The sequence below is a fragment of the Chiloscyllium punctatum genome, chromosome 18 (genome assembly GCF_047496795.1).
Source record: "Chiloscyllium punctatum isolate Juve2018m chromosome 18, sChiPun1.3, whole genome shotgun sequence".
Classification (NCBI taxonomy): Eukaryota; Metazoa; Chordata; class Chondrichthyes; order Orectolobiformes; family Hemiscylliidae; genus Chiloscyllium; species Chiloscyllium punctatum.
Window position 1 is genome coordinate 91,364,643 of NC_092756.1, and position 144,179 is coordinate 91,508,821.

The 144,179-nt window shown below is 44.4% G+C and overlaps 2 protein-coding genes across 3 annotated transcripts; one reads left to right on the forward strand and one right to left on the reverse strand.

Moving 5' to 3' along the window:
* Positions 1-30,681: 30,681 nt before the first annotated feature.
* LOC140488971 (ETS-related transcription factor Elf-5-like) lies at positions 30,682-62,693 on the reverse strand. Its single transcript, XM_072588199.1, has 5 exons — positions 62,578-62,693; positions 50,835-50,921; positions 45,420-45,506; positions 35,154-35,346; positions 30,682-32,849 (listed from the first exon to the last, which is right to left on the reverse strand). The coding sequence occupies exons 1-5, from the start codon at positions 62,660-62,662 to the stop codon at positions 32,750-32,752; spliced, it is 552 nt and encodes a 183-aa protein (XP_072444300.1). The 5' UTR covers positions 62,663-62,693; the 3' UTR covers positions 30,682-32,749.
* A 13,317-nt stretch (positions 62,694-76,010) lies between these two features.
* On the forward strand, positions 76,011-104,157 carry LOC140489326 (E3 SUMO-protein ligase ZBED1-like). 2 transcript variants are annotated; one of them, XM_072588753.1, is made up of 6 exons: positions 76,011-76,117; positions 91,032-91,104; positions 95,024-95,286; positions 97,473-97,537; positions 100,806-100,963; positions 101,061-104,157. In XM_072588753.1, exons 2-6 carry the CDS (start codon positions 91,056-91,058, stop codon positions 103,112-103,114), a joined length of 2,589 nt encoding a protein of 862 aa, XP_072444854.1. In that variant the 5' UTR covers positions 76,011-76,117; positions 91,032-91,055; the 3' UTR covers positions 103,115-104,157. The 2 variants fall into 2 exon arrangements, with proteins under 2 accessions (XP_072444854.1, XP_072444855.1); XM_072588754.1 differs by lacking the exon at positions 91,032-91,104.
* Positions 104,158-144,179: the final 40,022 nt, after the last annotated feature.

The window sequence follows — 144,179 nt, forward strand, 5'->3', positions numbered from 1 at the left end:
GAATGGGTCTGGGTGGGTTACTCCTCGGAGGGTTGGTGTAGATTTGTTGGGCCGTAGGGCCTGTTTCCACACTCTAGGGATTCTAATCTAATTTTATGGAAACTGGAGAATAGAAAGTCAGTGAGTCAGATCCAGGTATGAGTTTCGGTGGCAGATGAGCTAAGGAGGGAACAGAGATGAGTGATTGGTATAGGGTTGGAAGGTTAGTCTGTCAATCAGAGAGGAGACAGGGAGTTTGGGTGCTGTGAGCCAGGCCAAAAGGACCATAGTTGCCAGCAATCTGGTTATGATTCCAGTGACCCGGAAGAAGATTGGAATGGGGCTGAGGAATCAGCATTTCGAGCAGTGAGTAAAGATGATGGCTTCAAACCTCTCACCGTTTAATTGGAAAAAGATGGCAGCCATTCCAGGGAGGCAATGTCAGAGAAGCAGTCTGATCGAATCAGAGCGAATGGAGAAGTTGAAGAGGTGAAGGGTGTCATTATTTTACTGTGTTGTTAAGCTGCCTGTGCGTTTTGATGATGTACCACCAGTGATATGGCCGGGAAGCAACACTACAGTGAGGAATAGGATGGACCAAGGATAGGTCCTTCAGAAGTTCCACTTGTCCAGGAGTAAGGGAAGAGGGACACAACAGAAATCATTGCAGGAGATTCCGTGGCTCTGTCTGTGTCAGTTGTAGATTCAGACAATACAGAAACAGACCCTTCGGTCCAACCAGTTCATGTCGACCATAATCCCAAACTAAACTATTCACACCTGCCTGCATTTGGCCCATATCCTTCCAAACGTTTCTTATTCATGTACATATCCAAATGTCTTGTAACTATACCCACATCCACCACTTCCTCTGGAAATTCATTCCACACAGGAACCATTCCGTCTGTAAAAATGTTGCCCTGTGTCTTTTTAAAACCTTTCTCCTCTCACTTTAAAAATATGCTCCTTAGTCTTGAGATCCCCCATCCTATGGAAAGGACACCTGCTGTTCACCTTATCTATACCCCTCATGATTTAATAAACCTCTATAAGGTCACGTCTCAACTTTCTATGCACCAGTGAAAAAAATCCCAATCTACTCGACCTCTCTTTATAACTCAAACCCTAATTCCCTAGACATAGCCAATCCCATCCGGCTGACCATAGAGGTGCTGGGGGAGGATGGCCTGGACAACGATTGAAATGCGGCAAAAAGGATCAGGAGGGAGAGTGCATTATAACAAGATGACAGAGGAAGACAGTTTAGACTTTGATTTTAGACTCTTTAAGTGCAGTGGCAGCCTTGGAAATCTGAGTTGGGAGTATTTGTTCCAGATTTGCCCTTTTTGATGAAATGAGTGACCAGAGAGCAACACAAAGATATAGACTTTGTGTTTAATGAATCCTTCTCAAAGTACAGCTAAGTAAGTGGCAGATAGAGTGTCGGGTTAGTTTACTAGAATGACCCAGGGTTGAATTACGAGGAGAGGTTGAAAAACTGATGTTGCATTCCCTGGAATTTACAAAATTTAGTTTTCAATATTTTAAGAGTAATGAGTAGACAGAGAGCAACTATTTTCTGCAGGTTAGTGAGTCTAGGATGAAGGGGAATATAAATGAGAGCCACATGTTTCAGGAAACAAACTGGGAAACAGCCCTAAACATGGAAGATGTTAACAGTTGGAACTTTATTGCAAATATGATTGATGCCAAATTAATTGTTTTAAAAAATGATGTTTTGTTTTCAAAGATCTTTGGGGAAACAGTGGAGTAGAAGACAGATCAGTCATGATTTTGTTGCATGGCCATTCAGCTCCTGACCCTCATTTCATCCTTAGTTCAAACATGGACAGAAGAGCTAAAGTCCAGAAGTGAGGTTAGAATGACTCCTCTTGACATAAAGGCTGCATTTGACTGAGTGTGGCATCGAGGAGCCCTAGCAAAACTGGAATCAATAGCAAATGGGGGAACCTCTCTGCTGGTTGGAAACATACCTGGCACAAAGGCTGTGGTTATGGTTGTTGGAGGGCAGTCATTAGCAAGTAACTCATCTCCTGCATCCCCAAAACCTGTCCACTATCGACATGGCACAAGTCAGGAGTATGATGGAATACTCCCCACTTGCTTGGATGGGTGTAGCTCCAACAACACTCAGGAAGCTTGACACCGTCCAGGACAAAGTAGCATGGCATCACATCCACAAGCATCCACTCCCTCCACTCCTAATGCTCAGTGGCAGCAGTGTTGTCCCACCTTTAAGACGCATTGCAGGAATTCATCAATAAATGTTGGGCCAGTCAGCGATGTCCACATCCCATGAATAAATAAAAATTGATTCATAGAGTTAAATTGTTCCCTTCTGTTTCTACATTTGTAAGTTCAAACAGACCCTTCAGTCCAACCAGTCCATGCTGACCATAATCCCAAACTAAGCTCGTCCCACCTGCCATCCACCACTTCCTCTGGAAGTTCATTCCACACATGAACCATTCTCTGTGTAAAAAAAAAGCTGCCCCTCTTGTCTTTTTTAAAGTCTTTCTCCTCTCACTTTAAAAATACACCAAACTATTTGATTTTATTCTTCTCTTCTCCTTTTCAATTTTAAGCTTAACCTTTGAGGTTATGGTAGCATTCCTGAGGCAAAGAATATAATTTCCAGGCCTTTGATAACTCACCCAGGGTTAACCCCAGCTGAGAGAGAGGGCTTCCTACTTGAATCATTGTGTCCAAATCCCGCATCCTTTTCCAGAGGCATCTGGGTATAGCTGCAATCAAATGGTTTGATAAACTACTTAGTTCTGCAGTGGGATGATGTGCTCTTCAACCTTTGTTTGACGTTGCACCTTGGATCCTTCAACCATGTAGGGAGAAGCTGAATAGGCTGGGGCTAATTTTCCCTGGAGCGTCGGAGACTGAGTGGTGATCTTATAGAGGTTTATAAAATCATGAGGGGCACATATAGGGTGAATAGTCAAGGTCTTTTTCCCCGGGGTAGGTGAGTCCAGGATTGAAGAGCATAGGTTTAATGTGAGAGTGGAAAGATTTAACAGAGATCTGAGGGGTAACGTTTAATGCAGAGCATGGTGTATGTATGGAATGGGCTGCCAGAGGAAAAGGTGGAGGCAGTTCCAATTACAATATTCGAAAGGCATTCGGATGGGTACATGAATAGGAAGGGTTTAGCAGGGTGTGAGCTGAAAATGTGCTGCTGGAAAAGTGCAGCAGGTCAGGCAGCTGAAACTTCTGAAAATTTCTGAAGAAGGGCTGATGCCCGAAACGTCGATTCTCCTGCTCCTTGGATGCTGCCTGACCTGCTGCGCTTTTCCAGCAACACACTTTCAGCTCTGATTTCCAGCATCTGCAGTCCTCACTTTCTCCTTTAGCAGGGTGTGAGCCAAGTGCTGGCAAATGGGACTAGATCAGTTTAGGATATCTGGTCAGTATAGCCAAGTTGGATCGGAGGATCTGTTTCCACTCTGCGTGACTTTATGACTCTATGACTACGTTCCTCAATTCTGAGGCAGTGATTATACAGTAACAATGGTCACAGACTGGTAGTGCCGTTCTCTCATGAGAAAGAGACAAAAGATGACTATTTAACCTGAGGTTCACCTTGCCTTAGGTATGGGGCACTATTTGAAGAACAGGAAGAATGCTTGGCATCCTGGCATCATTTACCATTCAGCCATCTCCATCAAAACTGGCCATTGGGGACCTTGTGTATACCTGAATAGCTATTAATTTTTTTTAGGGGAGGTGGTTAGTTAGCACACTTACCTAATATAAGGCTGTTGACCCTTTGTAAGCAATTTCCTGAAAGTTAATTGTGTTTGTGAAGAAGCAGTAGTTTAGATTCGATGTACTATTCATTTAGACACAGAAAGGAACTAAATGACCTAAGATGGATGGGAATGCTTTACCAATCCCAAAGTTGATGGTCTTGATCACAGAAAACAGGGTAATGGTGGAAGGGTGTTTTTCAGAATGGAGACCACTAACTAGAGGTGTTTCACAGGGATTAGTCTTACGTCCTCTGTTGCTTGTTGTATGTATAAATGATCAGGAGGAAAACGTTGGTGGTCTGATTAGTAAGTTTTCAGATTAGTAGAGTTGCTGATAGTGCTATTGTTTATGAAAGGATACAACAGGATATAGATAGATTGGCAGCTTGGGCACAGAAATGGCAGATGGAATTTAATCCAGACAAGTACAAGGTGCTGCATTTTGGAGGATCAAATTGAGATGTGGATTATACTGTAAATGGCAGAGCCCTTAGGAACATTAACATACAGACAGATCTGAGTATTCAGGTCTACAGTTTCCTAAAAGTGGCAACACAGGTGGCTAAGGTGATGAAGAAGGCATATGGCACGTTTGCTTTCATCAGCCAGGGCATGGAGTACAGGAGTTGGCAAACCATGTTGCAGCTATATAAAACCCCCGTTAGGCCACATTTGGAGTATTATGTGCTGTTTTAATCTCCCCACTACCAGAAGGATGTGGAAGCTTTGGAGAGAGTGCAGAGAAAGTTCTCGAGGGCACTGTCTATGAGGAAAGTTTAAAAAGACTAGGATTGTTTTCACTGGAAAGACTGCAGGTGAGAGGAGACCTGATAGAGGTCTACAACATTATGATAGTCAGGGGCTTTATCCTCAGGTTGAAGTTTCAATTACAAGGCGGGGGGGGTAGGGGCACAGGTTCAAGGTGAGAGGGGGTGAGTCTAAGGGAGATGTGCAAGAGATGTTTTTCACGCAGAGAGTGATAGGAGTCTGGAATGCAATGCCAGAAGAAGTGGTGGAAGCAGGCACTTTGGTGACATTTAAGAGGCATCTGGATGGTTACATAAATAGGGAGGGAACAGAGGGATACAGACCAAACAAGAGCAGAGGTTTGTTTTTTTAGTTAGGGCATGATGAATGGCACAGGCTTGGAGGGCCAAAGGGCCTGTTCCTGTGTTGTATTTCTCTGTTGTTCTTTTGTCCTTTGTTCAGTACAATGCATGGGCAGTGGACCTCTACAGTTCTGGAATGCTGGAGTGTCATCCCTGATGTTTCAGAGTCTTCAGTGTTTGTCTTAGATAGTAACAGTCTTTGTCCTTCCCTTGGGGTGATGTAGGTGGACTCCTGTTCGTCTCCTGAATAGGAGGTGTTTTATTCCACTGGCCTCTCTCTCTCTCTCTCTTTCTCACTTCACACTGCCCCCTGTTGGTGTACTTTATTTTACAGACTGACATACTCAGCTGTGTCAATCACCTGTCTAGATTAGAATGGTGCTGGAAAAGCACAGCAGGTCAGGCAGCATCCGAGGAGCAGGAAAATGGATGTTTCGAGCAAAAGCCCTTCATCAGTAATTCCTGATGAAGAGCTTTTGCCTGAAACGTCGATTTTCCTGCTCCTCGGATGCTGCCTGAACTGCTGTGCTTTTCCAACACCACTTTAATCTAGACTCTGATCTCCAGCATCTGCAGTCCTCACATTCGCCCTGTGTCAATCACCTGTCTAAACTCTCTTGGCCAATGACCACTCATGATACCAGGATGACCATTGCCCCCTTGCCCGCCATCATCTGTGGTTAGTTTCTAAGAACAATACACTGAAAACTGGGTACAGATCAATTAACCAAGGGACATGGTGGTATCACTAGATTAGCAATCTGAAACTCCAGACTAATATTTCATGGATACAGGTTGAAATCCTACCATAGCAGGTATTTGAATTCAATACTTTTAAAAAAACCTTCTGGAATTAAAAGCTAGTCCAGTGATAACTGCTGTTAATTGTTGCAAAATTCTAACAAGTTCATTCAGGTCCATTAGGGAAGGTAATTGACCATCCTTACCCAATTTGGCTGACATGTGACTTCAGACCCACAGCAATGTAGTCAAGTCCTTAATTGCCCTCTAAGTAATGAGGAGCTGTTAATAGACTCTGGTCCAACCAATGATGCCCATATTTCTTGAATGAATATATTTTTAAAAAGTTGACTTTATCGTAACAAGGCTTTTCCTTTTGTTTTCATATGCTAGAAATTTGGAATATTAATTTCCACTGTTATAATGGTTACATAAAAACCCATGGTACATGGAAGATAATTGGACAATTCAGTTTAAAGGGATCCCAATTTCCAATAAGGCAGAGAACATTCAGGTATGTACCACCCCACTCAGATCTGCATTGGGGTAACTCCTATCCTAAAGTCATAGAGACATAATTCACGGCTCAACTCATCCATGCCAATTGAGTTTCCTAAACTGAACTACTCCCATATGCCTGTGTTTGACCCATATCCCTCTGTCGCTGTGACCCAGCCAGTTCTCTATAGTAAGGAGAGAAAAAAAGCAAGAGACCAAGATTTCTTTTGCAGCTTACTTCAATATTTCAGTTTCTTGGGATGCTCATTCTCTGCTCATGCATATCTAATGACACAATGATTACTACATTCATGAGAGTGGCTGCTACAAAATATGTTCCTGTTCCTCAGGCTCGCAGTTCTTCCTCTAGAGAGGTTGTACAAGCGGTTTGGAAACATGAAGATATCTTGTTTTGAGCAATGTTAGATTCTGGCCTGGTCCTGTGATCGGCTGAGTATGTCTTTCAGGAGGAGCTGTTAATGCATCACGCGCATCTTACATATGCAGAGAAGCCTTGAGGATTGCCAGCTATGGACGAAGAGTGGAAAGGTCAGAATCCTCAGTGTCAGAGTCTTGGCAGAACTCGATTGTCCTCAGGGTAAACAACAATGACAACAATTCTGACAGCTTCACACTGACCCTTTTGAGCCCTTTATCAAATGCCAGGAACACATCGTTGAACAGAATTCTGTTCTGTGCAAACATCTGAACAACTTGGCTCAGTTGGGCATCTTCTATTCTCAGTCACATAGCTGTGGGTCCGAGCGAATAATTAAGTGAATGGTTTTTAGTTGTGTGAGAGGTCCTGCATTTAAAATGGGGCATCAAACCAAATCTCCTTTTACCAGTTTGAAGAGATGTAAAATGTACCATTGATTTTTGGTTTCAGCATTGGAGCAGACAATTCACCTATGAAGAACAGTCATACAAGACCCAAAGCAATAATTCTGTTCTCTTGCCCACATCCGCTGAGTTTCTCCAGAATTCTATGTATTTGTTTCAGATTTCCACAATATTTTACTTTAATTCCCCTATCAGCTTGGACAAGAGGCGACCTTATAGAAGTTTATAAAACACAAAGGGGTATAGATGAGATTAATGGTAGTTGTCTTTTCCCTGGTAAAGGGGATTTCAAGACTAATGGGCACATTTTTAAGGTGAAAGGAGAGAGATGAGGGGCAATTTTTTTGCACAGAGTGTGCTTCATGTGTGGAATGAACTCCTGAGGGAGTGGTGGATGTGGGCGCAATTACAATGTTTAAAAGACATTTGGATAAGGACATGAATAAGAAAGGTTTAGAGGGATATGGGCCAGGAGCAGGCAAGTGGGACGAATTTAGTTTGGGATTATGTTTGGCATGGACTGGTTGGACTGAAGAGTTTGTTTCCGTGATGTGTGACTCTGTGACTCGATGACTCAAAACCAAAACAGGCGAGTCGGTTATTTTTCTCACTGCGACTTGCGGAATCTTGCTCTGATGAAATTAACTGCCACATCCCCTGACATGATTGCAAAGAGTACAGTTGGAAAAGTTTGAGGTATTGCACTTCGAGATTGCAAAGTGGTTTTTGAGGGATTAACATTGACCAGAAACCAGGAAACCTCTCCTGCTCTCTCTTGAGTTGTGACCTTGGATCTTTCACTTCTGTCTGAGAGGACAGAGGGAGGTATCCATTTAATATGCCACCCAAATGACAGCACTTTGGACAAGACAGCACACCTTCAGTGAGCACCAAATTATTCTGCCCAGTTGTATTGCCTAAGTCTCAGGCAGTGAGGTGTGGTGCGGTGGTAATGTGACAGGGCTAGTTATCCAGAGTTACAAGTTGGTTCTTTTGGGATCTCAGGTTCAAATCCCCTTTGCCCCTCACACAGTTGGGATTTAAACTCATATGTTAAATTTGGAATTAAAAGCTGCCTCTGTAATGGTGGCCAGGACATCGATTGTCAATTAAGATAAAAACCACTAGGTCCATTAGGAAGGGAATCTGACCATCCCGGCCTGATCTGCTTTGCAGGTAGCGGGTGACTTCAGATCCACTGCAATATAGTGGTTTCTTACCTGCCCCCTGAAATGATCATAGCAAGCCACTCAGTCGCTAAATTAGGGATGGGCAACTAAGCCTAACCTTGCAATTGAAAGAATTGTTTTAAACAGCTGGAGTGGGAACTTGCAACTTTAAAAATTTAAGAGCAAAAGCAGGTCCCTCGGCCCTGCCAAACCTGCTGTTCTGGCTGATTTCTCCCCATTCACTTCTATAACCCTTCCGAGTGAGAGGAGAGTGCTGTTACTAAGAATCACCGAAATGCTGAACAGGTTGGGAATCCTTTATATGAAAGCCTCAGGGCCAGCTGGTTTGCTGATTAACAATATTTCTGGTTTTTGGATAGGCTTGCTCTTATAAATCCTTTCAGATATGTTTGGGCCCTTTGGAAAAATACCTTGGGTCCAAACAGACCTATAAGTGAAATTTATTTTCTCTGAATGGCCTGAGAATTCAATGTGTTTAGCTTCCCTTTCAAAAGGCCTTCCATTTATGTGTGAATAAAGAATAACTGAGCTGTGTCTCCAGGTATCCTTCACGCCCCCACACAAACTCATGGATTTGTTGCTTAAAGTTCTGTATCAAGCCACTGTTATTGCTGTGCTTCATTCCAAGCATGTTTCTGCTTTGTGATGTTCAGAATTCAGGGTCTCTTTCAAGAGGGCTGTAATTCAAGAGCAGATAACGTTCTGCTAAGCTTAGTTTGACCTCACTCGGAGGACTCTGACTGCTCTGCTGTCCTTATTCCACATACAATGCAGAGGTGACCGCGCAAAAGTAATCTTTACAAGGGGAATTGAAAAGTTATGCCCATTAGGTAAGATCGAAAGATATTCTCACTAGAAAAGAAGCGAGCTGCAAATTGGTAGTCATTCCATACACGCACCACCCTCTGCATGAAAATGTTTTCCCTTAGGTCTCTTTTAAATCTTTCCCCTCTCACCTTAAACCTATGCGTTCTAGTTTTGGACTCGCCTACACTGGGAAAAAGACCTTGACTATTTACCCTATCCACGTCCGTCATGATTTTATAAACCTCTATAAAATCATCCCTCAGCCTCCGACGCTCCAGGGAAAACAGCCCCAGCTTATTCAGCCTCTCCCTATAGCTCAAACCCTCCTGTTCCGGCAATATTCTTGTCAATCTTTTCTGCACTCTTTCAAGTTTCACAACATCTTTCCTCTAGCAGGGAGATCAGAATTGAATAAGGTATCCTGAAAGTGGCCTAACCAATGTCCTGTACGGCCACAACATGACATCCCAACTCCTATACTCAATGCACTGATCTATAAAGGCAAGTGTACAAAAGGGGAAAGATATAAAAGGGACCTAAAGGGACAACCTTTTCACACAGAGGGTGGTGCATGTATGGAATGAGCTGCAGAGGAACTGGTGGAGGTTGGTACAGCATTTAAAAGGCATGTGGATTGATATATGAATAGGTGGGGTTAGAGGGTGAAAAATAATGGGAAATTCGATTAGGGCGGCACGGTGGCACAGTGGTTAGCACTGCTGCCTCACAGCGCCTGAGACCTGGGTTCAATTCCCGCCTCAGGCGACTGACTGTGTGGAGTTTGCACGTTCTCCCCGTGTCTGCGTGGGTTTCCTCTGGGTGCTCCGGTTTCCTCCCACAGTCCAAAGATGTGCAGGCCAGGCGAATTGGCCATGCTAAATTGCCCATAGCGTGAGGTAAGGGGTAAATGTAGATGTAGGGGTATGGGTGGATTACGCTTCGGCGGGGCGGTGTGGACTTGTTTGGCCGAAGGGCCTGTTTCCACACTGTAAGTAATCTAATCTAATTAATTAGGATATCTGGTTGGCATAGACGAGTAGGACTGAAGAGTAAGACTGTTTCTGGGCTGTACATCTCTATGACTCTATAACTGATACCAGTTTGCAGCTGATCTTTTTGCTCGGGTGGATGTAGAGGAGACCAGAACTAGTGGCATTGAACGTCGAATAATTAAAAATAAATCCAGTTGGGAATTCAAAAGTAGTCCCTTTTTATCTGGAGAGTGATGGGAACATGGGGGTCACAACTATAGGGAGTTGTAGGGGTTCAAAAGAGTGGATACATCAGGAAGGTGAACATTCACATGGGAGAGAGACATAGAAGGAAATGGTGATAGAATGAGATGAAAAGAGGTTTGTGCAGAGCATGTGCACTGGTAAGGAGCAGTTGGACTGAATTACCTGCCTCTGTGGTTTGCATTCTGTAATTTATTATTTACCACAAATACTTTGTTCACTTATTGAAATCTGCTTTTCTCAGTAACATGGCATGAAAGCTTTTGACCAATCATCTCTGCACCAGTATCTTTTTCATCTTAGTCTAATCCCACCCTCCCTCTCAACCCCCACAGGGATTTAATGTTTCTCTTTCTCAAGCAAATATAAAGGACTTGCTGTGTTCAGTGGCCTTTTCCTCAATTTCTTCCTCTTATTAAATATTCCCCAGATTGCAAGAAGGCCCTGTGTGCAACATTGTTATTTTCTGTTGTTCTGGAGCAATATTGTTATCTTACTTGAAGTTATTTTAACACATTCCTGCTGAATGTGGCATGTTTTTCTGCGGTTCACCCCACACTAAGGCAGAGACTCTGATGCTAACATCCTTATTGAGTGGTTAGACTTGATAATTGGGATCAAGAGCGATAACATCCAAACTCACACCAGGCTGCATTTGTCCATCACCTCAGCATGCATGGAGCTACCTTGTGTCTGGTTATAGCAATTTCAGCATCTAAAAATTCTTCCCATGGCCATCAAATTCTTAAATGGAAAGGCGTTCCCTGTAATCTGCAGCACCCTACAGACCTTGCTCACGTTCCTCCAACTCTAACCTGTTGCCCGTGGCCCACCTCCTTTACACACGTTGATGGCCATGCCACAGCTTGTGGAACCTCTGGAATTTCCCATCTAATCCAGCACACCTCTCTATCTCTCAACTTTGGCAGTGGCTCCCACTCTCCTATCACCCTGTGCCCACTCACACACGTTGGCTCCCAGTCAAGACAAAGAGGTATACAGCACGAAAACCCTTTGGCCTAACATGTCCATGCCTACCAGATATCCTAAGCTAATCTAGTCCCATTTGTTAGCATTTGGCCCATATCCCTCTAAATGATTCCTAATCAAATACCCATCCAGATGCCATTTAAATGTAATTGTACCAGCCTCCACCTCTTCCTCTGGCACCACCCTCTGCATGAAAAGGTGCAGCTTAGGTCCATTTTAAATCTTTCCCCTTTCACCTTAAACGTACATGCTGCAGTTTTGGACTCCATTACCCTGGGAAAAAGACCTTGTCTATTCACCCTATTCGTGACCCTCATGATTTTTGAAACATCTGGAAGGTCACCCCTCAGCCTCCAACACTCCAGGGAAAATAGTGCCAGCCCTTTCAGACTCTCCCTATGTAACATCTTGATTTAAAAACGATGATCTTTGTTTGCAAGTCCCTTCACAACTGTACCCCGCCCAATCTCTGAAATCTCCTCCAGACCTACAAATTTCGGAGATATATGTCATCCTCTAATTCTGGTCTCTTGGAGGCCCCTGATCTTAATTGCTTCATTGGAGGCTGTGCCTTCAGTTACCAGGATCCCAAGTTCTGAAAGGTCCACCATATTCCTACCTATTTCTCTCTCCTCCCTTGAGGCACGCCTTCATATAGAGTCATAGAGATGAACAACACAGAAACAGACCTTTTGATCCAATTCGTCCATGCCGACCAGATATCCTATCCTAATCTAGTCCCATTTGCCAGCACTTGGCACCATATCCCTTTAAACTAGGCAAACGTGAGGACTGTAGATGCTGGAGATCAGAGTCTAGATTAGAGTGGTGCTGGAAAAGCACAGCAGGTCAGGCAGCATCCGAGAAGCAGCAAAATTCCTGATGAAGGGCTTTTGCCCGAAATGTCGATTCTCCTGCTCCTCGGATGCTGCCTGACCTGCTGTGCTTTTCCAGCACCACTCTAATCTACACCCATATCCCTCTAAACCCATCCAGGTGCCTTTCAAATGTTGTAATTGTACCAGCCTCCACCACTTCCACTGGCAGCCCATTAAATCTTTCTCTTTCACCTACCTTTATGTCGCCTGACCTGACGTGACTCATTGTCATGCATTTGTTTCATAACACTCCTATGAAGAACCTTGCGACTTCTCACTACCTTCAAGGCACAGCGTAAATATATGTTATTGTTCAAGAGCGTCTTAATTAAGAACGTAAGAAATAGGAGCAGGAGTAGGCTATCTGGCCCCTCAAGTCTGATAATGAGAGAATATGATGAGCATGTGCTGACAGAGTCATAGTGTCATACAGCATGTCATACTCAACCATTCAATAAGATCATGGCCGAGTTTTTTGTGCACTCAGTTGCACTTAACTACCTGCTCACCATCACTCAATTCCTTTGCTGTTCAAAAATCTATCTTTTATCGGCAAAAATATTCAATTAGGTAGCCTCAACTGCTTCACTGGGCAGGGAGTGCCACAAATTTACAACCCTTTGGGTGAAGAACGTCCTCCTGAACTCAGTCTGAAACCTACTTCCCCTTTACTTTGATTTATCAGGATGTTGCCGGGACTGGAGGGTGAGAGCCAAAGGGAGAGGCTGAATAGTTTGGGGCTGTTTTCCCTGGAGCATCAGAGGCTGAGGGGTGACCATACAGAAGTTTATAAAATCATGAGGGATGTCGATAGGGTGAATAGCCAAAGTTATTTTCTCCAGGGTAAGGAAGTCCAAAACTAGAAGGCATAGGTATAAGGTGAGAGGAGTACGATTCAAAAGGGACCTGAGGGGTAACTTTTTCACACAGCATGTAGTGCGGATATGGAACAAGGGTACAGTGATAACATTTAAAAGGCATCTGGATGGATATATGTATAGGAAGGGTATAAAGGGATATGGGCCAACTGCTGGCAAATGGGATGAGGTCAGATTGGGATGTCTGGTCAGTGCAGACTAGTTGGACCAAAGGGTCTGTTTCCATGCTGTATGACACTATGACTCTGTAAGCAGATGTTCATTTTATTCTTCCATGAAATGTGGGTGTCACTGACAAGGCCAGCATTTGTTGTCCATCCCTAATTGCCCCTGAAATGAGTAGCTCATTTGGCTATTTCAGAGGGCCAGCTGAGATTCAACCATGTTGCTCTGGAATCAATGTAGGCCAGACCAGGAATCCTGAGAGATATTAGTGAACTGAATGGAAAAACAAAGTCAATGTGTAAGGGGCATGGTCAAGGTGAATAGAAAGCAACTGCTCCCCTTAATCGAAGGGTCATTAACAAGGGGAGACCATTTTAAAGTGAGAGTCAGGAGATTTGGATGGGAATTGAGGAAAGCATTCTACCTGGAGGATGGTGAGGAGCTGGAAAGCACTGCCTTGGAGGGTAGCTGAGGCAGAAAACCTCACAAGCTTTAAAAAAGGTTCAGAGTTGAGCCTTTGAAGCGTCACAACATTCAAGGTTTTGGGTCAAGTGATTGTATATTTTTGGCGGTACACTCTGAGGGGCATCATCTGTTCGGTATGATTCTATGGATGATTAACTCCACCAGCACGCTGGGCTGGCATTTCAACACATGGTCCCAGAGCGCTAACAGCTGGATCATAAGGCCAGTGACCTTACCTCTCTGGTACCATCATCTCTAATTCAACTGGAGCCTTCAAAAGTGAGTCAGCTACATAAATGCCTGAAAGTTAAAAAAAAAGCATCATGACATTAGGAAAGAGTACATGAGTGGGATGAATACAGCACGGGTGCAAAGGGTTGAATGGCCTCCTTTTGTGCTGTGGATTCTATATCCCCAGAATAATGTGTCTACGTGGCAGTATCAAGCCTGTTTGTTCAGGAATGAAAACCCCATAAATCTCCAAACTGAATGGATGGTGGCATTCAACATTTACTCAGTGACAAGAAAATAATAGCATTGCCACACATGCCGGGTGGAAGAAGCTGATGATACCATTGTTAACAAGGAGGCATTCAATAATGCATGATTCAGCTGGTACAGAGTGGAATAAATGTCAAATGCTTATGATAAACTACTGGAGGAACATATTGTGTGGCAATAAACCTCACTTCAGACTGGGCACAGTGCCTGTGTTTGGCTTTCTCAAAACACGTAGAACATGCCAGCTTGTCTAATTTAAAAGTTGATTGCCCTAATCATTGCGTTAATTGATGTTTTCAGGCAGCCCATTGAGACTCATTCATATAGGAGATGCTGCAATTGGTGGGACTACGTGCCAAAGGTGGTCTCACCATCAGAAATGCCAGGATGCCAACTATAATCAAGCCTGATTGTCTCCCAGCCTGGCAAAAAATGGGCTTTGCCAGTTTGAATCCCTTGCCTGGTCAGGTTTGTATCTGTCATTAACAATCGCTGTAAAATTAACAGAAACTTCCGTGTATTCAATGATCCGATGAAGTTGCAGAAGGTTGGCTCATTTCGTGATTGAATCTCGGGTTCAAATCCAGGGGCACCCCAGCAACCCACTGAAATAATGCCACAGTGGCCAGTATCCTGTCTCTAAATCATCCTCGATTTATATCTGCATTCTTCTTGACACTGGCCTGGCTTCCTCAGAGCTAGTTCTCAGAGTGAACAGAACCTCTGACACTCCTGTTTATATCTGTCAGCCAGGGCTCCCTAATTGGACCAGATTACTAGCCCCAATTAGGGAACTCAGATTCTGTGATGTCCATCTGGATGACCTCATTACAATCACTACACCCACTGCACCATCTGGAAGGCATCGGTCCATGTGTTTATTTGAGGCTCTTAAGTGGTTATTCCAAGGCCTCACTCCATCTTCCCTGCCATTTTATATGTAGCAAAGGAAGGTAAAGGTCATAAGACCATAAGAGCAGAGATAGACCATTTGGCCCATCAAATCTGCTCTGCCATTCAATGAGATCATAGCTGATCTGATAATCCTCAACTCCATTTTCCTGCCTTTTATCCAAAAGTCTTGATTCCCTCCCTGATGATAATGATTACTGAGTGTGTCACAAGTACCTTTGTTGAAGGTCTACTCCCGGGCTGGAGCACTGCCAACTCTGAGCGAGTATGACATGGTTGGAGGTTCTGTCTTAAGGGTGAGGTGTTAAATCATGGCTGCATCTGCCTGCTGGGGAGGATGGAAAAGATCCTGTCACGTTATTATTGAAGGAGAGCAGGAGAGCCCTTCCTGGGCTAATTCCTATCCTTCAGTCAACATCCTGAGAAACTGATGGTCCTTAATGCACTGCTGCTGCTGTGCGCCACTTGACTGCCTTACTTCTGATATTAAAGGTGCATTTACTCCCATAGCAAAGAACTGATTGACTAAGTTAGGATTGTTTTCGCTGGAGTTCAGACGAATGGGGGGCGGATCTCATTGATCCTTGAAAAATTCTAACAGGACTAGACAGGGTAGATGAAGGGAGGAATTCTCGATGGTGGGTGTCAAGATCAGAGTGGTGCTGGAAAAACACAGCAGGTCAGGCAGCTTCCGAGGAGCAGGATAATCGACGTTTTGGGCAAAAACCCTTCATCAGGAATGGGCTGAAACCCTGATGAAGGGCTTTTGCCCGAAACATTGATATTCCTCCTCCTCGGATGCTGCCTGAGCTGCTGTGCTTTTCCAGCACCACTCTAATCTTGACTCTGATATCCAGCATCTGCAGTATCCACTTCTGCCTCGATGGTGGGTGTGCTCAGAACCAGGGGTCACAGTCTGAGGATTCGGGGTGAACCATTTCTGACAGAAATGTGGAGATATTTCTTCACCCAAAGATTGGTGAGCCTGTGGAATTCATTATCTCAGGAACTAGTTGATTCCAAAGCATTGAATATATTTAAGAGACGGCGAGACATAGATGAATGGGAGCAAAGGTTCTGGGGAGAAAGCAGGATTAGGTTATTGAGTTGAGTGATCAGCCATGATGGTGATGAATGGCGGAGCAGTCTCGAAGGGCCGCATGGTCTCCTCCTGCTCCTACCTTCAATGTTTCTATTCTCTCCTTAGTGAGAGACGCCTGGTGGTGAGTTTAACCTCAGTCACCATGCCTCAGGCTGGGGCTGAGATTCAGAAAGTGGGGACTTCACAATAACCTCAGCCTGTGTGGGAATTGAACCCACTTTGTTGGTATCATCCTACGTTCACAAATCAGCCACTCAGCCAACTGATTCCCTACTAACCACCCTTCAAAGTATTTACATGGCTGTAATATACTTTGAGACATCCAGTCTGGTCATCACGCTACATAAATACAATTTGTTTTCTTCTTTAAAGTTTTTGGAAGTACAATATGCTCGATAAATGAGCATTTATTTTACTTTTACCTGGTTTGTTCGGGGGACTCAGCAACAGCATTCCTTTAATAAAAGGTTTTGAATTATAATTATTTTGAAGGGTCCAGGTAATGTTAAACCCTTCAGAAGGAGGTGGGTCTGGGGATAATATACCCGGCTTTGAAAAACACATGGATGACGATGCTTACTTGTTAGAAGAAGAGACCCTAGTGATATCACACCCACACTGAAAGGAGCCCTCGTGAGAAACTCTCATTAAAAGGGGCTCTTGTGGTGAGATTGCCTTGTTAAAGGTGAGACATCTTGTTAAAAGCTAATCCTAGTAGTGAGACACTCTTGTTAAAAGCAGGGCTGGTGGTGAGACTCCCCATGTTGACAAATGGTGAATAGAAAAGGAACATGCTTTAAGGCACAGGTCAGAAAAACCATCAGGAAACAAGCAAAATCTGAACCTCACTGCAGGAGATAAACATTTAACCTCTTCCGCACTGACCTTGTGTGGGGTAAAGTCAAGAAAATAAGGATTTTGTCTGAGACAACAATAGGGATGAGGGCCTAATAACCCAATCGACTAATAATCTCACTTTATCTGTCTGCTTTGTCAGTTGCCTCTGTCTATTTCCACTGCTCTTCTCCTTGTTCCACAACCCTGACAGCTCTTTGATTTCCCTTCTTGCTCCCAAAGGGATCTTGCTGTGCTCCACATAGCGCCAGCAGTTACCATTGGTCAAATGCAAGAAAACTGTTTTGTGATTAATATAAATTTTATAGATGTGAGTTTCAGAGGAGTGATTGATCAGTTTGCAGATAACACCAAAATTGGAAGTGTAGTGCACAGTGAAGAAGGTTACCTCAGAGTACAATGGGACCTTGATCAGACGGGTCAATAGGCCGAGGAGTGGCAGGTGGAGTTTAATTTAGATAAATGTGAGCTTTTGTATCTTGGAAAGGCAAATCACTCATACACTTAATGGTAGCATCTTGGGGAGCGAGAGGATGCAGGTTCATAGTTCCTTGAAAGTGGAGTCACAGGTAGATGGGGTAATGAAGAAAGTGTTTGGTACAGTTACCTTTCCTGGTCAGTGTATTGAATATAGGAGTTGGATGTCATATTGTGGCTGTACGGGACATTGGATAGGCCACTTTCGAATTCTGCGTTCAATTCTGGTCTCCCTACTAAAGGAAAGATGTTGTTAAACTTGAAAGAGTGCAGAAAAGATTTGCAAAGGTGTTGCCAGGAAGGGTTTGAGGTATAGGGAGAGGTTGATTAGGAGCGTCAGACTCTGAAAAGTGACCTAACAGAGGGGCATGGAAAGGGTGGATAGTCAAGGTCTTCATTCCAGGTTAAGGGGATCCAAAACTAGAGGACATAGGTTTAAGGTGAGAAGGGAAAGATTTAAAAGGGACCTAAAGGGCAATATTTTCACACAGAGGGTGATACATGTATGGAATGAGCTGCCAGAGGAACCGATGGATGCCTGTACAACGACAACATTTAAAAGACATCTGGATGGGTATATGAATAGGAAGGATTTAGAGGGATATGGACCAAATGGTGACAAATGGGACGAGATTAATTTAGGATATCAGGTCAGAATGAATGGGTTGGACGAAGGGTCTGTTTCTGTGCTCCGAGACTGCTGGCGCTGGAAGTCTGAAAATGAAAACACAAAACCACTTTCCTGGGAGGGTGGAGTGGGTGGAGAAGGCTGAAGCTCAGCAGATCTGGCAGCATCTGTGAGGAGAGAAGTAGAGTTAATGTTTCCAGTTCAGAACTTCTTTCCTCAGAGCGGCAGAGAGATTGAAAAATAAGAGTGTTCAGGCTGTGGAAAGGGGAATAAAGAGAAACTGGGTGACAGTTTGGAGGAATGGGAAGATTAAGGTCTTATCATGCACCAACCAAATGGAGTAGTAATGGGTAAGTGTTTCCTCATCAACCTGTTCAGAAATATTGGTACACTCCTCTGGAGCAGATATGGCTTGAGCCCAGATCTCCTGGGGTTGAGAGGTGACCTTGTAGAGGTTGATACAATATTGAGGGGTATGGAAATGGTGAATGACAGGTATCTTTGTCGTAAGGTGGGGAGTTCAAACCTAGGGGACATATTTTCATGGTGAGTGGAGAAAGATTCTAACAAGACATGAAAGGCAATTTTTTTACACAGAGAGTAGTTTGAGTGTGGAATGAACTTCCTGAGGAAGTGATGGATGTAGGTACAGTTAGAACACTGAAGAGACACTTAGATAATTACGTGAATAAGAAATGTGTGGAGGGATATGGGCCAAATGCAGGCTGGTGGGACTAGTTTAGTTTGGCATTGTGGTCAGCAATGGCTGGATAGGTCGAAGAGTCTCTTTTCAAGCTGTATGACTCTATGACTCCTAACCTGGAGGTAGGGAGGCTACCGCTGCACCAAATTAGCCCTAAATAGTAATAGATAGAATGAAGGAACAAAGGCTATGACCAAATGAGGTGTGAATGTTTGCACAAAACAGCCATTTGAATTTGTGGTAGCGAGGAAGTCTAACCCCGCCCCTCCCCCCACCCTGACTGGATGCTATGTCTTACTACGGCTGATGTGAGGAAAACCCTATGCAGAGTCAACCCATGTAAGGATGCTCAGAGGATGCTCTGATGTGCTGGCAGGTGTTTTCATGGACATCTTTAACATCTCCCTGAGCTTTACTATCGTTCCAATGTACTTCAAGACTGCTACCACTGTGCCTATGCTGAAGAAGTCTTCAGCGTCCTGTCTCAATGACTACCGCCCTGTTGCACTTACACCCATCATCATGAAGTGTTTTGAGAGGCTCGTGGTGAGGCATATTAAGACCCTGCTGTCCCCTTACTGGACACCCTGCAGTTTGCGTATCGTCCCAACCTCTCAACAGATGATGCCATCTTCACCACCCTCCATCTGGCTCTCATCCCCTTGGACAGGAAGGACACCTACATCAGATTACTGTTCATAGACTTCAGTTCTGCACTTAACACTACCATTCCTCAGCACCTGATTGGAAAGCTGAGTCTGCTGGGCCTAAATACCTCCCTTTGGAACTGGATCCTGGACTTCCTGACTGGAGAGCTCAGTCAGACTGGAATGGGAACAGCATCTCCAACACCATCACACTGAGCACAGGCAGGCTGTCCCATGTGCTCAGTCCACTGCTGTTCACCCTGCCGACACATGACTGTAGTGGGACTGTAGATATCATTACATTCGCTGATGACATGACTGTAGTGGGTCTCATCAGCAGGAACGATTGGTCAGCATACAGAGAGGAGGCGCAGCGGCTAACGGACTGGTGCAGAGCCAACAACCTGTCTCTGAATGTAGACAAAATGAAAGAGATGGTTGTTGACTTCAGGAGGGCACGAAGCCACCACTCTCCACTGGACATCCCCAGCTCCCCCGTGGAGATCGTGAAAAGCACCAAATTTCTTGGCATTCACCTGGCGGAGAATCTCACCTGGTCCCTCAACACCAGCTCCATAGCTGAGAAAGCTCAGCAGCGTCTCTGCTTTCTGTGTATGTTGAGGAAATCCCACCTCCCACCCCCCCATCTTCATCACGTTCTACAGAGGGTTCATTGAGAATACCCTGAGCTGCTGCATCACTGCCTGGTTCAGGAATTGCACTGTCTCGGATCATAAGACCCTACAACGGATAGTGAGGGCAGCTGAGAGGATCATTGAGGTCTCTTTCCCCTCCATTACAGACACTTACACCACACACTGCATCCGAAAGGCTAACAGGATTGTGGGAGACCTCACACACCCCTCACTCAAACTCTTCTCCCTCCTGCCATCTGGCAGAAGATACCGGAGCATTCAGTCTCTCACGGTCAGACTGCAACAGTCTCTTCCCCCGAGCCATCAGGCTCCTTAACACAGTACGATTGGACTCTTTTCCATCTGAAATTCTTTGCACGATTTCCGAATTGCTGCTAGAACGATGTCAATTAATTATCATTCTTTTATTACACTGTAATTTGCATGTTTTGCACTTCTTATGCACTTTATGCCGTCCTTTGTAGCTTGTGCTGTCCATGTAGCACCTTGGACCTGGGAGAACACTGTCTCATTTTTTACTGTATCAGTTGCATATGGTAAAAATGACAAATAAAATCCAATCTACTCTACTCTACCCTACCAGTCTCTCATTCCACAGTAATATATTGTACCTGGAGCACATTTTTTGGGATTTTATTTAGCTGGGAGAGTTGACCGGGCATGATATAATTTTTTTCCCTCCCTGCTTTTGACCCCCGTCATGTGGTCCTATGCGCCCAGTGAGCCATTTGCTTGGATCAGCTTCGTCACTTCACTTCATAATATTGAGAATGTGAGTGGGAGGGTGACAAACATTTGTGGGAAGTAGGGGGTGGAGGTGGGGAGGGAGGCTTGAAGGCGTGATGCTGCTACAGCAGAGTAGAGCTGGAGTGAATGATCCTGAACTGAAGTGTATAATTTTCACCATCTTCCCTTGTTTACCAGTCTTGCTGAGCATGATGTATTGGTGCAGCTCGTTCCCTGAATGCTCCTGGTTGTTATGACAAAACATCTACCAGTTTAGAAATGAAGACAGTTCGGTGAGAGACAAAAGGCTCCCTTTGTCCTTCCTGTCACATTGGGCCAACTTTATCTATGCAGATCTGTCACATAAGATGCTGAAAACAATGTATTTACTTCACTGCAAATAACATCCTGAGAGTGTCTCCAAATCCATTTGAAGCACACAGTTCCATTTGCGAATTGCTGACTTGCTGCTTAACCCTGTGTTGACTTCTGAACAGTGGAGGCGAAAGTGAGGACTGCAGATGCTGGAGATCAGAGTCAAGATCAGAGTGGTGCTGAAAAAGCACAGCAGGTCAGGCAGCATCCGAGGAGCAGGAAAATCGACATTTCAGGCAAATGCCCCTCATCATTCCTGATGAAGGGCTTTTGCCTGAAACATCGATTTTTCTGAACAATGGAGCCAGTACGTTGGAGAAGGTTCCATGAGTGGTTTTGTAGTGGAAGAGCAGCATCTGGGAAGGTGAGTACCTTGAGACTTGCCGTCAAGAAAAAAAACAGAAGCCAGGCAGAAACAACGCGTGGCCGCACCAACATCCCACCCACCCCTTCCTGCTATCACCTTACACCCCAAGTGTAACAGAGTCTGTGGTAACCACCTATGGACTCACCCTGAGAGTGGAAGAGAGTCATCCTCATCTGCGATGGACCACAATGACATGACGTATAGACCTCTCTTTATCTGTTGCCGCTCAGCCACCAGAACCATCATGTTGTTCCCCCCCCCCCCCCTCCATCTCCAACTCCCCTCCCCTTCACCTAGAGCGGAGTATCTGACAACCCCTGGCCAGAATTGACCAGGCTGTGAGTTTATACAGAGTTATTTCCCACAGAGATTGGTCAATAAACTCCTTATGGTGTGGAAACAGGCCATTCGGCCCAACAAGTCCACACTAACTCTCTGAGAAACATCCCACCCAGACTCACCCCACTACCCCATCCCTGCATTTCGCATGACCAATCCACCTATACATCCCTGAACACTACAGGCAATTTAGTATGGTCAATCCACCTAACCTTCGCATCTTTGGACTTTTGGAGGAAGCCAGAGCACCCCGAGGAAACCCATGCAGACATGGGGAGAATGTACAAACTCCACACAGGCAGTCACCCATGTCTGGGATTGAACCCAGGTCCCTGGCACTGTGAGGCAGCAGTACTAACCACTGAAACACAGTGCCATCCCTGGAGACTCACCTCCTGTAAGGAAAAATGCATTTGGAACAGAGATTAACACAGTGAGGTTGTAAGTTTGCTCGATGAGCTGGAAGGTTTGTTTTCAGAAGTTTCGACACCATACTGGGTAACATCATCAGTGAGCCTCCAGTGAAGCGCTGATGTTACGTCCTGCTTTCTATTTGTGTGTCTTGGTCTGTTATGGTGGGTGATATCATTTCTGGTTCTTTTTCTCAGAGGTTGGTAAATGGGGTCCAAATTGATGTGTTTATTGATGGAGTTCCGGTTTGAATGCCAGGGTTCTAGGAATTCCTTTGCGTGGCTCTGTTTAGCCTGTTCTAGGATGGATGTTTTGTCCCACTGGTGATAGTGGGATGAAGGAGGACTCTTTGACTGGGACAACACATCCATCCTAGGACAGGCTAAACAGAGGCCTGGAACTCCATCAATTGATCAACACATTGATTTAGACCCCATTTTACCAACCTCTGAGAAAAAGAACGGAAATGATATCACCTACCTTAAGAGACCAAGACACATAAATAGAAAGTGGGACAGAACACCAGTGCTTCACCAGAGGCTCACTGATGATGTTATCTAACATGGTGATGAAACTTCTGAAACAAACCTTCCAACTCAGCGAGCAAACTTTCAACCTGAGCTACAAATCTTCTCAAAAATTGCATTAATACAGTGATGTAGGAAAAGATGGGGATAGTGGGACTATTTTGGGATTGATAAGAGTTGTGGGGAGGAAGCAGGAAAGCAATAAGGGTTGGAATTGATAGATGCATGTGGGAGAGTAGACTGGTCTTAGTTTGGAATTGATAGAGGGCTGTTGGAAGAGGAGGGTGGGATTAGTGTGGGGATTGAGGCAAGACTACAGGGAGAGACTGGGGCAGTGGGATTTATTTGGGGCTTCATACAGGGTTGTGGGAAGAGCACGGGGCAGTGGGATCTTTAGTGAGGTTGGTTACGGGGGAAGAGAAAGTGGGGCTTTAAAGATGAGTGCAAGGTTTGATACAAGATTATGGGACAGAGCAGTGCAGTGGGATTAGTGTGGTATTGATGGAGGGCTGTGGAAGACTACATTGAGATGGGTTTGTTATTGCTATGGGTGTCTGGGGAGAGGGTAGTGCACTTGAATTAATTTGAGATTGATACAGGTTATGGGGAGAGAGTCTGACAGTGGGATTTCTGTTCAATTTGATACAGGCTATGGCGAGGTATTGGGCAGTGGGATTGTGTGGGATTGATACAGGGCTGTAAGAGGGGAGTGTGGTGGTGGGATTAGTGTCAGGTTTGGTACAGGGCAATGTGGAGAGAGCAGAGCAATGGGATTAGTGTTAGGTTTGATACAGGGCTATTGGGAAGGGAATTGTGTGGAATTTGGGTAATGGGATTGTGTGGGATTGATACAGGGCTGTAAGAGGGGAGTGTGGTGGTGGGATTAGTGTCAGGTTTGGTACAGGGCGATGTGGAGAGAGCAGAGCAATGGGATTAGTGTTAGGTTTGATACAGGGCTATTGGGAAGGGAATTGTGTGGAATTTGGGTAATGGGATTGTGTGGGATTGATACAGGGCTGTAAGAGGGGAGTGTGGTGGTGGGATTAGTGTCAGGTTTGGTACAGGGCAATGTGGAGAGAGCAGAGCAATGGGATTAGTGTTAGGTTTGATACAGGGCTATTGGGAAGGGAATTGTGTGGAATTTGGGTAATGGGATTGTGTGGGATTGATACAGGCCTAAGGGGAGAGAGTCAGGCATTGGGATTAGTGTTATGTTTGAATTGAATTGCATTAGCTTTATAGTCACATGTACTCAAATGATTCCAGTGAAAAAGTTTATATGTCGCCACTTACAGTACCATCTTAGAGAGTGAGGGAGTGGGATTTCTTTTCCGATAGAATTGGACAGTTCGATTTGCCTCTCCAAAACCTGCTCACTTGGCCAAACCCAGATTGGTACCATAAGGTTAGAATGAACAGAAGCTTTCCTGCTTTGTTTGGATCAGTGTGATACTGAGCAGCAATTTGTTTTGTGATGTCACCGTGAGAGCTTAGAATTCTTAGGACCAGTGGACCTCTAGTTCTGTGCCATTACATTTGAAAGTTACTCCAACTAATCCCTTTTTGCCAATTTTCCAACTTTATTTTTACACAGTTATCATACTCTGTACTCACTCATGCTGATTGCTGTAGTTTTGCTTTACTGGGCAGCTACAAACCAAGAATTGAAACAACTTCTTCCTGCCACCTTGAATTTGCATGCGTTCTCGATATTAATCTACATCTTCCAGGAACTATGTGGAGCTGTGCCAAGGACAATAACAGACAAACAAGTAGAGTTGTCATTGAATGTTGCCATCTTTAACCCAGTAAGTGCCTTAACCAAAAATCACCAATTTTTAATTATGTTTGTGTGACAGTTTTTAATTTATTTCTCCACTATTACCCGAAGGCATTTGACTCTTGCTGAAATGTAATTCTGCCTCAGCTCTGTACCTCAACATAATAACGAATCTTCAAGAGGGTAAAACTAGACAGGGATTGTTAGTAATGCTGTTCCACCATTTTTATTGTGTGTGTGTGTCTACATAGGGTGTTTGTGTGTGTTTGTGTGATTTTTTTGTGTCTGAGTCTATATATGGTGTGTGTGTGTGTGTGTGTGTGTGTCTAGGTGTGTCTATGTACAATGCATTTGTGCACACATGCATCTGTGTCTGTATGATGCATGCATATGTGTGCATGTGTATGTGCATGTCTGGACATGTGGATATGTGTGTGTGCACGTGAGTGTATATGTGTCTGTATATGGCTCATGTGTGCATGCGTGTACATGTACGTATCTACATCTGTCGGTACTCTGCATGTGTGTGCATGTGTATATGTGTGCCTGTCTGTGTGTGTCTGTGCATGGTGCGTATGTGTACGTATGGGCATATGTGTCTACGTGTGTCTGCATACGAAGTCTTGGATGTCCCAGTGTTGAACTGGGGTGGACAAAGTTAAAAATCACACAACCAAAGGTTACAGTCCAACAGGTTTATTTGCAAGCACTAGCTTTTGGAGCACCACAACCATGTGATGAAGGAGAGGCACTCCGAGAGTTAGTGCTTCCAAATAAACCTGTGGGCGGCACGGTGGCACAGTGGTTAGCACTGCTGCCTCACAGCGCCTGAGACCTGGGTTCAATTCCTGCCTCAGGCGACTGACTGTGTGGAGTTTGCACGTTCTCCCCGTGTCTGCGTGGGTTTCCTCCGGGTGCTCCGGTTTCCTCCCACAGTCCAAAGATGTGCAGGCCAGGTGAATTGGCCATGCTAAATTGCCCATAGTGTTAGGTAAGGGGTAAATGTAGATGTAGGGGTATGGGTGGGTTACGCTTCGGCGGGGCGGTGTGGACTTGTTTCCACACTGTAAGTAATCTAATCTAATCTAATATCCTGGTGTTGTGTGATTTTAAACTTGTATACAATGACTGTGTGTGTACGTGTGTCTACATGTGCATCAGTGTGTGTATGCATTGGGATCCAGCGATATTGAGGGAATGGCAATGTGTTTCCAAGTCAGGATGGTGTGTGGTTTGGAATGGAACTTGCATACTCTGTACTCACTCATGCTGATTGTTGTAGTTTTGCTTTACTGGGCAGCTACAAACCAAGGATTGAAACAACTTCTTCCTGCCACCTTGAATTTGCATGCATTCTCGATATTTGTTGCCCTTATCCTTCTAGATGGTAGAGATCATGAGTTTTTAAGGGCCACCCAGAGGACACTTGCTGACTTACTGGAATGTATCTTGTGGATGGTACACACTGCTGCTACTGAGGATCAGTGGAGGAGAGGTTGGATGTTTGTGGATGTGGTGCCCAACAACTGGGATACTTTGTCATTGTCATAGATTCATACAGCATGAAAACAGTTCAACTCATCCATGCCAACTGGATATCCTAAACTGACGAGTCCCATTTGTCAGAATTTGACCCATATCCCTCTAAATCCTTCCTATTCATGTACCCATCCAGATGCCTTTTAAATGATGTAATTGTACCAGCCTCCACCACTTCCCCTGGCAGCTTGTTCCATACACGTACCACCCTCTGCATGAAAAAGTAGTCCCTTAGGTGCTTTTTAAATTTTTCCCCACTCACCTTAAACCTATGCCTTCTCGTTTTGGACTCCCTTACCCTGGGAAAAAGACATTAGCTATTCACTCTGTCCATGCTCCTCATGATTTTATTGACCACTATAAGGTCACTCCTCAGCCTCTGACACTCCAGGGAGAATAGCTCTACCTTATTCAACCTCTCCCTATAGCTCAAACCCTCCAACTCTGGTAAGATCCTTGTAAATCTTTTCTGAACCTTTTCAAGTTTAACAAAATCTTTTCAGAATTGAATGCAGTATTCCAAAAATGGCCTAACCAATGTCCTGCATAGCCACACCATGACCTCCAAATCCTGTACTCAATGCACTGACCAAATAAAGGCAGGTGCAGCAAATGCCTTCTTCAACACCCTTTCTAACTGCAACACCACTTTCAAAGAACTATGAGCCTGCACTCCAACGTCTCTTTGTTTGGCAACAGTCCTCAGGACCCTATCATTATAAATCCTGCCCTGATTTGTCTTCACAAAATGGTGATCTAAATTAAACTCCCATCTGCAACTCCTCAGCCTATCTGATCAAGGTCCTGGATAATGTCAAGTTTTTCAAATGTCGTTGGAGCTGCACTCATCCAGGTAAGTGGGGAGTATTCCATCACACTCCTGAATTGTGTCTTGTAGATGGTGGATAGGCTTTGGATAGTCAGGAAGGGAGTTACTTGCTGCTGAATTCCTAGCCTCCAAACTTTCTTATAACTGTGGCCTTTGTGTGTCCGGTCCAACTCAGTTGGTGCGTAAGAGAGCATATATTTTCAATGTTTTGGAATTATAAACTGACATGGAGGTTGGCCTACTATATCTGAAAAACTCAGGAAGATTTTGCAAGTCGAAAATGCACCGTGTTGTGCAATGTTGCTTTTTGGAAGCAATACATAGGAGAATACTGAGCTGAAGAGCACCAAGAAGCTTTCAAGTTAAGGGAAGTTCTGCCTGGCAACAGCCCTCTGACTGATTGAGTTGCAGAGAGTAAGAAAGTTGTAAAACATCCAGAGCCTGCAGATGGACAGCACCCATAAGACCATAAGACATAGGAGTGGAAGTAAGGCCATTTGGCCCATTGAGTCCACTCCGCCATTCAATCATGGCTGATGGGCATTTCAACTCCACTTACCCACATTCTCCCCGTAGCCCTTAATTCCCCGAGACAACAAGAATTTATCAATCTCTGCCTTGAAGACATTTAGCGTCCCAGCCTCCACTGCACTCTGCAGCAATGAATTCCACAGGCCCACCACTCTCTGGCTGAAGAAATGTCTCCGCATTTTTGTTCTGAATTTACCCCCTCTAATTCTAAGGCTGTGTCCACAGGTCCTAGTCTCCTCACCTAACGGAAACAATTTCCTAGCGTCCACCCTTTCCAAGCCATGTATTATCTTGTACGTCTCTATTAAGTCTCCCCTTAGTCTTCTAAACTCCAATGAATACAATCCCAGGATCCTCAGCCGTTCCTCATATGTTAGACCAACCATTCCAGGGATCACCCGTGTGAATCTCTGCTGGACACGTTCCAGTGCCAGTATGTCCTTCCTGAGGTGTGGGGACCAAAACTGGACACAGTACTCCAAATGGGGCCTAATCAGAGCTTTATAAAGTCTCAGTAGCACAACGGTGCTTTTATATTCCAACCCTCTTGAGATAATTGACAACATTGCATTCGCTTTCTTAATCACGGACTCAACCTGCATGTTGACCTTTAGAGAATCCTCGACTAGCACTCCCAGATCCCTTTGTACTTTGGCTTTACGAATTTTCTCACCGTTTAGAAAGTAGTCTGTGCTTTTATTCTTTTTGCCAAAGTGCAAGACCTCGCATTTGTTCACGTTGAATTCCATTAGCCATTTCCTGGACCACTCTCCCAAACTGTCTAGATCCTTCTGTAGCCTCCCCACTTCCTCAGTACTACCTGCCTGTCCACCTAACTTCATATCATCTGCAAACTTCGCTAGAATGCCCCCAGTCCCTTCATCCAGATCATTAATATATAATGCGAACAGCTGTGGCCCCAACACTGAACCCTGCGGGACACCGCTCGTCACTGGCTGCCATTCCGAAAAAGAACCTTTTATCCCAACTCTCTGCCTTCTGTCAGACAGCCAATCCTCAATCCATCCCAGTAGCTCACCTCGAACACTATGGGCCCTCACCTTGCTCAGCAGCCTCCCGTGTGGCACCTTATCAAAGGCCTTTTGGAAGTCTAGATAGACCACATCCACTGGGTTTCCCTGGTCTAACCTACTTGTCACCTCTTCAAAGAATACCAACAGGTTTGTCAGGCATGACCTCCCCCTACTAAATCCATGTTGACTTGTTCTAATCTGACTCTGCTCTTCCAAGAATTTAGAAACCTCATCCTTAATGATGGATTCTAGAATTTTACCAACAACCGAGGTTAGGCTAATTGGCCTATAATTTTCCATCTTTTGTCTTGGTCCTTTCTTGAACAAGAGGGTTACAACAGCGATCTTCCAATCATCCGGGACTTTCCCTGACTCCAGTGACTCTTGAAAGATCTCAACCAATGCCTCCGCTATTTCCTCAGCCACCTCTCTCAGAACTCTAGGATGTATCCCATTGGGGCCAGGAGATTTATCAATTTTAAGACTTTTTAGCTTTTCTAGCACTATCTCTTTTGTAATGGCAACCAAACTCAACTCAGCCCCCTGACTCCCTTTAATTGTTGGGATATTACTCGTGTCTTCCACTGTGAAAACTGACGCAAAGTACTTGTTAAGTTCTCCAGCTATTTCCTTATCTCCCATCACTAGGCTTCCAGCATCAGTTTGAAGTGGCCCAATGTCTACTTTTGCCTGTCATTTGTTTCTTATGAATTGAAAAAAACTTTTACTATCATTTCTAATATTACTGGCTAGCCTACCTTCATATTTGATCCTCTCCTTTCTTATTACTCTCTTTGTTATCCTTTGTTTGTTTTTGTAGCCTTCCCAATCTTCTGATTTCCCACTGCTCTTGGCCACTTAATAAGATCTCTCTTTTTCTTTAATATATTTCCTGACTTCCTTTGTCAGCCATGGCTGTCTAACCCCTCCCTGGATAATCTTTCTTTTCTTGGGGATGAACCTCTGAACAGTTCCTCCATTATACCCCTCACACCCTCTCTCTCGGTGTCCCAGGTGAAGTCCCTGCTTTTGCCAGATTTGGTTGCTGGGGTCTTTGGTAACCACTGTACTTACTGAGGTGAGAATTCAGAGAAGTCTTATGCTCCAGTAGCCCCTGAACACAACAACATTCTGATGGGCATCAAACAAGAAAAATGTGAACTCAGTATCATGGTAATAATAACTCTTTGATTGCTGAACCAAATGAACATTCTCATCTTCTTTTGGATTTTTTTGTAATCCTCCATGGAATCTGAGTGTAAAAGGCCAGAACTCATTTGTTGCTCATCCATAACTGTCCTTGAACAGAGTGGGTTGCCAGAGCCATTTCATAGAGTCATACAGCACAGAAACAGACCCCCTCAGTCCAACTCATCCACGCCCACCAGATGTCCCAATCTGACCTAGTCCCATCTGCCAGCATTTGGCCCACATCCCTCTAAACCCTTCCCTTTCATATTCCTATTCAGATGCCTTTTAAATGTCGTAATTGTATCCACCTCCTCTGGCAGCTTGTTTCACACACATGCCACCTTCTGCGTTAAAACGTTACCCCTCAGGTCCTTTTTATACCTTTCCCCTCTCACCCTAAACCTATGTCCTCTAGGTTTGAACTCCCCACTCAAAGAAAAAGACCTTGTTGATTTACCCTATCCATGCCCCTCATGATTTTATAAACCTCTATAAGGTCACCCTTCAGACTCTGACGCTCCAGGGAAAACAATCCCCAGGGTATTCAGCCTTTCCCTATAACTCAGACCCTGCAGCCCTGGCAACATCCTTGTAATTTTTTCCTGCACCCTCTCAAGTTTAATAACATCCTTCCTGTAGCAGAGAGACCAGAATAATATGCAGTATTCCAAAAGTGGCTTCAACATATGGGCAGTTGAGAGTCAACAATGTTGCTGTGAGTCTGGAGTCACGTGTAGGCCAGACCGGGTCGGGATTTCCTTCACTAAAGGACACGAGTGAACCAATAAATGTTAGCGATGCACACATCCATTAAACCAAGGTTACAATTATGGCTTTGTGCAACAATTGATGATAGTTTCATGGTCACCATCACTGACACTAGCTTTCAATTCCAGATTTATTCATTTTTAGCCCAATTACATCACCACTGCATTATTATAGATTGCAACCAAAATTTTACAAAACTAATGCACACAAAAGCAAATTTTTGATGTAATACAGTAATTTAATTGGAGGCAAGTTTCAAGTGTGGCTTTAAGTGGAACATCACCATTATTACATTCAGATTCTTAACCTTCAGACTTAGTTTCCTATTTGCAATTTCAGAATTACAGTGCTGTTCTTTGTGGAGTGTAGATTATATCGGTATTACTTGCGGATTGCATTTTGATGCCTAAAGAAAAATATCTTGAACAAATTTGCAGAATTTTATCCTATTGTTTACACCCCAGCTGCCCTGTTGTCCCTTCCAACTCCTCCTCCATCCACTCCTCTGCTACACCTTTCTCGCTGCAACAATTAAAGTAAAGAACTTGCATTTATATAGCGCCTTTCATAGCTTAAGGATATCCAAAAACATTTCACAGTCAAATGAGTGCTTATGAAGTCAGAGAAATACACCTGCTGATTTGCATATGGCCAGCTGCCCAGGAAACAGCCACGTAAAGGACCAGAGCATCTTGTCTTGGTGTTGGTTCAGGGTAAAATATTGGCCAGTACACTATGGAAAACTACTGTTCTTCTTTGAAACTGTGACTAATGAGACCTTTTATGTTCTGCTCTGAAGGCAGGCAGGTCTTTACTTTAACATCCTATCTGACAAACAGTCTGTATGACAGTGTGGTACTCCCCCAGTCCGTGTACTGGAGGGTCAGCTTACTTACTCTCCTCTGGACTTGAGTGGGGTTTGAACCCATAATCTGTGGTGACTCAGCATCTAGACACTCATCTACATTACATCTGCCCTCAGCTCAGAATATTGTATTGCCATTTGATTTATGACCAAACTTGGGCATCCTCAACTGTACATGAGCTTCTGTAATCAGTCAGAGGATGGGACAATGTCCTAGCAGTGAAAAACTAGGGGGAGCAATAGGTTGAAGGAATTTGGTCTGTGTAGACAAAGCAGAGATAGCTAATGGATAGGTGTAAAAAGTAAATGAAAGGGTTGGTGATATGTTGGTTGCGAGCTCAAGGAGCTGGAATATATAACTTGACCCTCAGTCAGATCTTATTGTGAGTATAGAGAATCCCTACATGTGGAACCAGGCCATTTAGCCCATTGAGTCCACACCGACCCTTCAGACCATGGAAATACCATCATTATGTTCATATTAAAGAGATCAAGAGATTTGGAGATAGTATGGGAAATTGCCATGAAGATTAGCCATGATCTTGCTGAATGCTGGAACAGGCTTGATGGGCCAAATGGCCTTTTTCCACTCCTATTTCCTATGTACAAAGTTTGGGCATGGCAGATGAGGCTGGTGTGCAATGGTTCAGAGGGGAGAGGACAGCAAGACATGTGACCCATCCAGGGCACAGCCATGGTACTCAGGAAAGCAAGTGACCAATGACTAATGCTAAGAATCTGGAACCTTAAACAACATGAGTTCCTTAGTAAATCTTGGAAAAACTTCGACATACCAGAACAGCAGTCTCCTGTTAGGAGTATCTAAAATCATGCCAGGAGGAAGGGATGGAATTAAGATACATAATGCTGTGAATGGACAGAATGAGAGAAGGGGCAGAATGGCCTCCTCCCATTCCTATTATGATTTATTTTGGAGGTTACAATGCATTTTTAGAAGCGGATATTTGAGAGTAACGTTTGTGAGGCTCCATTGTGGAAGTGCAGGCTGGAAATCAGGCAGGGACCAGTGCTAGTGCAATGGCAGACTTTCCAATCAATATCAGGAAAACTGGGATCACTCGAAATGCCCTGGACTCACTTCCATTCGTTTTTTTCCACACCGCTCTGTGGGACCTTATGACTGTTACTGAAGCCTCACACAATTTATCCTCCAGTGTTAGCCTAACCCTTTTGAAATATCCAGGAAGTCCACTCAAGAACCAAGCTGGTACAGTCCACTGAAGAATTAGAGGTCCCCTTATTAACTTTGCTGGCACTTTCCGTTGTGGTTAAGTCTAAACATTCCTGGGATATTCTGTGACTGAGGTATGTAGGAATTTCCGCATTCACATGTCAGCGAGATCACTTCATGTCATTGTTTACAGCTGAGGAAGGGTTAACTCAATGTCTGAGCCTCTGAGTGTATTTACAGACTCCAAGTTTCTTTCCATCCATAAGCTTTCTCTCCAAATTTGTACATTAGTCTCCCATCCACACGTTCCAGGATTCCAGATTTGTAATAGTGTCTAAGGCAGAGGAGATAAATGCATTAAGTTTTAACTCAAGTTGAATTGATTTTTATTAAATCTTAAATACTTGATGTTTTGGAAAGAAGAAAAGTCTCCCACTTAGACCATATTGCACCTTTTCACAACCACCTGATGTCTCAAAGCACTTTCCACTCAATGAAGTTAGTTCTGAAGAGTTATGGGAAATATGTAGGCAAATAGTGCACAGCAACCTCCCACAAACAACAACAATCTGCTTTTGTGATGCTGATTAAGGGAAACATATTACTTGAACCCAATCCCACCCCCCCACCTCCCGCAACCCAGGAATAACATCCTGAAATAGGGTCACAGCACCTTCCATATCCACCAAAACAGGCAGATGGGACTTAGTTAAACTTTTCATCTGCAAGATGGCACCTCCAACAGTGTCGCACTCCCTCAGCACTGCACTATACAGTCAGCTCTGACTACTGTGCTGAAGTATAATTTTAGTTTTCTTGGATTGTCCCTCAAAGATGTTTTGCCCTTGATTTCTCTCTGGGTGTCACAGAGCTTTAGTATGCCCAAGTTTCCATCCTTCATGTATGAGACTTGGGTACCTGGAGGCTATGGACTGGAGGTTGGCATGTAAGTTCCAGGAAAGACTGGATGTCATCGTAGTCACTTGTGATTACATGGCATCTTTAACCTATTCTCCTAGTAAAGTGTCCTCAGTTATATCAACTAAATTTGACACTGAATTACATAAAAGGATAATGGGATCAAGGAGTTTTATCGAAGAGGTAGCTCTTAAGAAGTGTCTCAAAGGTAGAGGAAGGCAGTGAGGTTCTGGGGTGAGTAACTGCAGATCCTAGAGGGCCAGATGGAGAAAGACCCAGGCACCAATGATGGTGCAAGAGATAGGTACAGTGGCCCACTGGTTAGCACTGCTAACTCACAGGGATCTGGGTTTGATTCCTCGGGCAACTGACAGTGTACAATTTGCACATTCTCCCTATCTCTGTGTGGGTTTCTTCCGGGTGCTCTGTTTCCTCCCATAGTCCAAAGGTTAGGTAGAGTGGCTACACTAAATTGCCCATAGTATCCAGGGGTGTGTGGACTAGGTGGATTAGCCGTGGGAAATACAGGGTTACAAGGTTAAGGTATAGTGGTGGGTCTAGGTGGGATGCTATTCAGAGGGTCAGCGTGGACACAATGGATTGAATGGCTTGTTTCAACACCGTAGGGGATTCTATGATTAAGCAAGTGGGCAGAATTGGAGGAATACAGAATTTAGAATGCCCTACACTGACTGACATCCCAATTCTTTCTCTAGCCCAGTGACACTGAACAGTGGGTTCCTGGACCTGGAAGGGTTATGGTGTACTACATTATAATGCCAAATGTATTGATTTTTTATTATAGTTTTCAACAAGGAGTGGCAGATTTAAAATGGAGATGAGGAGAATGACTTCTCTCAAAGGGTCACGAATCTGTGGAATTCAGTGGATGCCGAGATGTTGAATAAATTTATTGAAGGAGATATATTTTTATTTAGTAATGGGCTGAAGGGGTATGGAGAGCAGGCAGGAAGGTGGATCGGACATAATCACATCAAATGGCATAACAGGCTTATGGGACAGAAAGGCCTACTCTGAGTTCTTATGTTCATTTAAGTAAAGTCAATTTCCCCTAAAGTGATGGAATTTAAAATCATACTTTATTAGGATCAACCCTGGTTCAAGAGCATGACCATTATGCCTCCGTGCCCCACAATTCTGCAAAGTTGGCAACTCCAACCAAAGATGGAGATTGTGCTGCCATTGGTAATTCCCACCAGTCAGAGGGATGGACAATGTTTCTGAGCTTCTTTGTTCATATTCTGGCTCAGGAATGTCAGCATCATTGCAAAGGCCAGCAATTTGTGTTGCATTGAACTGAATGGCAGTGCTATCTCAAAGGGTGGCATTGCTGTGGTCTGAAGTGATGTGTAAACCAGACCAGGTAAAGCAGATTTCCATCATAGAGTCATACAGCATGGAAGCAGACCCTTTGATCCAACCAGTCCATGCCGAACATAATCCCAAACTAATCTAATCCCACCAGCCTGCTCCTGGCCCATACCCTCCCCCACCCAACCTTTCCTATTCATGTCCCTCAAGGTAATTAAGGAACCAATTCATGATTGATGCTGATGTCAGCATCATGACAAGCTTTCAAAGCTGGATTTTATTCATTGATTTGAAATTGTGCCGTGATGGGATTTGAACCCAAATCCTCATGTCACAGGCTTATTGGTCTGGTGATACTACCACTACATCCCCACCACCTGATGTTTACCTCAGTGCTCGGCTCAGCTTCTCATAGTTCATTTCTTTGTTGTTTTTTTTGCTTCCCCACAGCTGGGCAAAAGCGTTGGATTTAATTACACGAAAGATTCCTGCCTGCCGATCCTCCCATCGCAGGATCTCACTGTTCTCTGTGGGGTTCAGCAGCAAATCCCGGACAAACTCCCACAGGTGAACACTCTGGCCTGTTTGGATTGAGTTTTACACACACAGTGAATAACGGTTAAGATATAGATATAGAATCGCCACAGTGTGGAAACAGGCCTTTTGGCCCATCAAATCCACACCTACCCTCTGCAGCATCAGACCCATTCTCCTACATTTACCCCAGACTAATACACCTAACCTACACATCCCTGAACACTATGGGCAATTTAGCATTGCCAATTCGCCCTAACTTGCACATCTTTGGACTGTGGGAGAAAACCCACGCAGACACGGGGAGAATGTGCAAACTCCACACAGACAGTCGCACAAGGTAAGAATCGAATCTGGGTCCCTGGTACAGTGAGGCAGCAGTGCTAACCACTGAGCCACCATGCTGCCCAAACTGAAAGAAAGAATGAAGTAAGACTCACTTTTATTGAGCCTCAGAAACCCAGAGACATTTTATCAGCCAACCAAGTCTTTTTGAAGTGGAGTTGCTGTTGCAATGCAGGAAGTTAGGCAACCAATAGCTGTACAGCGAGCTCCCACCAATAGTGTGATAGAATACTCCCCACTTGCCAGGGGGGATGGGTGCAGCTCCAGCAACACTCAAGAAAACTTGACACCATCCAGGAGCAAAGCAGCCGCTTGGTTGGCACCACATCCACAAGCATTTCCTCCACCCCATCACTAGTGCACAGTGTCTACCATTTACAAGATGCAGTGACACAACTCCCCCAGGCTCCTTCAGTGGGCATCTTCCAAACCCACAACTTCTAACAATGAGAACGTCAAGGGCAGTGAATGCAATGGCATGTTTCCATCCAAGCTCTGCAACAACCAACCTGACATTTTCTAAATTCATTCACAGGATGAGAGCATTGCTTACTAGGCCATCCCAGAGGGCAGTTGAGAGTCAACCACATAGCTGTGGGTCTGGAGTCACATGTAGTCCAGACCAAGTAGTTTTGACAGGTAGCTCAGTTGGCTGGAAGGTTGGTTTGTGAAGTAGAGTGATGCCATGGGTTCAATTCCCATCACCAGCGGAGGTTGCCATGGAGGATTCTCCTTCTCAGCCTCTCCCCTTGCCAAAGGCATGGTGGCCCTCAGGTTCAGCCACTGCCAGACGTCTCGCTCTAATGAGAGAGCAGCTCTATGGGAACACAATACCAAATTCCAGATCTTTACTGAATTCAAATTCTACAATCTGCCATGGCGGGATTTGAACCCAGGTTCCCAGAACATTACCTGGTTTTCTGGATTAATAGTCCAGTGATAATACCACTAGGCCATTGCCTGTATTGGAAATACATCACTGTTGCAAAGTCAAAATCCTGGAACTCCCTTGCTAACAGAACTCTGGATTTCCCCACAGTTCACGGTTCAAGGCAGCACCTTCTCCAGGGGCAATTAGGGATGAGCATTAACGGTTGGCCTATAATGCGGTAGGGTGAGGGCAATTTGCTTAAAACTTTGCCATTCACGTTCTTGGCTCAGTTCTACAAATTAGATATAGAGAGAAGAGTGCTCCGATGTGGGGCACTCTCTTGGTTAGTACCATATACCATCTGTAGAGAGCGAGCGCCTTGGGACATATGGAGAGACTCCATGGGATCTGGAATCAGCAGTTAGGGAAGAAATTTCATCGGAAACATGGGAGAATATAGGGGGGAATGTAAAGAAAAGCTCAATATGCAAAATAAAGCACAAGCGATGCAATTGAAGATCCTCTATGGGGCACATATGGCACTAGAGAGGATAGTAAAGTTTAAGAAAGGATCTTCTACAAAATGTCCCAAATGTAAAATCTGCATTGGGACCCTTACACATTGTTTTTGATCCTCCTACAAGATTCATGGATACTGGGGGGGCCAGAGTGAATGAGCTGGAGAGGATCCAGGGAATAGAAGTTAAGGAGGATCCAGTATCCCTTCTTTTAGGATTGCCGTATCTGCCCTCTCTGGGTGAGCACAGAAAGCAGTGATTTAACATTCTTATACACTGTGCGAGGAAGAACATTCTAATGAACTGGATATCAGACAAACCACCAGGTCTTGTGGGCTGGCGCAGACTTGTGATGGAGCACGTCCCCCAAGATTATCTGATGAGTATGGTGCACCAAGGAACAAATTTATAAGACATGATGGCCCTTTCTCAATTACATAGGCATGGATCTGTCAGCAGTATTGATTAGGGCCTTTATCTAGCCACAAGGGCCGTATATGGTGGTCTGGGGACCGGGGGGAGGGGGGCAGGCTTAGTAAATACTGGTATAATAACTGTTGCTCCCATGGACAGGAGCCTTTATGGATGTGTGGCAAATGTAATGTAGTGTAATGGAATGGAATTTAATTTAGTTGGATTGTAATTTAATTTAATTCTATTTCATTTAATTCGAGTTTATTTCAACTCGGGTTAAGTTAAGTAAATGTGAGACAATTGTATCCCGTAGAGTAGTAGGTAGTTTATTGTTAACATTACTGTAGTATAATAATGTGGTATTATTAATGCATCTCTGTATTTTTGTACTTTTATAACTTCTTTGTAAAAGAATAAACATTTTTTCAATAAATACATATATATAAAAAAAGTTAGCCTAACCAAACAGCTACATCCCGTAAAAAAGATTTTTAAAATGAGATAACCAGATAATCTGTTTCAGGGATGTTCTGTCTTTAAAGGAGCATTAGATGAGGAGGAAATGGTTGCATGGCTACAGGGACTTGAATCAACTTCTTCCCATTATTGAAAAAATGTAGATTTACCATGAGTGGCAAAAGAACTAATGGAGCCAATGAAGGGGGAGAGGTGGAGGGGTGGGATGCTCATGTTAGTGGTTGGGACCTAGACTACACTGCCTGAGAGCATGGCACAGATAGATTTAACCTAGTGGGCATGCCACAGGGAATTGCATAAGCATCTGAAGAGAAAAATAGATTGAGTAGAACAAGTTGATTTGCTGTTGCAGGGATCCAAGAAAGCTGGGCTGAATGGCTTCCTTCTCCACTGTAATCATTCCATGGTTCATAGGGTTGAGGAATATTTATTCGTCAGGCCACCACGGAGAATTCCTCTTTCTCCTCTTTAAAATGCAGCCATAGGATACCTGAGCTGCCTTGGTGGAGCATCTCCCCGAGAGAATGACATCTTTGACACTGCTGCAGTCCCTCAGTGAGTGCAGTTGGAGAGTCTGTCTGTGCTCAAGCCTAATTTGAACCCGGGGTTGTGTGAGGAGAGACTGCTACCCAATGAGTCATGAATGCCAATAATATATGGGAGGTTTGAAGAGTTGGCAGAGGATAAAATAGATCAGGGGTAGTTTGTTGGGTGACACTGATTCTGGGTTTGTAGATAATAGAGAGATGATGAAGGAGTTGGCACAGTGGCATAGTGGTTAGCAGTGCTGCCTCACAGCGCCAGGGACCTGGGTTTGATTCCACTCTCGGGTGACTGTCTATGTGGAATTTGCATGTTCTCTCCATGTCTGTGTGGATATCCTCTGGCTGCTGCAGTATCCTCCCACAGTCCAAAGATGTGCAGATTCGGTGGACTGACCATGGGAAATTGCCCACAGTGGCCAGGGATGTGTAGGCTAGGTGAGTTCGTCATGGGAAATGCAGGGTTACAGGGCTAGGTTAGTTCCGGGTGAGGATACAACCTGGTTGGTCAATGGGTGGAATGAATATGGCTGGTGATTGAGAGGAATGGAAGGGAGCAGGATGGGATGGGAAGGGAGGTTATTTGATATTGGAGAACTCAATATTGAGTCCTCTGGGCTGTAGACTGCCCAGGCAGAAGATGAGGTGTTGCTCTTCCAATTTGCGGTTTGATTCATTGTGGCAATGGAGGAGGCCAAGAATGGTCACGTCAGAAAGGGGAGTTAAAATGGGTGGTGACTAGGAGGTTCAATTGGCCCTTCATGGCCGGCTGGGATGCTCGGCAAAACATGCCCTCAGTTTACGTTTGGTCTCCCCAATATAGAGAAGACCACATTGGGAGCACAGTTGAAGGTTGAAGGAGAAGCAGGTAAACCTCTGTCCTTACCTGCAAGGACTGTTTGGGGCCCTGGATGGAGGTGAGGGGAGTGGTGTACAGGCAGGTTTTGCATCTTTTCTGGTTGCAGAGGAAGTTTGATGGGGAGAGTGGCGCAAACCAAGGATTGTCGAAGGGAATGGTCCTTGCGGAAGGCAGAGAGGAGTGGGGAGGGGAAAATGCTCTTGGTGGTGGGGTCTAGTTGGAATTGACTGAAGTGTTTAAGGATGGTGCATGGGACCCAGAGATAGGGTGGTAAGTGAGGACAAGAGGGATTCTGCCATCGCCCCACCTCCATTACCCGTTCCACTGCTCTAAACCCCCTTCCCCAACGCAATAGACAGAGTCCCCCTGGAGAGCTGATCCTATTGACAAAGTCAGAAGTCACATGATACCAGATTATAGTCCAACAGGTTTATTTGAAATCACAAGCTTTTGAAGCACTGCTCCTTCGTCAGGTGACATTGTCCGAAAGCTTGTGATTTCAAATAAACCTGTTGGACTATAACCTGGCATGTGACCTCTGACTCTCTCCACCCTAGTCCGCCACATGATCCTGTTAATATGTACAAGAGCTTGAGGTGACTTGACAGGTGTATGTTGAAAGGATGTTTCCCCTGGTGTGAGAGACTAGGAGATACAGTTTATAAATAAAAGATCATCCATTTAAGATGAAGATAATGAGAAACCTTTTCCTTTAAGAGGATCATGAATCTTTGGATTACTGCCTCCCATTGGATGGTGGATGCAGAGTCATTGAATATTTTTGAGGAAGACGTTGTTAAGTTATTGACAAGTGAATCAAAGTTATGGGGCATGTAGGAAAACGGAGTTAAGGCCATCGTCACATCAGCTATGATCTTATCGAATGGAAGAGTAGGGTCAAAGGAGCTGAACACCTATCTTGCTCTTCCTCTTTACATAGAAACAGGAGGAGGCCATTCGCCTGCAAGCCCTGCTCCACTGTTCAATATGAACACCGTCTATTTTCTACATCAATTCCATACTCTTGTACTATTCCAATATCTCTTGATTGCCTTAGTGTCTAAAAATCCAACGCTTTCAGTCTTGGACCTATTTCAAAGATCCATAACCCTCTGAATGAAGACATTACTTTTCATCTCACTCAAAAATGACTGGCTCCTTATACAGAGACTGTGGCCCCTACGTTTCCAGCCAAGGGAAGGTAATTCTTAGCATCTAAGTACTTAAGATGTTTAAACAGAATCATCTCTCATCCTTCTGACCTTCAGAGAATCCTTGTGTTTTTATATATTCATGGGATGTAGGCATCTCTGGCAAGGTCAGCATTTATCGCCATCCCTATTTCCCACAATGCTGTGGGTCCAGAGTCACATGATCAGGTAAGGATGGCAGATTTTATTTCCTGAAGGACATTAGTGAGCCAAATGGGTTTTTATGACAATTGACAGTGGTTACATGATTGTCATTAGATTGGCTTTTCAATCCCAGGGTTAAAAAAAACTGAAATCAAATTTATCCATTATCGACAGTGGTATTGAAAGCAATGGCCCCAGAATGATAACCTAGAGTTCTGGATTACTAGCTCAGTAACATTACCTCCTACACCACCACCCCTTACACAATCACCTCCTACCAAATAGCTCTTATAGGGTCATAGAATCATGTGGCATGGAAACAGACCCTTCGGTCAAACAAGTCCATGCTGAATGTGTTCCCAAACTAAACTAGTCTCACCTGAGGGTGGCTAATGTTATACCACTTTTTAAGAAGGGTGGGCGGGAGAAAGCAGGAAATTATAGACCAGTTAGTCTGACCTCAGTGGTGGGAAAGATGCTGGAGTCGATTATAAAGGATGAAATTACAGCACATCTGGATAGTAGTAACAGGATAGGTCAGAGTCAGCATGGATTTATGAAGGGGAAATCATGCTTGACTAATCTTCTGGAATTTTTTGAGGATGTAACTCTGAAGATGGATGAGGGAGATCCAGTAGTTGTGGTGTACCTGGACTTTCAGAAAGCTTTTGATAAAGTTCCACATAGGAGGTTAGTGAGCAAAATTAGGGCGCTTGGTATTGGGGGCGAAGCACTAGCTTGGATTGAAAATTGGTTGGCTGATAGGAAACAAAGAATAGTGATAAACGGCTCCATTTCGGAATGGCAGGCAGTGGCCAGTGGGGTACCACAGGGATCAGTACTGGGACCGCAGCTTTTTACAATATATGTTAATGATATAGAAGATGGTATTAGCAATAACATTAGCAAATTTGCTGATGATACTAAGCTGGGTGGTAGGGTGAAATGTGATGAGGATGTTAGGAGATTACAGGGTGACCTGGACAAGTTAGGTGAGTGGTCAGATACATGGCAGATGCAGTTTACTGTGGATAAATGTATGGTTATCCACTTTGGTGGCAAGAACAGGAAGGCAGATTACTACCTAAATGGAATCAATTTAGGTAAAGGGGCAGTACAGAGAGATCTGGGTGTTCTTGTACACCAGTCAATGAAGGTAAGCATGCAGGTACAGCAGGTAGTGAAGAAGGCTAATAGCATGCTGGCCTTCATAACAAGAGGGGTTGAGTATAGAAGCAAAGAAGTTCTTCTGCAGCTGAACAGGGCCCTAGTGAGACCACACCTGGAGTACTGTGTGCAGTTCTGGTCTCCAAATTTGAGGTAGACATTCTGGCTATTGAGGGAGTGCAGCGTAGGTTCATGAGGTCAATTCGTGGAATGGCGGGACTACCTTACACTGAAAGACTGAAGCGACTCGGCTTGTATACCCTTGAGTTTAGAAGACTGAGAGGGGATCTGATTGAGACATATAAGATTATTAAAGGATTGGACACTCTGGTGGCAGGAAACATGTTTCCGCTGATGGGTGAGTGCCAAACCAGAGCACACAGCTTAAAAATACCATTTAGGACAGAGATGAGGAGAAACTTCTTCACCCAGAGAGTGGTGGATGTGTGGAATGCTCTGCCCCAGAGGGCAGTGGAGGTCCAGTCTCTGGATTCATTTAAGAAAGAGTTGGATAGAGCTCTCAAGGATAGTAGAATCAAGGGTTATGGAGATAGGCAGGAACAGGATACTGATTGAGGATGATCAGCCATGATCATATTGAATGGTGGTGCAGGCTCGAAGTGCAGAATGGCCTACTCCTGCACCTATTGTCTCTTGTCTATTGTCTGAGTGTTTGGCCCATATCCCTCCAAACCTTTTCTATTCATGTCCTTATCCAAATGTCATTTAAATGTTGTTACTATACCCACATCCACCACTTTCTCTGGTAGTTCACTCCAGACACTAACCACTCTCTGTGTAAAAACATTGCCCCTCATGTCTCTTTTAAATCTTCCTCCTCCCACCTTAAAAATATGGTTTCTTGTTTTGAATTACCCCACCCTAGGGAAAAGAGGAATTTTGTTCTTTCAACTCCTCATGAGAGCCTTTTGTATCTTGCTGTATTGTTCCTTGTTTTGGTGATTACACCACGCATAATGTATACTATTCTTTTGTTTTGTGGAGAATGTTGGGGCATAGGTGGATTATGTCACTGAAGACAGGTTACCACGTCTTCAAATTAATTGTTTATTCACATTATACTGACGATAGACGCTAACGTTTAAAATGAGCTGCAGACTGTCACCTCTCTCTTCAGAATCTCTCTATCATCATGTGATCTACTACATTACTCCTGACATAACTTTCCTATTTGCACAGTGTAAAAACAATGACTGCAGATGCTGGAAACCAGATTCTGGATTACTGGTGCTGGAAGAGCACAGCAGTTCAGGCAGCATCCGAGGAGCTTCGAAATCGACGTTTCGGGCAAAAGCCCTTCATCAGGAATAAAGGCAGTGAGCCTGAAGCGTGGAGAGATAAGCTAGAGGAGGGTGGGGGTGGGGAGAAAGTAGCATAGAGTACAATAGGTGAGTGGGGGAGGGGATGAAGGTGATAGGTCAGGGAGGAGAGGGTGGAGTGGATAGGTGGAAAAGGAGATAGGCAGGTAGGACAAGTCCGGACAAGTCAAGGGGACAGTGCTGAGCTGAAAGTTTGGAACTAGGGTGAGGTGGGGGAAGGGGAAATGAGGAAACTGTTGAAGTCCGCATTGATGCCCTGGGGTTGAAGTGTTCCGAGGCGGAAGATGAGGCGTTCTTCCTCCAGGCGTCTGGTGGTGAGGGAGCGGCGATGAAGGAGGCCCAGGACCTCCATGTCCTCGGCAGAGTGGGAGGGGAAGTTGAAATGTTGGGCCACGGGGCGGTGTGGTTGATTGGTGCGAGTGTCCCGGAGATGCTCCCTAAAGTGCTCTGCTAGGAGGTGCCCAGTCTCCCCAATGTAGAGGAGACCGCATCGGGAGCAACAGATACAATAAATGATATTAGTGGATGTGCAAGTAAAACTTTGGTGGATATGGAAGGCTCCTTTAGGGCCTTGGATAGAGGTGAGGGAGGAGGTGTGGGCACAGGTTTTACAGTTCCTGCGGTGGCAGGGGAAAGTGCCGGGACGGGAGGGTGGGTTGTAGGGGGGTGTGACCAGGTAGTCATGGAGGGAACGGTCTTTGCGGAAGGCGGAAAGGGGTGGGGAGGGAAACATATCCCTGGTGGTGGGGTCTTTTTGGAGATGGCGGAAATGTCGGCGGATGATTTGGTTGATGCGAAGGTTTGTAGGGTGGAAGGTGAGCACCAGGGGCGTTCTGTCCTTGTTACGGTTGGAGGGGTGGGGTCTGAGGGCGGAGTTGCGGGATGTAGACGAGATGCATTGGAGGGCATCTTTAACCACGTGGGAAGGGAAATTGCGGTCTCTAAAGAAGGAGGCCATCTGGTGTGTTCTGTGGTGGAACTGGTCCTCCTGGGAGCAGATCCGGCGGAGACGGAGGAATTGGGAATACGGGATGGCATTTTTGCAAGAGGTAGGGTGGGAAGAGGTGTAATCCAGGTAGCTGTGGGAGTCGGTGGGTTTGTAAAAAATGTCAGTGTCAAGTCGGTCATCATTAATGGAGATGGAGAGGTCCAGGAAGGGGAGGGAGGTGTCAGAGATGGTCCAGGTAAATTTAAGGTTAGGGTGGAATGTGTTGGTGAAGTTGATGAATTGCTCAACCTCCTCGCGGGAGCACGAGGTGGCGCCAATGCAGTCATCAATGTAGCGGAGGAAGAGGTGGGGAGTGGTGCCGGTGTAATTATGGAAGATCAACTGCTCTACGTAGCCAACAAAGAGACAGGCATAGCTGGGGCCCATACGTGTGCCCATGGCTACCCCTTTGGTCTGGAGGAAGTGGGAGGATTCAAAGGAGAAATTGTTAAGGGTGAGGACCAGTTCGGCCCAACGAATGAGAGTGTCGGTGGAAGGGTACTGTTGGGGACGTCTGGAGAGGAAGAAACGGAGGGCTTGGAGGCCCTGGTCATGGCGGATGGAGGTGTAGAGGGATTGGATATCCATGGTGAAGATGAGGCCTTGGGGGCCGGGAAACTGAAGTCTTGGAGGAGGTGGAGGGCGTGGGTGGTGTCTCGAACGTATGTGGGGAGTTCCTGGACTAGGGGGGATAGGACAGTCTCGAGGTAGGTAGAGATGAGTTCATTGGGGCAGGACCATGCTGAGACAATGGGTCGGCCAGGGTGGTCAGGCTTGTGGATCTTGGGAAGGAGGTAGAACCAGGCAGTGTGGGGTTCCTGGACTATGAGGTTGGAAGCTGTGGATGGGAGATCTCCTGAGGTGATGAGGTTCTGTATGGTCTGGGAGATGATGGTTTGGTGATGAGGGGTGGGGTCATGGTCGAGGGGCCAGTAGGAAGAGGTGTTCTCGAGTTGGCGTTTAGCTTCAGCGGTGTAGAGGTCAGTGCGCCAGACTACCACTGCGTCCCCTTTATCCGCTGGCTTGATGGTGAGGTTGGGTTTGGAGCAGAGTGGTTGGAGGGCTGTGCGTTGTGAGGGTGAGAGGTTGGAGTGGGGGAGGGTTGGTAGACAGGTTGAGGCGGTTAATGTCCCGGTGGCAGTTGGAAATGAAGAGGTCGAGGGCAGGTAAAGTCAAGTCTTAACCCTTTCCGCTACCAGTACTATTAATTAATTCAACTCGAGTGGACCATTATTTTCACTCACCTCGCCTGTGTGGATTTGTCCTGCTGTTTGGAGGTTTCTCGTGCTGTTTGATATCTGTGCTGCATTTGATTTTATTGGGAGACATCACTGTGCAAAGGATTAAAGAGAAACATGTAGAGGGACTGATTAGTGCTGAACATTGTCCAAATTATACTGTAGACTCATATGCAATTGGATTGGCCTGCCTGAACTCATTCTGGGTCTGGGTGTTATAAGGGTGAGGTGAAATGGACCAATTAAGTTGTTGGGACACATGATAAAACATGTGAGGAGCAGGATAAGGTCATTCAGCCCCTCGAGCCTGCTCTGCCAGTTGATATGATCATGACTGATCTCATTGTGGCCTCAACTTTACTTTCCTGCCGACTCTCATACCCTCTCACTTGCTGGAATACTTGGAAATGAACATGCAAACATACTTGTCCTCCATTTGAGAGTTGGACAATCTGTCTCATTCACAAGTTTGACTGGTTTTTCTAGGGAGGTACAATAGAAAGTGGTGAGTTAGGGTCAGAGAACATAGACATAGAACATTACAGCGCAGTACAGGCCCTTCGGCCCTCGATGTTGCGCCGACCTGTGAAACTAATCTGACGTCCATCTAACCTACACTATTTCATTCTCGTCCATATGCTTATCCAAGACCATTTAAATGCCCTTAAAGTTGATGAGTCTAACTACTGTTGCAGGCAGTGCGCTCCTCGCCCCGACTCCTCTCTGAGTAGCGAAATTATCTCTGACATCTTGCCCTATATCTAGCACCCCTCAATTTAAAGCTATGTCCCCTGGTGCTAGCCATCGCCTTGCAAGGAAAAAGGCTCTCACTGTCCACCCTATCTAATCCTATGATCATCTTATATGCCTTTATTAATTCACTTCTCCACTTTTTTCTCTCTATCGAAAACAGTCTCAAGTCCCTCAGTCTTTCTTCATAAGACCTTCCCTTCACACCAGGCAACATCCTAGAAAATCTCCTCTGCACTCTTTTCAAAGTTTCCACATCCTTCTTATAATGTGGTGACCAGAACTGTATGCAATATGCTAAGTGCAGCTGCACCAGAGTTTTGTACAGCTGCAGCATGACCTCATGGTTCAAAACTCAATCCCTCTCTCAAGAAAAGCTAACACACCATATGCCTTCTTAACAACCCTATCAACCTGGGTGGCAACTTTCAGGGATCTATGTACATGGACACCGAGATCTCTCTGCTCATCTACACTACCAAAAATCTTACCATTAGCCCAGTACTCTTTATTCCTGTTACTCTTTCCAAAGTGAATCACCTCACACTTTCCCACATTAATCTTCATTTGCCACCTCTGAGCCCAGCTCTGCAGCTTATTTATGATCCTCTGTAACCTACAACATCCTTCGTCACTATCCACAATTATACCGACCTTAATGTCACTTGAAAATTTACTAACCCATCCTTCTATGACCTCATCCAGGTCATTTATAGAAATGACAAACAGCAGTGGACCCAAAACAGATCCTTGCCATACGCCACTAGTAACTGAACTCCAGGATGAACATTTCCCTACAACCACCACCCTCTGTCCTTTTTCAGCTAGCCAATTTCTGATCCAAACCATCAAATCACACTCAATCCTATGCCCCTGTATTTTCTGCAATAGCCTATCATGGGGAACCTTATCAAATGCCTTACTGAAATCTATATACACCACATCAACCACTTTACCCTCATCCACCTGTTTGGCCACCTTCTCAAAGAACTCAATACGGTTTGTGAGGCACGACCTACCTTTCACAAAACCGTGTTGACTATCCCTAATCAACTTATTCCTTTCTAGATGATTATAAATCTGCCCTCTTGTAACCCTTTCCAAAACTTTACCTACAACTGAAGTAAGGCTCACTGGTCTATAATTACCACAGTTGTCCCTACTCCCTTTCTTGAACAAGGGGACAACATTTGCTATCCTTCAGTCTTCTGGCACTATTCCTGTAGACAATGACGAAACAGGTCCTTCAGCCTGTGCAAGTCATTGAGTAGCAACTAAAATAGTCCCATTTCTCAGGACTTGGCCCATACAGCAGATAAATCAATGGCTGAAAAGATGGTGTAATGTGCAAGGATTCAGGTTTTTGGATCATTGGGATCCCTTTTGGGGCTGAAAAGACCTGTTCAAAAGGGATGGGTTTCACCTGAACTGGCAAGGGAACCATATCCTTGTGGGGAGGTTTGTTAGTTTTACCTCGGGAGCCTTTAAACTATTAGAGATGGATGGTGCCATGGGGGTTCCTAAAAATAGAAAGACAAATGAGAATGGTTCTGAATTAGAAAATAGGAAGTTAATCAGAAAAGGCAGACAGGAGCAAGTCAGAGAACAAGGTAACTCTGAAGAATTAAACTGCATTTATTTCAATGCAATGGGTCTTACAGGTAAGTCTGATGAACTCAGGACATGCATCATAGGACTGGGATGTCATAGCTATTACAGAAACATGGCTGAGGGAAGGACAGGGCTGGCAGCTCACTGTTCCAGGTTTTAGATGCTATAGGAACGACAGAAAGAGAGAGGCAAGCGGGGGCTGGGAGTGACACTTTCATTTAAGGGAAACATTACGACTGTAATAAGAGAGATTATTTCTGAGGGGTCATCCAGTGAAATTATACAGGTAGACATTAGAAATAAGAAAGGGATGATCACCTTAATGGGATTGTACTATAGGTCCCCCAGTAGTCAGAGGGAAATTGAGGAGCAAAAACATAGAGAGGTCTGATATTTGTAAGAATAATAGGGTTGTAATAGTATGGAATTTTAATTTTCCAAACATTGATTGGGTCTGCCATAGTGTTATAGGCATTAATGGTGAGGAATATGTTAAATGTGTTCAAGAAAATTTTCTTTATCAATATATAAATGTACCTACTTGGGAAGAGCAAAACCTCACCTTCTCTTGGGAAATCAGGCAGGGCAAATGACTGAAGTGGAGATAGCAGGGGACTCTGGGACTACTGATCATAATTCTACTAGTTTGAAAATAGTTATGGAAAAGGATAAACTTTACATAAAAGTTAAAGTTCTTAACTAGAATAAAGTAAGTTTTAATGGTATGAGACAAGAACTATCAAAAGTTGATTCGAGTAGCCTGTTTGCAGTAAAGGGACCACTGACGAGTGGGATAACGAGAGTTCAGAGGCAATATGTCCCTGTAAGAGTGAAGGGTAAGGCTGGTAAGATTAGGGAACAATGGATGAATAAAGATATTGAGGTTCTAGTCACGAATAAGAAAGAATCATATATTAGATATAGACAATTGATCAAATGAATCTCTTGAAGAGTATAAAGAGTGCAGGGGCATTCTTCAGAGGGAAATCGGGAGAGCAAAGAGCGAGTATGAGGTAATTGTGGCAGTTAAGGTTAAGGATAATCCAGAGATTCTACATGTAGATTAAAAGCAAAAGAGCAACTAGAGAGAGAATAGGGTCCCTTAAAGATCGATGAGGTCATCTATATGTTGAACCTCAGGTGTTGGGAGAGATACTAAGTGAGTATTTTGCATCAGGTTTTAATGTGCAGAAAAAAGTGGAGTCTAGAGAACTCAGGTAAATAAATATCGATGTTTTGAAAACAGTTCACATTAAAGAGGAGGAAGTGCTGGAGGCCTTAGAAAATATAAAGATGGATAAATCTCCAGGAAATTGTGGGAAATCAGGCAAGAAATTGCAGGGCCCCTAGCAGAAATATTTGTATTATCTATAACCATAGGTGAGGTTCTGGAGGACTGGAGAGTGGCTGATGAAAGGCTGTAAGCCTGGGAACTAAAGACCTGTGAGCCTGACATTGGTGGTAGGTAATTCTGAAAGATAGGATTTGAAAGATGCATTTGGAGAGTCAAAGAATGGTTAGGGATAGTCAGCGTGGTTTTGTGCGAAGGAAATCATGTCTCACAAACTTGATTGAATGTTTTGAGGAATAAGCAAGGAGGTAGATGAGGGCAGAGTGGTAGAAATTGTTTGATTGGACTTTAGTAAAGCCTTTGACAAGTTTTTACATGGTAGACTAATTAGTAAAGTTAGATGAAATGGGATCCAATTCCAATTGGATACAAAGTTGATTTGACAATAGGAGACAAAGGATGGTGATGGATAGTTGTTTTTCTGACTGGAGGCCTGTGACCAGCAATGTTCCACAGGGATTTGCACTGGGTCGACTTTTGTTGGTCATTTATATAAACAATTTGGACAAGAGTTTAGGAGGCATGGTTAGTAAGTTTGCAGATGACATCAAAATCGGTGGTATAGTGAACAGTAAAGAAGATTATCTAAGATTACAAAGAGATCTTGATCAATTGGTTCAATGAACTGAGGAGTGGCAGATGGAGTTTAATTTGGATAAATGCGGGATATTGCATTTTGGTAACATAAACAAGGGCAGGACTGATACAGTTAATGCCAGTACCCTGGTTCGATGTTGCAGAACAGAGAGACTTGGGGGTTCAGCTACGTAATTCTTTGAAACTTGCATAACAGGTAGAATGGGTGGCTAAGAAGGCATTTAGCACACTTGCCTTCATTGAATATAGGAGTCGGGATGTCATATTGAGGTTGTAAGGACATTAGTGAAGTACCTTCTGGAATATTGTGTGTAGTTCTGGTTGCCCTGCTATAAGAAGGATTTTATTAAATTGGAGAGGGTTCAGAAGATATTCACCAGGAGGTTGCCAGGAATGGAGGGTTTGAGTTATAAAAATAGGCCGGAATTTTTTTCACTGGGGCGTAGGATGTAGAGGGGCGCCGTTATAGAGGTTTATAAAATCATGAGGGGCTTAAAAAGATGAATAGCAAGGGTCTTTTCCCTCAGGTGGGAAAGTTCAAAACTAAGGAGCATATTTTTAAGGTGAGAGGAGAGAGTTTTAAAAAGGACATGAGGGACAATTCTTTTTACACAGTTTGGTTCATGTGTGGAATGAACTGCCAGAGGAAGTGAAGGATGCAGGTACGTTTATAACATTTAAAAGACATTTGTATAAGTACATGATTAGGAAAGGTTAGGAGGGATAAGGGCCAAACAAAAGCAGATTGGACTAGTTTAGTTTGGGAACACAGGTGGGCGTGAACGTTTTGGACCAAAGGGTCTGTTTCCGTGCTGTATGACTCTATGACTCTATACATAAGTTGTGCTTTGTTTGGTTGGACAAATGTTTCTTGTGCTAGGTATCAGGAAATACATCATTATCTGCAGAGGAAAAGAAAAGTCAGTGCTGCTGGAGAAAGGCTGGTGGAGAGCGAGACAGGCTGAGTTGCTCGAGGAGAGAGCCAACATGGACACAATAGGCTGAATCATCCCCTGTACTATAACAATTCTACAATTGTGTTGTATATCCTGGATTGGAGAGTTATTTTTGTCTGCTGTAAATCCCCTGACTCCTCGAGTTTTGCTACTTACAAAAGTCAATGCTGGGTAGAACCTGTTTAACCGGATGGCCCACTTGCCGGGGATTACTGTGGTACGTTGTCACGGTTGCCAGCAAGCCTGGAAATGAAACAAGACAAACAAGTGTCAGGTTACAAAAGCTACCGAGCAGCTTGATAGCTAGAGATGTAAGACAGCTCTCAGAGCCACTGAAAACAGGCAGCATCCATGGAGAAAATGCAAGCTAACGTTTCGAGTCTAACTGACTCTTCATCAGGACTGAAGTGAATTTGCTCCTACTCTCAGAGCCACTGCCCTGGGATCCACTACAACAGTGCCATTGGGCTTTCCTGAAACAGCACACTGGAATCCACCACAGCAAGGTGTTGGAATGGTACTGCAACTGGGATCCACTGAAACAATGTGCTGGGATCCATGTTGGGATCTGCTAAAACAATCTGTTTTGATCCACCAAAACAGTTTTGGGACTAACTGTGACAGTATTATAGGATCCATTGCACTAATGTGTTGGGATCCACTTCAACTGGGCTTGGATTAACTGCTAAACTGTATTGCAATCCACTCCAACCATGCATTGTGACCCACTTGGGTAGCGATGTGATCAGATCCACTGAAACTGTTTTAGGGGCCATAGCAGCAATGAACGGGCTTTACGAAAACTGAACACAGGGATCCACTGCAATGGTGCACTGGGATTCACTGTAACCAGGCAATGGAAACTGCTGCAAAAATGCAGTGGGTCCTACAGCACCTGTGTTTTTGGGATCCATTTCAACCATGCAATCGGATCCGTGGATATAGTATATTGAGATCCACTATGACATTACTTTGGGACCTACTATCACAATGCATTTGGATCAACCGCAATGTTAGACTGAGAATCTCTGTGGCATGCGGAGTAAACTGGGAATCTTCTGCAACTCTGTCCCTGGAGCCCTTGAAATACTGCAATGGGAGGCCCCTTCAACTGAAGGGGTGACCAACTCCTCTGGGATAAAATATGTGGACTGGAGAGGGTGAAGTGAGGATGCTGGTGGCCATGAGAGTGGGATGTAGCAGTGGAGTTGTTGAAAAATCTGACTGACTAGTTGGCAATTCAACAGGAGGCATGGGCGTCTTGAGACTATAATTGTCAATTGGGATGGGGCAATTTTAAAATGAACTAAAACCAACAACTTGTCTTGTTGATAAATGTAACACTATTGTCTCTCTGGTGGCCAACTCACTCACTTGCATTCCTGCTCAAAATCCCCCAAACTCACCCTGGAGATTCCCCAGGATCCATCTCCCATAAGCCGTCCAAGGAAATACAGAAGTAAAGATATCCCTTGAGGTGGGACAAAGAGACAAAATAAAAGGTGATCCCTTAAAATGCAGAATAGAAGAGCATTCTGTTCAATGGATTTCCTGTGGCAAGATATATGGTCGGAATTGATTGGAGTCATCATTGATAGTGGAGGTAGAGGGAGGTTCACAAAAGAGGGAGAGAGGTCATAAGGAAAGAGAGGGAGAGCAAGGAATATCCATTCCATACCCTGCAATGACTCTCCATGTCTAGCATCTTTCCTAGATCCTTAGCACACTCATCAAACCAAACATCTACTCATTTGATTACCTTCTTTTCCAATTCCTGGCCATCTGACTGAGCCTTTGTTTTGCTTGGGGAAGGGATCTGTTAGGAGTTTTTAAAATCATGAGAGGTCCAGACAGTGGAAGTCAATAGGAAACAATATATTCTATCTTATGAAAGGGTCAAAAGGGCAAAGATTTAAAGTAATTAGGAACAGAAGCAAAAGTGATGTTAGGAAAACGTTTCTTCATGTAGTGTGTGGTGAGGGTCTGGAATGCACTTCCTGAGAGTACAGTGGAAACAATTGAAGTATTTGAGAGGGAATCTGATGGTCTTGGATTGGGGTGGCATTGTGGCTCTGTGGATGGCACGGCAGCCTCACAGCGCTAGGGACCCGGGTTTGATTCCCGCCTCAGGCGACTGTCTGTGTGGAGTCTGCACATTCTCCCTGTGTCTGCATGGGTTTCCTCCAGGTGCTCCAGTTTCCTCCCACAATCCAAAAGATGTGCAGGCCAGGTGAATTGACCATGCTAAATTGCCAAGTCAGGGTTAAATATGAGATAGGGAATGGGTCTGGGTGGGTTACTCTTTGGAGGGTCAGTGTGGACTAGTTGGGCCAAAAGGCCTGTTTCCATACAGTGGGGAATCTAATCTAATCTTCCAAAATGAAAAATGTGGTGGGTTACAGGGAGAAAGCAGGAGAATGGCACTAAGTGAATTGCTTATTTGGAGAGCTGGTGCAGAGACGATGGGCTAAATGGCCTCCTTCTGCACTGTGGCATTTCTCACCTCCCCAGCCTGTCTCTCCTCTGCTCCTCATTGTTTGGCCCTTTGCCATTCCCTCTAACCTACTGATCTACCTCCATCCTATTTACCTTCACCAATGGCATCTCCTCTTACTCCAATTTCTCCCATGATTCATGAGATCATTAGATATAGGAATAGAAGTAGACCATTCAGCCCTTCGAACCTGCTCCTTTAATCAAGAAGATAGTGGCTGATATGGCTGTGGCCTCAACTCCACTTGCCTGCCTATCCCCCCATAACCCTGGCTCCCTTACCAATAAAAACTCTTTGGAACTCAGCCTCGAATATATTCAATGACCCAGCCCCCACCTCTCTCTTGAGAAGAGAATTCCAAGGGGCAATGACCTTCTTAGAGAAGACGTTCTTCCACATTTCCATCATAAATGAAAGACCCTTCAGTCTTTAAACTGTTTCCCCTAGTTCTAGATTCTCCATGAGGGGATCATTGTCTCAGCATCTTTGTCTGATTCCCTCTATTTCTCACACTAACAGTGCTGGCATTGGACTGCACCAGTTTGAATGTGGCTTTCTGAATCTCCTCATTCTCAGTCTTCCTTCTGGTGAGGTCATGGCCAGGATGGATAGACATCCGTTCCAAGGATCCTCTGTTTGGTGCTCAAAAACCCGATCTCTGTGACTCACTATATCCCTGGCAGTCAGTTCGATAGCTCTGCTCCAAGCTCTGACAATGTCAAGGGAATATGGGAGATAGGAGGATGTGTGGTCACTCTGTCCCAGCTAGCAAGTTCTTCTATTGTTGCACTTCAGAACTCCATCATCTGTACACTACTATCAGGAAGTCCAGAACTGGAAGTCAAGAATAGGCTGGGGCCATTTTCCCTGTAGTGTGGGAGGCATAATGGCTTAGTGGTTAGCACTGCTGCCTCACAGCACCAGGGTCCCAGGCTCGATTACAGCCTTGGGCGACTGTCACAAAGATGTGCAGGTTAGGTGAATTGGCCATGCTAAATTGCCCATAGTGTTAGGTGCATTAGTCATGAGGGAAATGGGTCTGGGTGGGTTACTCTTCAGAGGGTCGGTGTGGACTGGCTATGGTCGAAGGGCCTGTTTCCACACTGTAGGGAATCTAGTCTAAAAGAAAACCCCCTCCCCACCGTAATCTGTCACTGTCCTGGCTTATCTTTTAAAGCTCCAGACGCTATATTGACAAGGTTGGAAACACATGGAGTCAGAATCTCTATCTTAGCACTATGAACCACCTCAGTATAGAAATCCAGAAAATTCAGAATATTTATAAATGTAAGGGAATCCACCTGATGTTAAAAGATGTTAAACATGAAAAGGTGCAGAAAAGATTTATAAAGATGCTGCCACAATTGCAGGCTTTGAGCTCTGGGAGGATGCTGAATAGGCTGGAGCTATTTTCCCTGGAGTGTGGGAGGCTGAGGAGTGACCTTACAGAAGTTTATAAAATCATGAGGGGCATGGATTGGATGAATATCCAAGGTCTTTTCCCTGGGGTAGGGGAGTCCAAAGCTAGAGGGCATAGGTTTAAGGGGACAGGGGAAAGAAATAAAAGGGATCTGAGGAGCAACCTTTTCACACAGAGGGTAGTGTGTGTATGGATTGAGCTGCCAAGGAAGTAGTGGACAAAGCAAGAGGCTAGAAGAACACAGCAAGCCAGGCAGCATCAGGAGGTGGAGAAGTCAATGTTTCTTCAGGACGGGGGTTGGGGGGATGTGTAAGGGGAGCTGCAGATAAAAGGGGTGGGGGGTGCAGGGTGGTGAGGCGGGGGTAGGTGAAGCCAGGTAGAAGGTACGACCTGGTTGGTCAATGGGAGGAACGAATCCAATTGGTAGCTAGAAGGAAGGGTTGATGAAAGGAATGGAAGGGAGGAGGAGGGGCTGGGAAGGGAGTCAGGGGATAGGGAGAGAGATCATTTGAAATTGAAGAACTTTATGTTGAGCCCTCCAGGCTGTAGATGCCCAGGCGAAAGATGAGGTGTTGTTCCTCTGATTTGTGGTCTGATTTGTTGTGGCAATGGACGAGGCCAAGGATGGTCATGTTGGAAAGGGAGTGGGAAGGGGACTTAGAATGGGCGGTGCCTGGGAGTTATGTTTCACTGAGCATCTCAGCCGGGCCCGCAGGGGCCGACCTGACCTCCTAGTCACTGCCCATTTTAGTGCCAAATGCAGGAAAATGGGACTTGATTAATTTAGGATATCTAAATTAATGGACAAGTCTGTTTCTGTACTGTACAATCCTATAACAATAGATTGAATATTAGATCTGCTCCATGAAGAAACAAGGACACAGGAAAAAACTTGGTGGAAACATAAGATTCCAACAGGACTAGATAATGTCTCACAGGTTGTTGCATACAGTAGAAGTGGATAGCATGGCCTAAACTTTGAGGGTGATAAATTTGACACCTCTCTGAGGAAACATGCAAGTATGTGGCAAATCTATGGAACAGACTCCCTGAGGGCATGTTGGAAATGGATACTGTTGTTTCATTCAAACACAGCTGAGATAATTTCCTTCTGAAAATAACGTGTTGGGAACGCAGTATATGAGAAATGTGAGACGTGATAAGTGGTAAGTGGGATGTGTGCTTGGGGATTTCTGTCAAAACATTTAAAACTACATTCTAGTATAACTTCTTGCGACTTGACTTTTGCAGGTGACAGTTATGGACTGGTCAATGCTTGCCTTTGAAGATGCTGTGTCCAGTGTGAAGATGTGAATCCCTCATCTCCGGAAAATCTCTTTCCATTGTTGGATCAAAGGTGGTGGGAATAAATGGAAGGAAGAACTCTGCATCTCTGCTTCCAAGGAAAATATCAGATCGCTCGGATTGTATAGGTTTGGAGGGCATGGCCAGTTCTGTGGAGAAGATACAATAGATGAGGTAGAAAATCTTTGTTTAATTCCACATGTCTTCCCTTCTCCTCAATGTGTTGCTCATGTTGGGATTCAATTTTGAGGGAGATTGTGGGGATTGGGGGGGTGCTCTTGTGGTGGAGGCCTGGGTTCAAGTCTCAACTGCTTCAGAACTGTGCCATAACATAGATCTACCCTTCTGAGGGCCATCGATCGCTATCTCAAGTGGCCACTGTCACGAGTTCAACAAATGTTACTCGACCAATAGTGGTACCTCCACCATGTGCACAGAACAGGAATTGAATATGGGATCCTGTGGTTTTCTTTGACACTACCTCATTTGGGTACTAGCTCTGAAACAGGCCAGGTAACTGCTTTGGTCTGTTTATGCTCCACATGAGTCTCACCCCAATGTTTTCAATTAACCCTATTGGTTTTCCATTGCTTATCCAACCCAAGACAGTTCATCAAGTTTGAAACTATAGTAGATTTACTCAGGGAATATCAGCATTTCATATACCTGTGTCCTACTTACCAACCATCCTATTCCCTCTTCTTTCTACACCCTCTTTTATCATGTTAGACCACTCCTCACTTTTTGTTAAATCAGCCTATTCAGAGATGTTATCCAGAGATAACCCTCTGGCTTGAACCCCAGACTCCTGGCTCAGAGACAGGCACACTACCACTGCCACAAGAGCCTTATTGCCTCACTTTATACTATTTTAAACAACCAATTAAGCCAAGTTAAACTGGTGAAAGAACTGATGTAACACAAATCTAATAAAATCAAGCTAAACTTACAAAATATTAAATTATTGTTTTTAGTTTCCATTCATAGTATTTTAGATAAATAATTTAAACTAATGAAAGAAAATTAATCAAATTGAAACAAATGCCCGCTTCTGATATTGGAACTGTTACTTAAGTCAAACTCAAGTCAGGAAATTTTACTTAGATATAAATCAGCATTTCATTTTGAGGTTGTAATGCACTCCAGCTCCTGTGGTGTCCATCGGCTGTGGAGGTGTGGGTCTTTATACATTTAAGAAATTTAACTCAATTAAACTAAATTAAACCAAATGAACTGAATTAGCCCAGATTAATAACTCTTTAAAAGGCACTGTAGCTAAAGACAAAGCCCCAAAGGAAATTTACAAATTTAAAATTACAATGTGGCTTTTAAGACTGATGATCAAGCTCTCTTTATTAATCCTCTAAGTGCTTGATTAATTAATGTCCTTCATCCATGTATCCTGACATTATAATTAGCATAGAATTTTACTGCTTTCTTTCTGATTTTCTTATATAGCTTCAACTTAAATGATATTCACTTCAACTACTCCTTTATGGTAGCAAGTTCTATATTCTAACCATACTCTGGGTAAAAAGGTTTCTCTTGAATTCCAATTGGATTTATCAATACTTTTATGAAGCCTTACTTGTGTTCTCATTTGGAAATATTTCTTCCAGATCCATGCATTCAAACCCTTTCATGACGGTATAGACTACTATTCAGGGCCCCCTCAGTCTTCTCTTTATTAGTTATTTTTATGGGGCAGGCAGTGGGATGTCAATTGGAAATAATTCTCTGGTATGTCAGAAAATAGGAAACAAGCTTTTGAACCAGAAACCATGTTGTGATCTTTTCATGCAAACTCGACACTGTCTGGCAGCTCACTTGATTGGCACCCCATCCACCATTTACTCTTTTCGCCACCAACTCACAGTGTGTACCATCTACAAGATGCACTGCAACAACTCATCAAGTTTCTTCTGATATTACCTTGCGACCTTTACCACCTTCAACAGTGCTTCCCAAACTTAATTTCCTCTGTGACTGCATTTTGAGGCTTTAATTCATTCACAGGATGGTGGCATCGCTGGGTATGCCAGCATTTACTACCCATCCCTAATTGCCCCAGAGGGCAGTTAATGGCCACAATGCCATGGGTCTGGAGTCACGCAGAGGTCAGACCGGGTAAGGATGGCAGTTTCCTTCCCTAAAGAGCATTAGTGAACCAGATGGATTTGTCCAACAATCAACAATGGATTCACAGTTATCATTAGGCTCTTAGTTCTAGATTTTCTTTATTTGCTTACATTTTGTTTATTGAAAGTTGTCATGATCCCTCTGGGAGAGCTGGAGCACAGCTATACAGCTGTTACAACTTTGGCAGGGCTTGTATTGCTGCCTCAGAGCTCCTGACTTTGATATTTCAACTCATGACCACAGTTGGGGTCCAACCCCCCACTGTGGATTCCCCTGAACTAGAAGGACAAGGGAACACCAGCACCTCCAAGGTGTGCACCATCCTGACTATATCGCTGTACCTGGGTTACAATCCAATACCATCCTCTCAGCACTCTGGTTGTCTCAATACCCCAGGGACTGCAGTGAATCAAGACAGAAGCCCAAAATTTTTAAGTTAATTCATGGGACTCAGATATCATTGGATCGCCCTAAGTGTAGTTGAGAGTCAAACGTATGACTGTGTATGTGGAGTCACACCTAGGCCCGACTGAGAGCAGCGGACTTTTCTTCCCGAAAGGAGATAGCAAATCAGATGGCATTTTACAACAATCGACAATGGTTACATTAAGCTGGCTTTATATTATATTCAAATTTCACCACCTGCAATGGTGGGAGTTTCAAGCTCATGTCCCAGACCATTAACCTGAGTCTCTGGATTATAGGTCTAGCGATGTTACTATGACACAACTGGCTCACCTCCCCTACTTCAGTCCAATAAATGCAGCCTCGCCAACAATGCTGATTAAATAAAGAGAAAACATGTGCAGTACATTGTGAGAAAGGTATTGTCTTGGAAATGGGTCACTGAATGACTATTGACTCCACTCAATTTCCTGGGTACACACTTGTGTACCTCATTGAAGTCTGTCATATTTTACAAAGCTATCTGCAGTGGTCTGTAGATAAAAACATCATGACTTGCACCTCTCAACATATTGGGATCTGATTATCATTTTTTCTCGTTCTTATGAACACTGGTTCTGAACCAGGCTTCTCTTTCTATCAGCACATGCAAATTAGGTGTTTGCATTTCAGCCCAACCAGTGATTTTTTTTCACTGACGGTTTGCCTGAGTTACGGCAGCTGGCTTCATACAAAATGTAAGTCTTGCTTTCTTGTTCATAAAGGCCTGGCTGCCCAGTGCCGTCAACTGGGTAGATCCCATGGAATACAGGGAGAACTAGCCATTTGGATACAGAACAGGCTTGAAGGTAGAATACAGTTTTTGGATTAGTGGTGCTGGAAGAGCACAGCAGTTCAGGGAGCATCCGAGGAGCAGCAAAATTGACGTTTCGGGCAAAAGCCCTTCATATTCCTGATGAAGGGCTTTTGCCCGAAATGTCGATTTTGCTGCTCCGCAGATGCTGCCTGAACTGCTGTGCTCTTCCAGCACCACTAATCCAAAATCTGGTTTCCATCATCTGCAGTCATTGTTTTTACCTTGAAGGTAGAATACAGAGGGTGGTGGTGGAGGGTTGATTTTCAGATTGGAGACCTGTGACCAGTAGTGTCCCACAAGGATCAGTGCTAGGTCCATTGCTTTTCATCATTTATGTAAATGAATGTAGGAGGTGTGGTTAGTAAATTTGAAGATGACACCAAAATTGGAGGTATATTGGACAGCAAAGAAGGCTACCTCAGAGTACAATGGGATCTTGATCAGATGAGCCAAATGGCCAAGGAGTGGCAGATGGAGTTTAATTTAGATAAATGTGAAGTGCTGCATTTTGGAAAGGCAAATCAGGGTAGGACTTATACTCTTAACAGTAAAGTCCTGGGGAGAGTTGCTGAACAAAGAGACCTTAGAGTGCAGGTTCATAGTTCCTTGAAAGGAGAGGCGCAGGTGGATAGGATAGTGAGGAAAGCAGTGGAAATGCGTTCCTTTGTTCGTCAGAGCATTGAATATAAGAGTTGGGAATTCATGTTGCAGTTGTACAGGACATTGGTTAGGCCATGTTTACAAAACTGCATGCAATTCTGGTCTTGCTGCTTTAGGAAGGATGTTGAGAAATTTGAAAGGGTTCAGCAAAGATTTACAATGATGTTGCCAGGGTTGAAGGGCTTGAGCTACAGGGAGAGGCTGAGTAGGTTGGGGCTATTTTCCCTGGACTGTCGGAGGCTGAGGGGTAACCTTATGGAGGTTTATAAAGTCATGAGGTACATGGATAGGATAAATAGATGAAGAGTGGGAGAGTCAAATCCAGGTGGCATAGGTTTAGGGTGGGAGGGGAAAGATTTAAAAGGAACCTAAGGGGCAATATTTTCACGTGGAGGATGGTGTATGTATGGAGTGGGCTGCCTGAGAAAATGGTGGAGGTTGGTACAATCACACCACTTAAAAGGCATCTAGATGGGTATATGAATAGGAAAGGTTAGGAGGGATTTGGGCCAGGTGCTGGCAAATGGGACTAGATTAATTTAGGATATCTGGTCAGCATGGACGAGTTGGATTGAAGCATCTGTTTCTGCGCTTATATCTCTATGACTCTATAACTAAGACAGTGAGATAGTGCTAATGTAGTTGGCTTAGCAACCCTGATAATCGCATTTATGTGTGAAGGTGAGAGTTTAAATCCCACCATTGCAACTAATGGCGTCTGAATAAATGAGTTTCAGTTTCTAAATTAAAAATAAAACCTGAAATATAAAATAAATACAGAAAATTCTGGGGAATCTCAGCTGGTCTGCCAGCATTTGTGGAAAGAGAAGGCAGAGTTAATGTTTTGAGTTTGATATGACTCTTCTTCAGAATAAGAACATTCTTCAGATCAGAAATATAAATCTAGTCTCAGTAATGGTGGACTGTGGAACTCTGATTAATTGTTATAAAAACCTATATGCTTTACTGAAGTCCTTTAGGGAAGGAGATCTGCTGTGCTTTCCTGGTCTGGCGTACCATTGACTCCAGACTCAGAAATTGGCTGAGTCTTAACTGCCGTCTGATGTGAGTCAAGATTAGAGTGGTGCTAGTAAAGCACAGCAGGCCAGGCAGCATCCGAGGAGCAGGAAAATCGAAAAGCTTTTGCCTGAAACGTCAATTTTCCTGCTCCTCCAATGCTGCCTGACCTGATGTGCTTTTCCAGCACCACCCCTGCCTTGACTCTAACCTACAGCATCTGCAGTACCCACTTCCGCTTGCCCTCTGATGTGGCCTAGCAAGCTGCTCTAATAGAGGGCAATTAAGGAAGGGCAACTGAAAACAAAAAAAATGCTGGAAGTCATAATGGACAGGGGTCAGGCAGCATCCGTGGAGAGAGAGCAGGCTAACATTTTGAGTCTAGATTACTCTTCGTCAGAGCTGATGTGAAATCATGGAGCCATGGAAATTTACGGCACGAAACGAAATCATGCCCCTCATGATTTTATAAATCTCTATAAGGTCACCCCTCAGCCTTCAATGCTCCAGGGAAAACAACCCCAGCCTTTTTAACCTCTCCCTGTCGCTCAAACCCTCCAACCCTGGCAGCTTCCTTGTAAATCTTTTCTGAGATTTGTATTCATTCATGGACTTGGACAATCAGTGCCTTGAGCTTGTTCCATGGTCTAACACCTGCCTTTGGCCCATGTCACTTAATACCTTGACTTGACATATTTATCTATCTCTGATTCAACACAAATAACTGATCCAACATTAATGACTATTTGTTGAAGGTGAGTTCCAAACCTCTACCACGCTTTGTGTCAAACGGCTTGCTAATATCTGGGAGTAGCTGAATAAACTGGGGCTATTTTTCCTGGAGCATTGGAGTCTGAAGGGTAACCTTATAGAGGTTTATGAAATCATGAGGAGCATGGATAGAATAAATAGGCAAGGTCTTTTACCTGGGGTGGGGAGTCCATAATAGGAGAGTATAGGTTTAAGGTTAGCGGGGCAAGGGACTTTGGGGGCAACTTGTTCATGCAGAGGGTGAGGTGGTGCATGTATGGAATAGGTGCCAGAGGAACTGGTGGAGGCTGGTACAATTGCACATTTAAAAGGCATTTGGATGGGTATATGAATAGGAAGGGTTTAGAGGGGTATGGACCAAAGGCTGGCAAATGGGATTAGATTTATATAGGATAGCTGGTCGGCATAGGCAAGTTGGACCGAAGGGTCTGTCTATTGCTATGTCTTCATGATTCTAAGTGGCTGAACCAAAGTCCTGTAACGCTGCAACATGACCTCCCAACTCCTATACTCAATGCAACGTGGAGGTGGCTGCATTTATACAATCATTGCCAGAGATGCCCACATTCCTTAAATGAATAACAAAAGTTATTTAATTCAAATTTAAGTTGAACCTCAGTGATTTAATTTTAAAAACTTGAATTTATATACAGTGAGAAGACGTCCTAAAAATTCATTACAACTGATGAAGTACCAATCAGAAATGTTAACTGTTTCTCTCTCCACAGATGCTGCCAGACGTGCTGCGTTTCTCCAACAAATTCTATTTTTCTTTCAGATCTCCAGCCGCCACAATCATTTGGTTGTATAAAACAAATACCAGTTGGTTTACCTGTTCCGTTGGTTGTGGTGGTGATATTGTCATAATCTCCCAGTTTGCAATGAATGGGGATCATTGGTGGCTCTTGGAAATACATTTCACCTTTGCAGGTGGTCTCAGCCCACAGAGCTTCGCAGTCCCGGGAGGTCAAGAGAACACACAACTGGCAGAATTAAACTCGCCCGAGTTCCCAAGAGATGGAGGGAGAAACAAATGGGCTTCTGGGAGCCAAATCCCAATCTCTGGGCGACAACCTTCAACAGCTTTGGGAATGTCCTCACTGCACGGTGACCAGCATACACTGACGAGTGTCTTTTGTGTTTGCGCATGCGGGTGTGAGAGACGGAGAGAGAAAATAACACATATGTTTCAGGTTTTAGCAGTTTATTTTTCCCTATAAGGCTGAGGTATTTGTGGACCAATGCCAACTCACCTTTATCAAGAACGGGTTTAACATCCCTGTCATTCCTGCGGTGGCAACATGATGCTAGCACTTGGCATCCAATTTCGTGAAGCTGTTGGCATGACCCTGGCAATCAATGCCAACCGTTGGGAGGAAGCTGGCAGGTGACATTGCAAAGAGAGAAATAAAATATATTTTTTACTCAGAGTGTTGTCGGTCTTTCTCTGGCTCTGTTTAGTGACAATAGTGCTGCCTCATGGGTGGACTAAACTGCACCTCACAACAGAAAGACAACTTGATTAGGATGCCAAAATTAACACCAGTCAGAAGGCCATTCAGCAAATCATTACCAGCCCCTTCCTTATGCTATATATAATTCAGAATCTATCTCGGCTTTACCCATTCATTTAACTCTCTCAATGAAATCTGTACAAGTACAGTACCTAGAGGTCATTAAGTGAAACTACAATTTATTTTGTCCAACACAAAAATTGTTGGAGAAACTCAGCAGTTTGGGCAGCATTTGTGGAAGGAAAGCAGAGTTAATGTTTTGAATCCGAAACATTAGTTAGAGCTCTCTCTTCGAGCTGTCGGTATAAGTGAGACTGAGAGTTACAGAAAGGCTTAATAACAGACTTGTTTTTGGAGGGGGGAATTAGATTAGATTCCCTACAGTGTGGAAACAGGCCCTACGGCCCAACAAGTCCATACCGACCCTCCGAAGAGTAACCCACCCAGTTCCATTTCCCTCTGGCTAATGTACCTAACACTATGGGCAATTTAGCATGGCCAATTCACCTGACCAGCACATCTTTGGACTGTGGGAGGAAACCAGAGCACCGGGGAGAATGTGCAAACTCCACACAGACAGTCACCCAAGGCTGGAATCGAACCTGGGACCCTGGTGCTTGTGAGGCAGCAGTGCTAACCAATAAGCCACCGTGCCACCCTTGGGAGAAGAAAGTGAATATTCCCTAAAATCGGGGGCCAATGAGAGGTATGGAAGGGAAATTCACCCGCACAATTAAGTTGAAGCAGGAAAATAAACAAAAAGAACTGCAGAAGCAGACAGTGCTGGAGAAACTCAGCAGATCTGACAGCATGTGGAGAAAGGAAGAGTTAAAGTTTTGAGTCCTGTGATGAAGGTTCACTGGACTCAAAACAGACAGTCATAGAGATGTACAGCACGGAAGCAGACCCTTCAGTCCAACTCGTCCATGCCGACCAGATATCCTAAATTAATCTAGTCTCATTTGCCAGCATTTGGCCCCCTCTTCCATCATTGTCTGAGGAAGGAGGCTGCCCAAATTCCTGATGAAGGGTTTATGCCCAAAACATCGATTCTCCTGCTCCTCGGATGCTGCCTGACCTGCTGTGCTCTTCCAGCTCCACATTCTCGATTCTGATCTCCAGCATCTGCAGTCCTCACCTTCTCCTGCCCTAACTCAGCCTATGAGAGGAAAAATAATATTGATCCATGGTGATATATTCCCATTAGTGACCTTGATTGTCTACAACATGAATATGCCTCTGAGTCTCTTCAGGCAGCATTGGAATAGGAATAAGCTATTCAGTACCTTGAATGCTCCAGGGAAAACAGCCCCAGTCTACTCAGCCTCTCTCTAAAATTCTCCAACCCTCGCAACAGCCTTGTGAATTTTTTCTGAACTTTTTCAAGTTTCACAACCTCCTTCCTCGAGGAGGGAGCCCAGAATTGCACACAATATTCCAAAAGTGGCCTAACTAATGCCCTGTACAGCTGCAACATGACCTCGCAACTCTTGTACTCAATGCTCTGACCAATAAAAGAAAGCAAACCAAACACCTTCTTCACTATCCTATCGACATGTGACTCCACTCTCAAGGAACGATGAACCTGCACTCCAAGGTCTCTTTGTTCAGCAACACTCTCTAGGACCTTACCATTAAGTGTATAAGTCCTGCCCTGATTTGCCTTTTCAAAATGCAGCACCTCACATTTACCTATCTAAATAAAACTCCATCTGGTACTCCATGGCCATTGGCCCATCTAACAAGATCCTGTTATCTTCTGAGGTAACCTTCTTTATTGTCCAGTCCACCACCAATTTTGGTGTCATCTGCAAACCTACTAACTATACTTCCTATTTTTACATCCAGATCATTTATATAAATGATGAAAAGTAGTGGACCCAGCACTGATCCTTGTGGCACTCCATTTGTCACAGGCCTCCAGTCTGAAAAACAACCCTCCACCACTACCCTCTGTCTTCTACCTTTGAACCAGTTCTGTATCCAAATGGCTAGCTCTCCCTGTATTCCATGGGATCAAACCTTGCTAACCAGTCTCCCATGGGGAACCTTGTCGAATGCCTTACTGAAATCCATATAGGTCACATCCACTGCACTGCCCTCAACAATCCTCTTTGTTACTTTTTTAAAAACTCAATCAAGTTAGTGAGACACAAATTCCCCTGCACAAAGCCATGTTGATTATCCCTAATCAGTCCTTGCCTTTCCAAATACATGTAAATCCTGTCCCTCAGGATTCCTCCAACAACTTGCCCACCATTGACGACAGGCTCACTGGTCTTTACCTCCCTGGCTCTTCCTTACCACCTTTTTTAAACAGTGGCACCGTGTTTGCTAACCTCCAGTCTTCCAGCACCTCAGCTGTGACTATCAATGATACAAATATCTCAGCGAGAGGCCCAGCAATCACTTCTCCAGCTTCCCACAGAGTTCTTGGGTATACCTGATCAAGTCCATATCCTATCCCTATTTATCCAGTTTTATGCTTTTTAAGCCATCCAGCATTTCCACTTCTGCAATATGGACATTTTTTATGATGTTGCTATTTAGTTCCCCCGTTCTACATCTTCCATATCCTACTCCACAGTAAATACTAATGCAAAATACTCATTTAGTATATCCCCCAACTCCTGCAGCTCCACACATAAATTGTCCTGCTGGTCTGTAAGGGGTCCTGTTCTCTCCCTTGTTACCCTTTTGTTGTTATAGTTGTTGTTATAATGTGGTTATAAAACACCTTTGGATTTTCCTTAACTCTATTTGCCAAAGCTATCTCACGTCCCATTTTTGCCATCCCGATTTCCCTCTTAAGTAAGTACTCCTACTGCCTTTATACTCTTAGAAGGATTCACTTGATTTCTGCTGTCTATACCTGTCATATGCTTCCATCTTATTCTTGACCAAAACCTCAATTTCTCTGGTCATCCAGCATTCCCGACACCAACAGCCTTGCCCATCACATTAACAGGAACATATCATTTCTGGGCTCTAGTTATCTTATTTTTGAAGGCTTTCCATTTTCCAGTTGTCCTGCTTATCTCTGAGCCATGTTGTTGTAATTGCTATGATATTCCAGTTACAACCATGCCCTGAGGTCATCTGCCTTACCTGTTAGGCCCCTTGCATTGAAATAAATGCAGTTTAATTTATCAGTCCAACCTGGTTCTCTGCTTTGTTCCTCCCTGCCCTGACTGTTTGATTTGTTCTTTTTCCTAACTGTACCAGTCTCAAATTGATCTCTTTCCTCACTATCTCCCTGGGTCCCACTCCCCCACTTTACTGGTTTAAATCCTTCTGAGCAGCTCTAGCAAATCTCCCCGCCAGTATATTAGTCCCCTTCCAACTCAGGTGCAATCCGTCCTTCTTGTACAGGTCACTTCTACTCCAGAAGAGATTCCAATGATCCAAAAATGTGAATCCTTCTCCCTTGCACCAGCTCCACAGCCATGCATTCACCTGCTCTATCCTCCTATTCCTACCCTCACTAGCTCGTGACACCGGAAGTTATACAGATATTATTACCCTCAAGGACTTCCTTTTTAAAATTCCTAACTAACTTCCTATATTCTCTCCTCAGAAGCTCATCCTTTTCCCTTCCTATATCATTTGTTCTAATGTGTACAATGACCTCTTGCTGGTTCCTCTCCCCTTTCAGAACATTCTTCACCCTCTCTGAGACATCCTTGATCCTGGCACCAGGGAGACAACACACTGTTCTGATGTCTTGCTGTCGGCTACAGACATTTCTGCCCATGCCTCTGACTAGAGAGTCCCCTATCACAATTGATCATTGGAACCTCATTACATTAGAGCCAGGCTGGGTACCAGAAACCTGGCTGTCAGTGCTACGTTCCCCTCAGAGCCCACCACCCCATACATTTTCCAAAACAGCATATTTGTTTAAGATGGGGGTACTCAAAGGAGACTCCTGCACTACCTGCCTTCCTCTCCTACCTTTCCTGGAGGTAACCTGTCTACCTGAGTGTACCTGTGGTTTTTCTTCCTTCCTGCCATCCATCACACTCCCAGCCCCTGTAAATTCCTCATTGCTTGTAACTGCCGCTCCAACTGATCCGTGCGATTCAATAGGATTTGCAATCAAACACACTTCCTGCAGACATAATCATCAATAACATGGAAATTTTCCCTATTCTTCCACATACACCAGGAAGAGCACATTGCTCTTCTAAAGGTCATCTTTGCACCTTAACAGTCTACAGACACAGAAAATAGCACAGTCTTACTGCTCCAGACTAACTTAGTGTCTATATTTTATATTTTAACTCTGATTTTCTCGAAACAGATGCTGCCAGACCTGCTGAGTTTCTCCAGCACCCTGTTTAGGTTTTGTTTTAATTCATTCACGGGATGTAGGCCTCACTGGCCTACCCAGCATTTATTGCCCATCTCTAAATGCCGAGAGGCAATTAAGAGTCAACCACATTGCTGTGGGTCTGAAGTCACACATAGGCCAGAACAGATAAGGACAGCAGTCTCTTTCCCTAAAGGACATTAGTAAACGAGATGGGTTTATTCCCCAACAATCGACAAAGGCTTCCTGGTCATTATTAGACAGTTAATTCCAGAATTTTGTAATTGAATTCAAATTCCACTATCTGTTATGACAGGATTTGAACCCAGGTCCCCAGAACATTATCCATATCTCTGGATTAGTAGTCCAGTGATATCACTAGGCCATCATCTTCCTTTAGAGCATGCTTTATGGACTGAATAGACTTCTTTTTTGCTTTGTGTTTTCTTGCCGTTTTCAGGGATTTTTCCCAGTCTCTGGGGATCTATTCATCTTCACTGATTGTCCATTGATTCAATGATGACATCTACTCAGGGTCATAAGCTTACTCTGGTAGAGGCCTGCATGTGGCTTGCTTTAACCTGGGGATCTTGGAGCATCATCATAGTCTTCTCAATCTTGATGGGTTTGGAAACCACAGTGACTGGACCCACCTTGCTGCCACAATCTACAACAATCTACAACCAACATCTTTTTTCTCTTTCCCTTATTTTTGGACTGTGGACTAAAATGAAAGGACGATACTGCTTTCAACCAAGGAGACTGTAATGAAATAGCTGCAGTTTTAAACATCCTGTTTAGAATAGAATCCCTACAGTGTGGAAGCAGGTGATTTGGTCTTTCAGGCCCACCCAGATCCTTTGAAGAGCATCCAACCCAAACCCACCCCCTTCTGTGTCCCTGCATTCCACCTAGCCTATACATTCCTGGACACTATGGGTAATTTAGCATGGCCAATCCATCTAACCTGCACACCTTTAAACAGTGGGAAGAAGCCGGAGCACCCAGAGGAAACCCACGCAGACACAGGGAGAATGAGCAAACTCCACATAGACAATCACCTGAGTATGGAATTGAAACCAGGTCCCTAGCGATGTGAGGCAGTAGTGTTAACCACTGAGCCACCGTGCTGTCGTTCACTGCAGCACATTGTATGTTTCAGAGAATGATGTATTTTTCCTGGTCTAGTGAAAGCAGAAACCAACACCGTGGGTTCTGTACTAAAGGCAAATTGCTTGGCAACACCATTCTGATTGGCTTCTGACCAATTGACCATGGCTTGTGGGGAACAGTGCAACAAAGAACCACTAAGCCTACAAAGAGAAAGCTTCAAAAGATCCCCCTTGTGTGGAGGTACTTGAAAGTCTCAAGAGGAACTAGCTGCTTTCCACTCCCCTTTCACTGCAAATCCCATTGAAGGAGGAATATTCACCTTTAAAGATAGTGAAAGGGCAAATTTGCAACCAGCAAATGAAAGACAGCATTAGTGTGTAAAGATTAAAGAGACAGAACAGTTACAAGAACAAGTTCCAGATATTTTTCCATATTGTGGAAAGATCAGAACAATAGCTGAACAAAAAACAAATTCCCAGTGGGTCTGAAGCAGACTTTTGAGAAACTGAAATGTTACCCAAGGATGTCATTGAGTTATACAGCAAGGAACAGAGCCTATGGTCCTACTGGTCCACGCTGACCATATTCCCAAACTAAACTAGTCTCATCTCCTATACCTGGCTCATATCCCTCCAAACCTTTCCCATTCATGTACTTATCCAAATGTCTTTTAAATGTTGTAACTGTACCTGCACCTCTGGAAGTTCATTCCACACATGAGCCACTCTCTGTGTAAAAAGGTTGGTCCTGGTGTTCACTTTAAATCTTTCTTCTCTAATCTTAAAAATATGCTCCCTAGACTTGAAATCCCCCATCCTCAGGGGGAGAAAAAACCTTTGCTATTCATCTTATGTATGTCTCTCATGATCTTATAGACCGCAATATGGTCACCCCTCAACCTCTTATACTCTGGTTAAAAAAAAGTCACAGCCTTTCCAGTCTATTTTTATATCTCAAAACCCTCAATTTCTGGCAACATCCTGATAAGTCTTTGCTGAACCCTCTCCAATTTAATAACATCCTTCCTATAACATGGCAACTAGAACTGTACACAGTACTCCAGAAGAGACCTCACCAACATCTTGTACAACCTTATCATGACATCCCAACTCCTATACTCAAAGGTCTGAGCAATGAAGGCAATCGTGTTGAATGCCTGCTAAACCAATCCTGTCTACCTCTGACGCAAATTTCAAAGAATTAAGTACCTAAACTCTCGTTCTATGTTCTACAACACTGTAGGAGTGTACCATTGCATGAATTAAGTTATGAAGTAGTCAGATTTTTAATGATATTTACAACTTGCAAAATCTAAATGGAAAGGAATTTTGAAGGTGAAATCTACCCAACATTTTTAATGAGCAGCTAGTAATCTGGCTGGTTGGTTGTCTGCACATTATAGAAACCACTCCATTTTCATTCCATTTGTCACAACAGAGTGAAAAGTTGAATGGATCTATTATGACTGAGCCATCAATCTGTTCAACCAGCTGAAAATCTTTGCCCTTCATATAGATTTGTGATGACTATCTCCTAATCACATCAAAGCTGACATATTAAATTTAACATTTTCTGATAGTTTGGATGTGGGTATTACAAAAGAAGTACTTGGCATGTCTTCATTAATTGAGGCTCAGAAAGTAAATCCTGTATTAAATAAGTTAGCTAAGGCTGGACATACTGAAGCTGAGGCTGAAGGTGCTCTAGATTGCTATTACAATAAACAGACAGGAGTGTTCCCTCCCAGTTAGAGAACACTTCAACGGTCTGGGACATTTGACTTTGGACCTTCGGGTGACCATTGTCCAAGGCGGATTTCGGGACAGGCAACAACGCAAAGTAGCCGAGCAGAGGCTGATTGCCAACTTCGGTACCCATGGGGATGGCCTCAACCAGGAACTTGGGTTCATGTCACACTACAGGTGACCCCACTATATACACACACACACATACCTACAGACCCTCTCTCATACACAAACTCTCTCTCATAAGCTCACACGTATACTCCCACACTCTCACACACTCACTCTCACAGACTTATACCCCTTTACACTCAGACACATACACACACTGTCTCACAGACACTCAAAGCTCAACCCCCATCCCCCCACCCCCACCATCCCCGCACACACACATCCACATGCACACACATACATATAGGTTTGTGGGGTGAATTTGTATTTGCAGAATTGCATGAATCCATATAAGATTCTATAAATCACTTTCTTAGATTAGAATCAGTCTGAACATTAGGGCACAGACAGTCTCACACAGGGCACCTCACATCTTCAATGCATTATCTGGGCCAACATGGCACCTATTATTAAAGTTCACTTCAGAATGTAACTTTAAGAAAGTTCTGGGATTTACATATGAAAGAACTGAAATCACATGTCCATTCTAAAACAGGAGAGACTCAACAAACAATCCAGGTCTTTTTCAATATATCATTTCAGTTACATCACACCGTAAACTTTTGCTATAAATTCTGTGCCTTACAATCTTATACTCCACAACCACCTGATGAAGGAGCAGCGCTCCAAATAAACCTATTGGACTATAACCTGGTGTTTTGTGATTTTTAACATTAAAAATGGAGTTGTCATGAGGAAGTGATTGTTCATTGGGTAGCGGTGTCGCCCAGGTAACATAAGCAGATGTTGCAGACAGCTCATGAGATTCCGATGACAGAAAAACTCAAACGCCAATAGAATCAGTATTTTATCTGGCCCGGACTTCATAAGGAAATAGGACAATTCTGTAACATTTATCACTCCCCCGACACATACGCAACATATGATTAAATATAATGTGGAGGTTGATTTCAAATAAATCTGTTGGACTAAAACCTGGTGTCGTGCGACTTCTGACTTTATGATTCAACAAAATTAAAATAAAGAACTGCTGGAAATCTGACACAAAAACAAAATTGCTGGAGAAACTCAGCAGTCTCCTATGTTCAGAAAGCAGAGTTAACTTTTCAAGTCCAGTAACTCTTCTTCAGAACTGTATGCAATTAAACCAGCTTCTTTAATACCCCTGCCAGTTTTTGCAGAACTGTTCAGTTGAGTGTTAGTAGATTGTTCAGGATTATTATCTAAAATTGAAGCAGGACACCAGTATATCCTTGCAAATATGGATGTGAGAATTCCATCTCCAGAAGCTATTCCTTGAAGAACAGTTACCCCTAAGGTAATACTGGAAACATTATCTCAATTTTTAACTTGCTATGGACTCCCAATTTAAATACAATCTGATTATGGTTCTAACGTAATAGCTAGTTTACCAAGATGCAATCAACAGTTTGGCTATCAACTGAAGGCAGCCACATATTATCAGCAAATACAGGGAGCTATGAGAGTTACCATCTGACACTAAAAGCCACAATTAAAGCATATTGTCATAAAAAAAACCCCACAGGATTGAGGCAAAGAATTAGATTTCTTATTGTTTGCTACCAGCAAATCCCCAAATGATTCTATTGGATTTAGACCCTTTGAATTAATCTATGGCCTTTATATCAAAAGGACCACTCAAACTGATTAAGGAAATATTCTTAAATCAGAAAGATGAATCCTCAATGTTGGACTATGTATTCATGCTTTTAGAGAGAGAATCACTGGAGAATGTAAATTAACACAAAGGCTTCAAAAAACTTTCCAAGCAGAAACAAGAGAATGGGCAAACAAACATGATACAATTAGGAAAATACATGCAGGAGATGAGGTGTTGGCATTATTGTCTTTCGTGAAAGTGAGGACTGCAGATACTGGAGGTCAGAGTCGAGAGTGTGGTGCTGGAAGAGCACAGCAGATCAGGCAGCATCTGAGGAGCAGAAGATTTGACGTTTCAGGATTGTCTAAACAAGGTAACAAAATTCAGTGGTGCATACAAGGTGGTTGGAAATTGAAACCCCTGATTGTAGAAGGAAGAACTCATTATGGCACATAAACATGTCATAACAATACCATCACAGGGAAGATGACAAGAGGAGCAAGTGTGTCAGGTGGTAAGGGTAGTTACAGAGATATCAAGTAGAGGTAGAAGGAGATGTAATTCCACTTGGTGAACCTCTCACGATTTATCAATATACAAATACTAGGACAGTTATAAACTGCGTTTTCAACTTAGAGGAAGGGCAATAGGAAAAGCTAATAAGATCTGCTTAGGAAGTATCAGGTAATCTGCAAAGGCACATCTGGATTTACAATGTTTGCAAGAAATAACATGGATTTAGGTGACCCTACCAATAAAACAACACCCTTAATGGTGGAATCCAGAGAAACAAGCTCAGGTGGAAATAGAGGTTCAATACCTGTTGGAGTACCATTTAACTGAACCTATCCAAAGCAGCTGGGCTTCACTGGAGTGTTAGTTCCTAGCTGGATGGATCAATTAAACTTTAGAGGGACTACAGAAAAATAAATGCTGTCACAAAGAGATTCCTACTCAATTCCTTGATTAGAAGTTTGTATCGACATGGTTGGAAGTGCTAAATTTCTTTCTAAAATTGATCTATTGAAGGGTAACTAGCAAGTGCTATTAACATCAAGGACTAAGGAGAGCTGACTTTGTCACACCAAATATCAATGTCAACTCATGCCATTCAAGTTTTAAAATGCCCTAGCTACACTCCAAAGACTTATGAATCAGGTTGTAGCTGAAGTGCCTAACTGTATACTTATTTAGACAATATTGTAATTTACAGAAACACAAGGGAAGATTTGTAAAACAATTAGAGAACATGTGTAAACAATTGCAGTTAGCTAGCTGAGTGATAAATCTAGCAAAGAGTGAATTTGCAAAAGCAGGTATAATTTACCTAAGACACATCATAGAACAAGGGCAAATGTTTCTAAGAAAGCAAAAAAGAAGGCTCTGATAGAATTCCCATTCCTAAAACTAAATGGGAAATCATGGCACTTTTAGGAATATGTGGGTTTTATAGGAAATGTGTGTCTAACTTCAGCACAATAGCTGCACCACTAAGAAATTTAGCACTTCCAACCATGTCGATACAAACTTCTAATCAAGGAATTGAGTAGGAATCTCTTTGTGACAGCATTTACTTTTCTGTAGTCCTTCTAAAATTTAATTGATCCATTAAATCACACAACGCCAGGTTATAGTCCAACAGGTTTATTTTGCACTACCAGCTTTTGGAGCATTGCTCCTTCGTCAGGCAGCACCTGGTGTTGTGTAATTTTTTTAAACTTTATCCACCCCAGTCCAACACTGGCACTTCCACATCATGCCTACCATTTCTTACAAAAACAGATATAAGTGGAGAGGTCAATAGAGTGCCAAGCAGCCTCTAATTGAAAAACCAATCTGTCTCTGGGCAAAACTACCCTGAACACAAAGCTATCATGGGTACTACCAACACTTCATTGGCAGTACAGCCCTTTCATAATTCAGGAGATTGTGAAAAGCACTTTATAAATGCCAGTCTTTCAATTAAAAACAAACTTGACACACTTCATAGTCGTAGGGTCAGATAAAATTTGGCATGGGGGTTATGAGGACAGATGTCTAAAAGTTTTGTCAAAGGGGTAGATTTTAATGTCTCAAAGTTGATGAGAGATACAGCATGTAGGGTTTTAAAGGGCTCCAGTAGTGCAGTTGTAACATCCTACCTAGAATATCCAGGTTCAAACATCAACTATTCCAGAGGTGTCAAAACAGATCTGAACAGGTTGACTCAATGTATCTAATGGGTTTAGGAAGGAAATTCCAGTGCTGAGGCAGGGATATGGGTGCCAACTGTGATTAAATCTATTGCTGGAAGTTTCACCACATGACTTGCCCCAAGATCCAGCCATTAGCCAACCACACATTCATCCTTGTCAAAAGCAAATATTGCTGGTGAAACTCAGCAGGTCTGACATCTGTAGGATGAAAGCAGAGTTTATATTTTGAGTTCAGGTAACTTTTTTTTTATCAGAACTCGCTTTCCTCCCACAGGTGCTGCCAGCATCTGTGGAGTTTTGCCAGAAATTTGTTTCAAATCTCTGGCATTTGCAGCTGTGTTACATCTGTCCTTGTGTCACACTGCCTTCTAACATGAACTAGGCAGCAATGAGATTCATCACATAATTGGATGATGCTTGATTGTCATCCAAGCAGCCTATTTTCAGTATTGTTTAATATTATGTGATGATAAAGGTTCAGATAAAATGACAGCATAATTCTTTTTGATTGTCTCTGTGACATTTCTACAGGATTTGTGCACAGTAGCATCCTGCAGAAATTGATGTTCAGTTCCAGGCCACTGCTGGAGGGCTGCATCATTTTGGAGCTCTAATTGTTAAAGAGGAGAGCAAGAGGCCTAAATCAGAGGAAGGCACAGCTTTCACTTTTTAAAATTCATTCATTGGCTGTGTTCATCACTGCTTGGACCAGCATTTATTGCTCATTCCTAGTTGCTCTTGAGAAGCTAGTGGTGAGCTGTATTCCTGAATCAGTGCAGTCCATCGACTATAAATATACCCTTAGTGCCATTAGGAAGGTGTTCCAGGATTTTAACCCAGCAACAGTGAAGGAATGGCATTATGTTTGAGTCAGGATGGAGTGGTTTGGAGGGGAACCTACAGGTGAACTTCCAGGTGCGGTGTTCCCACGTATCTGTTGCCCTTGACCTTCTAGACGGCAGTGGCAGTGGATTTGGAAGGTGCTGCCCAAGGGACCGTGGCAAATTTCTGAAGTGCATCTTGTTGATGGAATACACAGCTGCCGTTGGGTGAGGATTTAGGAGGGAATGAATATTTATGGACATGGTGCCAATTAAGCAGGCCTGCTTTCTCCGGACGGTGTCCAACGTCTTGAGTGCTGTTGGAGATGCACTTGTCCAGGCAAATGGGGAATGTTCTATCACCGTCCTGATTCTGGAGCAGGGAATTGGATGTGGAGGAGGGCTGTGTAAGAGTGGGGAGCCATGCAGTTGCATCCTGCAATGCAATGGAGGTGAAAGGATGGAACCTTTCATTGGAAGGTGGAGGGAGGATCCATTCTTGACCTCCTGTTGCTGATGAGGTTGGGTGGGTTGGGAAGACTTGGATGAATTCACTGATTTCCGGTGTCTCCAATCGATTCCCGTCTCGCGTTCCGGTGGTCCCGCCCCCTCCGATTGGCGGCGGCTCTGGCCAATCGGCGGTGGCGGCTGGGGAGAGCTTGCGCCGCGGTTGGCCCTGGCGATGTCAATCAGCGCAAGGTGGGCGAGACCGAATTCGATTGGCGGGTAGCCGCATCAATCGATACGAGGCGGCCAATGGGGGCGGCGAAACCAAAGAGGGCGGGGCGGGTATCGACTTGTGGGGGGAAAAAAAACCCGATTAGCGAGAGAGAGAAAAAATTAAAAAAATGGTTTCAATCGGGAACACTTTAAACCGAGAGACCAGCGATTCTCCATCTGCCACTCCTTAACGATATATCAGGTAATATAGTCGCCGATACCAATCCGATTAGAATCGGTTTTCCTACCGATTATTAGCGATTATTACGACCTGGTCACGGCGGGGAATGATAAGGGAGCGATTAATCGGTAATTACCCGACTAATCGATATCCGCTCGATATGGGGCAGTAATTGAGGTCAGGAATCGGACCGAATTTTATTTACCCTCGAGAATCGGCGCAGCCCCTCCCCCTCCGGCGACGGGAGAACTAATCGATTTGTTTCGATTATTTGTCGATAACCGGATCGGGTTGGAGTGTTTAAAGACCAACATAAATATAAAATTCGTTGTCGGACCGGGACTTTTCGCCTTTTGTATGTCCTAGAAACGGCTCGGTTTGAGAATAATCGATACTTGTGGGGGAGGGGGGCGTGAGAAAACTATAAAATAGGGAGGGACAGGTTACACTTTCCTCTAGTTCTGAGAGACTGAGCTGTGAAATCAAAATAAAATATGTACATTTATTTTGAATTAAAATATTTAATTATGAGACTGCTCTATTTCTGGGGCCATAATCCAGCAACATCGGTTTATTCAAGATCCGATTAATTGCCCGGCGATTGGCAAACGATAGCAGCAATTTAAAGGGTTCAGGTGAGATTTGAACCATCCATCTTGTTCTCCCCTCCAACTCCCTTCTCCCTTCTCCCTCCCTCCCCAGTCACCATCTCCCCCCTACCCCCATTCCTACTCCCTTCCCCCCCATTCTGTGCCCTCCTGCTGTCCTTCCCCCCTCTTTCCCCCCCTTCCCCCCCCCCTTCCCCCCTCTCTCCCCCCCCTCTCTCTCCCCCCCCTCTCTCTTTTGACTTGATGTTTCTCCCTCTTGGTCGCCCTCTGCTTCCATTACTTTGAGGGTGGCATGGTGGCTCGGTGGTTAGCACTACTGCCACACAGCACCAGGAACCCAGGTTCGATTCCAGCCTCGAGTGACTGCCACTCAGTGGGGAGTTTGCACATTCTCTCCGTGTCTGTGTGGGTTTCCTCTGGGTACTCTGGTTTCTTCCCACAATCCAAAAATGTGCAGATCAGTGAATTGGCCTTGCTAAATTATCTGTCGAGTTAGGTGCATTTGTCAGGAGTAAATATAGGATAAGGTAGGGCAATGGATCTTGGTGGGTTACTCTTCAGAGGGTTGGTGTGGACTGGTTGGGCTGAAGGGCCTGTTTCTATACTGTAGGGAATCTAATCTGATTACTATTGTCAAATGTACCAAAGTACAATAAAAAGTATTGCTTTGTGTGCCATCCAGACAAATCATACCTTACTTATGTACGTCAAGGCTGTCTATCTTCTTCCTGTACTGTCTCGTCATTGTTTGAGATCTGACCTTTCCCCATCCCCTCTCTCCCGTCCCTTCACCCGAGCCTCTCTTTCCTTTTCCCTCCCCCCTCTCTTTTCTCCCATTTTCTCCCCGTCCATCCCAACACCTTGACCTTTCAGATTCAACTTAAATGAACTTTCTATGTCATGCAATATAAATTGTTGCTTCCTTTAAAATTTTCCTAGGTTCGAACCTAGTTACTGCATCAGGTGCTTCCGATGTGGTCTTCTCTACATCGGGGAGACCAAACGTAAACTCAGGGAACGGTTCACTGAACATCTCAGTTGGGCCAGCAGGAGCCAACCGGACCTCCCAGTCACTGCCCATTTTAGTTCACCTTTCCATTCCCTTTCCTACATGACCATCCTTGGCCTCCTCCATTGCCACAATGAACAAAACTGCAAATTGGAGGAACAACACCTCACCTACCTCCCATTGACCAACCAGGTCATACCTTCTGCCTGTCTTCACCTATCCCCACTTCACCACTCTGCCCCCACCACCTCATTTTTCTGAAGCTTCCCCTGTACCTGCCCCCAGTCCTAAAGAAGGGTTACACCCAAAACATCGTCTTTTCCACCTACTGATGCGTTTTGGCTTGCTGTGTTCTTCTAGCCTCCTGCCTGTCTCCTTTTAAAATTTTGGCATTCTTGCATCTGTCCTCATGTGTGCAAGGCAGAAGCTTTGACAGCATTTATTCAACAATATTTAAGTTCATTCTGACCAGTTGACTATAAGTTGATGACATGTATGTCAGAGGCACATGCTAGGCGCAACGCCTTTCAAGGGAACTGAGCGTTGCGTCATATATAAAGTATTGTTGATCTAGAGGACATATCATCAAGAAATTAACAAAAGTTATGATCCCAACCAATGTTCCCTCTGAGATGTTAAGCCACTTGGCGGTTCCGTGCACACTGGTTGCCGTGCCAACACACTGACTTATGGCTTCAAAAGCTGCTGAGTGCACAGATGTTGGAAGTCCACGTGGCAGCAGGTAAACTGAGGAGGGCCATCGACCCCAGCAGACGGTATTACCAGACAATGCGGAAACCAGAATGAAGTCTGGCCTGAAAGATCATTTTAAAATTTCCTTTAACACGGTGGTCATTCGTATGAGGTTGCAGAGTTTCTTCAACACAACAGAAGCTTATTACACAAAAGATGAAAGTAAAAGATCAAACAAATCAAATCAAATTATTTAGATATAGAATACAGTTAGAGAAGTCGTAACTCACCCTGCAAAATGAAGGTTTAACCTATTGCCTATCATGTTCCAGCAATTCAAATCCAAAGAAATTATACGTCCAGAGCAATTATTAAGTATGCTTAATTGATTCTCCCCAGCTTCTGTCCTGTGAACTGTGTAGTCTTTTTACATCAATAGTCAAGGAATTGAGAGCTTAGACTTTCTCAACTTCTAATAATGTTTACTACACATTTTGTGAACCACTTTAGTATAAACAACTTTCCATTAACATTACAAAGGAGTCCGTTCTCCGTGATATTTAGAGTCATAGAGATGTACGGAACAGAAACAGATCCTTCGATCCAACCCGTCCATGCCGACCAGATATCCTAACCCAATCTAGTCCCATTTGCCAGCAGCCAGCCCATATCGCTCTAAACCCTTTCTATTCATGTACCCATCTAGGTGCCTTTTAAATGTTATAATTGGACCAGCCTCTACCACTTCCTCTGGCAGCTCATGCCATACACACAACATCCTCTGCATGAAAACATTACCCCTTAGGTCCCTTTTATATCTTTCCCCTCTCACCTTAAATCTATGCCTCTAGTTTTGGACCCAATCCACCCCTGGGAAAAGACCTTGTCTATTTACCCTATCCATGCCACTTATGATTTTATAAACCTCTGTAAGGTTGCCCCTCAGCCTCTGACGCTCCAGGGAAAATAGCCCCAACCTATTCAGCCTCTCCCTTGGCAACATCCTTGTAAATATTTTCTGAACCCTTTCAAGTTTCACAACATCTTTCTTATAGCAGGGAGACCAGAATTGCATGCAGTATTCCAAAAGTGACCTAACCAATGTCCTGTGCAGCCACAACATGACCTCCCAACTCTTATGCTCAGTGCACTGATCAATAAAGGTGAACATGCCACATACCTTCTTCGCTATCCTATCTAACTGTGACTCCACTTTCAAGGAACTATGAACCTACACTCCAAGGTCCCTTTGTTCAGCAACATTCTCCAGGACCTTACCATTAAGTATTTAAATCCTGCACTGATTTGCCTTAACAAAATGCAGCACCTCCCATCTAAGTTAAACTCCATCTGCCACTCCTTAGCTATTGGCCCATCTGATCAAGATCCCATTGTACTCTGAGGTAATCTTCTTTGCTGTCGACTATACCTCCAATTTTGGTGTCATCTGCAAATTAACTAACCATACCTCCTATGTTCACATCCAAATCATACTGGATTAGGTCACCATTCCGCAAGAACTTCTAGGTAATCCAAGATGGAGGACAGGAAAAATTCCTGCCTGTAACAGCTGCTCCTTTTTTGAGATATCTTAGGTGCTGGAGGTGATTTCCTCGAATTCCAGGAGCAACAATTACTGTTTCATATGCTGTTGAATTGTTTTGGAACTTTGGAAAAAAAAAAGTCAAAGCAACAACAGTTTTAAAAGGGAATAGAACAGACAAAGGAAGCCCATGGTGAGGTCATTGCAGGAGAGAGAGAGAGAGAACACCTGCACAGTTACTGCTTTTGCTGTTTTGAATTCATGTATCGCTGGATATTGGAGTGCGTCTGGGAAAATTAACAAACAGTGAAATTCACAACTGATCTTGGAGGAACCTGTTTGGGCAAAGTTCACAGCACAGAATCACATAAGTTAGTCATTGTTTTAAGTGTGTCCAACAGAAAGGCTACAGTAGTGATTAGAGTGGGTTCTTTCTTGATTCTGTTTTCGGAGATATGTCTCTTGATTAAACTTAAAATATAAACCATAACTATTAATTTTACCTGGGGCAGTGTTTTGTAGAAGAATAAGATGGTTTTATTTTCTGGGTCTGTAGATTGTGAAGGAGCAAAAATGGCCTTTAGTACAGTGATATGTACTTGTCAGATGTGGGAGTTTAAAGAGAATTTAAGGGTTACTGCGGATTATATCTGCCATAAATGCTGTTGGATGTGAATATTATCAGATCGAGTGGATCGGTTAGAGAGACAGTTAGAAGCAATGAGGAATTTGCAACAGCAACAGTATGTGATGGATGGCAGTTATAGGAAGGGGGGAAAGTCTCAGATACAGTCACATAGATGGGTTAACTCCAGGAAGGTCAGAGAGGTAGGCAGTTAGCGCAGGAGTCTTTTGTGGATGACCCATTTCAAACAGATATGCTGTTTTGGAAAATGTAGGGGTGATGGATTCTCAGGGGAGCGTAGCATGAACAGCCAAGTTTCTAGTATTGAGACTGGCTCTAATGCAACGAGGGGTACGTCGGCTTCCAAGAGATCAATTGTGTTAGGGGATTCTGTAGTCCGAGGTACAGACAGATGTTTCTGTGGCCAGCTGTGAAAGAGCAGAATGGTGTGTTGATTCCCTGGTGCCAGGATCAAGGATGTCTCAGAGGTGGTGCAGAATGCAGAATGTGCAAGAGGTCATTGTTCACATTGGAACCAATGACAAAGGAAAGGAAGAGGTTGAGATTCTGAAGGGAGATTACAGAGAGTTAGGCATAAATTTAAAAAGGAGGTCCTCGAGTGTAGTAATATCTGGATTACTCCCAGTGCTACGAGCTAGTGAGGGCAGGAATAGGAGGATAGAGCAGATGAATGCATGGCTGAGGAGCTGGTGTACGGGAGAAGAATTCACTTTTTGGATCATTGGAATTTCTTTTGGGGTAGAAGTGACCTGTACAAGAAGGAGGGATTGCACCTAAATTGGAAAGGGGACTAATATACTGGCAGGGAAATTTGCTAGAGCTGCTCAGGAGGATTTAAACTAGTAAGGTGGGGGGGTGGGGAATAAGGTAGGACCCAAGGAGATAGGAAAGAGGTCAGTTTGAGACTGGTACAGTTGAGAACAGAAGTAAGTCAACCAGTCAGGGCAAGCCGGGACAAGGTAGGACTAATAAATTAAGCTGCATTTATTTCAATGCAAGGTGCCTACCAGGGAAGGCAGATGAAGTCCAGTATAGTCAAAAGGGAAATCAGGAGGGCAAAAAGGGGACATGAGATAGCTTTGGCAAATAGAATTATGCAGAATCCAAAGGGTTTTTACAAATACATTAAGGACAAAAGGGTAATTAGGGAGAGAATAGGGCCCCTCAAAGAAAAAGGCAGCCTTTGTGTGGAGCCACAGAAAATGGGGGAGATACTAAATGAGTATTTTGCATCAGTATTTGCTGTGGAAAAGGATATGGAAGATACAGACTGTAGGGAAATAGATGGTGATATCTTACAAAATGTCCAGATTACAGAGGAGGAAGTGCTGAATGTCTTGAAACGGGTAAAGGTGGATAAATCCACAGGATCTGATCAGGTGTACCCGAGAACTCTGTGGGATGCTAGAGAAGTGATTGCTAGGCCTCTTGCTGAGATATTTGTATCATCGATAGTCACAGGTGAGGTGCCGGAAGACTGAAGTTTGGCAAACATGGTGCCACTGTTTAAGAAGGGTGGAAACGACAAGCCAGGGAACTAGAGACCTGTGAGCCTGACGTCGGTGGTGGGCAAGTTGTTGGAGGGAATCCTGAGGGACAGGGTGTACATGTATTTGGAAAGGCAAGGACTGATTAGTGATAGTCAACATGGCTTTGCGTGGGAAATCATGTCTCACAAACTTGAGTTTTTTGAAGAAGTAACAAAAAGGATTAATGAGGGCAGAGTGGTAGATGTGATCTATATGGACTTCAGTAAGGCGTTTGACAAGGTTCCCCGTGGGAGACTGATTAGCAAGGTTAGATCTCATGGAATACAGGGAGAACTAGCCATTTGGATACAGAACTGGCTCAAAGGTAGAAGACAGAGGGTGGTAGTGGAGTGTTGTTTTTCAGACTGGAGGCCTGTGACCAGTGGAGTGCCACAAGGATCGGTGCTGGGTCCTCTACTTTTTATCATTTACATAAATGATTTGGATGCGAGCATAAGAGGTACAGTTAGTAAGTTTGCAGATGACACCAAAATTGGAGGTGTAGTGGACAGCGAAGAGGGTTACCTCAGATTACAACAGGATCTTGACCAGATGGGCCAATGGGCTGAGAAATGGCGGATGGAGTTTAAATCAGATGAATGTGAGGTGCTGCATTTTGGGAAAGCAAATCTTAGCAGGACTTATACACCTAATGGTAAGGGAGTGTTGCTGAACAAAGAGACCTTGGAGTTCAGATTCATAGCTCCTTGAAAGTGGAGTCGCAGGTAGGTAGGATAGTGAAGAAGATGTTTCGTATGCTTTCTTTTATTCGTCAGAGTATTGAGTACAGGAGTCGGGAGGTCATGTTGCGGCTGTACAGGACATTGGTGAGGCCACTGTTGGAATATTGCGTACAGATCTGGTCTCCTGATGTGAAAGTTGAAAGGGTTCAGAAAAGATTTACAAGGATGTTGCCAGGGTTGGTGGATTTGAGCTATAGGGAGAGGCTGAACAGGCTGGGGCTGTTTTCCCTGGAATATTGGAGGCTGAGGGGTAACCTTATAGAGGTTTGCAAAATTATGAGGGGCATGGATAGGGTAGATAGGCATTTTTTTTTTCCTGGGGTTGGGGAGTCCAGAACTAGAGGGCATAGGTTTAGGATGAGAGGGGAAAGATATAAAAGAGACCTATGGGGCAACTTTTTCACACAGAGAGTGGTACAGGTATGGAATGAGCTGCCAGAGGAAGTGATGGAGGCTGGTACACTTGCAACATTTAAGAGGCATTTGGATGGGTATATGAATAGGAAGGGTTTGGAGGGATATGGGCTGGGTGGTGGCAGGTGGGACTGGATTGCGTTGGGATATCTGGTCGGCACGGACGGGATGGACCAAAGGGTCTGTTTCCATGCTGTACATTTCTATGACTCTATAACTGACCAACCTCAGATATCTTGAGGGGTTTTAATATGGGTGCTGGTTAAAATCCAAACCCTCAAAATTATATTTTATATTACATCACTTACAGAGGCTGAGGGTCCAGCTCCAGTGAACCCTTCCAGATTTGGAAGGGCATTGGGAGATGAGCAAGCTACTGGTTTACATCTGACACATGCCACGGAGTCAAGTGTCAGTATCATGTAATGTAGAGTTTATGCAGCATTATGTTAAAAAATCTGCAGCATGGTGCATGGATGGCCGGATAATGGAGGTAGAGATGTAGGTAATGTAGAGCTAGGGATGTGTTAAGCATAAGGCAACATAGATAATGCGTCTTCATTTATGTTGATAATGGAGAGAAGGGGTTAGCTGTCATATGCCATGGTACAGTGTGTCTTTGAAGTTACATGTTGATTGGAAAGAAGAGAAATCTATACACACCAAAGTATAATGTGGATGGTAGATAGAAGAATCCTTCTGCACGGAAGAATTTCTCAGCATACAGAATCTCTGAGGCAACCTGGCAACATTGAATGGTGGCACATAGTCAATCTAGTGTGGGATGTAGGCCCCTTGCAGGAAGCAGATATAGCAGCTATTCTAGACGAGTGGTCAGGAGAATTTGGACCCATTCTTTCTATGACTAAGACTGCTGCTGTTAATGTGGTGACTTCTAAGTTTCAGAAGAGCCCCGTTTAAATGCTTCTGACATGTGGATCCTGTGTTGAGAGGGTGGCGCTGGAAAAGCACAAGGGGTCAGGCAGCACCCGAGGAGCAGGAGAATCGACGTTTCAGGCATAAGCCCTTCACCAGGAAGTGGATGTGGATCCTGTGTCGGTTTGTCTCCTGTGCAGCTGCAGTCAATGGGCAGCGTAGGAGTGTGTCAAATTCTGTTCTGTGGTATCGTGACATGCAACCTTTATGAAGAATCCATGAAGTGAAGGGTTGGTAATCAGACGTTGTAGATTTACTGAACTCAGCAAGATAGCCATTGCCAAGATGGGGAGGAGTTTTACTTTACAGAGTGAGTTATGACTTTGGATGTTCTGTTAGTGAAAGGATGTCAGAAGCAGATTCTGTAGAAACTTTCGAAAGGCCATTTAATAATTGTTGAAGGGTGACATTTGCAAGGCTGTGGGACGAGCATGTGTATGTTTTGAATAGCCTAATTCTGTGTTATGTCATGCTATGGACTTCTGTCAGACTGCATTCTGAATTGAGCCTTCGTGCCAAATCCTGTTCTGCATGTACTATTTTATATTGTGTTCTTTCACCTCCCCATGCCAGTAAATAGCTGGGGGCTAGGAGTTTGCAGCAACTCAATGCCATGCCATTTTGAAACCGGGCCAGAGCAGGCCCCTACAGACTCTATACTCAACATTCCCTTCACAACAAGCACATCATGTCTGTTGCCTGTAAACGTTTGAGTGCATAGCAACAATTTACCAAAGTCACTCGTTTGTGCCTTCCAGTCCTGGCATCTTACATTGAAAAATGCAAGTGAATTAAGAGAACCACCATCTCCCAATCACGTACATTCCCGGCAGGGAGACATTTTTTAAAAAGTCTTTTGTGAGATTTGGATGTCATTATCTGGGCCAGATTTATTTCCTATCCCTGATTGCCCCTGAGGAGGTGATTGTGAGCTGCCTTCTTAAACCACGGTAGTGCACAGGGTGCAGGTGCCCACTGTTAGCCTGAGGTAGTCCAGCGTGGACTCCCGGCCTCGAGGTGAGGCCCAGCGCGGACTCGTGGCTTTAGAAAGATTGTAAAGAGTCATAGAGATGCATAGCAGAGAAACAGACCCTTTGGTCTAACTCATCCATGCTGACCAGATATCCCAACCTAATCTAGTCTCATTTGCCAGTACTTGGACCACCTATATCCCTCTAAACCCTTACTATTCATGTACCCATCCAGATGCCTTTTAAATGTTGCAATTGTGCCAGCCTCCACCACTTATCTGGCAGCTCATTCCATACATGCACCACCTTCTGCATGAAATGGTTGTCCCTTAGTTACCTCTTAAATCTTTCCCCTCTAACCCTAAACCTATGCCCTCTAGTTCTGGGCTTCCCGACTCCAGGGAAAAGATTTTCTCTATTTATCCTAACCATGCCCCTCATGATTTTATAAATCTCTGTAATGTCACCCCTCAGCCTCCAATGCTCCAGGAAAACAGCCCCAGCCTATTCAACCTCTCCCACTGAATGTTTAACGTTATTTTTTCAATTTTCTAATTTAGACCTAAAATTTTGTAGCTAGGTACGTTAGGTGGCAGTGGAAATGGTGACATTGTGCACTTTTCGCTGTACTCCTTTATCACTGTGCTTGAGTACATGTAACAATAAACCTAATTTTAATTCTTAATTCAGGATTTTGACCCAGCGATAGTGAAGGAACAAATGATATATGTTAAGATGGTCTTAGTTTAGGAGGGAGCATGCAGGAGGTGGTGTTCTCACACATCTGCTGCTCTTGTCTTTCTAGATGTTTGAGGTCACGGGTTTGGTTTCCTTGATGAGGGACAAGCTAGATGCACTCTTCTGCCCCTTGTTTCTGTGTGTGTTCCTTAGCTATCATTGGATCAGTACCTTGTAATTCCATAACACCACTGAGAGCACCATCATCACATGGACTGCAGACGTTTAAGAAGTAGATCCACGACCACCTTGGCCAAGTAGAAGGAATGGCCGATTATTGTGACATTGTATATAAACATAGGAATCTGAGTAGGCCATTCTGTCCGTCGAGTCTGCCCTGACACTCAATACCTTCCTGGTTGATGGAACATGTCAATGCTTTTTACTCATTCTGTCTCCATAACTCTGCACACTGTTGGTAATCAGAAATCTACCAATCTCTAGCTTAGACATACAGAAAAACTGACCTTCCATAGCCCTCTGTGGTAGAGAATTCCATTCTTGTCATTCTTTGATACTCTAGAAATACAATTTCCTGGAGACATCAAAACCTGTCTATTCCAGCCTGAAAATTATTCAGTGATGGAATGTCCACAAGCCTCTGTGATAGAGAATTCTATATATTCTCAATGCTTTGAGTCATAGTTGTGGAGTCAATACAACGTGGAAACAGACCCTTCGGTCCAAGCAGTCTATGCCAAACATGATCCCAAACTAAACAAGTCCCATCTGCCTGCTCCTGGTTGATATCCCTCCAAACCTGTCCTATTCAATGTATCAATCAAAATGTCTTTTAACATAATTGTACCCAACATCCGCCACTTTCTCAGGAAGTTTATTCCACACAGGAATTACTCTCCATGTAAAAAAAAATTACCTCATGTCTCTCCTCTTACCTTAAAAATGTGCTCCCTAGTCTTGAAATCCCCCATCCTAGTGAAAGTGAAGACATTCCTCTGTACGTTAATCCTACATGATAGACCCCTGATCCTGAGAGTACACCCCCTTGTTTTAGATTCCTCAACTTGTGGGAACAATCTCTCAATGTTTACCCTATTAAGTCCCTTCAGAATGTTGTGTTTTTAAATAAGATCACTCTCATTCTTCTAAACACCAGAGAATGTCGCCCCAATTTACTCACTATCTCACCATCAGACAACTCTGTTACGTAGGGACTGATTAGTGAAGGAAATTCTGAAGCTAAGGAGGGATGAGGTGATTGTGGCATTTGAGAACAAAGGACAATTTTTAAAATGAAGGCATTCTTTGACCTGGAGCCAGCGTTGGTCAGGCTGAGAGGGCAGTGGGAGTCATCACAAGTTAAGAGACTGTCAGCACAACTTTGGATGAAAGACAATTATGGAGTAAAACTGGGAAGCACAGAAAAGAGCTGAAACTTGTTTCCCTAAGGCTGTGGATGGGAGAGGACAATTAACATTTTGAAGTCTGGGAATACCAGATTTTCACAAAAACATAAGTTGCTGGAAAAGCTCAGTAGGTCTGGCAGCATCTGTGAAGAGAAATCTGAGTTAACGTTTTGGATCTGGTGACCCTTCCTCAGAAGGGCCTTGTAGTTTCAGGCGGTGGTCTAAGCACTGATTTTGATTTTATTATCATGTGTACTCAAGTATAGGAGTACAGTGAAAAGTGAAAAGTTGCCGCTCAAGTTGCCATCTTAGGTACAAGTACTTAGGTACAGTATCTTAAGACCAAGGTAGAAAGAAAGAATGAGTTAAAAGTTAACACTGCAGTTATTATAGTACAGTCATATGCCAGGTGACTCACCCACTGCTTAACACTTTGAACATATCAGCGTACAAATTGGGAGTAGCTCTGGGTTATGTGGCCCCTGTAGCCTGCTCCTCCATTGAATAAAATCAGACCTGATTTAATTCCAGCCTCAGACCGACTTTCCCACCTAACTTGGATACTCTTTGAACCCCTTGCTGATCAAGAAATGATCTAGCCCTACCTTAAAAATGTTCCGTGACCTCTCCTCCACTTTGGTCTGAGGGAAAGCTGCCTAAACTCACGGCCTGTGTCAGGAAAAATAACATTGATACATGGTGAGATATTCCCATTAGTGACCTTGATGGTCTGCAACATGAACTGCCTCTATCTCTTGTGGCAGCATCATTACAGGAAAAAGCTATTCAGTTCTTTGAGCCTGTTTCATCTTCAAATAAAGGTTTCCATCACCTTTAGAGACAGAGAGTTCCAAAGATTCATAACCCTTTGTGGATTAAATTTTGTTTTTAACTCTGTGTTAAATCTTGAGAAGATTTGTAGCTCAGGTTGAGGTTCTGCATGTAGGTTTGCTCGCTGAGCTGGAAGGTTCATTTCCAGATGTTTCGTCACCATACTAGGTAACATCTTCAGTCGCCTGGAGGCCCACTGAAGATGTTAACCAAGCATGGTGATGAAACATCTGGAAGTGAACCTTCCAGTTTAGCGAGCAAATCTGCATCTGTCTTAAATGGATGACTTCTTATTTTGAAACAGTGACCACTAGTTCACAATTCTCCCACAAGAGCAAACATTCTTTTGTACATCCATCCTGCTTAGATCCTTCAGGATCTTGAATATTATAATCAAATTGTTTCGTAACTCTTCTAAACTCCAGCTGGTGTAACCGTAGCCTATCCCATCTTACCTCAGCCCATTTCAGGCATTAATTTGGCAGACCTTATCTCAACACTTCCAACATACTTACACCCTTCCTTACATAAGCTGATCAATACTTTACACAGCACTGTGGTCTCTGAGGCATAGAACAGAAGCATACCTTGTCTATTTTTATCTTCAGTTCCTCTTGCAATAAGCAATGATATTGTATTAGATTTCTTGCATATCTGGCAGGAGCATCAGGTAATGTCAAGCTTAGGTTTTAAAAATGCAGATTGTCAGACACTAAGGGAAGAATGAGTGGGTGCGAGTGGAGATGATTGTCTATCTTGAATATGGCAGAATGACTTACCTTCAGGTGTGATTGCAGTCTCTTAATGCTCATACAGCAGCTTAAAGTCACTTCTGCAATGATTTGTGTACCTTCTGTAAAACTGTATCTTCTTATTTCTCTGTACTTTTTCTTGTGGACCGAGATGGAGAAAGGACTGTTTTAGAGTAAAGGGCTGAAGAAGAAATTTCTGCACTTTGACAAAGCAAGTGACTGAAACTCATTGTGAGTTGTGTTTGCTCTGCTGTTTTGTTCAAGCAGTGGGGAGGCTGTTTATAGACAGATTGACACCAGTGGGTAAGACTTCCCAATCAACACAGAAAATTGTCATAATAAATCATTGCTTGATAGTACAGAACTTGTCAATTGCTGAAAAGAAAAGACACATTGTCGATGCCCTTTGTCTTATCCTCATCAGGCCAAATGTGGCAATGCCAAATCTCAAAGAGAGTAACAGTTTACATTTTGTGAGAAAGGATGGTTACTGTTTTGACAAGTCAAAAATCGGTCAAGGCATTGTCATGAACAATGTACCCAATGTCCTATTCTGACCAGTGCTTTAGTTTCATTTGAAAAAGGAGTAATGCCTGAACGTGTATCCTTTGCCTGCAGAAAACAGTCCCATCTATATAAATATATGCAGCAGCTTCTTATTGTTGTTCTGAAATCCTGCTTCATTATTAGAATAAGTTTTTTTTCTGATCCACAAGAAGGTTGATCTTGTACAGTGCACCATCTTGCTTCAGATTGATGAGAGGAATTACCTTTCAGGCTCAAAATAATGGTTACTTACCAAGATTTAAAGTTGCAGGTGTTCTTGAGAGTATGCAGAGGAGATTTGCCAGGATAGGATACTTTAGCTACAAGGTTAGGTTGGAGAAGCCAGGGACATCCATATCTCATGGATGAATTTAAAAAAGAAAAATAAATTCTTCTTCAAGCAAAGAAGGTTGGGAGGTTTGATACAGGTGTACAAGATTAATTACGTTTAGACAAGATATACAAACAAAACCTGTTTGCATTTACACACATTTGAAGTGGACAAGAGAGATGCACTGGGGAAGAACCAGCTGTGAACGGTTTTGGGCTCTTACAGAGTCATAGAGTTGTGCAGCACAGAAACAGACCCTTCGGTCCAACTCATCCATATCTAAGGAGGGATATACTGGCATTGGAGGCAGCTCAGAGAAGGTTCACTATGCTAATATCAGTTATGGTCGGATTGTCTTACAAGGAGAGGTTGAATAGATTGGGCCTGTACTCACTGAATGATAAAAGAATGAGAGGAGACTTATTGAAACATACAAGATTCTTAGCAGACTTGAATGGGTAGATGTGAGAAGATTGTTTTCCCCTTGTGGGAGAGTCTAGAACCAGACGGCTTAATTTCAGAATAAGGGACCACATATTTAAGATGTGGATGAGGAGGAATTTCCCCTTTCAGAGGGTTGTGAGACTGTGGAACTTTTTTACCACATAGAGTTGTTGAGGCTGGTATTCAAAGCTGAGATAAACCGATTTTTAATCAGTAAGGAAGGAAAGAGTTATGGGGAAAAGGCAGGAGAGTGGAGTTGAGGATTGTCAGACCAGCCATGGTGTCATTGAATGGCAGAGCAAACTCAGCGAGCTGAATGATTCAGTTCTGTTCATGCATCTTATTAGGAAGAGCATTTTTGCACAGCAAGTGGGAACGGCCTGGAGCTCACAGCCTAAGAGAGAATAAAGGGGAGGTGGTAAATAATTTCAAAAATATTCAGTGGGCTTTAGAGGAAAGTATACTTACAGGGCTGCGATGGATGCCGTAATATTTCTTTGATTCTGTAAGAGCTGGACAGTATCTTTATAATAAAACAGGTTAGTCTTCCCATAACCTGCTTAGCCTGCTACTTGAAGCAGTGAGGGACCAATTATAAATTCCCAACTAATTAAAAATATTCTTGCAGTCTCTCTCCTGGTACCACCCACCCTGAATGCATTCACACTAGCCCCATACTTCAGTGTGCTGCCACACTGAATTCCATGTGCTTGCATATCAAACTGTCTGCCTACTCGTTACATTCTCAACACCAATCCACTGCTCTGTCCTTACACCATGAGCTAATGGCTGGTGTGCTAAGTAGTCCTGTCATGCTGTTCTCTTGTGTTTCAGCCAGTGGACGTGCATTAGAGGGAGATGCAGGTCGCTGAAGAGGCATGTGCTCAGCTGGAGGACGAGCTGCTGTGTAAGTCAGTGCCATTTCTGTATGAGATAAACTGCCCCCCCCCCCCCCCCCCCCGCCACTCGCACACGTTCCCAATCAGGCACACAGAGGGCCACGGACACACGTTACCCCACCCACACCTCACCAGGGGTTGAACCATGTCAGAGTTTGCTGACAGCTTCCCAGACTGACTGTGGAAACTGCTTCATTGGTTTTGCAAAGCTAAGGGAATGGACAGCATTCTAAGTAAGAGTGGAGCCTCCACTATCCTTCCTGAGTTTATTGCAGAATGTTCACAAAATTCAGTCACGTTTAAGAGCATAGAGCGCAGGAGAAATCCAGCAGATCTGCCAGCATCTGTTAGAGTCAGAGAGGTCTACAATATTGGAAAAAAATCCCTTCGGCCCATCGAGTCCGCACCAGCCCAAAAAAACCACTTAACTATTCTAAACCCATTTTCTAGCATTTGGCCGATAACCTTGAATGCCCTGGCATGGCAAGTGCACATCGAAATACCACTTAAATGTTCTGATGGTTTCTCCCTCTACTAGCCTTTGAGGTGGTGAGTTCCAGATTCCCACCACAAGCTGGGGGAAGCTTTTTGTTTTCTCCTCACATCCCCTCTAAACCTCCTGCCACTTACTTAAATCTGTGCCCCCCTGTAATTGATCCTTGCACCAAGGGGAAACGTTTCTTCTTGTCTGCCTTGTCTATGTCCCTTATTATTTTATACATTTCAATCATGTCCTGCCCCAGTCTGCTCTGCTCCAAGGAAAATAATGCCAGTCTATCCACTGTTTATTCATAGCTAACACTCTCCAGTCCAGGCAGCACGTGGTAAATCTCTGCACCCTCTCCAACACTATCACATCCGGCCTATAATGTGGATTCCAGAACTGGACACTATGGTAGCCTGTGGCCGAACCAACATTTTACACAGTTCCTGCATCATCTCCCTGCTCTTAAGCTCTGTGCCTCAGCTCATAAAGGCGAGTATCCCTTATGCCTTCCTAACCACTTTATCTCCCTGTCCCACTACCATGGACATGCACACCAAAGTATTTGTTTGATCCTTGGTGTCCCCCCTTTTTTGTCCTTCCCACAAGGACACAGAAACAGAGTTAATGTTTCGAGTGCATGAGGACTTTCCATCAATTAAAGGGCAAAATGTTATATTGGACTCGAAAGATTAACTCAGATTCCCTTTCTACAGATGCCTGATATGCTGATTTTCACCCCATTCTAATTTTATTTCAGAACTCCAGCATCCGCAGTATCCTTTTACCTTGTGGAAGTTAGCTACACCAATCTCATGCAGTGTAGTCCAGTAAACACCGAACTGATTTTGGGAAACTATATCACACTTGCCTTCAATCAGAGTCAGAAGAACGAGCAAATCTGTTGTATGGTTATGTTGTGTGATTTCTAGGATTACACAGCTCAATTAGATGGACCTGGGTCTTGGTATTTTCTTCCAAAAATTTGCTACCTTCCTTTGTCAGTTTCCATTACCCTCTTGTTAATTTCCCACATCCATTCTGTGGAGTTGGTGGTGTTTCTTGGTGAGAACAGAGAGTGTTCTCAACAATATCTGAGCGAATAGTGAAGTCCTAAAGACACCATCAAAGTTGGAAAAAGTAGATGAGATGATTAATCAATGTAGTTGGGTGCTTAGGGTAGTGTACGTAAACAAATGGGCACCCCAGTATTTTTCAATTGTTTTTAATAATAGCAAGTCTGTGGTGAGAGGCTTTAATTTGTGATTGGTGCTGACCTCAGCTGCTTCATTTCTTCAGCCATGAGATCTTGTGGATAGCCCACTTCCTCAGTTCCATGATTGACAGCCGTACCTTCAGCTAGCCTGAAATTCCCTCCCAAAACCTTTTTGCCTCTTTGTTGATTCCAAGACCTTTTCTTAAAACTTACCTTTTTGACAAAGCTTTTTGATCATATTCTGATACTTCCTATTGACAGGGATAATTCTCTTTGTGAATCATCTTGAGACGTTTTACAGCTTTACAAGGTCCCACGTTGAGGGAGATTGGTGGTAATGTCACTGGTCTGGTAATCCAGAGACACAGTCAAGGGCACAGGTTCAAATCCTGCCGTGGCAGCCGGTGGAATTGAATGCACTTAATAAGAGTGAAATATAGAGCTAATCTTAGTGAAATTCTTCCACTCTCTTACTGCATCACCCAATCTGCATACAATCACACTTGCCCCACTCTTCAGGGTTCTGCCACATTGACTTCCCTGTCCCTGTGCATGCATCTCAAACCATCTACCTTCTCTTTTTACAATTTCACATAAATATCATTGATTGTTGTAAAAGCCCATCTGGCTCACTTAGTGCCATAGAGCCATACATCACAGAAAGAGACCCTTTGATCCAACCAGTCCATGCCACCCATAATCTCAAACTAAATTAGTTCCACCTACCTGCGCTTGGCCCAGATCCCTCCAAATATATTCCTGATGATGAAGGGCTTTTGCCCGAAACGTCGATTTCGAAGCTACTTTGATGCTGCCTGAACTGCTGGGCTCTTCCAGCACCACTAATCCAGAATCTGGTTTCCAGCATCTGCAGTCATTGTTTTTACCCTCCAAATATATCCAATGTCTTTTAAACATTGTAACTGTAACTGCATCCACCACTTCCTTTGGAAGTTCATTCCGCACACGAACCACTCTCTGTCTAAAACAAAAAGCCTTTTTTTTAGAAAGGAATGTTTCTCCCCACACCTTAAAAATACACCCCCTAGTCTTGAAATCTCCCACCCTAGGGAAAAGGCATTGCTATTCACCTTATCTATACCCCTCATGATTTTATAAACCTCTGTAAGATCATCTCTCAACCTCCTATGGTCCAGTGAGAAATCTCCCAGCCTATCCAACCTCTCCTAGTAACTGAAACCCTCCTTTCCCATCAACATCCTGGCAAATCTCTTCTGAACCCTCTCCTTGGGAATGTGTTTGAGTCTTAACCACAACTTGGGAGCTTGCATTGTGCATCAAACACTTAGTCCTCTGTTGAAATATTGTGTCCGGTTCTGAGCACCATCCTGGATGGGAAAACATAAGAGAGTGTACAGTATAGGTTCACAAGAACGGTTCCAGGGATGAAGCACATCATGTCTATAATTTGAGAAGTTGGGACTGTTTTCTTTGAAGAAGAGAAGGTTGAAATGTGATTCTGTAGAAGTCTTCAAGATTATTATAAGGTCTAGACAGAGTAGATAGGGAGAAATGTTTCCCTTCATTAGAAGGATTAAGTTCAGTATAGCACAGCTTAAAGGTAATTGCTAAATGTATCAGTACAGAAACAATCTGAATGACCTCTTTCTGGGAGGTTAAAAATCACACAACATCAGGTTATAATCCAGCAGCTTTATTTGGAAGCACTAGCTTTCGGAGCGCTGCTTTCGGTTGCGGTGTATGAGGTTGTAAGACACAGAATTTATAACAAAAGTTTATAGTGTGATGCAACTGAAATTATATATTGAAAAAGACCTGGATTGTTTGTTAAGTCTCTCATCTTTTAGAATAACCCCTATACCCCAGTCCAACACCAGCAGCTCCAAATCTTTCTGTGAAGTAATTGTTCTGTGACAATAGGTGTGACTGTTTTTTTAACATTACAACATTGACTGCACTTCTGAAGTGCTTTATTGGGTTTAAAGTTTAAAGAGACTTTTTGATGCCTTATATATTTACAAATTCTTCCCGTTTTTAATTAGTTCATGGGAATGCAGACTTTACTGATGAGGCTGCAGTTTATAACTCCTCCTGAGTTGCCCTTAGAAAAGAAGGTGCTTTGTTGAACCATCGTAATCCGTCTGTTGAAATCCACGTCTGTTTTGCAAGGGCATTTCAGGAAGTTGACCGGACATGAGAACCTGTGCCTTACAAGTAACCTCCACATTCTGTGTTCCTCTTTCAGTTTGCGAGGATTGCCGGCTGTACTTCCGAGATTCCTGCCCACACCACGGCACGCCAACATTTGTGTCTGACCAGCTGGTACCAGAGTGCATGCCCTCACGGGCACTGTTGACTCTACCGGAAGGGCTCACCATCAAAGAGAGGCTGCAGGGTGGGCTCGGCGTCTGGTGCACACTGCCTGCCATCCCACGGGGTTGTATCTTTGGTCCATTCGATGGGGACATCCTGACGGAAAAGAACGACTGTACTGTCTTCTCCTGGGCGGTAAGAATATCATCAGTTGATCTTTCCTCATGAATTCATTGCCATTAAGCCAAATTCTGGGAGGTACAATGGGTTGATGTGCCATAGAAGGGATGCTGTTAGGCCCATCATGGCTGAACCAGCTCTGTAAATTATCCAAGTTCTGGTTCGTTTTCAGACATTTCGTCATCATATTAGGTAACATCTTCAGTGAGCCTCAGAATGAAGCATTGGTGGTGCAGCCTGCTTTCTATTTATATATTTGAGTTTTCTTGGTTTGGTTGCTTGCCATGCTTCTTGGAATTCTTGTGCATGTCTCTGTTGGCATTCCAACTGGACTTCTATCAACAAACACATTGACTTGGATCCCATTTACCACCCCCTGAGAAAAAGAGCAGGAAATGACATCACAATAGGAAATGATGTCATCACAGGAAATGACATCGCCAACCCAAGGAACATCAAACATATAAATAGAAAGCGGGCTACACCACCAGTGCTTCATTCGGAGGCTCACCGAAGATATTACCTAGGATGGTTACGAAACATTTGAAAATGAACCTTGCAGCTCAGCAAGCAAACCTACATCCAGAACCTCAACTTGAGCTACAAATCCTCTCACATCCCAAGAGTGAATAAATAGAACCTTGGTTTAACGTTCTGTCAACTTTCTCTGATGTTGGTTTCTCTTGTCTGTCCACCTTTTTGAAACAAGGTGGTGGTGATGGATTGGAAATGACACTGGATTAGTAAAGCAGAGACCTAAGCTAATGCTCTGGGGCTTGGGTTAAAATCCCGTGGTAAAATTTGAATTCTGTAATAAACCCAGCATGTAAAGTTAGTCTTAGTCATGGTAATCATGAGAATTAGTGTCAATCATAGGAACCCATCTGGTTCACTTATGCCCCTTCAGGAAGGAAATCTGTGGTCCTTACTTACTCTGACTCCAGATGAACTCCAATGTGATTGACTCTTAACTGCTTCCTGAAATGACCTAGCAAGCCACTCTTGTTATGGACCCAGGCCAGACCCCTCAAAACATTTCAAGAAGGTAGCCCCGACCCTAACCTTTTTAATTGTTTTAAGCAGGTGTTAGTGTATATTCCAGGAGGGATGCAGTTGGCCCTATCATTCCGTTTTAAACAAAACAAATTTTATTTATACACGATTAAAAGAAAACCGAATCAAGAACAACATAACTATTTGAAAGCCCAGTCGACTCTATCGCAACTTAACAATGCTGTTCCAAATATTTGCAACATCCCCACAAGCACCACCTTGGTAAAAAAGGGTAAAATCAAATGCAGGTTCTTACAGGAGAGAGGATCAGCATGAAGCTGTCTCTTTGACCTGCAGCCTCAAAAAACTGACTGCTTGCTGCAAAACATTAGACTGCTAAAACCAAACCAAACTAGAGAAAAGTTGAAAAGTCTGGCACTGGAAAAGGACAGCAGGTCAGGCAGCATCAGAGGAGCAGAAGAGTCGACGTTTCCAGTATCTCAATTTCTCCAAACCAGAGACAAACTGAGCTGGGAGAACTTAAAAGCTTCTTCAAGTAGATAAACCCAGGCAAAATGGAACCTCTGTCTTTCTGACCCCTGTGACCAACAAACCAGGGACAACATAACTTTGTAAAAGGAGCAGCATCATCATCACAAAGGCAGTTAGGGTTGGGTAACAAATTTTGGAGTTGACAATGATGTGTACACCCCATGGAAGCATGAGATAAAACATCCCTCCTCCTTGGTATAAGGCTTAAGATGTAGGAATGGAAGTTGGCCATTCAGCCCATTGCGTCTTCTCCACCATTCTATGAGATTGTGGCCAGTCTGATCATCCTCAGCTCCACATTCCTACCTTTTCCCAATAACCCTTGGTTTCTTTACTGATTAAAACACTAACTCACTCAGCCTCAAATACACTTAATGACTCTGCCTCGACTCCCCAATATGGTAAAGAATTCCACAGGTTCATCTCACTCTGAGAGCAAAAAAGATCATACTCAACCCCGCCTTAAATTGTTCTGCCATTATGCCCCGGGCTCTAGATGTTTCCACAAGGAGAAACAATCTTTCCACTTCTACCCTGTCAGCTGACCTTCTCTGGGCCCTCTACTGAAGCCTTGCCAATTTTTCTCCAATGTGCTGATATCTTCCTTTTGAAAAATTGTTGGAAATGTTTTCAGTCGATATTTTCTTCTGTTGCAGCTGCGAGAAAATGGATCCTATTATTATGTGGATGCTTCCGATGAGTCGAAGGCTAACTGGATGAGGTATCATAGAGATTTTAACAGCACAGAAAGAGGCCCTTCGGCCCATCATACCTGCACTGGTCATCAAACATCCATCTATTCTAATCCCATTTGCTGCACTTGTTCTTACATGCTATGGCATTTTAAGTGTATAAGTAGTTCTTAAATGTCTTAATAGCTCCTGTCTCTACCACCTTTTCTAGATACACTTAACCTTCTGAATGAAAGCAATTTTCCTCAAACCATCTCTAAACCTCCTGTGCCTTACCTTAAAACTATGGCCCCTGGTTATTGATCCCTCTACCGTGGAGAAAGGTTTCTCCCTATCTCTTTCTGTCTGTATCCCTCAGAACTTGGTACACCTAAGGCAAACAACCTGAGCTTATTTAGTCTCTTTTCATTGCTGAATTGCTCCAGCTCAGGCAACATTCTGGTGACTCTCTTCTGTACCCTCTCTATTGCAGTCACATCCTTCCTATAATGAAGCAACTAAAGTTGCACACAGCTCTCCAGCTGTGGCCTGACTAATATCATTGCCTCAGCTAGTTCCTCTAATTCTATCGACTCCAGGCAGGGCATGTGGGGAGATCCAGAATGGTGGGAGAAAGAAGAATGAAGATTAAAGTGAGTGAACATGAGTGAGGAGGATAAAATAACGGTCACAATTTCTGAAGGTGGTGCTGGAGCAGAGGGGCCTGGGCGTAATACAGGCACAAAGCATTGAATGTTGAGAAGGTGATTAATAAACCACACATTGTCCCAGGCTTTGTTGATAGGCATGGTGTGGAGGTACTAGTGTTGGACTGGGTTAGATAAGGTCAAAATCACACAACATCAGGTTGTAGTCCAACGGGTTTATTTGAAAACACTAGCTTTTGGAGCGCTGTTCCTTCATCAGGTTCTAGTGGATGAAGGAGCAGCACCCCGAAAGTTAGTGTTTTCGAATAAATCTGTTGGACTATAACCTGGTGTTGTGTGTTTTTTGACCTTTTTTAATAGGGGTATAGAGTGGGAAGGAGGAGAAAGTGAGGACTGCAGATTCTGGAGAGTCAAAGTCGAAAAGTGTGGCTCTGGAAAGGTCAGGTCAGGTGGCATCCGAAGAGCAGGAGAGTCGATGTTTCGGGCATAGGCCCTTCATCGGGAATGTCGAAAAGCAAGGAAGTTATGTTAAATTTGTATAAAACACAACTGTAGCCTCAACGAGAAAATTATTGTGACCCCTTCAGAAAGAATGTGAAAGAATGACAGACAGTGCTGGGCTGTGAAACTTCGTTTGTGTAAACTGATTGATGAAATTAGGACTATATTCTTTGAAAAGGAGAAGGTTGGGGGGAGATTTAATGGAGCCGCTGAAAATTGAGAGGGGTTTGGGCAGAGTAGCTGAGGAAATGTTGTTCCCATTGCTGAATGGACCAAAAAACCAGAGGGCACAGATTTAAGGTAATTGTCAAAAGAAGCAATAGCGACACAGAGACAAACTTGTGAATACGTTATGTGGTTAGGATGTAAACCACATTACCTGAGCATGTGGTGAAGGAAGATTCAGTTGAGGCATTCAAATGGGAATAGGAGCATTGTCTGAAAAGGCCGAGTGTGCAGGGTTGTAGGAAGAAGCTGATAGAATGACAGTAGGTGAATTGTTTCTGCAGAGGGTCAGTGTAGACACAGTGGGCTGTCTCCTGTGCTATGATAATATGAGGAAAGAAGGCATATTGGTGACAAAGAGAAGAGAGTCAATATTAAGATGTGAGAACCACCTTGGGGATACTGGTGCACCTTGAGATGGCACTGGTATTGCAGATGAATCTGCTGTGTGTTATAGAGAATTGTTTAGTGAAGGATCAGGATATGTGAATCAAGTTTTATGACAAAACAATTTATTCACGCATGGAGTCTGCCTGCAGTGATATGTCACTATGTGCTCTGCTTCACTGAATTATATTCCTGATAATTTAATCCGGCAACATTTTTTTGACAGGCAGATTATTCTGGAGTTAGAGATGACTGCCCTGATACTTCAGTGTCACAAAATGCTTTGCTTTCTGCCTTTGAATTAGCAATGCAGTGCCCAAGCTTGTAGGGCTGGTATGAATCTCTACGGCATTTTGTATGTAAAAGATGTTCCAGGGCATTTCATAGGGGCGTAATTTACACTTCTGCTCGTACATCTACCAGCACTCCCTGTCCATAACTCCATTCTCCTAATTACCGCCTTTTTGTCACAAATCTTTTGTGTGTTCTTGTTGCTACAGATCCCTATTTCCACATCACTTACAGTAAATACTAATGTAAATGTGTCACACTGTAATTATACTCTCTTGACACTACTGCTCCTGCATTTTTTATTTTCCATCTCTCAGCTCCTTGAGCCTTACTACAGAGAAACCCCAGTGCTCCCGTATGTCTATCATTACTGCCAAGCCTTGATCTCTCCAGCTTTTAGCATATACAATTGATTGAAACATAATTTTCTGAGGGATCTTGACAAGTTTGATGTGGAAGTGATGCTTTCTGTTGTGGGAGCTCACTGTTTAAAAATAAGGCCATTTAAGACAGAGTTGAGAATTTATTTATATAAGAGGTTCATAATTGTTTGGAACTCAAAAGGCTGTAGAGACAACATCTTTGAATATTTTTAAAGCAGAGGTAGATAGATTCTTGATAATTAGAATTAGCTTTATTGTCACAGATACTCAAGTGAGTACTGTGAAAAGTTTATAAGCCGCCACTTATGTCGCCATTTAAATTACCAGATTCTTGAGTATAAATTCTTAGGGAAAAAAATTAGAAAAATAAAGAAATAAAATGTCCACCAATAAGTGAGAAAAATAGAGAAACAAGAGTTGAGATAAGCAAGAGGGCAGAAGGTCATGGGGGTGGAGAGGAATGTGGAGGAATCAGACCAGACATGATCTTATTGGATAGTAGAGCATGCTTGAGGGGCTGAGTGGCCTACTCCTGATCCTAAATCTGTTAATGTATTTGTCAATGCAACAGCAAACTGCAGCAGTGAATGAAAACTGAATACAGGGCTGAGGAACATTGGCACACCCTGATCCAGTTATTCTTAGCCTCCACTTCACTTGGCAATTGCTTTTGGTCCTGAATTACTGAGGGGTATTTAAAATTATCCATCCATTATGGAGGCACGATTTTAAACTGATGGAAGGGACTCTAGAATGGGTGCAGCCATTATCCAATTTTGTTTTTTTCTGTTGATATTTGTAATAGCCTGACCAATGCCATATGCAATATAGCTCCCTATCAATATTCTGTCTTTGACCTGTAGGTATGTGGCATGTGCTTCAAGTGAAGAGGAACACAATCTGACTGTCTTTCAGTACCACAGTAAAATTTACTACCGGGTGTGCCAGACAATAACTGCGGGAGTTGAGCTGTTGGTGTGGATCGGAGAGGAGTATGCTAGGACTTTGGGGCTAAAACTGGGTAAGGACTGATTGGGATATCTGTGCTAGTGAAATGCTTAAGCTGGAAACTAGTGTTCAAGGACGGTTTAAAGGTGTTTTTCCCCTCCCCTCCATAGGTGAACACTTCAAGTATGAGTTTGGCGAGAAGGAGCTATTGATGAAGCTGTTTCAAGATCTGCAAAGCAAAGTTCCTGATGGGATCCCAAGCCACTTTAGCCCCCATGAGCAGTACAACTGTAGTGACTTAGTGGCCTCCATCATCCACGCCCACAAAGCCAACATGCAGAGCAGTGGCATCTGCCACATGAACAGAGATGCCCCGGGCACCATGCTGGAAGGAACCCAGAACCTAGTGAGCCTGGGGCGGGCGCAGAGCCGCTATTGGACTTTCTTTGGTTTCCAGGGAGATGCTTTGGGGCGCATCCTTGACAAGACTAAAATTATTTGCAAACTGTGTGGGGTCCGATTGTCATACAGTGGCAACACGACCAACCTGAGGCAGCACCTGATCTACAAGCACAGGCAGGAGTACAACGAGCTAGTTGGTGGCACCTCTGCACCGCAGAAGGGATTAGATTCGTACCCACAAGACCTTACATCAAGAACTGTGAAAGGAGTCACACCTCCCATTGGGAGAACGACCAGGGCCATTTCGGAGTTCATTGTGACTGATCTGCTGCCTCTGAAGACCATCGAGGGGCAGGGTTTTGTCCAGATGATGAGTGTTCTGGAGCCCACTTACAAGATTCCCACTGTAAGCTTTTTTGCTCAGTCTGTCTTGCAGGACATGCACAACCAGGCGAAGCTGAGGGTGATGGACTCCATGAAGCCGCTGCATCACTGCACGGTCAGCATTGACCTGTGGAAGCACGAGTGCGCTCACTCCTACGTAACGGTTATCGTCCACCACATTGATGGTGCCTTTGATTTCAAGCACCAGGTGCTATCCAGCCGCCCTGTCACTGAGGAAACCACCGCGGAAAACATCAAGCTGGCTCTCCTGGAAATTGCCAACGAGTGGGGAATCCAGGAGCGGACCTCGTACTCCGTCATGGTCAGCAACGTCGATGTCAAGCTGGCTGCCTCCAGGATGGGCTGGAAGACCCTACCATGCATCGGCCACGTGTTGCAGAACTGTGTCGACTCAGCCCTGCAGCAGCCCTTGATCCTCAGGGTGCTGACTCGGTGCAAGAAGCTAATGGAGTCCATCTTCTCCTCGCCTTCCTTGAGGGACAAGCTGAGCTCCAGCGAGCCTTCCCTGAAGGTTCACTCTAAGATGTTCCTCAATGGCAACATGAAGTGGTACAGCACCTACAGCATGCTGCAGAGCCTGCAGGAGCATCGACATTTCCTTGATGGACTGAGTGAAAGCCTACAGGAGAAGGGCTTGGCGCTGAGGCTGGACGACTGGCAAGTGGTCCGTGAGATAGTGGACATCCTCAAGCCATTGGCCATTGCCACCTCCACCTTCACCAAGGAGCGTTTCTCCAGCTTGTCGCTGGTGAAGCCCGTGATTACCAGCCTGGTGTACAAGCACTTGGCTGCCAGCGAGAGTGACTCGGAGCTGGCCCATGATATCAAGCAGACCATCTGTGCCAACCTGAACCAGTGGTACTCTGCCCGGGAGGTCAACCAGGTCCTGAACCTGGCCTGTGCGCTAGACCCGCGCTTCCGAGGCCTGGACTTCCTAAGCCAGGCCGAGCGGGTGGAGACCCTCCACGCCCTCAAGCGTGAGGCGTCTGAGTTGGCACGACTACATCCGCCAGCCAGTGGGCGCTCCAGTCTAGAACCGTCTAACACTGGCCCCAACCCAGCCAAGATGCCCAAGCATGACTCAGGCATTGAGTTCCTGCTGGGAGACCTGTGTAACGTGAGGAGTGCGTCAGCCAACTCTGTCCACCAGCAGGCCGAACAGGAGATTAGCAACTTCCAGACCAGTGAGGCATCCTCCCTCTGCCAGGACCCGCTCCTATGGTGGAAGACACACCATACCCAGTACCCACTACTTGCCAGTGCGGCGAGGAAACTGCTTGCTGTGCCAGCAACTGTGGTGCCAGCCAACTGGATATTCACAGAGGCAGGGCATGGCATTTACAGCAAACGCTCAGCTCTTGCCCCTGAGCACGTGGACATGCTGGTCTTTATGCATGGAAATCTTAAAACTCCTTAATGTTTGTCTGTGTGTGGAAGTGAAATCTCATATATTCCTGAAGCTGCCTCTTCTTCTGGTTGTGAAGGGTGGGGAGATGTCTGCCAGTGTTTCCTGGTGTACTCTCTGGTCCATCTGAGTTGAGGGCAGGAAGAAAACCTAGTCGTACCTATCTGTTCACAGCTGTTGGGAACGTAACTGCTGTACCGTGCAGTTCTAGCTCTTAGGAAGGGAAAGAGTTCTGTCTGTAAAATCACTTAGCAATCACAGAACTTGAATTTTGCTGAAAAGGGCCTTGTGTTGCCAAAGTCTTCCATCTGCACTCATCAGGACAGAATCAAGAAGGCCAAATTTCAGATGATCACAACAATTTCGACTATGGCATGTTGATTTGATGGCAAGGTGATTCTCATTGCTGAAGGTATTGCCATGAGTGAAAGCAACAGAGAGTTTCCTAAGCTCCTGGTTATATCCAAAGAAGGTGCAACACTTGAATGTATTCCTCCTGTTTGCAGAGAACAGTCATTGCGTCAGAACGTATATCGCTTCCAGCACATATAAATTAATCACGTTATAAGCTTGACTGCCTCAAATTGATGATTAGTTAAACTGAGGGCAGTCAGGATTGTTCAGCCATTGCTGCCAGTCGCATCCAACAGGAGATAAAAAGCTTCAGAAATATGCTTCACCTTTTCAACAGTGTTCAAGTTCTGTGTACGTTATGATTCTTGGATAATCTCAACTGAAGTGAGTCTGTCCGCCCATTGTTTTCATTTCAGCCAGGGTGGGTGGGTCTGCTTCCAGAACCATATCTCGCTTCACCGTCCAGCTGTGATCAATCCTCCCTGTGTTGCCCATTCTGTTATTGCATTTCTTCATCCATCTAAGGTGGGGCTGTCTGCATTCTCTCCTAGTGCATTGGATTTAAAATGAAACCATATAGCAATGGACCAGAGGGCAGGGCACTCAGGCTGCTTCCAAAGATAACCTCACTTTGTTAATTTACTGAACTAATAACTAATATATTGTATTTATTTGTATTATTTATTAAATATATTTATGCACAGGTCAGGTTATTGAACTCAAAAACGTAATCAAGTGCAAGGGCCCAGTGCAAGGGTATACACAGGTTTATCATAAGAATATTAATCCAGGGCAAGCAGCAATCACATGGAGAAATGATCCAGTGAATTGGCTGCTGTTGTGTTCACCAATATGGCCAAAAATAACTGCCGTTCCAATGAGATCACCTCACATTCTTCTAATCTCCAGTCAGTACAGGCCCAACCTGATAAACTTACAGCCATTGTTGTACAACACGGGAACAGATCTTTTAGATTACATTCCCTACAGTGCAGAAACAGGCCCTTCGGCCCAACAAGTCCACACCTACCCTCCAAAGAGTAACCCACCCAGACCCATTCACCTACTCCCTACTAATATACCTAACAGTATGGGCAATTTAGCATGGCCAATTCATCTGACCTGCACATCTTTGGACTGTGGGAGGAAACCGGAGTACCCGGAATAAACCCGCACAGACACAGGGAGAATGCGCAAACTCCACACAGACAGTGGCCAGAGGCTGGAATCAAACCCGAGTCCCTGGCGCTGCAAGGCAGCAGTGCTAACCACCGAGCCACTCTGCTGCCCCAATTTTGGTTCAGTTCATCCATGCCGACCAGATTTCCTAAATTAATCTAGTCCTATTTGCCAGAATTTAACCCAATCCCTCTAAACCCTTTCTATTCATATACCCAGCCAGATGGCTTTTAAATGTTGTAACTGTACCAGCTTCCACCACTTCCTCTGGCAGCACATTCCATACACACACCATCCTCTGCTTCAGAAAGCTGTCCCTTAGGATCCTTTTATATCTTTTCCCTCTCATCTTAAGCCTATGCCCACTAGGTTTGGACACCTCCACCCTGTGGAAAAGTCCTTGGCAATTCATCCTATCCGTGCCCCTTGTGATTTTATAAACCTCTGTAAGGTCACCCCTCAGCCTCTGATGTTCCAGGGAAAACAGCCCCAGCCGATTCAGCCTCTCCCTATAGCTCAAAGCCTCCAACCCTGGCAACATCCTTGTAAAGCTTTTCTGAACCGTTTCAAGTTTCACAACATCTTTCTCAACTTTTCCTCCTAAGACAAACCTCTTCCACCCAGGTATCAGCTCAGTGAAACTTCTCTAAGATGCTTTTAATACAAGTCTGTCCCTCCTTCAGGAGACCAAAGCTGCACACAGTACTGTAGGAGCTTTCACCAATGCCTTGTACAGTTGTAGGAAGACCTCCCTCCTTGGGTACTCTATTCACTTTGCAATAAGGGCCAAATTTCTAATATTTGTATATGACTTCAGACCAACAGTAATGCAGTTGATTCTTAAGTGCCCTCTGAAATGGACGAGCAAACCGTTCTGTTCAAGGGCAATTAATGATGGGTGACAAATGCTGGCCTTACCAGCAACAACACAACTCACAAAATAGTAAAGGAAAGGAAATAGAACAGATTAGAGACAGCCCAAAATGTAGACAGAGAACTGCTCATGGAGGAGATACTGGGAGGCTTTATTCACTGCGGACTGGTGGCCTCTTTGGAGGTGTGGGCGGTTGGTTTAACATCACTCTGAATAATGCAGATCAAAAGGGCCCTTGCATCAATCCAGGGCAAGCAGCAATCATAAGGAGAAAAGAACTGTGGGCAATGAATTGGCTGCTGTAGTGTTCACCAATATGGCCCCAAAATGACTGCCATTCCAATGAGATCACCTCACATTCTTCTAATCTCCAATCAGCATAGGCTCAACCTGATAAACTTATAGCCATAGTTGTGTAGTACGGAAACAGATCTTTTGGTTCAGTTCATCCATGCCGACCAGATATCCTAAATTAATCTAGTCCCATTTGCCAGAATGTAACCACAATCCCTTTAAACCCTTTCTATTCGTATACCCAGCCAGACAGCTTTTAAATGTTGTAAGTGTACCAGCCTCCACTACTTCCTTTGGCAGCTCGTTCCATACATGCACCATCCTCTGCGTGTCCCTTTCAAAGAGGGTAAAACTCATTTTGAAATTCAGAGAAGGTTCATTGATCTCGATTCTAGGAAAGAGTTATTTTACGAGGAGTAGCTGAGCTTCGGCGTTCGGAAGATGATGAATGCTCTTGTTGACACATATGAGATCCTGAACGATGATCCCCCACGTAAGGGGGTCTTGAACTAGGAGTTACAGTTGGAAATATCAGGGTCTCCCCATTTAAGACAGGATGAGGAGAAACTTCTTCTCTGAGGGTCTTTAGCATTTGGAATTCTCTTCCCAGAGAGCAATGGTGGCTGGCTCATTGGCTGAGTTAAATCTTTCATTGACAAGGAAGCGAAGGGTTACAACAGGGGGAGATGGGATGGCAGATAGGTCAACGGAGTTGAGGCTACAGTCAGAGTGGGATTGAGGGCCAAATGGCATAATCTTTTTCCCAGTTCTTGTGAATCATCTTAGGGGATTTATGGAAGGTTTGAGTTATAAAGAAAGGCTGGATGGGCTGGAACTTTTCCCATTGCACTGTAGGCGATTGATAGAGGTTTTTCAAGTACAGAAGGTATGGATAGAGTTAATGGTAATTGTCTTTTCTCTTGGCTGGCAGATTTCAAGACTAGGGGAACATTTTTAAGATAAGAGGAGAGAGATCTAAAAATATGAGGGGCAAATTTCTTAGACAAAGGATGGCTCGTGTGGAATGAACTTATAGAGGAAGTGGTCGATGCAGATACAATTACAACTTTAAAAGACATTTGGGTAAATACATGAATAGGAAAGGTTTGGAGGGATATGTGCCAGGAGCAGGTAGATGGGGCTAGATTAGTTTGGGATTATGTTTGGCATGGACTGGTTGGACCAAAGGGTCTGTTTCCATGCTGTATGTCCTAATTTCCTGAAGTATCAAACTGATATAATCAAACTTTCCTCTGACTGGGGCTGAGTCCTGACAGAAGCACACCACCAGCTGTAAAGAAAAAAACTTTATTATATCCTCTTCTCTTGAAGATTCTGTTTCATGGGTTCTTTCCATCCACCGTTACAAACTGACAAGAAGAGGCCACTCAGGCCTTCAAGCCTGTACTGCCACTCTAAACCACCATGGCCTCATTTCGACTTTATTTACTTGCTGCACCTTCAGCATCCTTGGAGAATGTTGTGGATTTCCACAACCAATTCTGAGAGAGGGAGAGCTTCTTCATTTGGTGCCTGACTGGCATGGCTCTCATTGTGCTTCAATTGTTCTGGGTTGCCTGGAAAAAATAGTTTGTTTATCCACCTCATTGAATCCCTTTTCATATTCGAAGGAAGCCAATGACATTGTGCCTTTCCCACCAACCTTCCAGAGCGCTAAGGCAAACCACAATCTCTTCCCACAACCCTGGCATACTGTATCTTGTTCACTGCTGAAAAATGTGTTGCTGGAAAAGCGCAGCAGGTCAGGCAGCATCCAAGGAGCAGGAGAATCGACGATTCGGGCATAAGCCCTTCTTCAGGAATCTTGTTCTTGTTCACTGCCTTGCTGGTTATGGTCCCTAGTCATGTGTAGTTATTTGTACATTATTAGCAATATGGTTTTAAACCAATTGTATTTTAACTGGTATTAGTTACTGGGATTGGTTGATTCTGGGTTGGTTGAAGAATAGGGGAGTCGTACAACAGGGTTATAAAATGGCTTCTTTCTTCCAGTCAATAAACCAAACACTACAAACCCAAGTGCCAGTATTTTCTTACAGCCCCACGACTATAGCTCTACCGTTTGTCCTGGATAAGTCACTTTCCGATAGGACGATTTGACTTATATGTCAGCTGCACCAAATGCAGGGAGCTTTAGTGAACTATGGGACAGATGTATTTACAAGGGTGCGAACAGCAGTCAGAGGATAATAGACTTGAAAAGATTTGCGTTTTTGTAGTGTCTTTTATAACCCCAGGACATCCCAATGTGATTCATAGCCAATTAGTTATTTCTGAAATGCAGTCGGTGTTGTAATGAAATGTTCCAAGGAAATCTTGTGTGACACGTGGATAGCAATTTTATTTTGCATGGAACTTCCCCTATGACCTGACCTGGGAGAACTTGTTGAGATCAAACAACAACTTGAATTTATTTAGCATCTTTAATGTAATTAAAGTGCAAAGAGAAAAATTGCCACTGAGCCAAAGATAACAGGAAAGACACACTAAAGCTTTGTTAACAAAGTAGGTTTTAAAGAGATTTATTAAAGGCAGAGATAGAAATGGAACGATGTAAAGGTTCGGGGAAGGAATGCCAATGCCTGGGACACTAGCGACTGACCACATAAACACAGTGGCTACAAGAGCAGGTCAGACTCTAGGAATGCCGTGGGAAGTAACTCACCTCCTCCTGGGTAAAGCAGCCTGCTTGATTGGCACCGCATCCACTCCCTCCACCTCTGACACTCAGTAGCAGCAGTGTGTATCATCTACAAGATGCACTGCAGAAATTCACTAAAGATCCTCAGACAGCACCTTCTAAACTCATCTAGAATAACGGCAGTAGATATGTGGGAACACCATATATATCAAAGGAAGTTCCCTTCCAAGCCACTCACCCATCCTGACTTGGAAATATATCGCCATTCCTTCATTGCCTCAGGGTCAAAATCCTGGAATTCCCTCCCTAAGGGCATTGGGGTCAACCCACAGCAGGTGGACTGCAGCGGTTAAAGAAGGCAGCTCACTCCCCCCACCGTCTCAAGGGTAACTAGGGATGGGCAATAAATGCTGGTCAGCCAGAGATACCCACATCCTACAAATGAATAAAAAGGACATGGTCTCAAAAGGTGAGATAAATGGATAGGCAGGTTCAGATTTAAAAGGAACACCAGCTTCAGAGGAATGGAGAATGTTGGGAGACTGTGGTGTCTGAGGAGGTTACAAAAGTAGATTAGATTAGATTAGATTACTTACAGTGTGGAAACAGGCCCTTCGGCCCAACAAGTCCACACTGCCCCGCCAAAGCGAAGCGAAGCGGAAGTATGGGGGAGTGTAGTCAGGGAGGGAAAAGGAAGCACAAGGTAATTCAGAGTAGGCAATGTGCAGCTTTTGATAGGAAGGATAGACACTCAGCTCAGTCTTGGATAAGATCCTGAGGATAAATTTGTGCCTGAGATGTGTGATCAAAGAGAGAAATTGAATCAATGGTGTGAGGACAGGTGGCAGGAGTCAAAGACAAGCAGTTTTTATCTTCCCACTGTTTAGCTGGCGGAAGTTGCAGATGATCCAAGACTGAATGTCAGGCAACACGTAGTTAAAGGAGGGCTTCTGAGAAGTGGTGGAGGGAATAGAGTTAGTCATGAGGGAGGTGTACCCATAAAATTCTGCTGAGGAGGCAGCATTTAGAAGAGGAAGGGAAGGAGGGTGGGATCATATATAGATCATTAAGAGTCTTGAAAAGAGGAGGAGGGGGGGAAAGAAGACGGGCTGAGGAACTCGGAGGTGGCTTTCCTTTGCAACTTACAGGCTGAAACCAGTTATTGAAAATATGATGCTTTCCACATGTCCCTCAAACTGAGGAGTGCAGCTTCTGCTGAAATGGAACATTTGCTTCCTATAGGACGATTTGCTTTATGAAACACAGTTGCATTCCCCATAAAATTGGGGAACGGCGCTGACTATCAATGAGGCTTGACAGACCTGGAGCTGTGGTGACTGCAGGAGACACAGCAACAGACCAATTCCAGAATTAAAGCTCTGGTTATTGCAGCTAACCACCGTGCCCTAGTTTTCCAGCTGCCTGTACTGATTCCCTGAGCATTGGTTACATTACATTGTCTGGCAGGTTCAGGAATGGTCACCTCAGCCAATGATCTCATTGTATGCTGGCGCATAATGTTGGGTAAACATGCTCCAGTTTGTTGCAACATAGTTTGGGTACTGAGTGAATTTTTTTTTTACACACTCTCCTATCGAGCAGTTTGTGTTCAGGCGCACCACCTAAAAAACACAGTGCAAAATTTGCAAACTGCTCCTTCAAACTCTTCCAAGTTCTGCATGCGTCAGCAGACTTGAGTTGCATATTATTCAAATGTATTGTCTACTTAACGCTGGTTAGATATAAAATAAAGGTCCTTTTAAACTATTAAGCACTTACAGATCAGTACCAGTTAAATACCCCTCGATGTAATGATCAGACGAGACTCCCCAAGCAACCGCTGTACTCCCACCTTCGAAGTGGCAGGTAGGCCCCAGGTGGACAGAGGAAATGCTTCAGGTATATCCTCAAGGCCTCACTGGCAAAATGCAGCATTCCCGCTTATACCTGGGAATCACTGGCCCAAGACTGTCCAAAGTGGAGGAGGAACATCTGGGAAGACGTCGAGCACCTCAAGACTTGCCATCGGGAAAAAGATGGAAGCCAGGTGACAATAGCGTAAGGAGCGCACTGCCACACCGATGCCCCATCCTCCCCCTGTTGCAATCACAAACTGCCCCCAGTGTAACAGAGCCTGTGGCAGCCCCATTGGTCTGTACAGCCACCAACAGACTCACCCTGAGACTGGGAGAGAGTTGTCCTTGTCTGTGGGGACTGCCGATGATGATGTGTGTGATTGAGCCGCTCAAGGTAGTTGACAAGCATTTTCAGAAAATTTGACACTGAGCCAAGGAGATAAGACAGGAGGCTAAAAGCTTCGTCAAAGGTAGGTATTAAAGAGGGATGGGGGTGGTAGTTTTTAGGCAAGGAATTCCAGAAGTTAAGGCTTTGGCTGCTGAAGTCATGACTGTCAATGTTGGGACAATTACAACTGTAAATGTTAAAGAGTCCAGAATCGGGGAGCATAGAGACTTTAGGGAGGAGGAGTGTGGAAGTGTTGGACCCGAAGAATAGCCAGATATAGAGAGGAAAGAGGTGGGGCCATGGAGATATTTGAATAAGGAAGAGAATTTCAAAATTAAGGTGTTAAGCTTGACTAGGAGGAAAAGTAGGTCTCTGAAGAAAAGAAAGATTTGTATTTACATAGCTCCATTTGATGCCTTAGGGTACTGGCAGCTAGTCCAGTACTTTTGAAATGTAGACATGGTTGTAACATGGTGAAATGTAACAGCTAGTTCATGTGCTGCATACAATAGAATCCCTATAGTGTGGAAACAGGTCCTTCAGCCCAACAAGTCCACACTGACCCTCCAAAGAGTATCCCACCAATCTCATTCCTTACCCTGCTACTCTACAACAGAGTTTTTCAAGCACTTCCTGTTTTTATTCCAGATCGTCAGCTTTTTTCTCCCCAGATTCTTGGGTACTCACATCAGTGGCATTAGGTTCTCTCCATTTACCTCTGTTCAGGTTCCCTCATGATTTCGAGCAATTCTGTCAAATCTCCTTGTAATCTTTATCAAGAAGCCCAGTTTCTGATTAGATTAGATTAGATTCCCTACAGTGTGGAAACAGGCCCTTCGGCCCAACTAATCCACACTGACCCTCCGAAGAGTAATCCACCCAGACCCACTTCTCTTTGATTAATGCACATAACACTTTGGGCAATTCACCTGACCTGCACATCTTTGAACTGTGGGAGGAAACCGGAGCACCCGGAGGAAACCCACGTAGACACGGGGAGAATGTTCAACTCCACACAGTCACCGAGGCCGGAATCAAATCTGGGACCCTAGTGCTGTGAGGCAGCAGTGCTAACCACTGAGCCACCGACAGCCAAAATAGATCAAAAGACCACAGATGGGGAGGTGTTGGCCTAATGGTTTTATCTCTGGACTGTTAATCCAGATACTCAGATAATATTCTGGGGATTTGCGTTTGAGTCCTGCCATGGCAGACAGTAGAATTTGAATGCAATAAAGATCTGGAATTAAGATTTTTACAATGACTATAAATCCATTGTTGATTGTGGGGAAATACTCATCTGGTTCACTAACGTCCTTTATAAAAGGAAATTTACCATCCTTACCTGGTCTGGCTTATATGTGACTCCAGACCCACAGCAATGTGGTTGACTCTTAACTGTCCTCAGGGCAACTAGGGATGGGCAATAAATGCTGGCCTAGCCAGTCATGCTCTCATCTCATGAATGAATTTTAAAAAAGATGCTGCTGATCTGAAGCAAAGATGAAAAAGAGCTGGAGAAACTGGAATTGAAATGTTGACTCTGCTTTTCTCTCTTCAGATACTTCCAGATCTGCTGAATTTTCCCAGCACTTTCTGTTTGTGTTGTAAGCCTAGTTTATCCACCTAGTCACATCACTGAAGCTCATTCTTGTTAATCTCCCCTTTCTAAAGCATGTGCTCTTTATTGCCTTTCTAAGCTGAGAAGTAGGAGCAAGGCATTCTTGAGGCTAAGATTGTGGTGTACTTGGAAGTGCATGGTACAATAGGCCTGAGTCCGTATGGCTTTGTTAAGGGGAGGTCATATCGGAATTCTTTGAGGATGTAACAAGCAAGTCAAAGGAGAACCAGTGGACATGAGCTCATTAGATTTCAGAAGGCCTTTGACAAGGTGCCACACAGGAGGCTGCTAAATAAGATAAGAGGCCATTGGTGGTAGGGGCAAGGTACTGGCATGGATAGAGGATTGGCTGACTGGCAGAAGGAAGAGAGTGGGGAGAAAGGGACCTTTTTCAGGATAGCAGCTGGTGCCTGGAGTTTTGTGTGGTCAGTGTTTGGAACATAACTATTCACAAATCTGGACAAAGGAATCGAGGGGATTGTTGCTACATTTGCAGATGACACAAAGATAGGTAGCGGGACAGGTAGTGTTGAGGGAGCAGGGAGGCTGCAGAAGAATTTAGGGACAGGCTAGGAAAGTGAGAAAAAAGTGGCAGATGCAATACAAAAGTGAAAAATGTGAGGTTGTCTACTTTGGTAGGAAGAATAGAAGTGTTGACTATTTTTTGAATAGGATAAGGCTTTAGAAATCTGAAGCATGAAGCGAATTGGGAGTCCTAATTCAGGATTCTCTTAAGGTAAACATGCAGGTTCAGTTGGAAGTTCAGAAGGCAAATGCAATGTTGGCATTCATTTCAAAAGGTTTAGAATACAAGACACCAGGTTATAACCCAACAGGTTTATTTGAAATCACAACCTTTCAGAGCGCTGCTCCTTTGTCACATGAAACGGTGACTTTGTCCACCCCAGTCCAAAACCAGCACCTCCATATCATGGAATGCATGCATACTTCTGAGGCTCTATAGGGCTCGGGTCAGACTCCATTTGGTGCATTTGGAATATTGTGAGCAGTTTTTGGCATGGTATGGAAGGAAGGATATGCTGGCCTTGGAGGCGGTCCAGAGAATGTTTATAAGAATGATCCTGAGGATGAAAGGCTTCTCGTGTGAAGAGCGGATGAGGACTCTGGGTCTGCACTTGATGGAATTTAGAAGGATAAGGGGGACCTGATTGAAATTAATGGAAGAGTGAGAGGGCTGGATAGAGTGGATGTGGAGAAGATGTTTCCATCAGGAGGAGAGAATAGTACCCAAGGGCACAACCTCAGAGTGAAGGGATAACCCTTTGAAACTGAGATGAGGAAGTTCTTTAGCCAGAAGGTGATGAATATGTGGAAGTCATTGCTGCAGAGGGCTGTGGAGGCAAAATCATTGAGCATTTTGAAGGCAGAGATAGATAGGTTCTGGATTAGTAAGGGGATCAAAGGTTTTGGGAGAAGGCAGAGAATGATATTGAGAAACATATCTTGCATGATCAAATGGTGGAGCGGACTCAATGGACCGAATGGCCTAATTATCTTCCTTAATCTTGTGGTCTTGTAGAGCAGTAGCAATGTCCCTATATCTTTAATTGGAAGCACTAGCTTTCAGAGCGCTGCTCCTTCATCAGGTGGTTACGGAGTACACGATTGTAAGATGCAGAATTTATACCAAAAGTTTACAGTGTGATGTAACTGAAATTATACATTGAAAAATACCTTGATTGTTTCTCATCTGTTAGAATGACAATTGTGTACTTTACAACCACCTGATAAAGGAGCAGTGCTCTGAAAGCTAGTGCTTCCAATTAAACTTGTTGGACTATAACCTGGTGATGTGTGATTTTTAACTTTGTACACCCCAGTCCAATACTGGTACCTCCAAATCATCCCTATATCTTGACCAGGATGCCTGACTTCAAGTCCCACCTGCTCCAGGGATGTGAATAAATAGCTCTGACCAGACTGATTAGAAAGTGCCCTGACTCTGTTTTTAGTTAATAGCCCAGCCGATTTGTAGCTGCACTTGAGGATCAAGTCTGTGCTGTGTGTGCCTGAGGTATACACTGGACTGAACTTTTTTTTTGTAATCAAAGTCAAGTAAGTATTTTTGAGGTGTAGTCTCTGTTGTAAGATAAGAACCTCTGTCAAATTTTCAAGGCAGGCTCAAGTTATTTATAATCATTTGCAAATGTTGCTATTTTCTGGGAAGACATTATTTTCTAGTTCCTTGTCTCTGTTTTTAATTTGCTCTTCTGATTGCCTCCCACGCACTGCAGGGAAGCTGCAAAGGCTATCATTTTATACCTTTTCTCCACTTCACTTACCATTTTCAGATCCTGGCAGCAGATTCTCATTTAGCTCCCAATGTCGAGGCTGAAGAACAAAGCGTTTTATACAAATAACACCTTCTATTAACCCTATGCAAAAAAACCCAACAGAGGTTAACATAGAACATAGAACAGTACAGCACAGAACAGGCCCTTCAGCCCACAATGTTGTGCCGACCATTGATCCTCATGTATGCACCCTCAAATTTCTGTGACCATATGCATGTCCAGGAGTCTCTTAAATGTTCCCAATGACCTTGCTTCCACATCTGCTGCTGGCAATGCATTCCATGCTGTCACAACTCTCTGTGTAAAGAACCCACTTCTGAAATCCCCTCTATACTTTCCTCCAACCAGCTTAAAACTATGACCCCTCGTGTTAGCCATTTCTGCCCTGGGAAATAGGCTTTGGCTATCGACTCTATCTATGCCTCTCATTATCTTGTATACCTCAATTAGGTCCCCTCTCCTCCTCCTTTTCTCCAATGAAAAAAGTCCGAGTTCAGTCAACCTCTCTTCATAAGATAAGCTCTCCAGTCCAGGCAGCATCCTGGTAAACCTCCTCTGAACCCTCTCCAAAGCATCCACATCTTTCCTATAATAGGGCGACCAGAACTGGACGCAGTATTCCAAGTGCGGTCGAACCAAAGTTTTATAGAGCTGCAACAAGATCTCACGACTCTTAAACTCAATCCCCCTGTTAATGAAAGCCAAAACGCCATATGCTTTCTTAACAACCCTGTCCACTTGGGTGGTCATTTTAAGGGATCTATGTACCTGCACACCAAGATCCCTCTGTTCCTCCACACTGCCAAGAATCCTATCCTTAATCGTGTACTCAGCTTTCAAATTCGACCTTCCAAAATGCATCACCTCGCATTTATCCAGGTTGAATTCCATCTGCCACCTCTCAGCCCATCTCTGCATCCTGTCAATGTCCCGCTGCAGCCTACAACAGCCTTCTATATTGTCAACGACACCTCCAACCTTTGTGTCATCTGCAAACTTGCTGACCCATCCTTCAATCCCCACATCCAAGTCATTAATAAAAATTACAGACAGTAGAGGCCCAAGGACAGAACCCTGTGGAACACCACTCACCACAGACTTCCAGGCAGAATATTTTCCTTCTACTACCACTTGCTGTCTTCTGTTGGCCAGCCAATTCTGTATCCAGACAGCTAAGTTCCCCTGTATCCCATTCCTCCTGACCTTCTGAATGAGCCTACCATGGGGAACCTTATCAAATGCCTTGCTGAAGTCCATATACACCACATCCACAGCTCGACCCTCATCAACGTTTCTCGTCACATCCTCAAAGAACTTGATAAGGTTTGTGAGGCATGACCTGCCCCTCACAAAGCCGTGTTGACTGCATTTAATCAAGCCATGCTCTTCTAGATGGTCATAAATCCTATCCCTCAGATTCCTATCTAACACCTTGCAGATGACAGACATGAGACTTACTGGTCTGTAATTGCCAGGGACTTCCCTATTTCCTTTCTTGAAGAGAGTAATTACATTTCCATTAGAAACTTTAAAAATAAGCTGCTGGTATTGACCTGTATCAATGGAACAGAGAAATGCTAAGATTTAGGTTGATTAGATTCCCTACAGTATGGAAAAAGGCCCTTTGGCCCAACAAATCCACACCGACCCTCTGAAGAGCTAACCCAGCCAGACCCATTCCCCTATATTTACCCCTGACTATTGCACCTAACACTATGGGCAATTTATCATGGCTAATTCACCTGACTTGCACATCTTTTATCAGAACTGGAGGAATATGAGTAGTTTACAGGATAATATCTCCCTCTAGAAAGCTTCCATGGTGACCCAAAGACCATTAAGATGTACAAGCAGAAGTAGGCCATTTGTTCCATCGAACCTACTCCCCTATTCAATGTGATCATGGCTGATCTGACTGTCCTCAATTCCACTTTCCCACCTTTTCCCCAAAGTGACCCAAGTCAGGGTCTTTGCTTGAAATGCCAGTTTAGCTCATGATTTGGGATAGATTTGCCATATTACTAAAGAGTTGCTAAGTAACATTTATTGTACACCACGCAGGTGCCACACAAAGATCACCTCCAACAGGAGAGAATCTGACCATCTCCCTTGACATTCAATTACTTGAACCACTTGGTGTTTAGAACAATCAACAATGGTTATATGGTTGCCATTGGAATAATTTTTTAATTTCAGACCCATTTTTAAAATTGAATTTGAATTTCTCCATCTGCCACAATGGAATTTTAACCTGTACCCCAGAACATTAGTTCAGGCCTCTAGATTACTAGTTCAATGATATTAACACTGCACACTGCCTCCCCAAACTCAGTGTCAATGAACAGGTTAGTCCTTTGCAAATGCTGCTTGATTGCACTGATGACAACATCTTGCATCATTTTGCTGATAAACGGTGAGAGACTGATGGAGCATTAATGGCTGGGTTGCTGTTGTCCTGCTTTTTGTGCATAGGACATAGTTGGGCAATCTCCCACATTGTTGAATGTCTGCCAGTGTTGGAGCTATACTGGAATATTACATTTCAGACCATTTCAGAGAGCAGTTAAGAATCAACCACATTGCTGAGGGGCTGATGGGCAGAGGGCAAAAGATTTGTTTCCCTAAAGAACATTAGTGAAACAGATGTGCTTTTATGACAATTGGCCATGATTACTAATGTTTAACTCTGGATTTAAATGAATTCAAATTTCACTGCTTCGGTGCAATTGAACCCATGTCCTAGAACATTAACCTGGAGTTCTAGATGACTAGATCTGTGACATTACTCCTGCACCTCCACTACCTCATCTCCTGACTCCACAAAAGCACAAGTCATGATTATGGTGGAATATTTCCCACTTTCCTGGATGACAGTAGTGCCATCATGGACAATATGGAATATTGGCCAAGTATGCATAAAAAGCAGATCAAATCCAACCCTGCCAATTACCACACCATCAGTCTACTCTTGAGTATCTGTAAAATGATGGAAGGACAATGCTGTAAATCAGCATTTACTTAGCAATAACCTGCTCATTGACACTCAGATTGGGTTTTGCCAGGGAACCTAGCTTCTGACCTCATCACAGCCTTGCTTCAAACAGGGACTTCCAGAGGGGAAGTGAGAGAGACTGCTCTTGACATTAAGGCCACATTGGACCAAGTTGGCATTGAGGTGCCCTAGCAACACTGGAATCAATGGGATTTGGGGGGAACCTCTCCAGTGATTGGACTCATACCTGGTACAAAGGAAGATGGTCATGGTTGCTGGAGGTCAGTGATCTCAGCTGCAGGACATCTCTGCAAGAGCTTCTTGGGATAGTGTCCTAGGCCCAACCATCCTCAGCTGCTTCATTAATGACCTTCCCTCCATCATAAGGTCAAAAGTGGGGGTATTCGCTGATGATTGCACAATGTTCAGCACCATTTACAACTCCTCAGATATTAAATAGTCCATGTCCAAATGCAGCAAGACCTGGATAATATTCAGGTTTAGCCTGAAAAATGGCAATTATCAAGGTGCCAGGCTATGACCATCTCCAGCTAGAGAGAATCTAATCATTGGTCCTTGACATTCAATAGCATTAATTGCTGAATGTCTTATTATAAAAATCTTGGGGGTTACCATTGAATAGAAACTGTACTGGACTAATCATGTAAGCATTATGGACCCAAAAGCAGGTCAGAGGTTTGGAGTTCTGCAGAGAATTAGGCTCCCTAAAGCTTTTCCACTATCTACAAGGCACAAGCCAGGAATGTGATGGCATACTCCCCACCTCCAACAACACTCATGAAGCTTCACACCATCCAGGACAAAGTTCTTCTATTACTACTGCTCAGTAGCAGCAAAGTGTACCATCTAAAAGGTGCACTGCAGCAACTCTCCAAAACTCCTCACGCATTACCCTCGAAACCCATGATGACTGCCACCTCGAAGGACAAGGACAGGAGATACATGAAAACACCATCTCCTTCAAGTTACATTCCAAAATGCACACTATCTTGACTTGGAAATATATTGTTCCTTTATAGTCACTGGATCAAAATCCTGCAACTCTCCTCCTAACCACATTGTGGATATTTCAATGTCTAATGGGCTGTTAAGGTTCAAAAAGGCGCCAGTTGGTGGTATTATCACTGGATTGTTAATGCAGACATCCAAGTAATCTCTGGGGACCTGGATTTGAATCCCACCATGGCAGATGGGAGAATTTGGATTCAGTAAATGTCTGGAATTAAGAGTCTAGTGGTGACCGTGAATCTATCATTAATTATTGGGAAAAACACATCTGGTTCACTAATGCCCTTTGGGCAAGGATACTGCAATCCTTACATGGCCTGGCTATTGGCAACTCCAGATCCACAGCAATTTAGTTGAGTATAACTGTTCCCTGGCAATTAGGGATGGGCAATAAATGCTGACCTGGCCAGTGATGCCCACATTCTGGGCAACTGGGGATAGGAGATAACTGTCGGCTGAGCCAGTGAAGCCTACGCCCTATAAATTAATAAAAATGCTCTTTTGACAGCACTTTATAAGCCTGATACCTCTACCACTTCAAAGGACAAGGGTATCAGATGCATTGGAATTCCCTAGCAACAATGCTCCACAGCATTGTGGTAAACCTATTCCCTACAGTGTGGAAACAGGCCCTTCAGCCCAATACCAACTCTCCAAAGAGTAACCCACTCAGACCCATTCCCCTCTGACTAATATATCTAACACTATGGGCAGTTTAGCATGGCCAATTCACCTGGCCTGCACATCTTTGGATTGTGGGAGGAAACTGGAGCAAATCCACACAGACGGGGGAGAATGTGCAAACTCTCCACAGTCACCCGAGGCTGGGATCAAACCCAGGTCCCTGGTGCTATGAAGTAGCAGTGCTAACCACTGAGCCACCATGCCAAGCCAGATAATCTGCAGTGGTTCAGGAAGACAACTCACCTCACCACCAAGGGCAGTTAGGTACAGCCAATGAATGCTAACCTGGCATTCACTCCCACATCCCAGAAAAAAGTAAAATAGAGTTGACTCTTTCATCATTGTTCACCTGTCTGGTTATTTTTAAATGAAGCTGTTTGGACCCAACAGTAGGACATGTGAGACTCGTACCTGGACCTTCCTCTGATGTGGGCCAACAAGGAACTTCATTTTAGCTAAACACTATCAGGTCAAGAAAATGGTGTCACCTTTTCAGGGCAATGGACTCTGGCCTTGCTGATGGTGTACATGACTCAAGAACAATGAGGAAGTTGGAGTCGATGGAATCTGTTCCCACAGGTGAGATCATTATCATAATTAAGCTTGTTAATTGTTTTTTTTCTAATTCATTATAATGCACATCATGCATCTTTAATGCAATCCATTAAAATGGATTATAATGCAGTCTCATCTCTTCCAATAATTAACATAATCCATGTCTTGTAACTGTACTTTAAAAGGCAAACACACCATTTTGATGCATAATTTATTCTACAAATTCTAGCTTTCAGCAACATTTAGTTCAGACTAAAGCCTCCTCTTCTATCTACCTAGTTGTAGGAGTCCTATGTAGAATGATTTAGGATGGTTTCCAACCAGTTAGCAGTGGATGTGGGCTGTAGAACAAAACCAACCTTAATATGATTGACACTAAATTGGCAATACCTTTCAGGGGCTTGGGAAGAAAAGGAGACCATTTAGCCCTGATTCTACTATTCAATTAGATCTTGAAACTGATCTGTATTTTTATCTATCTGCCTTGGTTCCATAACCTTTGCTTAACAAAAAAAAATCCATCAATCTCAGCTTTGAAATATTGATCCCATAGCCTTGACATATCTCACAGTTAGACTCTGTGAGAGAATTATCAGCCTTGCCTGATAAGTATATCTGTACTTTCGTCATCCTTCTCAACTCTTTCCAACACCTCTAGACTATTTATTAAGCAGACTAGCATTCTGTACAGTATTTCAAGTGCAGTCTAACCAAGATTCAGTACAAATGTAACTTTACTATCCTGTTCTTCAGTTCTTTTCTTTTGTGGATGTTGGTGTTGATGCCAAGGTTATTGATGGCCTTATTGACTTACATTGGTACATTTAGTGATTTAGGAATTTTCCCTCTGTTTCTCCGACCTGTTTAGAGGTTTTTGACAGTAAGTAGTCTCCATCTTCTTCCAAGATGCACCACCTCAACTATGATTGATATGGAAATTAATTTGCCAGTTATTGACTCACTTGCAAAAATTTAAAAAATATGTTCTGTCATGGGCTGTCAATGTTGCTGGGAAAGTTAACATTTCAGAAGGCGGTTCAGAGTTGTGTGGGTCTGGAGTCACAACAATCGCAGGCACTATTACTGAGACTCGCTTTCACATGCAGATGTTTGTTAATTGATGTTAATCTTCACCACATGTCCCAAGAACAACCACCTTAACTTTGGGATTCTGTCTCCCTCTTAGACATTCACTTGGGATCAAGAATGGCTTTCTTCCACTTTGATGTTGTGGGTCCGGAGGTGACTAAATAGTCAAACTCTACTAAAGGTTTGGGAGGGGTATGGTGCCAGTGGGTGGGATCCTTGGGGTTTTATTGGTTGTATGTAAATTATTAGTTTAGCAAAGTCACCATGGTCCTACTGCACCACAGTGCGGATAGGCGATAACTGGTGGTGGGATTTTAACCTGAGGGTCACTGTGCCTGAGGTGAGGAAAGAGGTTGAGAAGGAGGGTCCTTTATGGTAATTTCAGCTGTTGTGGGAATTGAGAGTCAAAAAGCGTGGTGCTGGAAAAGCACAGCAGGTCAGGCAGCATCCGAGGAGCAGGAGAATCGACCTTTTGGGTGTAAGCCCTTCATCAGGAATGTTGTGGGAATTGAATCAACACTGTGGGTATCTCTATGCATTGCAATCCATATTCGTTTGTGGTATTCCGGGATGTGTTATTTGACTGGGGAAGGAATCGGGGCCTTGACCATGCCCTGAGACTATGCCCAGAGAGATATGCTTTTCTGCAGGGACTGAAGCTGAGAGACCTCACGCCAGGTTTGACTGAGATTTGTGAACTCAGCATGAGCCAACATTAAACCTGCAAATTTAAAAAATCACTATAGTTTAGGGGTAGTATGATTGCTCCACACCCAGAGTAAAAACATTTGAATCCATTTAAATTCTGCCTTGTGACTGAGATGGTGAGTTTTACCAATTCATTAATTTGCCCTCAGGGTTGCCAGTCGTCCAACAGTGTCCTTAAAGTGGTCACTCGATCAATTTTGCATTGGATATTCTGATTTGTAGCCAGTCTGGCAACTTTCTGGTTCTTGGGGACTTTATCAGACTCTCAGAAATCTTACCATGCAGAAGGAGGCCATTCAGCCCATTGTGCCTGTATGGGCTCTTCAAATGTGCATCACAACCTTGTGCCAATCTTTTTTCCTAATCCAAGGGCACATTACTTTTATCCATAAAATGAGTGGAACCAAATATTGACAATATTAGAACATGGACCACAAAGAGACAGAGAATCTTAGAACAAAGTAGTATCCACCATCATTGAAACATTGAGAAGAGTCTACTCACAACTTCTCTGGTAATGAGAGGGAGAAACTGAGGACTGCAGATGCTACAGAGCCATAGTCAAAAATGATGGCGCTGGAAAAACACCATCAGAGGCTTACCATTGATTCGAAACTTATCTGGACCAGACAATAAACGCTATGGCTACAGAAACAGTTCAAAAGACTGGGAGTCCTGCAACATATAGTTCACCTCTCAACCACCCCACCCCCCCGCTCACTATCAACAATACACACGTCTTCAGTGTGTTGGAGTATTCTGCACATGCCTGGGTGAGTGCAGGTTTAACAAAACCTGAATTAAAGCAAAGTGGTGCACATGCTGCAGATATGAAATAAAAACAAAAAGTGCTGGAGAAACTCAGCATCTGTGCGGAGAGAAAGATTCAGCATCTTGAGTCCAATGACTGTTCTGAAGAAGGGTCAGGTTGGGTTTAAAATATTAATTCTGTTTCTCTCTGTACAGATGCTGCCAAGCCTGTTGAGTTTCTCCAACACTTCCTGTTTTTTTTAACACTTCTGGTTTGACACCAATCCCGGAGAAAGCAGCTCCTTTGAGCCACCCACTTATCACTTACAAAGTTTGCCCTTTTCACCACTGATGCTTACTAAGATACACTACACTAAATCACCAAAGCTCCTTCGACAGCACTTTCCAAACTGGTGACCCCTACTGGCCAGAAAGACAAGGACATGAGATGCATGGAAATCCCCACCTCCTGCAAATTACTCTCCAAGTACTTACATAAGAATATTACAAATAGGAGCAGGAGTAGGCCATCTGACCCATTGAGACTGCTTCACCATTCAATAAGATCATGGCTGATCTTTTCGTGTCATCCAGAAACTCATCTGGACGAGATACATAAACACAGTGACTGCAAGAACAGATCAGAGTCTACTCTCCTTGTTCCCCATGTCAGTTCCACCTACCCAGAGAAAGCGAGGATTGCAGATGCTGGAGATCAGAGTTGAGAGTGTGTGGTGCTGGAAAAGCACAGCAGGTCATGCAGCATCCGAGGAGCAGGAGAATTGACGTTTTGGGCAGCAGGAACCCTTCATCAGGAATAGACGTGGGGAGGATTCGAAGGCGAAATTGTTGAAGGTGAGGACCAGTTTAGCCAAATGAATGAGTGTAAGTGGAAGGGTACTGGTGGGGACGTCGGGAGAGGAAGATACGGAGGGTTTGGAGGCCCTGGTCATTGCGGATGGAGGTGTAGAGGGACTGGATGTCCATGGTGAAGATGAGGCATTGAGGGCTGGGGAAATGGAAGTCTTGGAGGAGGTGGAGGGCATGGGTGGTGTCCCAAATGAATGTGTGGAGTTCCGGGACCGGAGGGGATAGGACAGTATTGAGATAGGTGGAGATGAATTTGGTGGGGCAGGAGCAGGTGATATAGAGGAGAATGCGCCAAACCACCACTGCACCCCCTTTGTCCGCTGGTTTGATGGTGAGGTTGGGGTTGGACCAGAGGGAGTAGAGGGCTGCCTGTTGTGAGGGTGAGAGATTGGAGTGGAGGAGGCAGTTGGACAGGTTGGGGCTGTCGATATCACGGCGGCAGTTTGAAGTGAAGAGTTCAAGGATGGGTAGCAGGCCAGCACGGGGTGTCCAGGTGGATGGGGTGTGTTGGAGTTGGGAGAAGGGGTCTTCGGTGAGTGAGCCAGTGTCTTGGTTAAAAATGTAGTCACAGAGGCGGCGGAAGAAACGTTCAAGGTCTCAGCATGTGTCGAACACATTAATCTGGGACCGTAGAGGGATAAAGGTGAAGCCTTTACTGAGGACTAAACGTTCGTCCTCAGTGAGGGGGAAGTCTGGGGGAATGGTGAAGACAGCAATCCTGATGAAGAGCTCCACTTACCTGCCCGCTCACCATAACCCTTAATTCCTTTACTATTCAAAAATGTATTTATCTTTGCCTTAAAATCATTCAATGAGGCAGCCTCAACTGCTTCACTAGGCAGGGGAGACTGGGCGCCTCCTAGCAGAGCGCTTTAGGGAACATCTCCGAGACACCCGCACCAATCAACCAAACCGCCCCGTGGCCCAACATTTCAACTCCCCCTCCCACTCTGCCGAGGACATGGAGGTCCTGGGCCTCCTTCACCGCCGCTCCCTCACCACCCGACGCCTGGAGGAAGAACGCCTCATCTTCCGCCTCGGAACACTTCAACCCCAGGGCATCAATGTGGACTTCAACAGCTTCCTCATTTCCCCTTCCCCCACCTCATCCTAGTTTCAAACTTCCAGCTCAGTTACTGTCTCCTTGACTTGTCCGACCTGCCTATCTTCTTTTCCACCTATCCACTCCACCCTCTCCTCCCTGACCTATCACCTTCATCTCCTCCCCCACTCACCCATTGTACTCTATGCTACTCTCTCCCCACCCCCACCCTCCTCTAGCTTATCTCTCCATGCTTCAGGCTCACTGCCTTTATTCCTGATGAAGGGCTTTTGCCCGAAACGTTGATTTCGCTGCTCGTTGGATGCTGCCTGAACTGCTGTGCTCTTCCAGCACCACTCATCCAGTATTTGATTTTCAGCATCTGCAGTCATTGTTTTTACCCAGGGAATTCCACAGATTAACAACCCTTTGGATGAAGAGGTTCCTCTTCAACTCAGTCCTAAATCTGTTCCCCCTTATTTTGAGGCAATGCTCCCTCATTTTAGTTTCATCTGACAGTGGAAACAACTGCCCGGCTTCTATCTTATCTATTCCCTTCATAATTTTATATGTTTTTATGTAGAACTTCTGCACTGTGAAAGTGACAGAATTCCCTTCCTAACAGTGTTTAAGGGTATAGCTGTACATAGCACAAACAGCAGCTGTTCAAGAAGTATATTCACCATCTGCATTCTCTCTAATCTCTCTGTGTTGACCTCTAGGATTCATGTATGGCACGGCTGGAGAGACTGGAGGTAAATGTATTGGCATGGTGGGTATGGACCTTAGAGTGGTGATTTGGGGCATTTAGGAATGGACAAGAAATGCCAAACTCTTCAGCGATGTTCATACACTCACTAATTAATAAGAAAACTAGTGAGTGATCAGTCAGCATGAGACAGTTGTGTGTTAATGAAAATCTTTGCTATAAATTCTGTGTCACGATCGAGCCCTCCACAATCACCTGATGAAGGAGCGTCGCTCCGAAGGCTAGTGTGCTTCCAATTAAACCTGTTGGACTATAACCTGGTGTTGTGTGATTTTTAACTTTGTACATTTCCTAAAGTATGCTCTAAGTTTTTTTTTGTTCATTCACGTGACATAGGCATTGCTGCCTAGGCCAACATTTATTGCCCATCCCTAGTTGCCCTTAAGAAGGTGGAGGTGAGTTGCCATTCTTGAACTACTTCAGTCCACATGTTGAAGATCAGTGGAGTTTTGTTGTTTGAAGAGCATTATTTTTCACACAGTGCCAACAGAGGGGGCTCTTTACAAATTTGAGGCCAATATTCCCAGGAGGGCTTTGGAAATCAATATTGTGAATATGGCATTTGCCCCAGTTCTCTATTGTGTTCCTTGATGTCAGTGGTAGCAGCACAGATGAAAACCTTGGGAATAAAATTCCCCTAAAATGTTCAAAAGGAAGGGAAAGCGACAAAACGCAGAAATCAAAAACCTGAAGGAAGCCAAGTTAGTCCCTGTCCAACAGGCCAAGTACTGCAGATGCTGGAATTCTGAAACATTAACAGAAAAAGCCAGGAATTCTCAGCAGCTTAGGCAGCAACTGTGGAGAGAGGAACTGCACTCATGACCTTTCAATAGAACTGGAAAAAGTTAGAGATGTTGATAGATAATAATGCATGCACACATAAACGTATATGGGGTGAATTTGCATTTGCAGAATTGTATTTGCAAATACATTCTATTTTGGTCAAAAAGCACACAAACTGCAGGCAGTCAATGCAGGCAGTCAGTTCATGTGACATTTTATAAAGTCCTACTTTGGAAATAGAACCAGTTTGACTCAAGATTGTAATGCAGACAGACTCTAACCTCACACCTTTAATGTATTGTCTGAGCTGAGATGTCACCTTTTTCAATAAAACCTTAAGTCATCTCGGGAATATGACTTGCACAAAATTCTGGGATTTACATATTAATGAATTGAAACCTGCAATACATTCTAAAAGATGAAAGACTGAACAGCAAATTAGGTTTGTTCAATGTATCATATCAGTTACATGACACTATGATCTTGTGCTATAAATTTATGTCCTATGATCCTGCCCCACTAGCTACCTCACAAAGGAGGAGCGCTCCAAAAGTTAGTAGTTCCAAATAAAGCTGTCTGACTCTCACCTGGTGATTTTTAACTTGATAGATTTTAAGCAATTGTGGAGCCAAAGGAAAGTTTTAGGAAAAAGAAATTAAATGAGAAGAAGGATAAGAAGATGGTGGAAGAGGCCATTCAGCCCTTTTGAAACTCTTCATGCTGATCGAATGATCTAGCTCGGGGAGAAAGTGAGGACTGCAGATGCTGGAGATCAGAGCTGAAAGTGTTTCGGGCAAGAAGGGCTCATGCCCGAAACGTCGATTCTCCTGCTCTTTGGATGCTGCCTGACCTGCTGCGCTTTTCCAGCAACACATTTTCAGTGCTGACCATCTAGCTCCATAAACAACTCTAACACACTCCCTTCACATTTTGGCTAAAATAAAATCTATCAATTAAAAAAAAAACACAAAGAACTGCGGATGCTGGAAATCAAAACCAAAAACCGAAATTGCTGGAAAAGCTCAGCAAGTTTGGCAGATTTGTGGAGAAAAAGCAGAGTTAATATTTTGAGTCGAATGATCCTTCTGCAGAATAATCTATCAATCTCAGATTTAAAATTAGCAACTGGCCGAACATCGGTTTTCATTTGCAGAAGAGAGTTTTCAAACTTCTACAACCCTTTTCAAGAAGCAATGTTTCCCAATTTCATTCCGAGTCTGACCTTTAGCGTCTGCCCTCTGCTGTTTATACTTCGCCCACCTGGGCCTGGGATCAAGCTGGGACCAGGCGTAGGTGAGTGATTGTACGAAGGTGGGGAGTCAGGGTTGCTGGGTGGGTCAGGGTGGGTTTAGATGGAAGGCACCAGCCAGTGTGGAGCAGGATAGGGGCTCTTAGCAGGGCCTCACACTTCCCGATGGTCGATCAGACTCTGAAGGCCTTTGACTGAGGGTCTCTTTCTCCCTCCCTCAAACCAGAAGTTCACAAACAAACACATCAGAGTCTGCTTATTGAGCTCCCTGCGCAGCCACTGGGTTGGATATTCTCAAATCAATCTGTTCAAACACAGTATTACGAACCTCTGTACTTTATTAACACATCTTTGGACTAGTTGGGATTTGATACTGGATTAGTGGTGCTGGAAGAGCACAGCAGTTCAGGCAGCATCCAACGAGCAGCGAAATCGACGTTTCGGGCAAAAGCCCTTTGCCCGAAACATTGATTTCGCTGCTCATTAGATGCTGCCTGAACTGCCGTGCTCTTCCAGCACCACTAATCCAGTATTTGCTTTCCAGCATCTGCAGTTATTGTTTTTACCTAGTTGGGATTTGAACCTGGGCCTCCTGGTCCAGAGGTAGGGACACATGTTTGAAGAAAGACTGGATCTGTTAGGATCTTCATCCTTTAAACAATTCTTAATTGGATGTAAAGCACTTTAGGACATCCTGAGGTCATGAAAGGTGCAATGTAAATGCAAGTATTTTGACCCTGTAAGTGAACAGCTGGACTGTCAGATATGTTCATCTGGCGATAGGGATGAGTTTGGGAACTCACCACAGAGAGGTGTCCCTCACTTTTCAGCACTAAACATCATTATTATCTTAACCTGAGGTCCCATGGAGTCACCGAACTTCCTTCTCTCCCCCTTTACAATCCCCCCCTCCCTCCAATCTCTCATTGGCCCAGGCATATGATTGTCAGATTTAACATGTGCCATGATATCAAAATCTTTGCTTAATCATTACCTGTTTTAAGTGCCTTGGCTACATTTTACCACAATAACGGCTTTACATAAATACAAGAGGTTTTCAGACCTACCACAGGAATAGAGTGGGTAGAAATGTGGTATTTAATTCCAATTTTGCTCTTCAACTGTAAGTTTGGCATTGATTCATCACATTCCTGATTATGAGCTTATGCCCGAAACATTGAGTCTCTTGCTCCTCGAATGCTGCCTGACCTGCTGTATTTTTCCAGTGCCACGCTTTTTGATATTGATCCAAACAGCAGACTAGTGACGAGAGAGAGAACAGCAGAGTGTAAATCACATTGGAATGATGGGGAGCCACTTATAGATAGATAGATGGATAGTTAGATAGATCGATAGATTGTTGATACATAGATAGATAGATAGAGTCATAAAGTTGTACAGCATGAGCACAGACCCTTCAGTCCAACTCATCCATGCTGACCAGATATCTTAAATTAATCTATGCCCCATTTGCCAGCATTTGGCCCGCATCTCTTCAAACCCTTCCTATTCATATACTCATTCAGATGTTTTTCAATGTTCTGATTGTACCAGCCTCCACCACTTCCTCTGGCAACTTAATCCATACACACACCACCCTCTGTATGAAAAAGCTGACCCAGTCCATTCAGAACATGATCCCGAACTAAACTAGTCCCACCTGCCTGCTTCTGGCCCTTATCCCTCCAAACCTTTCCTTGTCACGTACTTATCGGAATGTCTTTCAAATGTTGCAACTGTACCCATATCCACCACTTCCTCGGGTAGTTCATTCCACGTGCAAACCACTCTCTCTGAAAATATTAGACCTTCATGATTTTTTAAAATCTCTGCTCTCACCTTAAAAATATGCCCTCAAGTCTTGAAATCCCCCATCCCAGGAAAAAAAGACACCTACCATTAATCCTATCTGTACACTTCATGATTTTATAAACCTCTATAAAGTCACCTCTCAAACTCCTACAGAAAAAGGTCCCAGCCTTTCTTTATAATCAAACCTTCCACTACCTGGTAAATCTCTTCTGAATCTTCTCTGGTTTAACAATATCCTTTCTATAATAGGGTACTAGAACTGAATGCATTACTTGGGCACTTGAGAGGGAATGTCATATTATGGGGCAAGGGACAAAATATCCAGATGTTTTTGGAGTGTATCAGTATTAGGAAGCTGATACATAGAAGATAACTTGCAGAGAGGAAGGAAGAAGATAATTGAAGAGGGAAGGTTTGAGTTAAGATTGATTACAGTGAGCAGAGAGTCTCATTTCAGTCAATGCCAATATTTAAATATACACCATCAGCTTGAGTCATTTCCAGAGAAAACAATTTTCGGAAAGACTATAAAGTTATTTCTGCAGATGATAATATAGTTGAAACTTAAGCATCAATTTTAGTATTTGCATAAAAGCTTTGTCATCCATACAGATGGCCATGTAAGTATTGTGGGCGTTTCATGTATACTGAAAGTTGCAGCAAACTGTAGTATCATGTTAAACAAGAGGCCTGGGCTAATAATCTAGAGTCTTGAGTTCAAATCTCATCAAAGGAGCTGGGGAATTTGAATTCAATTAATTAAGTCAATCTAATTTTAAAAATAATTCTATTACCAGTTGACACAATTTTGCCTCCAGTAAGGTATTTTACCTGATGAAGCAACTTTTACTGTTTTATTCATTCATTGGATGTGGGCATCACTGGCTGTGCCAGAATTTATTGCCAATCCCTAATTGTTAAGAGTCAACCATGTTGATGTGTCTGGAGTCACATGTAGGCCAGCCCAGGTAAGGATGGCAGTTTCTTTTCCTCTCGAACATTAATGAACCAGATGAATTTATCCTGACAACTGTGTTATGGTCATCATTAGACACAATTTCAGATTTTTATTGAATTGATATTCCATCATCTGCCATTGCAGGATTCAAATGCATGTCCCCAGAACATTAGCTGGGTCTCTGCAGTAACAGTCCAGTGATAATACCACTAGACCATTGCCTCCCCTTTTATGTTACCCCCCATAACATAAGAATTTAGGTGTGGACATTGTGCTGTTGAAGCACCTAATATATTTATTACAGCTGGCTATTGTACACAGCTAGGGGGTTGGTTAGCTCAGTTGACTGGTTTGCAATGTAGAGTAACGCCAATAGTGTGGGTTCAATCCCCACACCAGCTGAGGTTACCATGAAGGATTCTCCTTCTCAATCTTGTCTAAGATGTCTTGCCTCTCTTTCTCTCTGATGAGAGAACAGCCCCCTGGGGTATGCAACTTTCCCTTTATTGAACACAAACATTAGGTTACAATAGAACACATTGAGCAGCATTCCTCTGGCCAGCATGTCATACTTCAAGTGATCCCAGGGTAAGATGAAGTGTCAGATCTCTATTCTATCAGGTCAGATGTTGCAATGTAGTGATGATAATTTGGGCGTGACTCTTAAAAGTCTGCTGACATAACAGAACAATGGTGTCCATGAAACTGTTGGTCAAGTGTTGAATATGCCCTGCTATATCTCTTTAATTTGTTCATGGGATGCGGGCAATCCTCACTTAGGATCGCACTTTTTAAATTCATTCATGGAATGTGGGCACTGCTGACTAGTCCAGCATTTACTCCCCATCCTTAATTGCCCAGAAGTCAATTAAAACTCAACTACATCGCTGTGCGTCTGGAATCACATTCACGTCAGACCAGGTAAAGATAATAGTTTTCTTCCCTGAAGGACATTAGTGAACCAGTTTGGATTTTTCAACAATGAACATTTGGCGTTTGTTGCCTTTCCCTAGTTTTCCCTTGAGAAGGTGGTGGTGAGGTGCCTTCTTGAACTATAGCAGTCCTTGAGGGGTAGGGACACCCACAGTGCCAGGGGTAGAGTTCCAAGATTGTGCTACCACCAACAGTGAGGGAAGAGTGATATATTTTCAATGGATCGTGTGTGGCTTAGAGGAGAACTTGCAGGAGTTGATGTATCTTGTAAGTGGTAAATGCTGCGAGTTTGCAGGGTGCTATTGAAGGAGCATTGGTCAGTTACTAATATACTTCACAGAAGAAAATCTGATGTCCTTAATTTGTTTGGTCTATATATGGTTCTAGAACAATAACAATATAATTGTTTTGTTCGTGACCTGCAAGCCTATCAGTTGCATTCAACAGAGTGGTTCAAGGGCACTTAGGAACAGGCAACAAATAGTAGCCTTGGCAGTGGTACCCACATCCCGTGAATGGAGTATTAACACCAGGGCATTTCCCTGGAATTTGTCTTTTGGATGGGATATTAACTGAGGCTGTGTCTGCTCTCCTGGACAGACATGAAAGATTGCACTATTTAAACAAAGAGCCTAGGAGCTCTAGTCAACACTTATCAATGAAGTGGGTTATCCGATTATAGATGCATTGCTGATTTTCAGATCTTGCAGTGCACACATTGGCTGCCATGTTTCCGACATTACCTCAAGTCAATACTCTTCAAAAAGTATTAGACATAAAGCTCTCTGGGACATGTGGAAGGATTTCTACCTCTCCTCAGCCATTGCTTTTGCATCTTTGCAATTCTATTGATGCTAGTTGTAGTATAGAAGGTCTGAAAAAAGTGATATGTTAGGGAACGGGACCCATATGGGATCAGTAATGGGGGATCTGGATGGAGTCCAGGTAAGAGTCATCAGCCTGTTACAGAACAATATTAGCAAAGACTGCATTCAGGTCAACAGTGGAACTCATTGGAGTTAGTGCCCTATTGTGATAGAGGAATTTTCTTTGGTTAGACCTCTGGAGGTGGCTAATGTGGCACCACTATTTAAGAAAAATAGTGAAAAAAAGCCAGAGAACTAGAGACCAGTGAGCCTGATATCAGTGGTGGGTAATTTTTTTTTAAGATTCCCTACAGTGTGGAAACAGGCCTTTCGGCCCATCAAGTCCATAGAGTAACACAGCCAGACCCATTTCCCTCTGACTAATGCATCTAACATTATGGGCAATTTAGTATGGCTAATTCACCTGACTTGCACATCTTTGGACTGTGGGAGGAAACCGGAGCAATGGGAGGAAACCCACGCAGACACGGGGAGAACATGCAAACTCCACACAGACTGTTGTCCAAAGCTGGAATTGAACCCAGATCCCTGGTGCTGTGAGGCTGCAGTGCTAACCACTGAGCCACCATGCTGCCCCTCCAATTGCTGGAGGGCATTCTGAGGGACAGGATTTACATGCATTTGAAAAGGCAAGGACTGATTAGGGAGAGCCAGCGTGGCTGTGTGCATGGAAAATTGTGTCTCACTAACTTGATTGAATTTTTTGAAGACGTCACAAAGAAGATTGATGAGGGCAGAGTGGTAGATGTTGTTCATGTGGATTTCAATAAGGCGTTTGACAAGGTTCCACATGGTAGACTGATGAGTAAGGTTAGATCATATGGAATTCAGGGAAAGCTAGTCAATTGGATACAAAATTAGTTTGAAGGTAGGAAACAGGGTAGTGGTGGATGCTTGTTTTTTCAGACTGGAGGCTCATAACCAGTGGTGTGCTGCAAGGATCAATGCTGAGTCCACTGCTTTTGGTATTTAAATACGTGATTTGGATGTGATTATAGAAGGAATGGTTAGTAAGTTTGCAGATGACACCAAAATTGGTGATATAGTGGACAGGTCAGGCAGCATCTGAGGAGCAGGAGAATCGACGTTTCGGGCATAAGCCCTTCTTCAGGAATGAGGCTGGTGTGCCAAATGGGCTGAGATAAAAGGTAGGGGGGGGGGCCTTTGGGGGAGGGGCACTGGGAACACGATAGGAGGAAGGAGGTGAGGGTGAATCAGGAAGTCAGCACCGCCCTCTTGACCTGCAATCTTCTTCCCGACCTCTCCGCCCCCACCCCCTCTCCGGCCTATCACCCTCACCCTCACTTCCTTCCACCTATCATATTCCCAGCGCCCCTCCCCCAAATTACTCCCCCCCCACCTTTTATCTCAGCCCGCTTGGCACACCAGCCTCATTCCTGAAGAAGGGCTTATGCCCGAAACGTCGATTCTCCTGCTCCTTGGATGCTGCCTGGCCTCCTGCGCTTTTCCAGCACCACACTTTTCAACTCTGGTCTCCAGCATCTGCAGTCCTCACTTTCTCCTAGATATAGTGGACAGTCAAGAAGGTCATCTCAGTACAACAGGACTTTGATCAGATGGGCTAATGGACTGATGAATGGCAGATGGAGTTTAATTTAGATTAATGTGAGGTGTTGCATTTTGGCTCGGCAATCTAGAACAGGACTCAGACACTTAATGGTAGGGCCCTGGACAGTGTAGCTGAACAGAGACCTTGAGTTTGCAGATGCATGATTCCTTAAAGGTGTAGCCACAGGTAGACATGGTGCTGAAGTTGTTGTTTGGCATGCTTGTCTTTATTGGTGAGTGCATTGAGTAGAGGAGTTGGGACATCACGTTGTGGCTGTACAGGAAATTAGTTAGGCCAGTTTTGGAATACAGCATTCAGTTCTGGTCTCCCTGCTATATGAAGTAAGTTATTAAACTTGAGAGGGTGCAGAAAAGATTTACAAGGACGTTGCTAGGATTGAAGAGTTTGAGCTATAGGGAGAGGCTCAATATGCTGGGGGTTTAGTCCCTGGAACTTTGGAGGCTGAGGAATGACATTACAGAGGAATGCCTCATGAGAGTCATTGATAGGATGAATAGCCAAGGAATCTTTCAGGTAAGGGAGTACAAAACTAGAGGCATAGGTTTAAGGTGAGAGGGGAAAGATTCAAGAGAAACCCAAGGGGCAACGTTTTCACCCAGAGGGTGGTGCGTGTATGGAGCGAACTGCCAGAGGAGGTGGTGGAGGCTGGTACAATTACAATATTTAAAAGGCTTCTGTATGGGTTCATGAATAGGAAGGGTTTAGAGGGATATGGGCCAAATGCTGGCAAATGGGACTAGATCAGTTTCGGATATCTGGTCGGTGTGGATGAGTTGAGCTGAAGGGACTGTTTCTATGCTATATAACTATGACTCTGTCAAACAATTTGGGACACTATTCCAAATTAATGGCGCTAAACAAATGCAAGGTGCTTTTAGTGGTCCGCTTGAGAAAGTGAAAACGGCAATGGGCAGTGCAGACACCGATTGGCAGAGGACTATCAGAAAGCTTGAGTCAGGATGAGTTGAACACTGGCACATGGGGTTCAATAGTATTGATAATGGTTGTGTAGAGATCAGGTGGGAGGGTTGTAATGGGTTGAATGATGTGTTCCTCAGACAGAATGGGCTCTGTGCCTTCTTAGATCCACCTTCCTCAATCATACTGGTGTCACCACACATCAACATTAAAGAGAAATGGAGAAAAGATCGTAAAAGTTAACACAGAGTCAGCCTCTTGTCAGAAAGGAGTGACAGAATAGTTAAAGACCTTGCATTATTGGTTAAGCTGTCAAACACTGAAGAAGCTGCTGCAGACACACCTGAAGCTGGGCTATATTTCAATTCTGATACATAAACATCATTGCCATTGCATGAAATGGTGATCAATCTCCCTCTAATGTTTTAAACATGATGTAGAAGGCTGACATTTATAATTTAAATTTATCGTGCTGTCTTCAATTTTCCTTCCGTTTTCTATAAGGTCTTTTGAATCAATGTGGAGGGACAGGAACACACAGGAGCAGACCATTCAGTCCCTCAAGACTGTTCAATCATTTAATTAGATCACAGCTGATGCTCACCTTAACTTAATCTTCCCATGTTGATTCCAGAATCTTTAATAACTGTGCTTAACAAAAATTTCACTCCTGGCATTGTTATTTATCCCTTTCCCAGCCTCAAACCTTTGGGGGAAAGAGTTCCAGAATTTCACTGCCCTGCATCCAGAATGATCTATTTCTTAGACCATAAAGTATAGGAGCAGAAGTAGGCCATTCAGCCCATCGAGTCTGCTCGGCCATTGAATGAGATCGTGGCTGAACTGATAATCCTCAATGTGGAGGTGCTGGTGTTGGTCTGGGGTGGACAAGGTCAGAACTCACAATGACACCAGGCTATAGTCTGACAGGTTTATTTGAAATCACAAAATTTCAGAGCACCGCCCCTTTGTCAGGCAAAGTCTTCACCTGATGAAGGGGTATCGCACCGAAAGCTTGTGATTTCAAAAAAACTTGTTGGCCTATAACCTGGTGTCATGTGACTTCTGACCTGATAATTCTAAACTCCACTTTCCTGGCCTTCCTCAATAGCCCTTGATTTCTTCCTGATTAAAATTTAGTTTATCTCAGCCTTGAATATATTTAACAATCCAGCCTTAACATCCCTATGCAGTAAAAAAATCCACATATTCATGATCCTCTGAGACAAGAAACTCTTCCTCATCTCTGTCTTATTTGGGTGACTCCGTGATCTGAGATTATGCCTTCTAGTCCTCGACTTTCCTAGGAGGGAAAACAGCCTCTCCACATCTACCTTGTTGTGCCTCTTAAGAATCTTATACGTTTCAATGAGGTTGCCTCTCATTCTTCTAACCTTCAATGAGTACCGACCCAATCTACTTAACATTTCCCCACAAGAAAATCACTCCATGATGCTAGGTCAACCTAGTGAACTTTCTCTGGATTGCCTCTGATGCCTTTGTATATTTCCTTAGATATGGGGACCAAAAACTGTTCATCGTAGTCCAGCTGTGGCTGAGTAATGGATTGTATTGTTTTAGTAAAACTTTCCTATTTTTGTGTTCCATTCCCTTTTAAAATACATGCAAACATTTCATTTGCCTTCCCTATTACCTGGTGAACATGGATGTACACTTATTCAATCTTCTGCTCAGTTTCTCTCCATATAGCATTACAACTCCTTCCATTATTCTAAGCACTTTGATTATTTTACCATTTGATGTTCAATAGGGCGGCACGGTGGCACAGTGGTTAGCACTGCTGCCTCACAGCGCCAGAGACCTGGGTTCAATTCCCACCTCAGGCGACTGACTGTGTGGAGTTTGCACGTTCTCCCCGTGTCTGCGTGGGTTTCCTCCGGGTGCTCCGGTTTCCTCCCACAGTCCAAAGATGTGCAGGTCAGGTGAATTGGCCATGCTAAATTGCCCTTAGTGTTAGATAAGGGGTAGATGTAGGGGTATGGGTGGGTTGTGCTTCAGCGGGGTGGTGTGGACTTGTTGGGCCGAAGGGCCTGTTTCCACACTGTAAGTAATCTAATCTAGTGAAAGGAACACAAGCCCAGTTTATGCAACTTGCCCTCATATTGTAACCCTTTTAATCTTGATATCATTCTGGTTGTCTGTACACGATGCTATTACTTATTATTATTAGCTGATCGGCGTTTTGTTTTGGGAATATTGGGGTAACAAACTATTGCGATAGAGGAAGAAAGTCAGTTGATAATAGGAGTGCTGCAGTTATGAGAATATATGAAATCAGCACTTTCTCCTCATCCTGTCTAAATTATTACTCCCTTTGAGATCTGGTATCTCGCAATTTTGTCCTGAGTGTGGAAAGGTGAAACTTTTGACTGCATGTCTCTTTATTCAGCAATGTGAAAGATGAGGAAAACGTAACCTAAGTCAAACCTTTTGCTGCCAGTCCAGTTCTTAAAGGAGAGCTTCACTCATACGTTTTCTGAGCCATCTCCCAGAGAAGGGTAGCTGTGATATATGCCTTAGGGTTCTTTACAGCAGCTGCTAGGTTGTGACTAAGGTTCAGGAGCACCATCTAACCTCTATGCACGATTCAACTCCCTCAATGTCAGCCCATTGTTCAGAACCAGTGCTCTGATCTCTTCTTGTCAGGACTACCTAGAATAGGATTTGAACCCAACCCTCCTGGCTATGAGCTAGTGGTCATTGTTGGAGACTAAGAACCTACTGGACATCAAACCAGAATTTTTAAGTGTCTTTATTCTGGTGTCTATTTGCTGGGGCTTAGTGTTGGCCTCGATCTCTTCACCTTTTGAACCAGAGGCAGGAATGTTGGCACAGGCTCACTACAAATGCATCACTGGGAAACTAGAAATTGGCATCTTTTGACAATGGCTGCAGTCAAAAGGGTAAGTTATGCAGAGAATGAAAGGGCTAAATGCACAACAGGTGGAAATCTTCTGATCTTAAAGGGTCAGATATTGTCGAGCCCTGCAGGAGCTCTATTATCAAGTCTTGGAGTCATAGAATTTTACAGCACAGAAGTAGACCATCTGGTCCAACCCGTCCATACTGACCAGATGTCCCAATCTCATCTCGTCCCATTTATCAGCACTTGGCCCATATACCTCTAAACCTTTCCTATTCATGTACCCATCCAGACACCCTTTAAATGTTGTAATGGTAGCCGCCTCCTCTCTCTCCTCTGGCAGCTTGTTCCTCTAATCTGTGAATAATTGAGGGGGTACTGTTATCAGTATCAGGAATGTCAACAATAAGAGGACTCAGTTGAAGGGACTTGGCAATTGGACAGTAGAGGTGATTAGGAGAATTTTTTTCACGCGCATAGGAGCTGTGGTTTTCAGAGGTCCCCTTGATCCTGCTTCACCATTTTCCTGCCCTCCCCTTATATCCCTCATTTTCCTTAGTGTTCAGAATGATCTGGATGCACAGGCTGAATGGATAGCCGACACTAGTTCAAAAGGGACTTGGATAACTTGTAAAAGTAAAAACAATAATGCATGACCATGAGGGTTCAGGGGTGTGGGATTCATTGGGTAGCTATATCAACGAGGTGGCACATGGAAGATGGGTCAGGTGGCCTGCTACCACGCTTTATACTTCTGTGCTGTATCCAATCTAGGAGAGATTAATGGCTAACATAAAAGCAAACTAGAATCAGCAGTTTCTGGAAAAGCTCAGCAGGGCTGGCAGCATTTGTGAAGAGGAATCAAAGTTAACGTTTCAGGTCCAGTGACCCTTCCTCAGAACAGAGGAGCATCTGCAGTTCTTTTGACTTTTATTTAGAAGGAATCAATATATTGGCACCAATTAGAAGAGCAGATTGCCAAAATTCTAACAGTTGATATCTTTTGCATGTGCCATCTTGCCACTGTGATCTCTAGATATCTTCACTTAAACTTACTTGTAGAACTATGTAGAATTTATCCACGAAAGCAGGCCACTTTGCCCGACTGGTCTATGCCAGTGTTCCTGCCTTATTTCATCCAAACATAATGTTCTACACTCCCTGATTGGGAGTACCCTCTGGGACAATTCGCTTCTAGTATTCAAGTAAAGTGATTAAGCATTCAAAGATTCATGCAAAGGAGGGGATTCTCTTTGTGTGTAATGAACATTGCCTGAAAGCTCCAAAACTCAGAGAGAAGGAATAAAAATCACAATGTGCTCTTGTGCTCTCCTGAATATTATTAACTTCCAATTGTAATTAATCTCTGCCTTGGCTCTTCAGCACTAATGATTACTCCTGTATTCTTGATGTTAATGAGCTAGAGTTTAAAGGCTACCTTGACTTGAAATTGGAGCATTGGAGTGCTGCACTGACTGAGGCTGAATACTGTTCCTAGTTAACCTGAAAGTGACCTGTCAAACCTGACGTGAGAGACACGGCATGGCAGTGACTTAAATCATGGAAAAAGAAATTAGCGGATACCTGAGATCAAATCAAAGGATCTGCCATCTCAATAAAAATTTTAGAAAGTTTGGGAATATTGAAAAATAGGAATAGTACAAAGTTAAAAATCACACAATACCAGATTATAGTCCAACAGGTTTAATTGGAAGCACTAGCTTTCGGAGTGCTGAAGGAACAGTTCCAATTAAACCTGTTGGACTATAAACACGTGTTGTGTGATTTTTAACTCTGCACACCCTAGACCAACACCAGCATCTCCAAATCATGACAAATAAGAGGAGGCCCTTCATCCCCTCAATCCTTTTCTATCATTAATGAGATCATGGCTGATTTATAACCTAACTCCATTTGAACATTTTTGCTCCACAGCAAAAATTGGTCAAAAAAAGTTGTGAAGTTAACAATCGATCTAGCATTGATTGCCATTTGTGAATGGGAGTTTCAAATGCATACCAGCCTTTGTGTAAATAATTTCACTATTGAAAGGTCTGGTATTAATTTTTAGGCAATGGCCCCTGTTCGAGACTCACCAGGCAGCAAAGATAGTATCTCCCACTCTACTCAAATAGTTCTGAAAACTGCAGTTTCATCAACTTTTAACCTATTTTCCAATGAATATAATCCTTTTATATCTGATCACTCCTCGAAGTATCAGTCTGGCTGCCCCAGAGAGAGGGCAGGGGCAGAAGGCAGAAGGGGGTGGGGATGGGGTTGGACGGGGGTTGCATTGGGGGTGGGAAAGGGCGGGTGGGGTGGGGTTGGACAGGGTTTGGGGGCCTTGGACGCGGTTTGGGGGGGGAAGCGGGAGGGCAACGATGTTGGACGGGGTTTGGGGGGGGGGTGCGAGTGAGTGGGCGATGTTAGCCGGTGTTTGGGGTGGGTGCAGGGTGGGGTTGGATGGGATTTGTGGGGTGGGCGGAGGGTGGTGTTGGATGGAGTTTGGGGGCAGGCGGGGTTGGATGGGGTTTGGGGAGCGGGCAGGGGCGGTGTTAGCTGGGGTTTGGGGTGGGCGCAGGGCGGTGTTGGAAGGGGGTTGGGGACAGGCGGGGAGCGGTGTTGGACAGGGTTTGGGGAGCAGGTGGTGGGCAGTGTTGGATGAGGTTTGGGGGCGGGCAGGGGGCGATGCTGGACAGGGGTTGGGGGCGGTGTTGGATAGGGTTTGGGGGGGCGGGCAGGAGGCGGTGTTAGATGGGGTTTGGGTTGGGCGCAAGGCGGTTTTGGACGGGGTTTGGGGTGGGCGCAGGGCGATGTTGGATGGGGTTTGGGGTGGGCGCAAGGCGGTGCTGGACGGGGTTGGGGTGGGTGCAGCGTGGTGTTGGATGGGGGTTGGGGGTGGGTGGGGTGTTGTTGGATGGGGTTTGGGGATGGGCAGGGGGCAGTGTTGGACAGGGTTTGGGGGCGGGGTTGGATGGGGTTTGGGGAGCGGGCGGGGTCGGTGTTGGACGGGGTTGGGGGCGGGCAGGGTCAGTGTTGGACAGGGGTTGGGGGGCAGGCAGGGTCAGTGTTGGATAGGGGTTGGGGAGTGGGCGGGGGTGGTGTTGGACAGGGGTTGTGGGGTGGGCGGAGTTCGGTGTTGTACAGGATTTGGGGGTGGGCTTGGATGGGTGTGGGGAGCGGGCAGTGGCAGTGTTAGCCGGGGTTTGGGGTGGGCGCAGCGTGGTGTTGGATGGGGTTGGGGGGGTGGTGTTGGACAGGGGTTGGGGGGGTGGGCAGAGGGCAATGTTGGACAGAGTTTGGGTGGTGGGTAGGGGGCAGTGTTGGATGGGGTTTGGGGATGGGCAGGGGCAGTGTTGGACGGGGCAGTGTTGGACGGGGTTGGGGGGTGGGTGGGTTGGGGTGGGGGCAGGGTGGTGTTTGATGGGGGTTGTGATGGGTGCAGGGCTCTGTTGGACGGGAGTTGGGGGATGGGCGGGGGTGGTTTTGGATAGGGGTTGTGGGGTTGGTGGGGGTCAGTGTTGGATGGGGTTTTGGGGCGGGGTTGGATGGGGTTTGGGGAGCGGGCAGTGGTGGTGTTAGCTGAGGTTTGGGGTGGGTGCAGCATGGTGTTGGATGGGGGTTGGGGGGTGGGTGGGGGTAGTGTTAGACAGGGGTTGGGGGGTGGGCGGAGGGCGGTGTTGGACGGAGTTTGGGTGGTGAGTGGGGGCAGTGTTGGATGGGGTTTGGGGATGGGCACGGGGCAGTGTTGGACAGGGTTTGGGGGGGCGGGATTGAACGGGGTTTGGGGTGGGCACAGGGCGGTGGTGGACGGGGTTGGGAGGGCGGCCGCTGGTTGGTGTTGGACAGGGGTTGTGGGGTGGACGGGGTTTGGGGGTGAGTGGAGGGCGGTGTTTGACAGGGGTTGGGGCGGGCTGGGGGCAGTGTTGGATGGTGTTTGGGGTAGGTGCAGGGTGGTGTTCGATGGGGTTTGGGGATGGGCAGGGGGTGGTGTTGGACAGGGTTTGGGGGGTGGGGTTGGATGGGGCTTGGGGAGCGGGCAGGGTTGGTGTTGGACAGGGTTGGGGAGCGGGCGGGGTCGGTGTTGGACAGGGGTTGGGGTGGGCGGGGTCGGTGTTGAACAAGGGGTTGTGGGGTGGGTGGGGGTCGGTGTTGTACGGGATTTGGGGATGGGGTTGGATAGGATGTGGGGATGGGCTGGGTGAAGTGTTGGATGGGGTTTGGGGGACGTGGTTGGACGGGATTTGGGGTGGGTGCAGGGTGGTGTTGGACGGGATTTGGGGGGGGGGGGTTGGACGGGGTTGGGGTGGGCCCAGGGCGGTGTTGGACGGGGGTGGGGGGGGGCAGGCGCTGGGCGGTGTTGAACGGGGATTGTGGTGGGCGCAGGGCTGTGTTGGACGGGGGTTGGGAGACGGGTGGGGGCGGTGTTAAACGGGGTTTGGGGATGGGCGGGATGTGGAGTTGGACAGGGGTTGTGGGGTTGGGGGGGTTGGTGTTAGCCGGGGTTTGGGGTGGGCGCAGCGCGGTGTTGGATGGGGTTTGAGAGGTGGGCGGTTGGATGGGGTTTGGGGTGTTAGACAGGGCTTGGGGGCGGGCAGAGGGCGGTGTTGGACGAAATTTGGGTGGTGGGTGGGGGGCAGTGTTGGATAGGGTTTGGGGATGGGCGGGGGCAGTGTTGGACAGAGTTTGGGGGGGCGGGGTTGAACGGGGCTTGGGGTGGGCACAGGGTGGTGTTGGACGGGGGTTGTGGGGCGGACGGGAGGGCGGTGTTGGACGGGGTTTGGGGGGATGGTGTTCAATGGGGTTGCGGGGTGGGCATGGAGCAGTGTTGGATGGGGTTTGGGAGGGCGGGCACTGGGTGGTGTTGGATAGGGTTTGGAGGGGCGGGGTTGGATGGGGTTTGGGGTGGGCGCAGGGTGGTTTTGGACAGGGGTTGGGAGGGCGGGCGCTGGGCGGTGGTGGACAGGGGTTGTGGGGTGGGCAGGGTTTGGGGGTGAGTAGGGGGTGGTGTTTGGCACGGGTTGGGGACGGGTTGGGGCAGTGTTGGACGGTTTTTGGGGTAGGCGCAGGGTGGGGTTGGACGGGGTTTGCGGATGGGCAGGGGGTGGTGTTGGACAGGGGTTGTGGGGCGGGCGGGGGGCGGTGTTGGACGGGGTTTGGGGGTGGGAGCAGGGCAGGGTTGGATGGGATTTGGGGGGGCTAGGCGGGGCGCGGTGTTGGAAGGGGTTTGGTGGGCGGGCGGGGGTAGGGTTGAATGGGGTTTGGGGGTGGGCAGGGGTGGCGGGGCATCGCGCATGCTGTGTTGCTGCTGGTCTCCTAAACAGGGAGCAGACTTAATAGAAAACGTCGAGCCCTAGAGGAAAGGCGTTAATTAACCGATAAACCGAATAATCAATTATCCGAATGAGATAGTGCCCGCCCATCTCGTTCGGATAATTGAGGTTCCTCTGTATTGATCCAAACGATTTTAAACATTGTAATTATACATGCATCTACCACTTCCTCTGGAAGTTCGTTCCACACGTGAACCACTCCCCTTGTAAAAAACTGTGCCCCCCTGTCGTCTATCTCTTCTCATCTTAAAAATGTGCCCCCTAGCCTTGAAATTCCCCATCCCAGGGAAAAGACATCTACCAATAACTCTATCTATAGCCCCATGATCTTATAAACTTCTATCAGGTCACCTCTCAATCTCCCATGCTCCAGTAAAAAAAGTCCCAGCCTATCCAGCCTTTCTTCATATCGCAAACCTTCCATACCTGGCAACCTACTGGCAAATATTGAGACCAAACTTCGAGTCTTGAAACCATAAAACACTTTGGCCCATTGTAGCCCACCTAAAACAAATACCTAACCATTCTAATCCCATTTTCCCAACACTTGGAAATCTGTAAAACAATCAGGGCAGCGAAAATTGACTGTCACACGACAAATACAGCCTGGCAGAATGAGCATAGAGGTGGCAGTTGGAATTTTAATAACATGTGAGGTGATGCATCGTTGTAGAAGGGAAAAGGAAGTGAACCTTTTATGGAATGAGCTGCCAGAGGAAGTGGTGAAGGCTGGTACAATTGCAACATTTAAAAGGCATTTGGATGGGTATATGAATAGGAAGGGTTTGGAGGGATATGGGCTGGGTGCTGGCAGGTGGGATTAGATTGTGTTGGGATATCTGGTCGGCATGGACAGGTTGGACCGAAGGGTCTGTTTCCATGCTGTACATCTCTATGACTCTATGATTGGTACATTCTAAAGGGTCAGAGAAACATTGAGTTTCGCGTGTGTGTACTTATGAAGGTGTTATCTATTTAGAGATTGGTTTACATCAAGGATAAAGGTTCCAGAGTGCAGGCGAAAGACATGCTGTGGAATCTATAAAGGATCATAGGCATCTGTCCCAATCTGTTTCAAATCTACTCATGTCCTATTAGCACCCTGAGTCTTGCAACCTCCTCCACCCTATAGCTCTGTGTCGCTCCAATTCTGGACCCTGGTAATGCTGTCCTCCAACCTCGTCCATCAAGTGGAAGATACAGGACCTTAACACACCTGCCTAAAGGTTCAAGAACAGCTTCTTCCCTGTCATTATTAGACTGACAAATAGACTCTCTAACTTTAAATAACATTGATTTTGTAATGTTTATCTTGCTTTGCGGACCTGCTGTACAGCTGTAACCTTGTATGTTTCACTCTGTCTAAACACCCTAAGATCTGTATGTCTTTGTTTGCTATGATCTGCCTGTAGTGCTCACAAAACAAACTTTTTCACTGTACATAGGAACATGTGACTATGACAAATCAAATCAAATCAAAACCTTCCACCATCTCTTCACCAGTTTCCAACCATGTCTGGGCCTTTAGATTAGATTAGATTACTTACAGTGTGGAAACAGGCCCTTCGGCCCAACAAGTCCACATTGCCCCGCCGAAGCGCAACCCACCCATACCCCTACATCTACATCTACCCCTTACCTAACACTACAGGCAATTTAGCATGGCCAATTCACCTGACCTGCACATCTTTGGACTGT

Coding starts and splice junctions, on each gene's coding strand:
- LOC140488971 (XM_072588199.1), bottom strand. CDS start 62,662: ATGTATTTCCAAGAGCCACCAATGATCCCCATTCATTGCAAACTGGGA. Junction 50,922..62,577: donor CACCACAACCAACGGAACAG/GTAAACCAACTG, acceptor TTTCATTTCCAG/GCTTGCTGGCAACCGTGACA. Junction 32,850..35,153: donor AAGCTGAGCCGAGCACTGAG/GTAAACATCAGG, acceptor CCTCTGCCTTAG/ACACTATTACAAATCTGGAA.
- LOC140489326 (XM_072588753.1), top strand. CDS start 91,056: ATGCAGGTCGCTGAAGAGGCATGTGCTCAGCTGGAGGACGAGCTGCTG. Junction 97,538..100,805: donor TCGAAGGCTAACTGGATGAG/GTATCATAGAGA, acceptor TTTGACCTGTAG/GTATGTGGCATGTGCTTCAA. Junction 100,964..101,060: donor GACTTTGGGGCTAAAACTGG/GTAAGGACTGAT, acceptor TCCCCTCCATAG/GTGAACACTTCAAGTATGAG.